General features: G+C 35.5%; 11 protein-coding genes, 1 long non-coding RNA gene and 4 pseudogenes across 23 annotated transcripts; 11 read left to right on the forward strand and 5 right to left on the reverse strand.

Annotated features, from left to right (window-relative positions):
* The first annotated feature begins 1870 nt into the window (after positions 1 to 1870).
* LOC129303005 (BTB/POZ domain-containing protein At2g30600) lies at positions 1871 to 8294 on the forward strand. Of its 3 annotated transcripts, XR_008591375.1 has the most exons (13): positions 1875 to 3036; positions 3546 to 3869; positions 4518 to 4748; positions 5080 to 5241; positions 5744 to 5956; positions 6047 to 6094; positions 6193 to 6251; positions 6349 to 6481; positions 6585 to 6659; positions 6742 to 6822; positions 7558 to 7626; positions 7728 to 8000; positions 8101 to 8294. XR_008591375.1 is itself a non-coding variant. In XM_054941984.1 (12 exons), the coding sequence occupies exons 1-12, from the start codon at positions 2245 to 2247 to the stop codon at positions 7769 to 7771; spliced, it is 2247 nt and encodes a 748-aa protein (XP_054797959.1). In that variant the 5' UTR covers positions 1871 to 2244; the 3' UTR covers positions 7772 to 7856. The 3 variants fall into 3 exon arrangements, 2 of the variants coding, with proteins under 2 accessions (XP_054797959.1, XP_054797958.1); XM_054941984.1 differs by lacking the exon at positions 8101 to 8294 and having other exon boundaries at positions 1871 to 3036; positions 7542 to 7626; positions 7728 to 7856; XM_054941983.1 differs by having other exon boundaries at positions 7728 to 8294.
* Positions 8295 to 9941: 1647 nt separating this feature from the next.
* On the forward strand, positions 9942 to 17647 carry LOC129303004 (1,4-alpha-glucan-branching enzyme 1, chloroplastic/amyloplastic-like). Of its 3 annotated transcripts, XM_054941981.1 has the most exons (14): positions 9948 to 10338; positions 11170 to 11289; positions 11605 to 11815; positions 12793 to 12862; positions 12957 to 13226; positions 13563 to 14469; positions 14634 to 14750; positions 14962 to 15024; positions 15176 to 15283; positions 15584 to 15685; positions 15939 to 16006; positions 16098 to 16179; positions 16344 to 16460; positions 16916 to 17647. In XM_054941981.1, the coding sequence occupies exons 1-14, from the start codon at positions 10261 to 10263 to the stop codon at positions 17147 to 17149; spliced, it is 2547 nt and encodes an 848-aa protein (XP_054797956.1). In that variant the 5' UTR covers positions 9948 to 10260; the 3' UTR covers positions 17150 to 17647. The 3 variants fall into 3 exon arrangements, 2 of the variants coding, with proteins under 2 accessions (XP_054797957.1, XP_054797956.1); XR_008591374.1 differs by lacking the exon at positions 16098 to 16179 and having other exon boundaries at positions 9942 to 10338; positions 16916 to 17055; XM_054941982.1 differs by lacking the exon at positions 14962 to 15024 and having other exon boundaries at positions 9947 to 10338.
* Positions 17648 to 17916: 269 nt separating this feature from the next.
* Positions 17917 to 19133, reverse strand: LOC129303006 (uncharacterized). The gene is made up of 2 exons (XM_054941985.1): positions 18670 to 19133; positions 17917 to 18577 (listed from the first exon to the last, which is right to left on the reverse strand). Exons 1-2 carry the CDS (start codon positions 18788 to 18790, stop codon positions 18063 to 18065), a joined length of 636 nt encoding a protein of 211 aa, XP_054797960.1. The 5' UTR covers positions 18791 to 19133; the 3' UTR covers positions 17917 to 18062.
* Positions 19134 to 26439: 7306 nt separating this feature from the next.
* LOC129303915 (stemmadenine O-acetyltransferase-like) lies at positions 26440 to 27927 on the reverse strand. The gene has a single exon (XM_054943497.1). It carries the CDS (start codon positions 27895 to 27897, stop codon positions 26566 to 26568), a length of 1332 nt encoding a protein of 443 aa, XP_054799472.1. The 5' UTR covers positions 27898 to 27927; the 3' UTR covers positions 26440 to 26565.
* A 9501-nt stretch (positions 27928 to 37428) lies between these two features.
* LOC129303130 (O-fucosyltransferase 16) lies at positions 37429 to 46013 on the forward strand. Its single transcript, XM_054942209.1, has 10 exons — positions 37429 to 37900; positions 38002 to 38052; positions 38180 to 38270; positions 38441 to 38517; positions 39513 to 39601; positions 39726 to 39909; positions 41459 to 41640; positions 43989 to 44091; positions 44440 to 44771; positions 44865 to 46013. The coding sequence occupies exons 1-10, from the start codon at positions 37733 to 37735 to the stop codon at positions 45289 to 45291; spliced, it is 1704 nt and encodes a 567-aa protein (XP_054798184.1). The 5' UTR covers positions 37429 to 37732; the 3' UTR covers positions 45292 to 46013.
* Positions 46014 to 47646: 1633 nt separating this feature from the next.
* LOC129303472 (protein EARLY STARVATION 1, chloroplastic) lies at positions 47647 to 54251 on the reverse strand. Of its 3 annotated transcripts, none has more exons than XR_008591497.1 (12): positions 53724 to 54251; positions 52024 to 52109; positions 51674 to 51867; positions 51149 to 51188; positions 50216 to 50297; positions 50044 to 50121; positions 49817 to 49942; positions 49167 to 49288; positions 48682 to 48721; positions 48450 to 48524; positions 48017 to 48267; positions 47647 to 47925 (listed from the first exon to the last, which is right to left on the reverse strand). XR_008591497.1 is itself a non-coding variant. In XM_054942814.1 (11 exons), exons 1-11 carry the CDS (start codon positions 54005 to 54007, stop codon positions 48144 to 48146), a joined length of 1251 nt encoding a protein of 416 aa, XP_054798789.1. In that variant the 5' UTR covers positions 54008 to 54251; the 3' UTR covers positions 47647 to 48143. The 3 variants fall into 3 exon arrangements, 1 of the variants encoding a protein (XP_054798789.1); XR_008591496.1 differs by having other exon boundaries at positions 47647 to 47930; XM_054942814.1 differs by having other exon boundaries at positions 47647 to 48267.
* Positions 54252 to 56659: 2408 nt separating this feature from the next.
* On the forward strand, positions 56660 to 58372 carry LOC129301007 (uncharacterized). Its single transcript, XR_008590884.1, has 3 exons — positions 56660 to 56820; positions 57485 to 57550; positions 58100 to 58372. It is a non-coding gene; the product is annotated as an uncharacterized LOC129301007 (long non-coding RNA).
* Positions 58373 to 63775: 5403 nt separating this feature from the next.
* Positions 63776 to 64929, forward strand: LOC129303867 (uncharacterized). Its single transcript, XM_054943415.1, has one exon. It carries the CDS (start codon positions 63850 to 63852, stop codon positions 64744 to 64746), a length of 897 nt encoding a protein of 298 aa, XP_054799390.1. The 5' UTR covers positions 63776 to 63849; the 3' UTR covers positions 64747 to 64929.
* A 3537-nt stretch (positions 64930 to 68466) lies between these two features.
* LOC129302007 (protein ALTERED PHOSPHATE STARVATION RESPONSE 1-like) lies at positions 68467 to 71881 on the forward strand. The gene is made up of 4 exons (XM_054940670.1): positions 68467 to 69526; positions 69637 to 69803; positions 70708 to 70931; positions 71120 to 71881. The coding sequence occupies exons 1-4, from the start codon at positions 68635 to 68637 to the stop codon at positions 71802 to 71804; spliced, it is 1968 nt and encodes a 655-aa protein (XP_054796645.1). The 5' UTR covers positions 68467 to 68634; the 3' UTR covers positions 71805 to 71881.
* Positions 71882 to 73593: 1712 nt separating this feature from the next.
* On the forward strand, positions 73594 to 79307 carry LOC129303280 (serine/threonine-protein kinase BSK1-like). The gene is made up of 9 exons (XM_054942496.1): positions 73594 to 74059; positions 74165 to 74300; positions 74932 to 75065; positions 75234 to 75339; positions 75826 to 75911; positions 78029 to 78217; positions 78446 to 78610; positions 78692 to 78805; positions 78895 to 79307. The coding sequence occupies exons 1-9, from the start codon at positions 73736 to 73738 to the stop codon at positions 79147 to 79149; spliced, it is 1509 nt and encodes a 502-aa protein (XP_054798471.1). The 5' UTR covers positions 73594 to 73735; the 3' UTR covers positions 79150 to 79307.
* Positions 79308 to 81332: 2025 nt separating this feature from the next.
* LOC129301515 (probable CoA ligase CCL5) lies at positions 81333 to 84189 on the forward strand. The gene is made up of 5 exons (XM_054940077.1): positions 81333 to 82606; positions 82889 to 83034; positions 83342 to 83409; positions 83534 to 83636; positions 83897 to 84189. Exons 1-5 carry the CDS (start codon positions 81394 to 81396, stop codon positions 84008 to 84010), a joined length of 1644 nt encoding a protein of 547 aa, XP_054796052.1. The 5' UTR covers positions 81333 to 81393; the 3' UTR covers positions 84011 to 84189.
* Positions 84190 to 86766: 2577 nt separating this feature from the next.
* LOC129302072 (uncharacterized) lies at positions 86767 to 89934 on the reverse strand (annotated as a pseudogene).
* A 14385-nt stretch (positions 89935 to 104319) lies between these two features.
* LOC129303613 (phosphoprotein ECPP44-like) lies at positions 104320 to 105486 on the forward strand (annotated as a pseudogene).
* A 5626-nt stretch (positions 105487 to 111112) lies between these two features.
* LOC129303269 (alcohol dehydrogenase-like 7) lies at positions 111113 to 114422 on the reverse strand (annotated as a pseudogene).
* A 965-nt stretch (positions 114423 to 115387) lies between these two features.
* Positions 115388 to 133473, forward strand: LOC129303903 (ubiquitin-like domain-containing protein CIP73). 6 transcript variants are annotated; one of them, XM_054943488.1, is made up of 19 exons: positions 115413 to 115504; positions 116733 to 116854; positions 117011 to 117128; positions 117569 to 117673; positions 117780 to 117898; positions 117986 to 118066; positions 118654 to 118839; positions 118932 to 119001; positions 119081 to 119235; positions 120514 to 120678; positions 120764 to 120835; positions 128679 to 128799; positions 128867 to 129184; positions 129263 to 129414; positions 129494 to 129715; positions 131946 to 132129; positions 132205 to 132536; positions 132866 to 133021; positions 133135 to 133473. In XM_054943488.1, the coding sequence occupies exons 1-19, from the start codon at positions 115423 to 115425 to the stop codon at positions 133198 to 133200; spliced, it is 2826 nt and encodes a 941-aa protein (XP_054799463.1). In that variant the 5' UTR covers positions 115413 to 115422; the 3' UTR covers positions 133201 to 133473. The 6 variants fall into 6 exon arrangements, with proteins under 6 accessions (XP_054799460.1, XP_054799463.1, XP_054799458.1 ...); XM_054943485.1 differs by having other exon boundaries at positions 115388 to 115504; positions 116652 to 116854; positions 131946 to 132536; XM_054943483.1 differs by having other exon boundaries at positions 131946 to 132536.
* A 3440-nt stretch (positions 133474 to 136913) lies between these two features.
* Positions 136914 to 142433, forward strand: LOC129303658 (L-ascorbate oxidase homolog; annotated as a pseudogene).
* Positions 142434 to 143127: the final 694 nt, after the last annotated feature.

A 143127-nucleotide genomic window follows, 5' to 3' on the forward strand; every position in this document is an offset into this window, starting at 1 on the left:
CAATCCTTTCTAGAATCTCAAACGGCCTAATATATCTGGGAGTTAGTTTCTTGGCTCGAATCAACCTCCTAATATCAGTCATAGATGAAACTTTCAAGAATACATGATTGCCTACCATAAACTTTAACGATCTTGGGCCATTTTTATTTCTTCTTACAAGTAAAAAGTTACACAAATATTTAGCAAGTTTATGGGACTTCAATGAGCCTTTTTTTTAAACAATAAAGAGCTTTGATTATTATTTATTTGCAATTTGTTCTCAGCTCCTTAAGCGGGTGGAGGAACCGATAAATAATAATAAAGATGTGTTTGATTGGAAAGAAAAAGAGGGACATTTTTAATGGAAATTTTCTTTTCCTTCTTTAGATGAAAAGACGAGGACCTTCACCCTTATCTGACAAATAATATAATGGAGGGGAGAGGCTATAATGTCAAAAACTAAAAATTCAATAATAAAGGACAAATGTAGCATTACAATTTGAGGGCTATTCATCGAAAACTAAAAATCATTTAGTTATATACATGCCTCAAAGCACATCAACTTACTTTTTACATCATATTAATTTGAGAACTGATCTATATTTTAAATTTTAAAGAATTAATGCTATAATTTAAGTAAATGTAAAAGAATAAAAATTTATTTTAATTAACAAAATTGATAGTAAAAATGATTTAAAAAACTAAAACTTTCATTATTTAATAAAAAGTTTGAAGTCCAAAGCCTACATTTAAAAAGATTTAGATAAAATTTCAATGAATATCTCTTGACCACACTTGTTTAAATTTAAAATTATTAAATTTTTAAAATTTCACTGTAGTTTGAGAAATTAATTTGGTATTAAATTAAAAAAAATGATAAAATTATTCTTCATTTAAATTAATATCAAACCTATCATATTTCATCTGTTGATTACCCTACTTCACTTATTTATTTACCTATAAAATGTTGTTGACCTAATTTACTTATTCATTCTCTTAAAATAAAATTATATGAAAGTCTGAATGAACAAATAAAGTATGAAAATGAATAACAATCTATAAGTAAATAAATAATATATAATATAAAAATTAATAAATTATTTTAAGATAACTTAAATACGTAAAATGAAGACAAATTAAGTAGAGTGATTAATAATATTTTGTAAGTAAGTGAAATAAAAAAATAAATAAGTGAAAGTAGAAAAGTTATAATGTCAATTTAAATGAGAGATAATTTTATTATTTTTTTTAAAATTTAATATCAAATTAATTATTTTAAAGTTTAATGTAATTTTAAAATTTAAGAACCTTGACTTTAAATAAGCATGACACTATGATCAAAGGGCTTCAATTTAAAATAAATGTGACTGTTTGATTAAGGAGTCTATATTAAAATTCTCCCACGGATTTAGGACGACTTTCGTCCGTCAATATGACAGTATCATGCCTCTCTGGTCTGCCATGTTGCTCGTCGTCGTAATCTTAGCCATAAAGTCCCATCCAAAGAGGCCAAGACCCAACGAATCAAAAGCGGATGGGTGGATACATAATTGGGCGGTAAAGTAATTTCCTTTCAACTGTTCGGTGGATTATCAATTTATCATTTCCCCAGTTCCTTCATGAAATTGCTTCTCAGTTCTCCATTGGCATGAATGTCCGTTAGCGATTTGCTGACGAGGATGGCCCCACGGGGATCAAATCAGGTACGAAATGACAACCAAGATCTTATTTTTAATTGAGGTGAGTATCGACAGGAGACCACGTTTTTGTCTGTTTTTGACCCTTTTTTTTCCTTTTTTTTTTTTTTCATTTTGCTTATATTTTACGTTTTCCTGGCCATTAGAGGGTCTCGTGATATATATTTTAGAGGGTTTCACATCGTCCTATCGATGCCAATTGTGCCCAGTGGGTATCGGATTATTATTATTATTTTTTTGTTCTGGCCAAGTGGGAAGACTTCTAGCGATCTCTGACTACACCGAGATGGCGATGTGTCATCTATTTCCTAAAATGATTGCCTGATTGGCACCCTATTCTTCGCAATTAGTCTCACGTCGGAATGAATACAAATTGAATGGATCACTATTATCTTAGCCAGTTGAGGAAAATTTTCATATGTTGATTTCGTTGGCCTGATCCAAAATTTGCTGATTTCTCGCAGATGTAGGCCGTGTGGTCTGTCTAAGCAAGCGAGTTATCCTGAACTCCTGAGACCTGCTGCTTCCAGACTTTTTTCTTTTTTCGTTGAAATTTCTGCTCCTAGAGATGATTGAAAAGAAGGAGTTTCTCATCGTGGCGCCATTTGAGTGCGCATGGCGAAAGGATTTGAAATTCCGAGAAGCAGGTCGGGGTTGCGTGGTCTTCGAAGCTTTTGCGCGCAACGATATCACATTGGTTTTCCGGGAGAATGTGGGAAGCCGGCACTACCATTATAAAAGGGATAGCAGTCCCCACTATACCGTCATTTTGGGGAGCCACAGGAATAGAAGGCTGCGAATTGAGGTTGATGGAAAAGCTGTTGTTGATGTGGCTGGTGCTGAGCTTAGTTGCTCTTCATCATTCCAGAGTTATTGGATTAGCATCTACGATGGTTTGATTAGCATCGGTAAAGGAAAATACCCTTTCCAGAATATTCTCTTCCAGTGGCTGGATTCTAATCCTAATTATAGTGTTCAGTATATTGGTCTTTGCAGCTGGGACAAACACGTTGGATATAGAAATGTTAATGTGTTGTCGTTAACACACAATCACATGTCCCAGTGGAAGCACGTGAGTTTTGGTGAATATGAAGTTGTGGAGGAGGGTGACGAGGAGTTGGGAGACAAGCCGGTGGATTATGACAATTGGGGGCTGAAAAATTTTCTGGAGTGCTGGGAATTGTCCGACGTTTTATTCATTGTTGGTGCAGAGGAAAGACCTGTACCTGCTCATAAGGCCATTTTATCAACATCTGGGGATTTTCCTGTAGCCTCATCATTCTCTGTTATTTCGCTGCCCACAGTTACTTACCAAGTTTTTCACGCACTGCTGCAGTACATCTACGCTGGCTGGACCGAGGTGCGCAATTTTCCCTTTTAATTATCTCTGTATTCCCTAATATATTGAATATGGAGATTGTTTTCCTTGATTATCTAGCATGTAGCTTCTGAAGCACAGTTATCTATACTTATTTTCCCCCTCGCCCTACTGATCTGTCTTTTCCCTCTAACAACTGACGGATGCTGTTTACTAATACTTAACTCTATCGCATACCTAGGTAATTACTTCTCTTATCAACCTGAAGGAATAGAGTTTGAAAGCTTTTTCGTAGTATCGAACATTCTTCCCTTAAGTCCATTAGTAGAAAGTAGCAGCAGCATGTGGGAGACATAGAAAGCACATTTAAGTAATCAGACTTCCAAAATCAGAGCAGAGAGTGCATGCACGCACTCATCAACAAGTAGCTTTTACTGATAATTCATATGAACATCAACAACATTTAGCTTTTACTGATAATTCTATTCTTTATATGAAACTTGTCCTACTATGTAATTTTATCAAGTTGATTCTGTCTTTGTATCATGTAGATTCCTCTGGAACAACTTGGTTCCTTGAGGGCTCTAAGTTTACGATTTGAAGTGATGCCACTGGTTAAACAATGTGAGGAGACTATAGAACGGTTTAAGCTCAACCAGAAGTTTGTCTCGGGGAAGAATGTGGAGTTATCATTTCCAAGTACCAGGCCTCATTGTTGTTCAACTTTGCCCTCACTTCCTGTCAGCAGTCAGAGACTGAAACAGTTGCAATTAACTGGCCAGTACAGTGATGTAAACGTATATATTGAGGGTTATGGGCTTGTTGCCCAAGCACATAAAATTGTTCTCAGTTTATGGAGTATCCCATTTGCCAGGGTGAGCCAACTTCTCATTCTCTCATCTACTTGGCCATTTTCATTATTTGAAATAATTTATTCCCTTTAAAGCATATAGTTTGAATTTTAGATGTAGTGTTCTTTTCACCATTAAGCTTCTAATTATTTGTAGGGAGTATATTCTACGATGATTAGAATTCGGTTATTCTTGGTAGTATATAGCCAATCAAGATGAAAATACTGCTCTTGTTTATAACAGAATCAACTTTTTGCTATAGATAAAATGTGAAATAATTTTACCAAAAAAAAAAAAGTGAAATAAGGGTATTTGTTTTGTTTATGATTTAAGGCCTAATGGATAAGGAAAATTTTCAATGCAACTGCCATGACATTGAGCTGAAGTTTCCAACATTATATATAATACATTTTTTTATATATTGTTAATTTCATACGGTGAAGGTTTGCCTAGAAAAACCTCCATCCATGGCATCGGCATCCAACATTCTGACTTTGTCGTTGCAGCATGATTTAGAATAGTGTCCAAAGAAAGTGTTTTTCATATAGAGTTGTAAATGATATAAATTAAATTTATACTTATGGATAGGAAAATTATTGTACGATTGGTTTTTTGTACTTTTTGACTTTATTGGTAGGAGCAATTTCTTAACTTGCTATGTATTTATTTCAGATGTTCACAAATGGAATGAGTGAAAGTATGTCTTCTGAGATTACTTTAAGGGATGTGCCACCAGAAGCTTTCAAAGCTATGTTTGACTTCTTATACAGTGGGAAACTAAATGATGAAGTTAATATAGATTCTGGTTCTTCGTTGCTGGAGCTGCTTTTATTGGCTGACCAATTTGGAGTGACTCTTCTTCACCAAGAGTGCTGTAAAATGCTTCTAGAATGCCTCTCAGAGGTAGTTTGGTAAACTTGACTTGTATATCAGTCGCTATTAGAATGTTAGAAACATAATACTGATGATCTTATTTCATTATGCCACTTGACTTTGGTCGGAGAAGAGAGTTGCGGTTTCGGACTTCTGAAAACAAAAGAGATCCATTTTATAATATGAATTATAAGATATTGATACTTCTCATCTACATATTATATGCAGGGACGGAGTCTCTTGGGTGAAGGTCATACAACAGTTTTTCTATTTTGCACACGTTTTATGGAGGAGGAAGCAGACAATTTTGGCAGCTAATAATTCTATAACCTTAGAAGCTAATTGTTGAACTTTTTTGCAGGACTCATTATGCCCACTCCTTCAAGTGGTTTCTTCGATACCATCATGCAGACATATTAAAGAAACATGTCAGAGGAAATTCTCCATGAACTTCGACTATTGTACTAGTGCGAGCGCTGATGTTGTCATGTTAGACGATACAACTTTCAGCAATATAATTCAGGTGTGTCTACCTTGAGTAGTTAAATTTATTGATCTGATTTTATGCACAAGGATTGACATAGCTGCATATTAGGTATAATCTAGTTTGAGGATGTCTGCACATCAGTTATTAACGACTAAAGCTGGAAAATCCTCTGCAAGAGTAATGTCACGCAGGCAAAGCTGTGGCTTGGAATGCTAGTCAAAATTAACAATTGTTGGACGAATGTGTTTTGTGGAAGCCATACATGGATATGGAATTAAAGAAATGAATAAAGGTTCAGGAGATAGCTGCGACTTATGGATTGGACCATGTTTTTTTTTGATATTAGAACCATAGATATTATTTCCCACATTTGTAGCGCTAATTTTTTTTCAAGTAATAGCTAAAACTTCAAATCCATCAGACAAAAGGTTTGGCATGATTTACTTTACAACAATAGGTTGTTAAGCCTCGTGATGTCTTCCTGTAATATCACCTCACCTTGATTTAACATTTCATTGTTTATATTTGAGTTTTGCAGCATCCAGATTTGACTGTTACATCTGAAGAGAAAGTTCTCAATGCAATCCTAATGTTTGGCATGAAAACTCAAGAGCTAGTTGCATGGGAAGTGGTGGATGAGTTGATGATAAATTCAAAACCTGAACTTCTTTTTGGTGAGAGGCTTCAGTTAGTTCATGGCTTGTTGCCATTTGTGAGATTTCCGCTACTTCCATATTCCTTGCTTAAAAAGGTGCTAGACTTTGGATGTTAATGTATTTTGGATAGTTTACACCAATGGGATATGCTTACTATAAACGATACCATTGTGTCTATTGTGCAGTTGCAGAGTAGCAACATTAGCAGACACATTCTTGTGTTTCAAAATCTTGTAAGTTTGTTGTCTTCTCCTGGTGAATTGTTTCAGGCCATGTGTAACGTTCTCTAGAATATAGTTTCTTAGTAATTGTTCTACTCTATTGATTACAGGTTAATGAGGCTCTTAATTTTGTTGAAAGTGGACTGGCAAGCCCAGAAAATAAAGAAAAGTAAGTTCATAAAAATTTTGAATGTGGATCGAATCCCAACTTTTTATTATGGATCTCATTTTTAGGGGAAGTTAGCTTACAATGGGTCACTCTTTAGTTTTAGATTCCTTCACAGACGATCTAGTTACAAAGAGCTCCAGTATATATGTGATGGAGACGGCAACGGAGTCTTATATTTTGCAGGCACATCATATGGAGAACACCAGTGGGTTAATCCTGTTTTGGCAAAGGTAGATCATCTAAATCATTTTTCTTTTAATCATTTTCTCCTTTTATGTTATTGGATCTACACACACTTATCCTAGCCCCTAAGTAACAAATTCCTTTTGGCAGACAATTACCATCACGGCTAGCAGTCCCCACTCAAGATACACTGACCCGAAGGTGTTGGTCTCAAGAACTTACCAGGTAATGTATGCAGAATTATTTTCTCCAACTGACTGTTGAGAAGTTTCTCCAAGTGTGCTTGAACTTTGCTTGCCTGTCACAGGGAACATCTTTTGCAGGGCCTCGATTGGAAAACGGACATAATTGTGCCTGGTGGATGGTTGACCTTGGCCAAAATCATCAGGTATAGTGATATGCTGATCCTATACTTTTCAAGGATTTTTTTTTTTTTGGGTTGGTCATAGGCGCATGCATTCTATTTTGATCATAGTCGATTGGCATAAAATATGACGGTGCCTGAACTAATGATAGCATGGGCTATAGCTATACCTTTTCTTCTTTTTGGCCAAATAGCTATACCTTGTTACGTTTAGGATACATGGTAAGCTTGTACCTTTAAGTTGCTTTTAATCCAGTCTGAGAATCTTGCTTCAGATGTCCCTTTTTTTTTCATTTGGCGGGTTAGGAAAAAAAGTGAAAAATATTGAGAATTTTATATGATCTTGAAGATTCATCTGCCAGATTCATGGTTAATGGGAATTATTTTCTCCAGCAAGAGGTTGGGAGTAAGATGCAATCAAAGATTATGACCGGTACATTTCACTTGCGTAGAAGTTAATAACATCCTTTTTTAAGGAATACCTTTTGAGGGAGCTAGATAGATGACAGTAGGCCTACCAAGCCCATGCAGTTAGTGGGTCGGCTGGCATAGGAGAGACGCTGCAGCGCGCCCGGCACCTAAGTTTCATGAATAATGTGTAATATGAATATAAGCATAGCACTGTTGATCAATATAGATGATAGTTAACAGCTTTTAAAAATCTAGAACTTCTCATAACAAAGCATGTGCTATCTGTAAATTTAACCGCGACACCTTATCTGTCCATTCTGATGCCATGAAAGATTACTTCTGATGCAGCTTATGTGCAACTACTACACCTTGCGACAGGATGGCTCCAGGGCATTCATGAGATTTTGGAATTTCCAGGTGGATTATCTTTCGCTGAATTGTGTAGAAGTAAATGGACCTTACTAATGAATGAAAGGGGTTCTCTAATGTGTATGAGTGATCTTATATGATAATTTCAGGGCTCTCTCGATGGGAAGAGCTGGACGAATTTGAGAGTACATGAAAATGACGCGACGGTGAGCAAGCCTGGTCAATTTGCATCTTGGTCCATAACTGGGCCCAACGCTCTGCTTCCCTTCAAGTATTTCCGGGTTGTTCTAACGGCTCCCACCACTGATGCCACCAATCCTTGGAACTTGTGCATTTGTTACTTGGAGCTATATGGCTATTTCCTGTAGAACTGAACTGTCGGATACAACCATTACCAGTTTGGCTATTTCCTGTGGAGCCTTGTAAGCAAAGTTACGGCCCCTGTTGCTGTGAGAGCTTGTACTTGAAATTCAAAATATTTTCTTTCTTTAGATGAATTTGGAAGTTATAATTACATTGTAGGGTAATACGCTCATGGAAAACATTTTATGGCGTCAAGCCGTCAAGCGTTCCACATCTTGAAGTGTTGTAGTTTCTTTTGGAATGTATCGTAGTGCGACCATGAGCTGACCGTGATCGAATCAGTACTAAGGCTGCGTTTGTATACTGGAATTAAGAAAAGAGAGACAGAATTGGAAATGGATTTCTTGCCTTAAGCATGTGTGGTACGTCTGTGGAATCTGATTCGATTCAATTCCATGGAATGGGTTCCTTGGTTCCATGTTACCCCTTCCCAGATGCAAGGGTGGAAGCTTACTGCCTAAACTTATACGTCTCCTTGTCATCTACTCCACTTCATCGGAAGATATGGATTTGTTGGAAAACGTCAAAAAGGAAATATTCCAAGGTGCGAAGTCAACTGACGTCCCCCACTTGACAATTTCAAATGCCCTTGCTTGCTCTAGATTGTGCCCCCTCCGTGTTCTTTCTTCGCAAGCCAAAAATACAGTAAAAGTTGGACATCATATGAGCCTTTTGCACTAACTACGTTGCCCGTTCGCTAGCCTGCCTATATACGTGACTAATAGTCACAGGCCAGCCTTAAAGCAACATATATTTAACGAAATAATTCAATCCTTGTGTCTGCGGCGGGATAAAGTGACTATTAACACTGACATAAGATAAGCAGGCTCATGCATACACATATTGGCTGTAACTCTCTAACCAACCAAACCAAATTTAACACGGAGGCATGTTTTTCAAATGATGCTGTGGATAACCAAAATGCTGTTTAAAAATGAGACAGCTGGAAAAAACGCTTGAGTTGGAAGCCTCGCGTGAATTCATCTCATGATCATCTCCCTTCCTAATTTTAGCTTGCCCTTCCGGCAGATGGCAGGGGGTGAAGGCCAGTGGAAATTTCTCCTTGAGATTGAAGAATAGGTTCTTTTTACTGGACGTGTTTGATGATTGTTGGTAATTATTTGGCAAAACGTACAATCCGTTTTTGGTTTCACGTAAATTGTTTTAGTATTATATTCCAAGAAAGTGAATTGAACTAGAAATTTAATATCAATAAATTAATTATAAATAGTATGTAAAAAATTGATTGGATTAATTTAAGAATCATACGATTTATATGATTTTAAAAATTTGTATTAGTTGAAATCAGTTTTAGTTTTTTATACATAAAATATTTGACATTATATGATAAATTATTTATCCCCAAAAGAAGGATTAGGGATCTAAATTTAGTTGGCAAAAATTAGTATATTTGAATAAGTTTAATTTTAATGTAAATTTAATCCATAAATAATATTTTGATTTTCTAAAATATTCTTAAATTATCAACAAGGTTGTGTCTAGCAAAAAGGCTAATCCTTTATAATATGATAATCAAGTTCAAATTTAAAAAAGTACTCACATTTAGTGCCTATGTTTTGAATTGGATTATATCAGTGCTCAATAAAAAAAAAACTATTCTTAAAAGAATTATAAATTAGTGCTAAAATATAAATTACAAAAGAGATGCCATAAATAGTTTTTGGCCAAAATTATGATGAATAATATATAAGTGTGTAACTGCGCGCACATATATATCATAAATTTGGACATTATTAATGCTTTTTTTCAAGCGAAACCCATTTTGTATAATAATTATTAATATTTTGTATATACAATAAAATTTATAACAAGTGAAAAAGTGCAGTCCATATTCCAAAACTTGAGAGATACTAAACATGCGTCGAGTAATTTTTAATAAATAAAAAATAATTAGACAAGTATATTTAGTGAATAATATATGATTTATGATAACATTTATGTTCCACATTAATATTGATGTCCAGATACCTCACCACCATCATCCAGTGAGAATCCTGAAACCTCACAAATGGACTAGTATCATTGCTCAAATATAGAAGGACATGCGTGCATAGGTGGATGCCATTGTGTTTTCAGAATTTATAGTGAACAAATTTTGACGGCCGTTGCTTCATCACGTGGTAGAGGATATGCTTTACTTGCTTGGTTTCTAGCAATAATGAAGTCACAAGTTTAATCATAATGGGTCCCTGAAAGTATCAACAGTGAGATGCTTGTGACTATGATTTTTCGCATCTACATGGATTTTGCGCAGATTCGAGACTTTGGGGCTGAGTTTGGAGTCTGAAGGTTGGCGAGATGATCGGCTGTTTGGGTCCTTATCCCATGGTCGCCACTGGGTCTTTATCACCTTCCTTGAGCAAATCCTGCAATGAGGTACTACCAATTTGATTTTTTTTTCCCTTTTTGACTGTAATGGCTTTAGATTTTAGGCATTTGGTGGTGTTTCCCTCGTATATGAACGAGCATCTTTCTACTTGTTTATCGTAAAACCATAACTTATATATGTAGTCTGGCTTTCTGCTTGAGTAAACTGGTTTATGTTAGCTGGCTTTTCATAAATTGCTTCTGTACCTTCGAGAACAACTAGTATGTAATCGCCTTCCCTATACAAGCGAATTTCCTCAGGATATTATTATTCCACTACCTGAATTTTATTCGTGATCTGCAACAAGCCCTGAAGAGTGAGTGGATTATCGTTGTTTGTTTGTCTTTTGCTGTTGTTACAAAACTTGTTTTACCATTTATGGAACCAGTCATAGACGTGGGTTTGAATAACATCGAAGTAAAGTATCACAGCTACTTGATTGACAGCATGTTACAAAACTTGAGAATATAACTGTTATTTCTATTTTTCATTTATTATAATGGAACTACTTCCTTTACGTTAGTATTGCAATCTTTTGATCTACCCATTAGTTTGGTCGCGCGCACTTTTACTTACAACATATACAGAAGGTAGCGAAAGTGAATTATGGTTGAAGGAATCACTCTGGATGATCATAGTTTAGACTTCAGTATACCTTGTCATGAATTTTCCATATTTTTCATAGTTTTAGCGACTTGAATTTGCCTTCTTTTGATCGGGATAGGCTATCTCTCTGCCCCTGCCCCCCTTCCTAGTATTGAGCAATTATTGTCTTGAGGCGTGTCAGTATTGTGCATGATCTCTAATGTTTTGTGGTTTTCTATCTTTTATTTCCGCAGACCTTTAGAAATAATAAGCAGTTTCTTGCCAAACAACAGTCAGTTTGTCTGACATCTGTCTGCAAAATCCGCCGAGGATGCAGTGGATTCTGTTTTCCGTCAAAAAGATCAATATCCAAGGTATAGCACGAACATTCAACTCAATCACACTAACTTTTATTCTTCCTGACATTTTTCCTCTTTTTTCATCACTTTGACATTTTATTCTTCCTCAATCACAGTCATTCGTTCAGATTTGAAATCTTATATTATATTATATAATATATGTACTAAAAAAAGATTCTTTAAAGAAATGAATTTCGTTCTACATCTTGCCCTAACTGATATTATAGTCACACTCTTTAGTGTTTGGTTCAGTGTGTGTATCTCTCATCAACATGTGTTAATGCGGATAAGTTGCTTGAATGATTTTTTTTTTTTTTCCCTTTCAACAAGGGGAGGTCCAGTTCCAAGATATCAACTGTATTGACTGATAACAAGTCACCAATGTCATCCTTTGAGGATGACGTAGAGAATATTGGCATCTTCCACATTGATCCGGGCCTAGAACCATATAAAGATCACTTCAGATATAGAGTGAAGAGATATTTAGATCAGAAAAGGCTTGTCGAAAAATATGAAGGAGGCCTTGAGGAATTTGCAAAAGGTAGTGATAGTTATCTGCATTTCTACACTTGTGTTATCTGTTTCGAATCATACTTACTGAATTGGGATGACTACTTAAATGCAATGCATCTACAGAGTGTGCATTGTAGTTATCTGAGCTATTACATCGTTTATATTGGAGACTCTAATAGAACCCAAACCGGTATCACAACAAAAACAGCAACGAAAAATAGTGACAACAATAAATGAGGGGAAAATGCTGAGGTTTTTGATATTAATAAAATGAGAGAAACTGAATCAGAGTTACAAAGAGATTCTGGCCAAAACACTATCTCCCCTGAATGATTACAAAAGTAACAGCATTACAAGTTACAAACCTCACAAAAGAGGGTTCGCTCCTTATAGCATTTGAGAGGCCAGCCTCTCCTCACAAATCTCTCACAAAAGACATACCCCCCCCTCAATACAAGCAAAAGATTAATATGACACACAGCATGGCTTTCCCCATAGCCCATACTTCCCAAAATATCTTAATCATAGCAAAAGATCATGAGTTACTGTTCCTTACGGCTAGAGACCAAAGGATGAGCCTCTGGACCAGTCATAATGTTTCTACTAGAGTCATTCTTCCCCTTTGACTTCCTTTGATATGTCTTAGCAAAATAATGGGGGGCTCTATCAGACTCCATTGGGATTGTTAAATTGATCAGCTTCCGGAAAATGCATATCATTTGCCTGTTAATTGGATTGATGTTCTCTTCCCCATACTGGACTGCCTAGCTAATTTGTTGGATTGTTTAACGTTAATATTCAAGACTTCAACTTAATATATTGTTTCTTTTTCTTCATCATCCACTCTCTCTGTTGATGCATGTGCTTGCAACTGGGTTGGTCTCCTTTTGCCTATATCATTCTGCCTCATCTCTCTGTGATTTGTTCAGTTGACTTCAGTCTCATCTTCAATATTCAATATAAATTTTCATTTTCTTCTTTCTTCCTTCCTCATCTCTCTATTAGGTTATTTGAAATTTGGGTTTAACAGAGAAGACGATGGCATTGTATACCGTGAGTGGGCACCCGCTGCTCAGTAAGTTATCCATCAGAGTATAAATAGGTCTACTTCATTTGGTTTTTTTTTTTTTGTTTAATTTCTTTTTAATGTTACATATCTTACAATTTAGGGAAGCACAATTAATTGGGGACTTCAACGAATGGGATGGATCAAACCATAGGATGGAAAAAAATCAGTTTGGTGTTTGGAGTATAAAAATCCATCATTGCGATGGGAATCCAGCAATACCTCATAATTCAAGAGTCAAATTCCGATTCAAACATGGTGATGGAGTTTGGGTTGATCGCATCCCTGCTTGGATTAAGTATGCTACTGCTGATCCTACAAGGTTTTCTGCCCCATATGATGGCATCTATTGGGATCCAGCACCTTTAGAGAGGTCTTGTTCTTCTCATACATAGAATGTATATGGTGTTGTGTTTTTCAGTACAACCAACCAAGCATGACATCTGAGGATTATTCCTTAAACGGACAGCAAATGCATGCAGCGTAACATTGTAACTAACTTGACAATTGCAAAAATAGTCTAAGCTTCATTGCAGTGTGGCTCATCTTGAAATTTCATCTGGTTCTGATATTATTTGTAAGAAAAAAGGAGAATGTCTATAACATGTTTTATAAGACTTGTTATTTATTTAACGTTGCAAAGCAGGTCTACAATTCGTTAATTCATTCCATGTGTGTTTTCAACACTCTAATTATACTCCTATTGCAGGTATCAGTTCAAATATTCTCGGCCACCAAAGCCCAATGCCCCACGGATATATGAGGCTCATGTAGGAATGAGTAGCTCCGAATCTCGAATAAATTCTTACCGAGAATTTGCAGATGGTATTTTGCCCCGTATTCGGGCAAATAACTATAACACAGTCCAGTTGATGGCTGTGATGGAGCATTCCTATTATGCATCCTTTGGCTATCATGTTACAAATTTTTTTGCTGTGAGCAGTAGATCTGGAACCCCTGAAGATCTTAAATATCTAATAGATAAGGCCCATAGCCTAGGTTTGCAGGTTCTGATGGATGTTGTCCACAGTCATGCCAGTAATAATGTTACTGATGGACTCAATGGCTTTGATGTTGGCCAAAGTTCCCAGGATTCTTACTTCCACAATGGAGACAGAGGCTATCATAAATTGTGGGATAGTAGACTCTTTAACTATGCCAATTGGGAAGTTCTTCGTTTTCTATTATCTAATTTAAGGTGGTGGATTGAGGAGTTCAAATTTGATGGGTTTCGGTTTGATGGAGTAACCTCAATGCTGTATCACCACCATGGAATCAACATGACTTTTACAGGGAATTACAGTGAATATTTTAGTGAAGCAACAGATGTGGATGCTGTCGTCTATTTGATGCTGGCTAATTGTTTGATCCGTAATATTTTACCAGATGCAACTGTCATAGCTGAAGATGTTTCTGGCATGCCTGGACTTGGTCTACCCCTGTCAGAGGGAGGTATTGGTTTTGACTATCGTCTGGCTATGGCTATCCCAGACAAGTGGATTGACTATCTGAAGAACAAGAAAGATGATGAATGGTCTATGAAAGACATCTGTTGGAGTTTGACGAATAGGAGATACACCGAGAAGTGTGTATCTTATGCGGAAAGTCATGACCAGGTATAAGCTTAGCCAATTTTCTTTAATCCTATCTTATGCTAGGTATCATATTCAGGATGGAATTATCCTAAAGTGTAGGCAAAATCAGTTTTATAAGTGGCATAACAATGGAAACTCCTGAAGACAGCTAAGAATTTCTCATATTTCTTTGTCTTTTTGTACAGGCCATTGTGGGGGACAAGACTGTAGCATTTTTCCTCATGGATAAAGAAATGTATTCTGGCATGTCTTGCTTGACAGATGCTTCCCCTACAATTGAGCGAGGGATTGCTCTTCACAAGGTTATATGTCAGATCATAAAAATTGGTTTTTACCGGTTGTTATAGATATATTTTCTTACTTTTAGTGCCCATCAAAACCTTTCCTGTTTATGCGCAACTGTAATGCTATGCATCTACAGCAATGATGTGATTGACAATCCCACAACTGCTGATGTGATACTTCGCTGCTTTATTATGTGCTTGTACTCATTGTTATTTTAATCCTTCGTAGATGATACACTTCTTAACCATGGCATTAGGTGGGGAAGGCTACCTTAATTTCATGGGCAATGAGGTATGCAAACTGCCAGTCATAGTGTGGTGTAGCCCAACGATGAGGGTTGCTTGTCTCTAGTCTAGAGATGTTCATGCATATCACTCTTATTGCTATTGAAGGATAACATGTGTTATCATCTATTCAGTAATATTCATGACTGCTTTTTTAGTTTGGCCATCCGGAATGGATTGATTTCCCTAGAGAAGGCAATGGATGGAGTTATGAGAGGTGCCGTCGTCAGTGGAATTTGGTGGATACTGACCACTTGAGATATAAGGTAATTCAGGAATCAGGACTATTTGCTTTTCTCTCTATTTCTTTGCCCCCGTTTTTTTTTTTTTTTTTTGGAGGGGGTCCTCCTGTGTCCATATTTGTTCAACTTTTAAATATTGAGATTTGTCAAGAGGTTTGCAAACACAAGTAATTTCCTATATTTATGTAAGAAATGTGCATCGTTGCAGTACATGTTCTGGTGTTGTGCAGAAAGCCAATACAAGTGCGAGACTCCTTTCTTCTTGCAGACACACACACACAAAATCTTTCACCTTTTACATTTCTCCTTCTGGAAATTGTGCAGTTCATGAATGCATTTGACAGAGCTATGAACCTACTGGATGACAAATTTTCATTCCTCTCATCACCAAAACAAATTGTGAGCAGCACAAATGAAGAAGACAAGGTGTTATTTCTCCATATGATCACTAACTTTTTTTTTTTTTTTTTGGAGAGAACTATGCTGGTTGATAATCTGATAAATTTTTCAAGTCAATTAAGATGTAGTATGATTCCATGACCTTTTTTTAACTAGGAGTACTTGAAATTGGCAATGTCATAGGCTTTAGACATAATTTAAGATGTCTGAGCAATTAGAGATTCAACTATTACGTGCGTTTAGCTGGTTTAACACAATTTAATGTCCTTTTCTTTTACAGGTTATAGTCTTCGAACGAGGGGATTTGGTATTTGTGTTCAATTTTCATCCAGAGAATACTTATGAAAGGTATGTAAGTAATAGGGTATTTTGTTTTTATGTTTGGGGAATTTGTAAAAGCCTGAGCATAAATTAGTTGACTGATATGTTGAACCAATAGGTATAAAGTTGGGTGTGACTTGCCTGGGAAATATAGAGTTGCTCTTGATAGTGATGCTTGGGAATTTGGAGGGCATGGAAGAGTAAGGAATGCTACTGTCTCAAACTGAAGTTAGATGATTTATTAGTTTGAGTTGCAGCGATTGGCTCTCTCTGTGGGGGTTTGAAGTTCAAACCAACTGATTAGAAGCATTCCAATCTTTTTGTCCTTTTACTGATGGCAATGTTCTAAATTATTATCTGCTAGGTGGGGCATGATGTAGACCACTTTACATCCCCAGAAGGAATTCCAGGAGTTCCTGAAACAAATTTCAACAATCGTCCCAATTCTTTCAAAGTCCTCTCCCCCTCTCGTACTTGTGTGGTATGTTTGTCTGTAACCTCCTTTGAGTTCTGTCTTGCATTTCCTTTTTTCATTTTAGTCATCGTGATTTTATGCTGGAAAGAATTTAAACATTACTCCCTTTGATCCCATTTACAAGTCACGGTGCATCTTTTTAGATAATATTTAAAAGGTATTTTCAAAATTACCTTTCACAAGAAAAAAAAAAGTAATATGATATTACTTTTTGAATTTATTATATAGGGACATATTTGAAATTCTATACACTTTTATTCCTTATACTTTTTTTTGTATTGGTATTGATGAAGTTGGTAAAAATAACTTATAAAGAAGACCAGAAGAGTACAGAGTAACATCAACTAAAGAATTATTTGTATATCTTTCATTCATAAAACAGCGAGTTTCTTGCCACAGGCTCCTTTATTCGCGTCAAGATGTTGTGAATCACTAATGGCAAGTCATTTTGTACTCCGTAGGTATATTATAGAGTGGAAGAGAGCCGAGAAGAAAACAATAATAGCACTTTGATCGGAGTAGGAGAGGTATCTGCTGCATCAGACGTTGCCAAAAATCTTGAAGGATATGTGGAAAGTGGAGTCACTAATTTGATTGGGGTGGAAGAGACATTAGATGATGATGCAGCAAATGTAGTGGAGATTATTGAAGAATTAGCTTCGACAGAAAGCGAGGTTGCTAAAAGAAAAACATAAGATGCAAACACTCCATTCGATGTTGCCAAAATTCTGGAAGGATCAGCATATGTAGAAAGTGAAGTCAGTGGTTTGATTGAAGTAGAAGAGACGGTCGCTGTAGCAGATGTTACTGAGATTTCTGAAGACTTGTCTTCAGTAGGAAGTGAGGTTGCTTCATGCAAAACAGAAGACGCAAGAGTAGAGAAAAGTGGTGAAGGAACATTGCATAGCTGAGAATCTATATCCGTGGTAAATAGCTGTGTTTAGCAGGTTTTTGGGTGGTTGAAAGGGTGTTTGATGTAGATTTTGGAGAAACGTTTTCCTCTCTGACACGGGTACAAGCATTAGACAACTTTTGTTTGGAGATAGTGTGTATCTAAACGCGGATGGATGATAAATGGTGAAGCAATATCGCATAACTAAGAATCTCTATATCCATTGTAAACTAGCAGCACTATCTGTGCAAACAAAGGAAAGACGACAACTCATTCGGAAATAGAGGGTATGTCCAGTAAATGCGGATAGATGGATTGATTCTGTCAGACTTCATTCTTGAAAGAGTTTCTCAACGTTTGAGTCACACAAACGAGAAAAACTGTGCATTAAAAAAGTCATTCACCCAAAAAATCATCCATCCATTGATAAGGAAAAGTAAATATCTCCAAACAACTGAAACACCGAACAAGATCATTCTAGAGCCAAGGATCATGTGTTCAGTCGTAATTTCACGAGGAGGAAAATTCTTGTTCACTTAACAAGTCATTCATGGTATTTTTGTAAAATGATGATGCTAAATCCAGTATGAAGTATCAACTGCTGGCATATCTTAAAAAGTGATTCTAATGATACGCAAAAGACTCAAGAAACAGAGGTCACAATAAATCCATTTGTCTTTTTCTACCTTAAACTAGAAAAATAAAGATCAGAAAAACTAAGTCCTCCGAAGCCTTGAAGCTCCAGTTTTTTTGTCTACCCCAGTAGTAGATTTCTCTAAGTTCGAAGGCAGAGGAGGAAGCTTCTTATTTCCTTTGGTCATGCTTCTAAGCATGTATCGTGGAGCCTCCAATCGCTCCATCGTGTAAGTCGCGGAAACGGATTTCCGCAAGCTCTCAAGTTTTTTAGAGCTGCTCTTCTTCGCCGACTCTACAGCTACGCCAAGATTATACGCAGGCGCTTTACCATAATCGCCTGTCTTCCTTCTCTTCAACCGCTCGTTCCTTCTAGCAGAGTATTCATCATAAAACCTTCCCCTCTCAAACAGTATCCCTGAATTCACACCGAATGAATTGGCAGATTCAATATTTTCAGAATCCCTCTTCCCAAATTCTTCCCTAACCATCTTCATCAAAGCCCGTAATTCACAGGAAATCGTGCGGTACTCGGGTCGAAGTTCAGATTCCTCGATGTTCAGGCAGCCAGTTGGATTTTTGGATTCTGTCAACGAACCTAATTCAACCACGGAAAATACATAAATAAAAGAAAGTGAAACAAACAGACGAGCCAACCATCGATATCATTGATCTAATTGTCAAGCGAACCTGATGGGGTTTGAAGCGAGCAGGAGTTTGATGGACGGAGGACTCGGCGAGGTCGAAGACGCATCGGCGATTTGGCAAGAGGAGGCTTACGATCCGATTTCATCTTGGATATAGAGTACATAGTTGAGATCTTCAAGAAAGCGATAAGTGACTTTAAATTGAGTGATTGAAGAAAAATGAAAAGATGATTGAAAAACAATGCAGTTTGGAGTGTGGCGCTTTTCTTTTAATTGGATGACAGACGCACCTCTGTTTGAAAATTTTGAATCAAGACACCAGGAGCAGAAGACGCTCGCTTCCAACGGTCAAATTGTGGATCGGACGGCTACTACGCTCTGAGCTGGATGCCGTTTGGCCCGATCATCATCCCAATGCGGGTCCAACCAATTTTTGTAGTGGTTGCGTGCTATTACGGGAAAATCTGATTCAAAGAACCCCTAAAGTCTATTATTTAGCAAAAAATGACTCTAAGGCCTTGTGTGATATTTAATGCATGTTTAGATTAACTTTTAACTTTAGTTAAAATGGGTCAAATTGAGGTTAAAATAAAAAAGTCCAATTTGTATTTGGATTAGCAAAAATTTTTAACCTCAGTTAAATGTAAACAAGCAATTTTTTAAAAGCCCTTAGACCTGGCTTTTGCCTCAGCATTAATGTTACTGGCCGTTGAAAGCATTTTAAATTTTTATGCTTTCTCTTTCTTCTCATCTGTCTATCTATAAAGCTTTGTTTTTTTAACCTTGTTGTGCATAGTCCTTTGTTGTTCCTATGACCTCCCGAGCTCTACCCCCAGATCTGCTTCACCTTCCATTGCTCATAGGCGATGCTGTCCGGCACCAAGATCTCCACCATATTCAAGCACCAAGATCTCCACTTTTCGTTCTTGCATCCAGCGTGTCCATGCTTTAAAGTGATTTTCTCCCCATCACCTCTCAATCTCTACCATGTTCACTAAATCTGTAGTTCCCATTGCCTGATCTACTCCCCATCGAGTGTTCTTGCCAAGTAAAGTTGTTCTTTTCATCTCCTTCCTTGCCTTCCTTATTGTCATGCTTTGCCTACAAGTGGCCACATGCCAAATTTGCATCTCTGGTCCATTCTAAACCTTCATTGTTTGAGTATGATGCTCTGAATCATCCCAAATATTTGCATCTCTATCGTGCTTCTCTTGTTTTTTTTTCCTTGATTGAATGATTGGTGATGATCCTCGATAAGAGTTTCTGATGATCCTTGGAGTTTCTGATGCTTGGTGATGATCCTTAAATTCTTGTACTTGTCCTTTCCTGGAACTCAGGTCTGTTTGTGCTTGAATTCATTTCTGAAATATGGGTAACATAAGTAAAAATGCCCATGGAGTTTTTGGTTCTGTAATTTTATGTGAAAATAACAGAGCATTTAGTCTCACTACAATATAGTATTTAATTATGTGTCCATTTATAAATGAACAGAATGTGTTTCTTCTCCTTCAAGTATGATGACAAATCTCTTTGTTTTTTTTTTTTTGACTCCTCTTCTTCTATCAAGGTGAAAAAGTTTCAAGTGTAAATATCTTGGTAAGATTTCCTATATGCAATCATTCTTGTCTTGTGCATGTTAAGAAACCAGGATACTTATAATTCGGCAACATAGGCAGTTCCTTTCTTGTTTTAGGATTATTATTTTCTTTTAGTTTCTCTTTGACTCTAGGTTGTCATGGTAAATTGATACATGTATGCATATATATTTATTGCTTTTATATATTTGTGGTGGCTAGCTATTCTATAGAAAAATGAACAACAAGAAAGGAAAAGTTGTGTGGAATTCAAACTTGATAGAAATTTTCATTAAGGAATACTTGGAACAAATATACAAGAAACAAAGAAAAGGAGTTGCTTTCAACAAAAATGGTTGGAAAGCAATAATAGAGGGGCTTGAGGCAAAAATCGAAAAAAGGTATAAGCCAAAGCAATTGAAAAATAAACTAGACAATATGAAAAAAGAATGGAACATATGGTATAAGTTATTTTCTAATAAAACTGGCTTAGGATGGGATAGTGTTAAGAATATTATCGATGTTCCGGATGAGTGGTGGGAGCGAAAAATCTTGGTATGGATTAGTTATTAAGTGTTTTTTTAGATTAGAATTTAATTTAAGAAACTTAATTGTTGATTACTTGAATGCTACAGGAAAATCCCCTATATAAAAAATTTAGACATGAAGGGTTGAGGTTTGCAAAGGAATTAACTTTGATATTCAAGGATGTCTTGGCAGCTAGGGAGACACTTTTTGTACGACATGCTACCCAAACCTAAATAGAGGATGACAAGGATGAATACCATCCTACCATTGACCTTCAAGAAGGATCTGGTGATAGTAAAGAGGAGTTGAATTTATCTTACACTGCAACACCTATGAAGGTCACTGATGAGCTATTCGGATTAAGTGTGACCATAAATACTAGTAGAACTAGTGGTGATGCAAATCAAGGCAAAAAAAGAGGGTTAAAGGAGTTGGTGGGAGGAAAAGGCAGAAAGTCCCTGCCTTAATGAAAATAACAGATACTATGAGTGAAATAGCTAAGGAAAATAAAGCTAAAATGGAGACAGTGAACAAGATTTTGACAAATGACATAAGGGTTTTTGAGGTTGTAGCTCACCTAAATGGACTTCTAAAAGTTTTTGGTGATAAAAATTTATATTGGAGATGTGTCAATCTTATTTTGTATAAGCTTATATGGGATACTTATTGGCAATTTAAAGATCATCCTAATCACTTAGTCAATTGGTTGAAGCATCAAGTCCACAATCTACCTGATTTTATTTCAAAGAATACATCTGGATGAAATATTTATATAGGCTTATAATGAATTGACTTGTGTTTGACTTATAGTTGCTTTTTTTTTGACTTGTAGTTTGTTATGCCTATGATGACTTGGTTTGTAGTGAATGTTTAACTCTTATCTAATACTTATCTTATGCTTTATTTTTTATGTTGTTAAATGATATTTATATACTATTTATTTTATATTATGTACAAATAATATTTATATATCATTTATTTTATATTACATACGGATGACATTTACATACTATTTATTTTATATTACATGCTAATAATATTTATATACTATTTTACCTCATGTTGAAAGATCATAGAAGATTTGAATGAACATGTGTTAGGTTAGACTAAAGGTTGGGATGTTGATGTGGTGCATTAACTACTTCCTTTATTGCAATAAGATATAATTGAGCAAGAAGAAATATGTCAATTATTTAGTGAATATATGATGCCATATGTGTGTAAAGAGCCACGGAGAAGTAGTAAGCAAACAGGGCAAATGTGGGTTAATGAGATTTTAACATTCAAGAGAAAATGTCCATAAAATTTTTTATAAAGTATTAACTGCATGCCTTAACCTAACTAAGACAAATATAAAGCCATTTGATCCTTTATTTTAATGATGTCATTCAAAAATTCAAAATGATCCACAATATTAGCCATTCTTTAAGGATGCTATAGGAGTAATTAATGGCACTCATGTGCCATGCATGGTTAGTGTTGCTGATCAAATCAAATTTATTAAAAGAAAGGAATATGCAATACAGAATGTCATGGGTGTATGTGATTGAGATATGTGTTTTACTTTTGTGATTGCGAGATGGGAAGGTACAGCTCATGATGCCTCGAGTATTTGATAATGTCATATCAACTCCTTCAATAAATTTTTCACATCCACCTCCAGATATATTTTATTAAAGTCACTATAATTACTATTATAGTGATTTAATATTAATGAAATTTACAATACTTCCTTTTATTTAATATGTAAATATTATTTGGTTGATTATAATTATCCAACATTAAATAGGTATTTTGGTCCATATCTTTACGAACGTTATTACCTTTCAGACTTCAAATGAGTTGCAAGATTTACAAACAATAACAAAGTTTTCAATTATTATTATTCAAGTTTTAGATGCATTATAGAAAGAACTTTTGAAGTGTGAAAAAATAAATTTGCAATTATATGAAAAATATCTAAATTTAGATATAAAACACAAGTTCAAATTGTTTGTGCAACAATGACAATACCTAACTTTATTATGAGAAATTCAATCACTAATGAGCAATTCATACAAGCTGAAGATGAAAGTATAGATGTCTATGAGAAAGATACCGATATTGGTGAACTATCTTCATCAAATCTACCTAGATCATCAAGACAAATGCAATGTGTTTTTGATATAATTAGCAATCAACTTGTAAATCATATCAATTGAATATGAATTTATTTTAGCTGTTCATGATTGAATATTTAAGATATTTTACTTATTAATTGTAATTTTAAGTTTAATATTTTTTACTTATTAGTTAGTCAAAAATATTAAAAAAAATTAGTGTTTATTTTTGCTATTAAACATTCCAACTGGCTTTTGAATCAAATCATCTAAACGAATTTTAATTTATCTAACTAACTTTTTAAAAAATAACTATCCATACATAAATCACGTTACATTAACCAACTTTTCTTCTAATCTCAATTGCAAATTTTTTTTAATCCAAACACACTCTTAGGCCCTATTTGGTACACAGTCTTGATTTTCATGGGACCGAGAATGGAATTGAGATTGGGATTAAAATTAGCAATAAATTTTAAAATTATGTTTGGTAAGATGTGGAAATGTATGAAAAAAAATTATTTTACATATGTAATCATAATTATAAAAGACAATAACTCCCTTATCAACATAAAAAGAATATGAAAAGCAAGGGCTATTAGAAGAGTGCCAGCTATCGATGCTCATCATTATCAAATAAGAAAGCATAAAAAATGTGTTGCAACAATATAGAAAATTTCAAAATAACATCAAAATTCAGATTTGAAATACAATAGAAAATTTCATAGCACCATTGGTGTAGATTTGATATCGAAACTCACATACGAAAAAAGGGAACTTGAGACTTTGTCTGTAAAGCAGAATTATTCTAATAGGTCTTCTTCCATCCTTGCTGATAGAGAAATAGAGCTCCAACGAACTTCCTCCTTGACTCAAATCTTTTCACACCATGGAGAAAGGGACAGCAAGAATGATGTACAAGGTTAATGACAAATAGAGTTTCGATGGACTTCCTCAAGGACAATGTGGATGATGAGAATGACGAACAGGTGGCAGAAGATAGTGATTGGAGATGGAGAAGGTGCCTCAAGATGAAGGAGAAGGTGCCAACATGGACACAAGAACCAGTGAGAAAATTATCTAATAATAAAGAGCATTTTGATCCATAAAATTTCAATCCCACCTCTTCTATGGGTTTTACTAATCACATATGGGTGGGCTTCACCATTCTTAAGTTCTAGATAATTCTCTATACCAAATAGCTTAATTTGGGCTTTACCAAAATTCCAATCTTAACCTTCCAATGCCTTGTCCCAAACAAGACTTTAGTATTGGGTTTTATAAAATTGGAAATGGAATTAGTAGTAAAAATAAGTTTTAAAATTATGTTTAATATGTAATGGAATTAACAAAAAGCAAAAGTCTCAGGTCCAACAAAAATCAGCCAAAAAAAAAAAAACCAAGTGCCCTTGTCTTCTTCCCATCACAGTTGTACTTAACCTAGAAAAGAGGATCAGCTGAAATCAAAAATGAAAACCCATGAGAAGAAAATGGAAGCCATGGATTCAAACTCATGGACCAAAGTTAGAAAATAGGAACCCATGAGAAGAACATCAAACGCAACAATCGACAACTTAGAACGACGAAGCAAATGCAGTAAGTCGTGGATCTGGGTTGGGCTGCTGTGGGAACGACGATCTTGAGCAAATGCAATGACGCATCTCAAAAACACAGCAAGTCCGTGCTCTCATCCAGGCCTCGAACTGAAGTCGTCGTGCTACCACCGCAGGTTATTTGAAGAAGATGAACCAAAGAAGATAGGAAGGTTGAGTTTATTGATCTGGAGCAAGAAAACAAAGGAGATGAACTAAAGAAAATGGGGAGGCTGAGTTTGTGGATCTGGAAAAAGAAAACAAAGAAGATGAACTAAAGAAGATGCGAAGCTTGCCGATGCCTGAAAGAAGAAGATGCACTGACTTGAAAATGATGATATATGTTGCACAAATCAACGTTATTTTAGTCTACAAAAATTCAATCCTGAGATTATTTTTGCAGTACCATATAAGATTGGGCTTGGTAATAAAATTTTCATTCCCACCTACTAAATACAAAATCTTGACATTAACCAGCCCATCCGAGTTTCACTCTCATATTCCTTTATATTAAACAGGGTTTAAAATTTTAAATTATCTCTGCATACTAAGAGACCTAATGAAAAAAAAAAATTAAGGGAAAGAAACAAAAATAACCCCTTTGAGATTTCTCTTTAGATTTATACTCTTTGTCGTCACTCACCCCCTTCTTTTCCAGCCATGGTATCATTTTAATTAACGAACATGGCAACAGTGAAGACGCTTCCTCACCTCTAGATCTTTAACAGCGAGGACATTGTTCTCTTTCGGCAGATCTTCATTATCTACTCCTTCTCCCTCTTCTTTAATCTTTTAATAATATCATAAAGAACCTCATCGAGAAAAAGGATTTTCATTTGCATTATTGCCCCCTACCTAAACAAAATGAATCTCAACTCAAATCGCAAAAGATATTAGATTTTGAGCACAATACAAAGTAGTTAAATAAGCTGGTTATCAATTAAAGTGAAGGTTTATGTTAACCTATATTAAAGATGATTTTTTTTTTTTTTGGTATTGACGTATTGTATAAGAAGATTGGGAAGGCATCATGGAAAGCCTATAACCTTGATCACGTAATATCTTAAGGAGGGCAAGACCGATATTACATATCAGGGCGTATGTGATGTCATTGGGCCTGTATATTCTTTCTCTTTTTTGTTCTCCTTTTCATTTTGAATCTTGTTGCAACAAGCACGCATTTGCACGTTGACAAGTAATCAAAAGTAATATGTAAGCAACAATTTGATAATGAAAAAGCTAAAAAAAAAAAATCTTATAAGCTTCACTTAATAAGTGTTAGTCCTATTATAACAAGCATCTATTTACATATTAACAAGGAACTATAAGTAATTTACAAATGACAATTTTATAATGAACAAATTAAAAAAAATCTAATAGGCCTACTTTAATTTTTCACATGCATTGGTCTTGTTGAAACAAGTATGCATTTGCATATTGACAAATAATCACAAGTAATTCACAAGCCGCAATTTGAGTTTTGGATAGAAATTTATCCACACAGTCAAGTTGTGATAATCCTCTCAATAGATAGTAGGGTTATTTTTATCTTTTTTTTTTTCTTGAATCTCATTTTCATTTAAGTTTTTTGAGTGTGTAGAGAGAATTCAGAATCTTAGGTTTTTTTTTACTAATAATAGGTTACAAGGGTCCTTGAGTGAGATATTCCCTACTCTTATTGACATGTCTGCTAAGGACCTTAGTGGTAAGTTTTCTTTTCACGATGAAAAGAAACAAGCTAAACTTTCGTTGGTTTGTATATCACAAAGGAAAACAGCTGCTGGTGCAAAAAAGTACTGGGGATAGGAGTCTCAAAAAGAACTTGATGATACTCTCAAGGCCACAATAAGGTCTTATCAAGCATGCTAAGGATAAATATATTTATATACAAATATTTCTCCTGTTGAATCCTGGTTCATCTTTAATTTGAAGGGGTGACGTTTAAAATATTAATTGGTCATCTTTACTTTCTCTTCTTACACGTGAAGGCTATTGTTAATACAATGGTTTTACGAATTGATGATTATAGTCATGAAAGGGCGCTCAAGTGCTAAGTTTGATTCAAATATAAACATTTCGATTATGATATGATTGTGATTTTAGAGAAAATTGAGGCAAACACAAGGATCAAGGGGGGCTGCAAAGCTTAGTATAATGAAGGGGCGTTGGTTTCAAGAGGATGGGGATCTAACGTAGCGAAAGCAAGGAGGTCCTTGTCTTGTTCTAACATGGCCATGTCATCGGGCGGCAAATAAAGCCAAGCTTCTATTCCGTGGCCAGAAGGTGTGTCCACGAGAACGACGGCGTTAAAGGACAAGGCCTCGTCGCCAGTGGACCCCGTACAAGCCACCCACGCTGGTTTTCCCCACCCAAAATCAACGTCATAGAGCCCAAACCCGCACCAACTCGAATATCCCACGTAAGCCTCGCCACCAGCAGCTTCACCCGCCATCTCTCCAAGCGCCTCGCAGTATCTGACGCTCCCTCCTTCACCTTGCAAGCTCTTCACCAAGTCAGCATCAATTTTTGTTATTGATTCCCTAATTTTGATGACCAGCTCGGGCAGAAGCTCAACTCCCCTGCTTAAGGCTGGCGCTGCCCACAGGAAATTACCCATATACCCTTCCGAAAATGCCGGAACTGCCCTCCTCCGCATGTTCACCGCGTGCGATATTAAAACAGAGTCGCTCTTCAAGGCCGCCGTCATAGACTTCCAGATAAGGGCGGATACAACCTCCACTCGAGTAGGATTCGGCACTCTGGAGCTGGACCCCTCGGCCGTCAGCTTCGCCATTGCCGACGCCCCGAACCTGAGTCTCCTTGTGACGGTCTTGCCCCTTTTAATGAAGCGCCCACACAGAGCCATAATGCCTGCGTGCTTGGGTAATACATCCGCCTTGTCGGGGAATATTACTGGCGGAGCCTCAAAATTAGGAGATGGGTGGTGATCATTAGCCTTACGAGCCGTGGCAGCCCAGCTTTTGAGAAAGAAGCTTGTTGCAGCCCCATCGGCTATCATGTGGGACACGATGGCGCCGACGGTTAAGGCACCGCATTCAAAGGCGGTCACTCGTATCGCGGCCACGTGAACTCCTTGGCTTGATTCGTCCCAAGTCGGTTGCACGGGGAGAAGTTTATGCAGGGATGATGCCAGATTGGGCTGGTTGAAGAAGTGGGCAAGAGTAGAGTTTGCCTTTGCCTCGGAAAAGGGAATGCCTCGGTCGTCACAATCAACGAAAAGCTTGTCATTGATGGTGCCGGCGAAGGGGTAGAAGAGAGTCAAGGTTTCTGATAAGGATTGGCACAGCAGATGTAATCTGTGGTGGCCATCAAGGGTAGCATCGGTGTAGAACAGAATCATGGGTATGTAGATGGGAGGCACGAAGTGATCCAAGAGAGAGAGGTTGTGGGATTTGAGGTCTTGTGGAGTCAGGTGGGAGGGTTTGATGCAGTGGGTGGAGATTATTCGGACTTCCATCTTCGCTCTGGTATTTGTCACTCACAAGAAACAAAGCGCCTTGATTTGAGAAAGCCCTCTTACGTTGCTACCCTTATGTATGTAAGTATTCAGTGACTCGGAGATCCAATTCGTCAAATTTTTTTTTTTTAACAAAAGATCCAATTCATTAATTAACCATTTTTTTTAAACAAAAGATTCAATTCATTAATTAACCATTTAAAAATACTCTTAATATTGAATATGATAAATATATACATTGAATTTATTATTTTTTTAAAAAAATGATATATTCATCCTTATAAGTGTCTATATATGGAAACAAAATCCTGAGGATGCATTAATTGGCACTGATTCTCCTCCTGTTATACAAATGGCAATAAAAGTCTATATAGTTGTAAATATGAGTACTTTTATTAAAAGAATGATTTGTCTTTAACAGGATAAGCTAGCTAAAAAAATCATGTACTTAAAAAATATGAATTAAATTTTTAAAAATTTAAAAGTATAGTCAATTTATATTAATATATTAAGGGTTTATCATTGATATACAATAACATATCATTGACAAATATAATAAATTGATTATAATGCAAAATGTGATAAATGTTGAGCTGTTTGTTTGGTTTGATATTATAACATGAAATATATCTGTACAAGCTCCTTTTTTAACTATCATTTGTCTTTTTTATATATATAAACTGATTATTAGAGTGACCAAAAAAATTTGATAATCAGGTACAATTCATCACATGTGTGTTTAAACAATAATTTATCAAGTGCATCAGAGACATAGTGTCTGAAAAATGAACAACAAGTTTTCGGGTTCATTTATCTCAATTTACCTAGATGTAAAGATGCAAAACTAATTACGTAAATGTGTTTTAATTAATGAAAACATAGTAAAAAGCTACAACAATTACTACTTACTTCCTTCCTTCATCCTTATATATAGGATGTTTTTAATTAAATGACGCAAACCAATAAAAGTTAGTTATCTACTTAAAAGCACAATAATATTTTAATTTTACTCTTAATTATTGTAAATAAAAAATAAATCTCTTTTTTCAGATTAAATTTATGAGCACTTATCTTTTTCCCTTTCTAATATAATGAGGGTATAATGGTCTATTTATTAAAAAAATATGTTAACAGTCTCTTATATTTAAGGACAAAAAAAGGTTCTAAAAAATATTCTATATATAGGAATGGAGGAAGTGTGAAAATAGAAATTCAAGTCTAATTACAGAATATAAAGTAAATTAGAATTGAAAATAAATAATATGTATGTTTCATGTAGATTCTATGTGTCTTGACTTGCTCAATTGATCTCCTTTTGTAATTGTATGCTCGAGATTATTATGCTCGAAGAATTTGAAGACTGTATGTGAAATATCTGCAATTACTAAGTATGGCCTTGCAAGATTTGTGGCATGTCAAATAACAATCTCATGTCTACTTAACAGCCTTCCACATCTATTCTTTTTAAGTTTTAAGGTTTGTGCCTCTAAGCACATGCTTAGCACGCAACCTTATTATTTTGCCTTGTTTTTATTTAGATATTAGGCCTATCATTTCATTTTCCCTTCTCTTTATTATTTTGGATTTGATGCTTTATTTTAGACCATAACCGATGCCAAATTATTTTTAAAATTGAGTTGTATGTAAAATAAGAAAGAGTATATTTTGAAAAACTTATTTTAAATAATTTATAATTTATGTAGCTTGTTACTCTTGATAAATTGATATTAAAGGGTGCGTGGGAAGAATGGCTTCTATTCTCTCAAGTTAAGATAAGTCACTTTCAATATTTATAGTGCAGTACATGTCAAGGTAATAATGTTTTTTTTTAAATCTAATGAAAAATTAACTTATTTTTTATATTTATTCTTATTCACACTAACCCCTCCATGATTTCTCATGTATAATTATTCCTTTTGTACTAACTGTTCGTCAAGGAACAATAAGTTACCAAGTATGCCATAGATATTGAGTTTCAATTGATAACAAAAGAGTTTTCGGGTTCTCTTATCACAGTTTACTCGGATGTAAAAGATATACAAAATTTGACAGAACAAATGTTTTGATTATTAAAATGTAAACTGATTATACATCTAAACTGAAGAAATAAAGCTAATAGATAAGCCTAAGAACCATGGGTGCAGAATACGAGTCTTTTGAGTGTTGACTTTTTCTTCTTCTGCACTTTGGTACTCTATTTATAGTAACAGGGTGATAGTAGCCTCTCCCTTAGAATCTAAAATGTTCTTCTGAAGAATCAAGAATTCCGCAAGACTCATGACATGGTCTTTATTCACTGTCTTTCATTTTTAGTAACTAGCCCATCTCACTGATATACTTAAGTACAATGATATTGTTCCTGTGAGATCCAAGATCATTTGAGATAATGTCTTCATGTACCAACGGTTTACCGAGTGTGTTTGCAACTGGTGAGATTTCGACATACTTTTTTGGCTGTGGCTTTTCATTAAACCTGGGGCTAGACTCTTTATTTATATGGTTGATTGGGCTTGACTCTTCAATCACTTAGCCCATATGACTTTATGACCTACCCAATACTTTGGCAAGCGATGTTTCATATTTATTCCAAATACTAACTAACACATATAAGAATAGAAAAATAGTTCTTAAAATTAGAAAGTTAATCTTTACATTTTAGACTAATAATAGTTTTGTAGACAATATCTTGCACTGTAAATAGAATGGTGTATTCACTAGGTTGAATGGTCCAGCACTAGAAATGGATAATATTACCTTTTATAATTCAAACTTGAAATCACTTCATGATTGCCTCATTGACAATGCGATTGAAAATATTTTTTGCTATAAATATAATTTTTAGTCTTTATACTTTACTCACATTTTTAATCCCCTTTTTTTTCTTTTGGAGGGACCAAAAACAATGAAGATAAAAATATAGGAATTTAAAACATCGAAAAAAATTATAAAGACCAAAAACAAAACACGAGTAAGTATAAAGATTAAAAGTTATATTTGCCCTTTTTTTTTACATAGTAGAGCAAAGCTCAAACAAAATTACACCAAAGTCAACCGTGAACAAGTTAAGCCCATTCTATCCCTATATAGTAAATCAAGTAAACTTTCAAAAGGCTCACTCAAAATTTGTAATCCATATTCCTTTGATAAACTCTAATTAGTCAGTCAGTCAGCATTAAAATTTCCTTTTCTATAAGTATGTACCACTCATATATTCCAACTATTATCAATCTTATTCTGTATTTGATGAAGGATTCTATTCTTTACACAGGAACATGACAATAATTGTTGTAGCATATTTATAATTGCAATAGAGTCCGATTCAATTATAACTTTTCTCACACCCAATCTTTATAATGTGAGGAAACCAGACCATACTTCCTATAACTCCATCTCCAAAATTGCACATACTCACTCTATTAATGAAACCCGCTCTCTATTCAACATTGATGTCCCTTATTACTCCTTTATAACCAGCGTCATTAGGGCATCCCTTAGTAGCACCATCAATATTTAGCTTCAACTATCCATATTCAAGCACCACCACCTAATATCCTCCCATCTCTTTAGACATGCATTTTCATCCACATTATAAGCCTTCATAATTTTATCCACATATTTCAAAATACTCATAGCAAAAATCTTGGAGGAATCAAAGTTATTATCAAATATCATTTTATTTCTCTAAGAACACATGAACCATATAACCACCCTAAATATCAAATTCCAATTACCTGCATCCCCCCTTGAACTATCTCCTAAATTATTTTGAAACCATTCATGCAAATCTAAACAAAAAAAAATTAATAGAGTGCATACCTCTTATCAGCACTCATAAGAACAATCCCTCAACATATGTAAACAAGACTCCTCCTCCAATCTACATCTGCAACAAACAATAAACCCATCAACATCTTTAAATATTTTAATAGACGTTAGCAATCTATCTAAAGTAGCCATTTGTATGAACATTTGAATATGCCTCAGGCCTTTCCAAGACAAAATTTTCTTCTAGGAACTATTTCCCTCTTATTGATCAAACCTACTTAATTGCTTGTACATTGTAGCAACATTAAAATCATCAAATCCACCACCTAACCAACGAATTCTATCTTCCTTTGCAAACTCACAAAGAGGCAGCGAAGCTCGAATCCTTCCTGCTGTTTCCTTAGGTAACCATCCCTTTAATTCCTCTAATCTCCAACCACCCCTCTCATCCATATAATCCCCTCTCCTCCACACTTCCATAATTCATTAGGTGCAGGTATCACCAAGCATTTTTCAACTAAAGGTTTACTATTATTCACCCACCTATCAAACTAGAAATTCACTCTTCTCCCAAAACATATTTATTGGCCTCATTCAAATATCTATTGATTTTTTTTTAGGTCAAATGTCTTCCTATTGATTGCATGGTGAAACGTTCTCACTCCACTAAACATAATTAATAAATAAAATTCATGTAACCAAAGGATTAGCTCAAAAAGTGATTGCCAAGATTTAATCCAAAAGTAAGGGATCCTAAGTTTTCTAAATAGAAACAAGTTAAAATCAATCAAAATCTTTTATATCAAAGTAAAAATAAGTTTTGAAAGTATGAGATACCTCAGAGGAGTGAAAAAAGTTGAAAACAGTTGAAAAACAAAACATGTGCTATGATTTAGAGCCATGTGTCGTGGCTCGTGCACGCTGCACCGTAACATGTTGCTCTTTGTGCCACGCACCGTGGTCAGGTGCCATGCGTCGCAGCATGCTATATGAAATTTTCATTAGTTTGACTTTCATTTGACAACAAAATCAGGGAAACTTTTGACTCGCCCCAATTCTTCATCCAAATAATATGATCTAGGTATCTATAAAAAGCTCTTTATATTAGCTAGATAATGGCACGGCTTTCACTTCCAAAACAAGTCACACTAGGAAGTTGGACACCCAAACAAATTTTAACTACTTTTAAACACTTTTACACAAAAATGGGTGTCCAAGACCCTCAATAAGTGTTAAAAACTTTTCTTAACACCTGGACCATGTCCAATGGACCTAGGACTACCAGTATAACACGTCATAAGCATCAAAATATCGATATAACTAAAATTCACTCGTCAGCCCTAATTTATTAAAAATAAAGGGGGAGGTAATTTGCCATCGCATTTAACTCAAATCATTCAAAACATGCTAAAATCTTCATTTCTACACTTGTACTAGTATTTTGGCCCTATAAACATATATATATCAACATACACGAAGGCTAAGAGCTCAAAATATAATTCTAACATTTTCAATAACTAGAATAGTGCAAATGTGGTAATATGCATTTTAGAATTGGCAATTCATATACCATTATACAATTAAAGCTAAAATAGAGGCATACAGCAAAAATATGCTAATTCCCTAGCTCTTTAGTCCTCTCCCTCTCAATATTAGAGCTAGAGCCTGAAAAGTATTAAATAAGAGGGGTGAGTCTAACCACTCAGTAACAAAGGTTAAACCTACCATATGCAGTTATATATCAATTATAAAACAAATACATGTACAAGGAGATTAAATATGTAAAATAAGTCCACATATATCACAATTTATCATTTATCACTCTATAGCTTCTTTACTCACATAACTAGGTGTATTATCACCATATTCTCAGATATGTGACATGACCTATACTCTTGTGACCTGCCACTACTTAGCACGTGTGATACGTCATATATTTACTTAGGCAATGATCAACTAACCTTATATTCTCCTTATTTTCTCAGACTAAAATTGTGGGTTGTGACACTGATTAGGGCTCCGTTCGTGTAATTGGACTACCTAAGCTCACCAATCATGAGGTGTGACCCGATCAAAGATCACAGGACTTACTCTCGTACCACGACTTCCCCCATTCTCGAATCCCTGGGGTGTCTCATACCTAAGCTATTCTCCTCATTAAATCGATAGAGATAGCTAGGTTCTAGTCCCTCGACAAACTATGAGATAGTCCCTCAACGAATAGTGGGATAAGGTTATAGCCCTCATGCACTGGAGGGCAGCCTAAATAACATATGAATTTTTCTCTACTCCCAATCCGTAGGCGAACTTCAGTCACTAATCATGTCATAATTAATACTCACTTGTGTTTATTTTTCACTTTCATTTACTCACTATTACAACAACCATGTTAAGCTCACGACCTTGCGCTAAGTGTGTATTCTCATCATTTTCTCAAATTCATTTCATTACTAACACACAAATATCTCTACACATCATCACATTCATTTTTTTTTCAAAAGTATAAGCAATTTCATAGTAAAATCCTCTTGATTTTACATTTTGCATTTTCAAGCCAAAATAGCTTTTTCATGCACTCAATGAAACTAATACGCATAGTGTTTACTTTAACAATTCATTCCATGTATGTAACATTTACAATTAGCATTCATCAACTAATTGACCGTCAATTAACAAATAACTACCCAAAGTAGAGTTTTTCCTTAGTTACCTCCAACCTTTGAGAGATCAAAGGTTTACCCCTCAATCAACTAGCTTTCAAGTTTGAATTTCCACTCTAATAGGTGACCAAGAGCCAAAACTACAATCAATGAAGTTGAATTCCATCAACATGACAAATTCAAATATTTGAACTCTCAATCTCTACTTCTAAATTGGCCAACCTTCACTTTACAAGAGGTGGAACCTAACCATTGAGTTTAATAATTACCTTTAACCCCTAATAGCATTAATGAGCCATTAAATTCTCATTAATGGCATCACAAACTTTCAACCACCCATAATAAATAGGATTTTCGAGTATTAATAGTGTCCAACAACCCAAGACATCAAAACTCATTATACCTAGGTTTAGATATTCTAATCTACCCTCATTAACTCCATTTGAGTTAACAAACTCAAACCCATAACTATGTAGACCGAAATCCCACTTCTACTATCAAGCTCTAACCATAAGCTCATAAATGTGGAAGAAATGGAGGGATTATTGAGTATGATACTTACCTTAGGTGTTTGTAGCCTTTAAAATACTCTAGTCATCCTCAAGTAAACCCTAGCAGAGCATTGATATGTCCCTTCTTTCTTTCTTTCCTCTTCTCTCTATTTCTGTCTCATTTTGCGTCTGATAAACTATAAAAAATGGTCATGCACTACAACACCATACGCCACAGCGAACGCATAATGCGTCGTGGCACATGGCACAGAGAGGTTCTCCCTCACTCAAAAATGGCTATGCGCCGCGGCGTATGGCACAGCAATTTCAACTCTCCCTTTTCTTCTCCTTTTGATGCTCGGGTGGCCTACCTTGATATAAGACCCACAACTAGGGCTGAAATACCACTAAATATGATTATTAGACCTCTCTAGCCACACACTACTTCAACTCACTTAATTACCCTAATTAACTTTAATTAATTAGGGAATTAAAATTCAGGATATTATACATGGCTCACTTTTACAGCTTTCACAATAGAGAAGCCTCATTTTATAGCTGTCGTAGCAAATATACAAAGAGTACTTTAAACATGCCTTTTGGATTGGCAAATGGATTAGGATTTGATTACCTCTCGTTTGTTTGTTTTTTTTTTTTTTGGGTGTGTAAGAAGAGCCTATTCTTAAATGGTGTAATAAACTTACTTTTTAATCAAACAGCGAATCGCATGACTCTTTGTGACAATTATTTTATATGAAATATTTAAAATATGAAAGATAAAAAGTTGGGATGAAGAACAATGGGAGAATTGTAGAGAGTTGATAAGGTAGCGTTATTGTTATAAAAAAAATTACAAAAATTTTAAGATGGAAAAAAAAAACACGCACACACAAGCAGAGGAGTAATGATGGCGTGATTCTACTAGATGTGGCATTTCTACTGGTTGCTAGAGATTTGGAGAGCCCGGTAGATGCATGCTGATTTGCACTGAGACAGAGAAATTGGGCAAAATATTTCAAAGAAGGCATCTGTATGTTGTTGGGTGCGTTAAAGGAGTTGAAGAGGCAAAGTGTGAAGGGGACTTCCATAGGTCTCTTGCTTCCCCTTTCTGTAGGCTAAAGTGATAGTTTTTCTATTGATTTCATAATCTTTCAACTTTCATTTTTTAGGGCCACTACCACTTGTTGCAAAATTTTCTTAAATTTTTTCATTTTCTCCCATTGTTAGAAGTACTTCGGTAACCCTTCTTTGAAAATAAACCCCCCCTCTATAAACACGAGTTGAACTCAGAGACAAATAATATTGAAGTAGCCCAAACACCTCCCATTTTTTTGGTCTTGAAATTATGTGAAATCTAGCGAGAGATTTGAGAGAATTATTTTTATTTGTATTCCATATTAAATTTGACTTTACAACAGAGGATATTGGATTAGAAAAATACTATCATTGTATATTTAATATACTTTTATTCACTTAAATTAGGACAAGTGAATTTTAATATATTAATAATATTAGTAAAAAATTTTGTTATAAAATAAATAATATATAAAAAATCCACACGTCTCAAATATATTATTAAATATATAAATTTCACTTTAAAAAAAATTACGAAGACTAGGTTTGGCATGATTCCTTTTGTAAATATGATCTTTATACTTATCTCTCAATAATTTAGCTTTTTTCCTGTGTGTTATGGCAAGCATTTTAAATTAATTTTAATTTTTTTTGGGTTGAAAATTTGATTGACAGGGTTGATGAATGCTGTTGTTGATGCCAATTTCCTCTTAAAAATCTTTTTAAATTTCATTCGAAATTTGGAGAATTCTCATATATTCAAAATGTGTCGAAGGGAAAATATAACAGGGTGACGGAGTGGAATGTGACGAAAGAATAAAATTTGAGAATGAAGCTCAACAGCACATGTTGGTGGCAGCGAAAACATTTAATTAAATGAGTTGTTGCAGCGAGGACCTGGATCAGAGTTGCTGGTGCTCTCAAGGAACAAGTTCCCATCGTTAACTAAACATCCAAAATCAAGCCTCACCGAAACGTAAACAGACAGGCCAATTTAGCATTAATGTTGGTCGATTAACATAAACAGACAGGCCGATTTCCGTGTATCTCATTTTCTAAACTCTTAGCATTAACTTTGGTCGATTAAACAAAAAATAAAAACACAGTAAATTTGATGAAAAATAAAATAGCTAAAGGGGGAGAGGAAGAATATATATATATATATATATATATTTTTTAATTCTCTAATTTTATAAAAGATTTTGATTTGATTCATTAATTTTATAAAATGTTTAATCCTTTAACTTTAACATTATTAATTTTAAATAATTATTTTTTATATAAATTATTATTATTTTAAAAAAATTAAACTTAATGTCTCTACATTTAAAAATATTTTATTAATATTTAAAAATTTAATGTAAAAATTTATTAAAATAAAATTAATAATATCAAAAATAAAAAATTAAAAAAATTATTAAAAATTAAAAAAATTAAATATACACTAAAAAAAGGTGCCCAGACTCGAAAGTCAAAAGCGAGAAAACAATCTGAAGGGCTTGACAGACCAAGTGTCGAGGGTGCGGTTTTGCCTTTGTATTTTATTTGATTGTCGGGGACAAACCGGAACGAGGCGTTATCATATCATATGCCTGCGCCTGAAAGGCGGAGGCTACAGATCTGACCATCCCCTTCCCTCCGCCCAGGCCTCAAGGCAATGCCGGAGTCATTCCTTGGAGGCCATCATTATTCACGTCATGGCTATTGAATACCGATCATGATTTTGTGCAAATAAAAGAAAATGAATGAATAAAATCCGCTTGTCATCTTCCATTCTCTCCCTCTGCAATTCTCTCTTCGTGTGAGGGGGGAGCGCGCCTCCTCCTGCACCGCCCCTGCGCACCAATGGCTTTTCACCGGCGGCGTCTCCACTATCACCAGCGCTTCCGCTTTCTGATTCCGTTCATTTCTGCCATCGTCGCTGCTTTACTCATTCTCTTCGCTCTCCTTTCCCTTTTAGCTCCTTCTCCTGTTGATACCGCTCATCTTCACCGGAGCCGCCGCCAATACTCGGTACTCTTCCCGTCTCTTCCTCTCTTTCTCTCAAGCTCACTAACGTAATTCTTTATTAATCATATGCGAATTCCTTACGCTTTTCCCCAATTCTTTTCTAGTTTGAAGCCGAAGCCGACGATGCGATTGGAGTACCCTCGTTTCGTGTTCCGGTCAGGGTTCATATGATCTGTTTAGCTGGCTGGCTTATACATGTTTTTGTCTCCGGCACCTGATGCTGGTTTTCTTCTTGTATCTTAATTCGGTATTTGTGCTTTGTTTTAATTTTCCGATAATCAGGCCGATGGAGGAAAGTTAGATCGCGATGTCTGGAGCACTAGAAATTCCGAGTTTTTTTCCGGCTGCAGCAATGCAAGCGCCAAGTTTCCAAGTGCGTATCTCATTGCACTATGTCTGATCAGTTCCCTACTGAAGTTTTGCAATGTAAAACTGCTCATTTCTAATTAGGAGGATGTGCCTCTATCTTCCGAGTCCTAAATGCTACTTTTATTTTATTCCATATGTTTAGATATGAATGAAACTATGGTTTTCATTTGTCAGAAGCTGAAGTGATTACGCAACCTAATCGATATTTGATGATTGCAACAAGTGGAGGGTTGAATCAGCAAAGAACAGGGGTAACTTATCTGAACTCTGTGTTATTAGTTTAATGAAGCAAGTATTTCATATTTATCTCTTGTTTCTCTGAATGATCTATCATCTATGGTTCTAAAATTTATAATCCAGATATTCAAAAGCATAACTGTTAAAAGAGAAAGAGAAAGAATCAACAGGAGCACTACATAAATGTGATGAATCAGATTTGTGGCGGAATGAATCAGCCAATTGATTATCTTTCTTGTGGTTTAGAATGTTATCATTGCATGGAGATAAGTTATCGAACTTGGGGCTTATTTAACAAAATTAACATGAAAAATTTTCATCTGCATTCAAACAAGGTTGTGAAAATGAGTGGCACATTTTTATCCATTTTAATGTTCATGGATGCCTTTTCACTTGTTTGAAACCTTGTTAAATTCCTGGTTTTGGATGCAAGACTCCTAACAATTGAGATGATGAACCGTCTGAGGAGCTTGTAAACTGTAACGTAACATCTTCAAGATGATAGCAGTTGTTGAAAAACTATACTTGGTTTTTTCTTTCATTCCTTCTTGTAATAGAAAATCTAATGGATTCTATTGTTTGCAGCAACATCTGATTAATGAGAACCAGTACAAACTTCCTGTTTAGTGATTTCTTTGGATGAGAACAAGGAAAATTCATTGTATTTCTTGATCACTGGGTTTCCTTGTTCATTGATTACAAATATTTGCGTGTTGTTGGACCCACAATTAATGGGCCAATCTTGTGACTATGGGCTTTGTGAGAGAGAGGAGTTAGGTGTCGGGCATATATTGTGTGTGAGGGGGTCAGAAGGGCAGCTAAGGAGTTTGTGAGCGGATAGGGGCCTTGCTTTAGTATTTATGCCTTGTTCTTATTTTCCAGAAACTTGTAGCTAATCTAGCTTAGACCTATACTCTAGCTGGATTTTATCATTAAATAGTATATTTGAGTTGTTGGGTTTCCATATACTCTTCTATCATATCAACCTTTTCTTTTTTGCATCTGGCAGATTACAGATGCTGTTGTTGCTGCACGAATTTTGAATGCTACTCTTGTTGTTCCAAAGTTGGACCAGAAATCTTATTGGAAAGATTCTAGGTCAGTTATGGAAGGAAATATATTTTCTTACGCCCTTTTTAATTATGCCATTGCTTTGCTATCATGCCATCATTGGCAATGAAAATTTTTAATTTAAAATATTGTGATACTTTGCCTTTTGCAGTAACTTCTCACAGATATTTGATGTTAATTGGTTTATCTCCTATCTGAAAAATGATGTCAAAATTATCAAGCAACTCCCTAGAAGGGGAGGGAAAACGTTAACTCCGTACACCATGCGTGTTCCAAGGAAGTGCAATGAAAGATGCTATATAAACCGTATAGTACCTGTACTTCTGAAGAAGCGGGTAAGTTTTGTACTTCCAAAAGCATTTTCTGTTGCCTATTTATTGTAAAACTTATTAGATGCTCTAATGTTATGAAGATGACTTTTTTCATCTGTCTTTTTGATTGCTGTTTGTTGCTTGGAAGACATCAAATAGTCGAGTCGTATGCTTTGGGGGGTGTGTGTGTGTGTATTATATAATTAAACAAAACTTGACTTGGCATTTCCATAAATATATTTCATCAATCTAGGTGATTTGTCGGTGCAAAATATGCTATTCAGCGCTTTACATGGAATTTCTAAAGCCCTTTCCTTAAAGAAGGAAAAACCAGGGCTCAAGGATCAGTATGGTCAAACGTTGGTGTAGTGTAACTTGTTGGGGACAAAATAGGTCTGAAGTCATTAGTAGTGTTTCCGAATTTCCCTCTTTGCTTTTCTCATATTTTCATTTTTAGGATAATATATGATCCTCATATCTTTTGACACCCCACCTAGTAGGATAAGGGTAGTTGTTGTTGTATATAATCATCATACCTCGCATTTGTACTGTCTGAGACTGTCGTAGACCTCAATTGAACTCAACCATTTGAGCTTTCTGTTATAGTAAGTGTTGTCTAGTATTATTTATGAATTTAATTGTAAATTTAAGCTTGTTATGCATGATTCTTATAGGTCAAGGACTAAAGTTCAAGTTGGACAGATCTTATATTAACGTAAATTGTATTATTTAATTGAGTGCAATCAGCATTTGAATTTTCATCAACTGGTTACTGTCTCTTGTTTGTCTGATGCATTTGAACCATAACCATTGATAATCAATTACCCTATTTGTCTAGAAAGACTGTCTCTTCTTCCTTTCCTTCAATTTTAGTCCTGACCTGGATCTTTAATATCGGCCAGGCCATCTTATCATAATGCTACTTGCACTATTCATATCTTTCTTGAATTTGCCTCAAATCCTATGTTGTTCAAAGATGCCGTTCACCATAGCTTCGGATTTTTTGTTGTTAGTCATTTTTTAGCAAACAAGACTCTACATATCAATTAAACTTTCAAATCATGAGTTCCCAAATTTAGCCTACATAAATTTGTAGTTACGTTGCTTCTATTCTGAATTTGTTCAACCAAACAGCTTTCAACTTTAGGGTTCTCCGTATGGTTGATGAATTCTGCCATATTCCTTTTAATGTTTGTTGGTTTTAGGAGTAACTTCTGGAAAACAAATGTGGCATGTGTTATGCACAAGAAACTGTGAAAGGTGTTGAAGATGCTTGAGAACAAATGCAAGCACTAGTCAATTTCAACTGTTGCTTTGTAGTTGCAATCTCTATCCCCTTTAGATAGAGCACCTTATATTTATTAAAATTTCATCATTGCATCATATATCTCTATCACTTTGTAGCTCCTAAACAATTTATTAGTGATTGAAACTTTGAGTTTAAGCTTTTTATTGTCAGGTCATATTTTTCTAATTGATTTTGTATAAGGGTTAATTCTTGAATATTTTATTATCTAGGAAATATATTATTATTGTTACTACTTTTTTTTTCTTTTTTTTTTTTTTGTGGCAGGCTGTCCAGCTCACCAAGTTTGACTATAGGCTTTCTAACAGGTTAAGTACAGATTATCAGAAGTTGAGATGTAGAGTTAATTACCATGCTTTAAGGTTCACTGACCCGATAACAGCAATGGGTAAAAAGTTGGTCAATCGAATGAGGAGGAGAAGCAAGCATTATATTGCACTGCACCTGAGGTAGTCTGATTGATTTTTTATTTTTTATCATCTGGTTATTCTTCATTTTCAGTTCACATGTTCGAGTCACCGGTAATAGATGGAGTGATCAGTAGATCACCATCAAAATTCTGTATGTTAGCATCATAGAAGTGTGCAGGTCCATGTTTATCAGTAACATGCCTTGTGTAACAATAATTGCATATAAACATTCATGTCAAGTATGGATCAATTCTCTGGCTCAGAAAAAAGGTCTTGGTCAATTCTTAGTTGCCGTGATACATGCAATTTCGCATCCATGTTCATATCCAATTCCTTGATATTTGTGCTTGGAAACTGAATAATCATGTAATTTTTGCATATTTTCTTCCAGTTTGAAATTCAAGAATGATCAGTTTATGGGCTAGGACAGTTTTAGCTGAAAGATGGTGTTATGCAAGATCGAATATAATTTAAGTTGGAACAGTGGCTTCAGGTGGCAGATGTAGTTGCAGTTTTTTTTAGTCTTCTAGGCAACGTTATGAGACTGGCCATTGAACCAATCGAGGCACTGGTTCAATGGTCAGACTTGGTTGTGATTAAATTAATATATTTGAAAAAGATGTATGTTGGTGGGGTTGATCGTCAAGCATATTTGAGAGACAAATTACTACTGAATTAAGAAGATATTTTTTAAAAAAATTATATATAGATTTTTTTTTTAATTTGTACAAAATCATGATAGTATTCAGTAGCCATGACGTGAATAATGATGGCCTCCAAGAAATGACTCCGGCATTGCCATGAGGCCTGGGCGGAGGGAATGGGATGGTCAGATCTGTAGCCTCTGCCTTTCAGGCACAGGGATATGATATGATAACGCCTCCTAAAAAAGATATAGATAAATAGTTGGAAGAGTATAGATGAAAGATATTCCCATATATAAAGAAATAAGTTTAAAGAATTAACAAAAAAGGGATGATGATCAACCAAAAAAAGGAAGGAAGCATGTTGGTGGGGTTGGTGATCAAGCAGTTTTTAGAGGCAAATTACAGCTGAATTTAAAATATATTATTTGAAAAAAATATAGATGAACACTTGTAAGAACATAGATCAAGGATATGTTCATACTTAAGAAATAAAATCAAGGAATCAACACAAAAAATGCACAGAGATCAACAAAAAACAGAATAAGAAAAAAAGGGGAAGCTTGCATGTGGAGATATTTCATTGGAAGTTGTCCCCACATTGCTTAAACCATGAGGAGACGAGGCGCTGGAGTTTAAGAAAGAAATGGATGAGAATGCTTCAACTTGGATTTCGTGGGTGGTGGTTTCTGCAAACCATGGGCCCAATAGTGTCAGATATTTTATTTGTTTGGGTTTTTTATTTTATTTTATTTTAGGTAGGCTCTTTTCTTTTCTAATTCTGTTGACCGAACTGGTACATCTCTAGTCTGGTTCACCGTTTCTTGATCAGCTGGGTGGTTTTCTACTGTTTTTAGTTTAGCCTGGTTCTTAGTGAATTCCGGACCAGACTAGGCACTAGTTCCTGGTTGAACCAATTCAACTGGATGGTCCAGTCCCGTTTTCAGAACATTGCTTGAGTATCTAACTAAAATATGTCTAAAAAGTTAGTTGTTGATAGATTATAATGGCATAGGGTGATTCATGTAGTTGATCTCATTTGGTAAGATGGTGCTGCTGTTTCTTGTTGTTTTAACTATCTGGCTAAAGGACAAAAGGCTGATTAGCTTTGTCCAGTGGGCAATTTCTTCATTCATTTGAAAAGCTTTTTGGTTCAATCAAGGGGACTGATGATAACTATTTGTTTATATAGTTGCCTTGGGTTCTTTATTATATTTGGCATCTCTAGGAAAGAAGTAAATTATAAGGCAAGTAGAAGCGTGGCATACTTGCGAGGTTTGTTTTTGAAAAAAGACTTTCACATTTAGGAGGAGTATGACGGGAAACATAATGAAGATAATTAGGATTATTTGTCGTATTTAAATTGGCACATTTTATTGGGATGTCTAAATTTTTCTTTTAGATTTATGTGATTTAAAATTTGCCAAGTAGTATTTATCTTTTATCTAGATATAATCTGAATGAAGTTTATCTCACCGTTAGGATTATAGCAGTTCAACTAGAATTAGGAATATGGCTCTATAAATAAGTCCTAGGACCATTTATTTGTATAGATTTTTGCCCATTGAATAATAGTCAGATTATTTGCAGTATCTCTCCCTCCTGGAATTTCTCTTTATTTTCTCCCACTTTATTCTCAAATACTCCCTCCTCCCTCCTCCCTCCTCTCCCCTTCCCTTGCTGTTTTACTTCTGTGTACGTATTGAGATTGTTTCTAGATCTGATTATAGTTTCCTGTTGCAGATTTGAACCTGATATGCTTGCATTTTCTGGATGTAATTATGGTGGAGGAGAGAAAGAACAGAAGGAACTGGGGGCAATAAGGAGGAGGTGGAAGACATTACATGTAAGGCTCACATGTTTTGACTTCTTTTACCCTTATTCTAAACCATGATTTGAGCTTGGTGATAAAAGCAATTGGATACAAAAAATGATTGTATCTTGTTTAATTTCAGAAATTGTTTTTGTATGCCTGAGTGCATAAGGACCTGATCACGTGGTTTACATATATTATGCATGATATGATTACACGGTGTATTAGTGCATGGAAACTAACTGGAAGGTTTTAATGTTGTAAAATTGACATGAAGTTGTGAAAAATGCCTTCGATGCAAACTGATTCAGATTTTTTTTTAAAAAAAAAAGAGTATTGACCTGGTGAACGTTACAAGGAACATGTTTTATTGAATTTCAGAGGAACAATCCTGACAAGGCAAGGAGACAGGGAAGATGCCCATTAACCCCTGAAGAAGTTGGTCTCATGCTAAGAGCACTGGGGTATGGTGCTGATGTTCACATCTATGTAGCATCAGGGGAAGTCTATGGTGGGGAAGAAACACTGGCGTCTCTCAAAGCGCTATTTCCTAACTTCCATACAAAAGAGACCATTGCTACCAAGGAGGAATTAGAACCATTTTCCTCATTTTCTTCTCGCATGGCTGCACTTGACTTCATTGTTTGTGATGAAAGCGATGTATTTGTGACCAACAACAATGGAAATATGGCTAAAATATTAGCTGGGCGAAGGTATATGGTATTTCATTTGCTTTTCATATATTGTCTTTTCTCATCATCACTGTTACCTAAACATGCTGATTAACTTTGAGATATTTCCTGTAGGAGATATTTTGGGCACAAACCAACTATTCGTCCAAATGCTAAAAAACTCTATCGGTTGTTCTTGAGCAGAACTAACATGACTTGGGAAGTTTTTGCTTCTGGAGTTCGTACTTTCCAGAGAGGCTTTATGGGGGACCCAAAGGAACTTAGACCAGGAAGGGGTGGGTTTCACGAGAATCCCTTTACCTGTATATGTGAAGATTCTGTGGCCAATAAAAGTACAATTTCTGGACCAAGAAAGTTTGGGAAGGATGTGACAAAGAGACATGTAATAGATGGGGACCCTAAAGTTGACAATGAGCCTGATAATGACGATGATGAAGATCAGAATGATATCCAAGAGATGGGTATGTTCAATGAAACCAATTCAGATTATGAAGCTCTGAACTCTGATGATAATGAGCTCGAGGAAATTCTTTCTGATTAGTGAAGCTGGTCAGACGACATTGCTGGATCTTGACTATTGTGATTTCCCCCCCGCTTTGCACTCCCTTGAATGGCTATCGCCTGAGCCAAAATGCCATATAATATCCAAGCATACTGGAAATTGGGAATGTGTGCACATCTTTCTTAACAATGCCTGAAGATTTGGTGGCTGTGATATGGCATTTTTCTCGAAATTATGATTTCAGGAGCGTGTTGTACATCCAAAGGACATGATGGCCTCAGTTTGAAGATGGATCGCTTTAGGACTGCATATTCCAATTTAAAATATACCAGGATCAGAAGTGAGCATTGGGAATGGGAATGAACGTAAGTACGAAATTCAGAGTTTTCTTGTATTAAGTTTGATAGACTATATATCTTCGTCCACAAAATTCATTTCTGTTGGTATTGTATATATTCCTCCTTCTGGCCACCCAGGGCTAACGTAGTTAACTGATCTCACCTTCAGTGATGAGAGGAAGACATCTGTAGTTTTGCACCAAAAGAGGGTGATGGTGTGATTGCGTAAGAAAGAGGGAGGGGAAGGGGGTGATACTTACGGTCATTAGCGGTGGATGATTTTTCTATTCGTTTTTCCAAGGTTTTTACTTCTTGATATTTAATATCTAATCTGGCACTGTAGACTAGTGGGATTCTCTTTACCGGCTGAGACTCACTGAATTGATAGTTTTAAAATGTCTCCTGAATGGGATTTTTGGTTTTCCCCAGTTCCATAAAATCGTTTATTAAGCCCCTTTGCCGCCGACATGCGGACTCTCACCTCATGTTTGGATGGTAGGGTAAGAAAGTTGGGACGGAAAATACCAGGGAAGATAATTTTTGTAATGTTTGGATGAACAGTGAGAAAATGAAAGGGAGGAGAGGTAGGGGGAAATGAGAAGTACACCTGTCACATTTTCTCCTAAAATTCTCTCTTCAAGGATTGAGAGATGGGACGATTATTGGATTCCAACTACTGCCCTCAGCCCCTCTTGATTCCTCTCTGCTCTTTCTGCAACTCGCCTTATTGACGCCCATAGGATCATACTTTTGTTCTCTTCCTTCAAGTCTTCTCTTGTATTATTGGATAAATGGAGCTGAGGTAGCCCAATGGCGGACTGTTTTCACATAGGTGTTTGATTATTTGATAGCGTTTATTTTGCTCTACTTATAGTAGAGAGCTGACTTGTGAGTTGAGACCAGCAAGCCTTGCCTTCTCTCAGACCCCACAAGCATTCCCTTCTTATTTTTCTTTCAAGTTATTATATTTAACTTCAAAAATTTATCTATTTTGATTTTTAATTATGAAGCTAATGTACATTTTTACGAAGTACTTTGATGTCAAAATATTTTGATAATGTCAAGTTTAATGTTATTTTTTCCTTCAATTTATTTTCAGAGATAATTACATAAGATAATATACTATAATATAAGGATATTATAGTGATTGTGATATTGCTTGTTTTCTTTGTGTTCTTGTTCGTCCAAACACTGAAGATAATACTTCTCTTTTTAAATTTTGTTCCAACTCTTTTTCCATTCAAACCGATCATTAATTTGAAATTCTCCTTTCTTTTAATTATAATCTTATATTCATTGGATTAATTTGAGTTATTTTCATTTTTCTTTCAAGAGATGAGACGTCTATTTTCTCAATTTTGTTGGGATTACAAATTTTTTAAAAATTACCAATCTAAACCATTCTATCCCATGATTAGAAATTAGAATATAGAAAATTTAAGAGCATTTCAAATTGAGATGAACTAAAAATGTAATGAAAATATGCCTCTAGACTTTTTATTACCCAAGAAAATGCACCTCTAATTAATTAAAGAGGATATTTTTTTTTTTTGTTACCAACATGTATCTTTCTATTAAGGCAATTTCAATTGAGATAATGTTGAACATTAAATATGAACATCTCCCATAATGAAATTCAAACATTGATTCACGCGTCCAAAAACATAGAAGAGTTTAGCGCTTGTCTGGTCCAAATCATGAGGGCCTAAGGGTTGACTTTGAGGGAAGGTTTACCGACAGATGCCTAAGTTCTTGGGAAAACGAAAATTTTTATTCTCAATTTTTTTCCAGTTATTAATTTAGTCTCTGTAATTTGTCCATTATCAATCATATTCCTATGGTTCATTATCAATCATGTTCCTATGGTTCATTATCAATCATACAAAAGTTGTCTTTACGGTTTGAAAGTAATGTTAGGGAAAATGACATGGACCAAATGGGATTAATTTCATTTCCTTCATGCCATTTTCAAATCATACAGATTACTTTCGTATGATTTTAAAATTACAGGGACATGATTAATAAGGAACGAACTACAAGTACTTAAATTGATAACTGGAAAAAAAAAATGGAGACTAAGAATTTCATTTCCCCCGAGAGTAACAAGACACTGGCATGTGCGCGTATAAAACTTAAATGGTCTCCTCATTGGAGTTCACAACAATAACAAATTCACAATTGCCTCAATAAAATTTATTTGACATTTAGATAAAAGAATTGACATCATAGCAAATAGATTCACCGTCTCAAGAACTGCGCCACACGGCCGTAAAGCTCGTTCTGTCCAAAAATGAAAAATCCACCGACCTAGGGGGAATGCAAGGTTTTATAGCATCTGATCTGACACGTAATCGAAGCAAAGTGAAGGAAATGGGAAAAATGATAGCCAAAAGAATGAACAAATGATTAATCCACAACATTCTTACACGTAATGATCCCCTCGTTATGATGATACTGTTCGGACTGGACTGATAAAAAATATATATAATAGAAACGACGGTGACTGGAATCCTGCTCAATGCGAAGAAGGCAATTCTGATGGTGGATTTAGGATTAAGATGGTGATGAACCAAAGTCCAAATTGGGGAAGACGCCCGGTGGTCTCCCCTGGGGTTCGATGGAAAGCAAGTGACTTGAATCGCCTACCACATCCGCCCATCCATAGTGAGGTTCGGCCCTTCACAGAGAGAACAACTGTCAAATGTAAATCAAAACAGGACTAGACCACTAGCTTAATCAATACATTTTTGTTTACATTCATTTCGTCATAGATAAATAAACGCAAAAGGCAAATCATTTCTTTCGTTTGTCCTTTCTTCGCCAATAATCTTTTTTATTATTAGAGAAGTATGTTTTTACTCGTAATAGGTTTCCTCGTCCACAACGATATCCCAGCTTTCACCGGTTGTGCTATTGCCATATTTATGGACTTTCCTGATACAGGTAAGCATCAAATCAGTTAGTGATATAGCATTAAAACACAACTTTAAAAATCATTTCAAGGGTGAAGGGCACGAAAATTGATAAATTGAGGCATAGATTTTCAAAATTATTAGAATACAAGACTTTTTTATATGCCCAGATTCTATACCCGTTTCCGAAGTGTTCCTCCCCCCACGTTCTTGACCAACCTGGTAAAAGAATGAAACTAGTTATATATTGTATCAAATTTAAAGATACAGTAAAACCCAAATACAGTAAAATTGGAGATCGTATGTTCTAAACTTAATATATGCAACAGAAATTGACATGGATAACTCAAGATCCAGAAAAGTAACTTTATTCCCCCAGTGAAATCCAAAGTAGATCAAAAGACCAAGATTATGGAATTTGATATGGTTTAGATTCCACGGGAAGTCTCAAGTGTGATGATAAATCAGATGCAAGCTGAAGATTATATGCTCTTAGAAATATTGAGAAATAAAAATAGCATTAAGTAAATTGCAAAACTATCCTGTAGGAGCTCAATGGAAAATTTCAATAATATCAGCACCAGGTTGGCGCTTGCCAACAAACAAAATAAAATGAAAGCCAGAAAGGACATTACAAGTTGACAAAATTATCATGAGAACATACGCTCATTGCTTGGAGATAAATGCCATGTTTCCCCATGTCGCGAACCTATGCCTTCAAAGAACCTCTCCTCCCACTTGTCTCCCCATTTTGTTCCAAGTTCAGTTTCAGCCCATTTATCTGTCCTGAGTGAGTAAAGAAGAGGGAGAAAAGGCAACTCAGAGCTACTATAAAAGCTAATTTTGAGATGAAAATTTAGAGTACCTGGTCTTTGCCTCCCAAAAATAGAATCAACAGAAAAGTTCAAATTATATAACCGACAACGGGGGGAAAATAGTAATAAAAAAATGAAAAAGAAAACAGAATGAGAGTCCTAGATAAATTATCATAATGTAATGCTTATTGACACACATAAGGTTTTGATTTTATCATCTTGAAGTAACTACAATTCACACTAAACATGTTCCATAACCAATTATCCATCAATTCAATTAACATAAAATTTGTTCAGACCCAAAAAAAAAAAATGTTAGAAAAAGAATAAAGATGGAGAGCTGCACAAAAATTCAAAATTCAATTCCCTCAATTCTTAACATGGTTTTTGCTCGTATCATAAACAATAAAGCATTTCAAAAACATAAACGGTACACCTTAGATAAGATTGCAGTAAAGGGCATAAAGCAAACAAGTTTTAATGGATAATTTAAATGAACCATTTAAGAGCAGAGCCTCTTCCATCATAATGCTCTCCCCACTTTTCCCACCATGATTGTTCATTCAGTCTACCGTACTTATGTGCCCCTTTCTCAGTCCAACCTTTAGCATCGTATTTCTCCCACCTAACAAAATTGAACACAATTAAACATCGTAGATGCATTTAAGTCATAACCAATGCTCACATGAAAACCAATATTGGATGCAAAGCACTACATGACCTTACCATTTTTCATACCATCCAGCATTCTCAGTTCCTGATTTTGCTTGTTTTTGTGCACTCCTTTCTATTCTTGCAATGTTACTGTAATGTCAAACATGCAACACTTATTGTGTCAAGAAGTTAAGGGGTTTAGTTAATTACAATAAGCAGAGAATAGCCAAATAAAAGCTATGACCTCCATTCATCTTGATGAAGGTTTTCTTGCCATGTTTCCCACCATGAATCACCTTCAGCATTCCGACCAGATTTTTCCACGCCTGAAAAAAAAAAAAAAATATATATATATATATATATAAACCCAATCAAATGCGAGGGCACCCTCTTGAGATAAACATTTACATTACCCAAGAGGTTGACAAATAATAAACACTATATCTATGGTTCTCAGCATTTCCCGAATCAATAGACCATTCACAATTGGTATTGCATCACAATAGAAATAACTTGTTGAGTGTCCTAAAATGACAGGTAATTTACTGAAATTGCAGTTGATGATAACATTTGATTCCAAGCAAGGTTCAGCAGAGGTCAGAAATGTTAGCCAGCATATATAACAGTATGAAACCTGTACATGATTGGACAAATATATAAATCCATGAACTTTCGGTAACCTGATATCTGCACAATCTTATTGTCATTTATCGGAATAGGTGGAATTCTGCATTGCATTACAGCTCTGTTCTCACATCATTTAGTAGAAAGTTCTTTGACACCACTTTTTTTCATTTATTTAAGCTATTTTGACAGTTTATACCATTTATTTGACCTTCATACATTCATTGCAATTGGAAAGGGCTTTAGCTGCTACAAAATAAGCATATAATCACAAATGAACATGAATTACATAGGTTCAGACACAGTGGAGATTAGTAGAGACCGCCTTTTTTTTTGTGGGGGGGGGTTGTGGCTCCAGTAACAAAATCTTAACCGCCAATATTGGAGCTGGCACATGCGGAAGTATGCTTCCATATGAAGGAAATCTTATTCTATCCAAGTATTGACACAATCAACAGACGCACTAAATATGAAACAAAACAAAAGTTTCTAGAACAGAGTCAACATTACATAATTTCAAGCTGCTCTAGCAAACCAAGATGAAGCAGCATACCTAACTCCTTATATCCAGTCCAGTCACTCTTCTCCCACCACTGTCAATTAGATCAATAAAGCCAATTAAATGAATCCACCTGGGATGTGATATATGATTCACCTTGAAGCATCCATGACAGAGAAATAGAAAAGCATTACAGCATGCTCACTATAAATGAAACAATATCTTACAGTACACTAATCACCTAGCTTCCATATCTACCAGCGAGAAATAAGATTTATAATTTGGCAATGACTTGCCAAGAACAAACAACAAAACACGAAATAGAACATTGAAGATTTTCATAAAGTAATATTTCAATGGGTAAGCCTCCAAGAGAAAATAATGAAAATAACTCTAAGAGTTTCCTCAAAAGCCTTATAATTTGTTGGTACGTAATATAAACAACTTTTGTATGAAAGTATAATGAACATTGAGGGATATAATCACATAGTATTCATTCAAAATATTACTTTATGAAGAACTGCTCCCATGTATTTATTTCCTGACCCACAGTGCTTGTAATTTGAAAATTATAAATACCGTTTCTTTCCAATCTGAGGAACCATCATGGGATTGACCACCCACCCTAGTCCATCTACATCTATGTCCATTTCTGCCCAGCTCTTCCCCACTTTCTCTGTACCAGGTACTACCATCTTCATTCGTGCCAGACTCGTTCACATTTTCATTCAATAAGTTGATATCCCAGTCCTTCTCATTTGCTATACCAGTGTCTGTAAAGGAACAAGTGATCATGGACAGGCATGCTCTTTTAGATTCCATCATTGCCCTAATTAAAAAATCTTGAAAGGAATTCTAACTGACCTTTTAGAACAAACAACTAACAATTGTAAAGTAAAAATCTAGTACAGATATCAATCACAAGATACCTCTTTTTGGCGGAGTATCACGTGATTGCGGACCAGTATATCTTGGGGTACAACGAGGATAGAACTTTTCTTGCTTCATATTGGAACTGTAACCATTATGACATAGAGCAGCATAATCATTGAGAAGAATTTTTAGCAATTGCTGTGTGCAGAAGGTATTAACAACAGCCAAGTAAAAGCACCATTATCATATATTCCACAAAATAAAATGTTGTTTGTTTAGTTGAGATAATAATGTAGGAGAACAAAAGGTAGGGAAAAATAAATTAAAGTACCCTATGTCCTTCCATCACTCTGTCAAATCATTTCAGCTCCACTACATGATAAAACAAACAACTAGATAAATTCTATTTTGAACTAGTATAACAATTCAAACACAATCCAGTCATTGTTTGCTGTGGCTATTAACATTTAACATCAATGTCTTTATTGACATGTCATATAGGTATATTGTTTATTAAATTAATGGCTTAGTGAAATTTAAGCATCTTCTTCCACTTGTGTTTAACTGATTACATAAGTACATTGCTTAATAAGTGGACTGGCGAATGACAAGCATTTTCATCTATTTATGTTTACACATTATACACACAGCCTCAAGTCATACTTCTGTATAAACAAACTCATTGTTCAATGCATCTATACTCAATGCTAGGGTAGATGCATCTTACAAACTAAGCCAAGCAGAAAACAGTTAGTTGAGTATGGATAGCTTCAGACCATGCACAAACTCTATAATGGATAGCTTCAGACCATGCACAAACTCTATAACTATGTGCAGGATTACGGACGTCAAGATTTTCATTCAAACTTCGCTGGGAGGGATTTGAAAGGCATTGTGAAGTAACAACCGTGAGTTTTCATAAGTTATATGGAGCAATTTTTATCTCCCACGAGCCTAAAGGTCATCTGCCATCATCAGCATATTGTAAAACATAATGATTTGATTCTGTATATTAGAAGATAAAAAAAAGTCTCACATCTAAGGATTAAAAGACAAATCATGAATATATAAACTTAAGAAGTATTTAACCAAACGGCTTAAGCTATTTTAGTGGAGTATATTATCTTTAAGCACACTTAATATAAGACTTCTAATATAGTATTATGAGTCATTTGATCAAAGACAAAAAATGAGAAAAAAAAAGGGAAAAAATGAAAGATAAAAAAGTTAAGAGATTAAAAAAACAGGAGAGAAACAAAAGAAGAGATTGAATAGACGGCTTTTGAAACTTAAAAAAAAAAGTGCAAGTCCGAAAAAGGCAAAAAAAGAAAAGGGAGAAGGAAAAAAAAAAAGTAACAGAAAAAATATTAAAAAATAAAAGAAAATCTCATGACAAATCGTAAATAAACAATGTCAGGAAATACTAATCAAAAGAGAAGTATATTATCTTAATATAAAATTTCTAACAATGTACGACAAGAAAAACTTAGAGACAATGATAGAAAATGGAGTTCTTGTAAATAATTCTAACTATCCTAAGCACCTAGCTTAAATTGGCGTCAGGACGCTCCAAGCGGAAGTTAACTTAGGTTAGAGACATTAGCTATGTAAAAGAAATCGACGAGACCTAAACTATGTCAGTTTCATTGAAGCGCCGCCGGCGGAGCCTTATTTACAGAAACTCCATGCTACTTTTCAAGAAATGTTGACATTACTGTAGTTCGGAAATGGACATAAATTAAAATTGGACACGCACTGGGGAGAAGCAAAAGGCATTGCGGGGCAGGCTTGAACTCGAACTCTGTGAGAGCTCTTCCTGGAATCGAACCACCATTCTTCGCTCTTCTCGCAGCTTTCACTTCGAATCGGGGTTGCTGAGTCGGAACAACAGCGAGTGACTTGACAGACTCGAACACGGTCATGCTCAAAACCCACCTTTCGACGATTTCGAGGATCGAATGCATGGTTATGCAGGGGAAGCAGATGTCGTCTTGGTTTGAAATCAAAATGCGCAGAGAAGCCTCTAGAACTCGCCGCCATTAGTACAGCATGGCATTGACAAACCGGGAGGACGAAGAGCGCCAGTATGCTACATATTGTGACTAGAGAAACGATAGAATGAGATCACGAGAAGATCTTTGTTTGCAGACATTTGACGGCGGCGAAGATCCCCAGTTAGAACTTCAGGAGTAAAAGAGAGAAAAACGTCGCCGCGTAGGCGTAGGCGGAGGAGGGGGTGTGGGTGAGATCAGATCGGGCCTGGGTTTGCAATCCCCAAAAGTCAAAATTCAATCACTTATACACGTCAGCGAAAATATTCCTCCTCCGGCTATTTCTCCAAACCCTAACTCCATTTCGTTATGCCACGTGTCAAGCCTTCAACTGCATCTGCTCCCTTATTGGATGGCACGTAAGTGGTTCTAGGCTCGCACGTCGAGGGCATCATCCTCCCAGTTCCTACCAATTAAGAGGTCTGTGTTTGAGGCGTGAGCGTAGTTAGGCCAAAAATATTTGTAGAGCAACCCCAACAATTTATTAATGATATAATTTTATCAATGATTCTGCCTCCTCTAAAATATATTCACTTCATTAAAAAATATAAAATATTTTTAATTAAATTTTATCATTCAATAAAGTAATTATTTACTTTTCAATTAATCTTATTTTTTTATATTTATTTCTATTAAACACCCTATAATAAATATAAAGTCACTGTTAATAACGGCACTTTTAAAAAAAGGCAATGATTACATTTTAAAAAATTAAAAATATTTTATTTTTTTAACATTCAACTCCTCAAAAAATGTCTTATATTTTTTAATGAAAGGAGTAAGATATTTTCTATTACTATTATTAATTTAAAATGCATGACATTTTATAAAGGGTCTATAACATTAAATTTGTTATTTTCATAAATGTTATTATTAATGGTATCTTGAAGAGAGGTTATATAAAAAAATGCAAAACAGCAAATTAGCCTTAAATTACGAGTTCAGAGTGTTTGAAACTCTAAACTCATTTTTAATATAATATTTTTTAATAATTTTTAAAAATAATACAATTTAAATTTTACTATTAATAAAAATTAACTTTAATTATTAATCGATAAAAAAATGATACTCTCTCAATTCAAAAATATAAGGCATTTTTTAATGAGTTAAATATTAAAAAATATAAAGTATTTTTAATTTTTTAAGATGTAATCATTGCCTTTTTTTTCTAAAAGTATCTATATTGATGATGACTTTATATTTATTATAAAATATTTACTAGAAATAAATATAAAAAGATAGGGTTAGTTTAAAAGTAGATAACTACTTTATTAGAGGTGATATTCGATTAAAAATGTCTTACATTTTTTAACGAAAAGAGTGAAATATAATATTAAAAAATACATAAAATAATTAGAAGAATGAAATAAATGACTCAAAATTTAAAAACAAGGACTAAAAAAATTATAAAAAATTGCCAACAAAATTTTATTGGTCTTTTTTATAATTTTTGGTGTCATTCTTTGTTATTTTTTAGTCAATTAATAATCAAAATTAATTTTTATTAATAGTAAGGATTAAATTGTACCATTTTAGAGAGTTAAATGAGAACATTACATTAAAAATAAGTTTAGACATCATACATTCTTTTTTTATGATATTTACAAAGTAGTCATTGCTCAACCATTATAGATAATCTTAAAAAGTATTGAAAATAATCAGAAGAATTGCAGTAAATAGCTCAAAAATTAAAAACAAGGACCCAAAAAAAAAATACAGAAGATGGATTAGAAAATTTTATTAGTTTTTTTATAATTTTTTAGTCAATTAATAATAAAAGTTAACTTTTATTAACATTAAGAGCTAAATTATATTGTTTTTAATAATTGAATGGAAACATTATATTAAAAATAAATTTAGATGCCATATTTTTTTTAATGATCTACAAAGTAGTCATTACTTAACCATTAGTTATTCAACTCAAAAGATCAATATTTTTCTGTTCCCTGTACCTTTGGCACCTGTGGTTGTAGGATTATTTTTCGTTTAAAAACACGAGAAATGAGGTGATTTCTCAAAAAAAAAAAAAGTGTCAAGAAATGATTTAGAGGCTTTGGAATAATTACTCCAATTTACTGTCTCTTTTTAGAAGATTTCTGTGTAGTTTAGCAGTTTTCTCTGATGTTTTAAATGTTAATATTTTTGTCACATGGGTAAAGTTTAACCTCTCAGCCTATGCTCCTCCCTACCCTATCATCGCTTGTTTGCCTCGAGTAAGCTGTCTCTAGCTTTTTCCTCTTGGTTTCTGTAACATCCTGATTTTTTATTCTTTATATAATAAAAAAATTGTGAAATTTAGATTTTGAGAAAAAAAATGATAATAATAGAAATTTATATTATTTGAGGTTATTTAGAAATAATATTATAGTTAGGTATTTAATTATGAATTTAAAAATTTAAATTTAAAACCACGTAAGCAATATTTAGTTAAGATATAATACGTAAATAATTTTTTTTATGTATGTGTTGAAAAAAAAAAAAGAGAGAAGGTAGAAGGAACAAAAAAAAAGGGGTGAAAGGTTGTTGTTTCTAAGTCCCACATTGGTTAGATGAGGGAAGAGAAGAGGTGCCTTCATGTATAAAAAGGAGGGGGTGTGTGCATTAGGAAGCATGAGAGGCTAAGATGCAATTTAGAGAAAATTGCAACTTTTGGCCCAAAGGTTTGAATAATTAAATTCAAACCTATAGTTTTTTTTTAATATAATTTGGGACTCACAATCCCATTTTTATATTATTTTTCTCTCTTCCTCTCACGTTGCTCGACGTTTTCTCACAAGGGGTGATTATTTTCTTTTTCTTCAGGTATGTTCTAACTTTCCTGTTTAGATTAGCATTTAAAAATTTATTTAATTACAAAATTAATTTTATAGTTATTTTCTAAATAATATTAGCTTTCTAGTGATATGATTATTTTGTAGGATAGAGTAAATATTTTGATTAGGATTTTTCTATAGGATAGTTAATCTGATGATATGATGGATTAAAAATATAGGTTAAAATTCTTAGGGATATAATAAATATTATAGAATATTTTCTTGAGGTTGAAACTCATGTTTAAGAATTTTTGAGTTAAAATCTAGATCTATATGGTTGAATTTATGTGGAATCTGAGACGTAGGGATAAACCTATGATTATTAAATATTTATTTAAGTATGAATAGGTATTTTTGAGGTTATAGAAAGGTGATTTGAGGCTTCAGGATAATTCTAAAATTTTTAATTTATTTTTGGATGAATTTTTAGAATGTAGAAGGATGAAATTGTGATACTAGAAGTGAATTGAGGATAAAAAAAATAGTTCATTAGGGTACGAGAATTTTAGAAAAGAATTTGGGAAGTTAAATGAGGCATAAATCTTAAATTAGTGTTAATATGGACTATAGATTTAAGACTTTCTAACTCTTTAAATTAGAGTTATTTATTTTAATGTAAAATTAATATATAGTATTGTGAAATAATTATGTAGATTATATTGACAAAGATAGTGGTGAAAAAGGAGTTGTGAAGGGGAACTTGTTATTCAAGACACAAGGTAACCATTATTAATGTGTTGTGATGAGTGTGTTTGTGAATGGTTATGTGTTGTTTTGTTATTTGGAAAAATTATGAATTATTGAAAATAAATACTGTATATACTTGTTTGAAATTATTGCCAAGTGGGTTAAAAATTTATTTTTGTTTATCATGATGAGATATTATTGTTCGGATATATTCCTGTTTGGATATTTGAATGATGCATGACTTGTCAGGGTATTTTAATGTATGGTGTTAATGGAAATTTCTGTTCGGTTAATTATTACCACGTGGTAAGCCCTCATTGGACCCAATGAGTGGCGTGTCGCTTGGTCCAACTCACCTTTGGCCGGGTGATTTGGCGTCCGAGCATGGCGAAAGGAGGATATAAGGTGCAGTCATGCAAATTAAATACTTGTTCGGTTTGTTTGAAAGTATTGTTCGGTTAAATGTTTTGTGTGCCCACTTAGCAATCGCATGATTAGTTACATCCGCATGCATCATTACATATTAATTTTTGGTTACTGGGACTTTTAAGTCTCATTCCCCGTGGTTAATATTTTTACAGGAGCGAGTCCGGCCGAGAAAGCACCAGAGGTGTAACTGTGGTGTATGAGACACCATCTTTTACGTTGCCTCTTATTTTAGATTATACAATGTATCTTGTGCCAACTTAGGACATATCTTCTTTGTGAAGCATGTAAACTCTAATCCTTTTTATTAAAAGTATTTATATGACCAAGAGGATTATGTCTGTCCCTCTTGATTTATGATCTGATTTGAATAACATGCTATGAGGATCATGTCTGTCCCTCATGGTTCTAATTGTTTTTTTTAGATATTTTAAGACCTGTGGTATATTGTCTTGGATGTATCGTGGTAGAAATTTTTCTACCATGATAAGGGTTCAATGAAAAATAAAAAAAATAAAAAAAGGATTTGTTGAATTAATAACTTGTGAAAAATCGGTCTGTAAATTTGAGGGTGTGACAGTTTCTATCCTATTCAGGGGGAATCATGAGATGGGATTGAGATTAAATTTTAATCTCTTATCCTGTGGTGCTAGAAATCAAGGTGAGATTATGATGTCCTGCTGCCTCAATAAAGTAAATAATATGGGAGAAGCCTGTACAGTAACATTTATTAAAATTTTAAATTACATAATTTATTAAATTTAAAATCAAAATAACACAAACACATAAATCACAACAATTTAAAATCAATTATGAAATTACATTAATCACAACTATAAGTACATGTACAGCTTAAAGTCAAGTATATATGAGACATAACACATTACAATAGTAATTATAAGTAATCTACATTGTGATAGCAATTACAAACAATATCTAAGCTATAAGAGTAATAATAATAAATAAGTTAGACACAATATCAAGTCATTATTCTTCTTCTTTAATTGAAATATGTTAGGCTAGTTACTCTTTTAAAAATAAGGCAAAAAATATCATATAAAAAAGTTATTAGACAAATAGATATAAAAATAAATTTTATTAATATAATTAATATATTGTAAAGAAAGATATTAACTTGTACTAATTACTTTGTATCATTAAAATTATCAATATAAAAAATCTTTAATTTTAAATAAGAATTACACATTATTGAAATTATAATTAATATAATTATAAATTATGTTAATATAATTAATATATTTAATACATATTTTTAAATAAAAAATAATATATATAATATTCGGGATGAGATGGAATGTCCCAAGGACAATCTCATATCCCAAATTGTTTTTTAATCCCATCCTGCAAAGTCTCATCTTAATTTTTTTTAGATTAAGACAGAATTAAACCAATTAAAATAGGTGCAAATTAAACATTCTTAATCTCATCCTTACAAGGGTAGGATTTTTTTTTTATTTTTCCCTTGCCCTTGAAGATTTTTTTTTGTTTTTGTTTTATTTCCCACCCCCTTGGGAGGGCAGGATGGAAACTAGGTTGGAGAGAGCAGGTGACAACTTGCTCCCATTTGTCTCGAGCTCGAGTTGGTCATAATTTAATTTTAACTTGCATCGTTTTATAAAAGTTATTTATGTATGTTTAGCTTGAATAAAATATTTTGCTTTTATTTGTGTATGTGTGGGTATATGTACGTACATTTGCTCTCTCATTGATAAATTCTAGTTCTAATTTTAGAGATTATAAAACACGAAAACACATAAAGCAGACAAGGACTAGATATCAATAATATAATTATCTAAATGAACTCAATCCAGAGTAGTTCCTCATTAAACCCAAATTAAATAATGTCAGGGATTTTATTCTTAAACTTGTTCTCGTATTATAGTGTTTGGGAAGTGAAAACAGTCTCTTACTTATCACACCTGAAGAATAAGAAACACAATACTTATAGTATAAGCAAACAATTACACACATAAAAAATTACTCACTTGTTTTTCGGCCAAGAAAAAATTACTCACTTTGATCTACAATATTGGGCACCATTAATTGCTTCATGGTTTTAAAAAAACGTTAATTAAAATCTCAATCTTTTCAGTAATTTTATATCCTTCTAATCTCATCGTTGAGAGAAATGAGCGTCCACATTTAAGTAAAGGAACTCAAATTGTTGCTTGTTAATTACTTATAACTACCTATCAATATGTCACTGCATGCTTATTGCAACAAGGCCAACACCTATTGCAACAAGCACATGTTCGAATATTAATAAGTAGCCATAAATAATTAACAATCAACAATTCAATGATGAACAATTAAAAACTTGATAGGCTTGATTTATTTTGTTTAAAAGTATTAATCCTGTTGTAACAAGGATGCATTTGTATATTAACAAGTAACTATAAGTAATTAATAAACATCAATTTGGCAACGAACAGGTTAAAAAAAAAAAAATCCCTGACAGGCCTGGTTGATTTTTTCCACTGGTTTGGTCCTACTAAAGTAAGTATGCATTTACATATTGGCAATTAATAACTACGAGTAATTAATAAGTGGTAATTTGAGTTCCTCACACCAAGGCTATTTTCATCTTTTCATCTTAAATCTTCACCTCCACCCCCCCCCCCGCCAAAACCCAATTAGGTTCCTTTGGTGTACAGAGGGAATTTAAGAATCCTGTGATCCTTTTTCACTAATAATAAACTCCATGAGCCATCGAGTGAGATTTTCCCAACATTACACATGCTTGAGCGGTGGCGGACCTACGTTTGAGGTGGGAGGCGCCTTGGTCCCCCAACCTCCCTCATTCCCTTCATATTATTGGGAGAAGAAGAAATAGTTGCAAGTCAGCAAGAGATATAGTCGAGAGGGAGAAAGAAGGTGAAAGTGAAGGTGAAGGTGAGATAATCAAAGAAAAGTACCAGTGGCGCGAAATGGTGTGAGAGACAAAAGAGAGGGGCCAGTGATGTAGAGCGAGAAATGAATGGATATGGAAACAATTTTTGTTTTTTGTTTACCTTATCTGTTATACAGTACTTTCTCTATTTTTGAGTATAATTAAATTTTAACCAACTCATGTACTCTCTCCGTTTAAAAATATAAGATATTTTTAGAAATGTTAAATGTTAAAAAAGATAAGGCATTTTTAATTTTTTTAAGTGTAATCATTGTTTTTTTTCAAAAATGTTCCTATTGATAATAACTTTATATATATTGTAGGATGTTTAATAGAAGTAAATATGAAAAGATAGAGTTAATTAGAAAGTAGATAACTACTTTATTGAGAAGTGAGATTCAGTTAAAAATGTCTTATATTTTTGAACGGAGGGAGTATATAATTTTAAAAAAGTTGATTAACCATGATAACTATGTTTGAAATTAAAAATTTTGGACCAAAACGCTATTGTCATTAACATTTATTTTCTCCTAATTTAATGATGCTATCCATTTATGAGGAACAATTTTTAAAAAAATAATAAACGCTTCTTAAAATTTGTAGGTTTGTTTATAAAAAAACAATAAAGCTTATTAAACTGGATCAAGTATCTTTTTGAATTATAGATTATGAATTTAATTTATATTGAATTAATATATTAAAAATATAAAATTTTATTCAGTTTTTATAATTTTTAATATTTAAAAATTTAATTAATTATATATAATAATCAATTTTCAGAAAATTTGCCCCCTAAGCTCTTGAAACAAGGTCCGCCCCTGTGCTTGAGCCAAATGCAGCAAGCAGCCTGCTGCTTCGCATACGGATTGGACAACATCATCATTTTCATTAAAGATATTCCCCGTAATAATTCGTAATTACTATTTGGACCGGACTCTTTCATTGAACCAGGCCCAACAGTGTGCACGCCACAACTTGCAAAGAATGATCTGACATCACAACGGATCTTAGTCAGTCTGTTTATCTGTATCATTAGTTGCGGATTTCTTTTTCGTTGAAATGATTTTTTGAGTCTTAATTGAATAATTCTTGGAATTTTTGCTTGTCAACATAACACTCCTCCTGATAGCTGGTGATGAAGAGCAACTTGTAATGATTAATTAGGCATGCCCCACCCTGTGATGTTGAATTCCAGAGATGTGACATTCCAAAGCCAACGAGGGCCCTTGTTCCACACCCCCCGAAATAAACAAAAATAAACTGGAAAGAAGAGTTAGCTTGCTTGGTTTTCCGCCACACGGACAACGTGGAATCAAATAACTAAAAGTGGCTACCGCAAAATGTGATGCATGCCGCGAGAATCATTTGATATGGAAACGTATATCTGATGAATTCATCAGGACACGCCATACACATACTGTAACCAAATAAAATTGTTTGATTCCTGTTTATTATTGTAAAGGATGCTTTTTGAACTGAATATAACGGTGCAACCAGGTCCCATGCTCAGCAGTGGATATACGGTTGATCGGCAAGCCCTTCCCAGCTCGCCGCTGAACGAGGATCGCTCACCAAAAGTTCATCCAATATATAGACCGTGTTTTGACTTTCAATGGCGCATCAGATAGTCGCAATAGTAATAATCCGGGATCCCGATCTCCATAAAATCTTCTTGAAATTTATAAACTCCTCCATGATCTTCTTCGACTTTCCATCATACAGAAATCAAGTTTCAAGTTCCAAGATGGCGATCTGTGTCATTACAACCCGCACGCGCAAACAATTAATATGAGAGAGAGATCTAGCAGCCGAACAGGAGGTACATGAAGACTGCTATGAAGACTTGATTAATTAGCTAGATACCCGGTCGTCATGATGGAAAAACCAAAAACACCTGAGAGGGTGAACAGGGTAAATAGCCGTTTGACCTGAGATGCTACCCCAGGATTTTAAAACAATCAAATTTATCAAACGAGTAAATAAGGCTGATAATTTAAAATCCAATGTGGTTTTCTTTTTCCGTTTAGCTCTGATGTTGTTACTTAACGTGTTGGAGGTTTTTTTTCTTTCGAATCTACTCACAACAGCTGAAACTTCTTAAATAAATGTTCTCTCTAATGCTTGGCTCATCGGAATAGACTTAAATAAATGTACTCTATAATGCTTGGCTCATCGGAATAGATGGGATGAGATGCTTCATTTTATTCCGCAATTATACTCCATTTCTCGCTATTAGTTACAAAATTAAATAATTTAATGCCCCGTAAGCGTAACAGGAATACAGTTTGTCGTCGTAAAAAATCACGTCAAAAACTGGGCCAGGCCAACTGCACAAAGCTACATGTATTATTGGAGACAACCAGCTAATGAGTCGTGACACATGCATCAGTCAGGTAGCAAATATAAAAGTGAAAAATTACAAATTGTGCACCTGACACTGGTGGTGACCTACACTAGCCATTAAATAAAACAATTCTCAATTTTGTGCCAATAAAACCTGCATTGTCATCATATATATCCTTATTCTTAAACTAAAAAAAAATGATCCGAGGAAACAGCCTAAATATGTTGGAGATCTAGAAGTCATTGGTTTAATTTAGCACAAAGAAGCAGCAGTCACTTGCGTGATTCTTGGGAGGGGAGTGAATTAGTGTGATAATGTGATACAAATCAAAGCAGGATTCGCCGCGTGATTTCTAGTTACACGTGTGATTAGGTCAAGTGTTAGCAAGTATTTTAAGAAAATCCAGCGTGTCAAAGCCGCGTGTCCGTTATATGCCCACATGACTCACAGCTGGACTTATTCGCGGATCCAACTCCTCACGTGCGTCTCTCTCTCCCCATCCTTCCACTGTCATTTGGTTCCTCTATCGTTGTTTCTTCATGTCTAAACCCACGCCCTTTTATATACCTCCCTATTTCAACTGTATGGATCACACATCTGTTTATTAGCCAAAGCACCCAGTAATTAAGCTCTCCATATTCCCTCCAGACATGGTCGGCGTTTTCGGTCGCTCTCTGAGCTTCCCAAACAAAAATCCTAGCCGTCCACGCATATCCCACCACATCAGGTCCATCAGTCTTCCCTGCAGATCTCACCCTCTGGTTTCCCAGATCAAAGACGACATCAACCAGCTCGTCTCCTGGACTTCTACTTCCAAACTCCACCAACAAACAACCACTAATCTCTGCCACGGTTTGAACCGTCTGGCAGAATTGCACGACACCCTCGAGGATATCTTCCAGCTTCCTCATGCCCAAGAGTCGCTCCGCCGCCAGCCCCGGTGGGTCGAGAATCTTCTACAAGACTTGCTCCGCTTCATCGACGTCTACGGAAGATTCCAATCCTCCGTTCTGGCTTTTAAAGAAGAGCAGTCGGCTGCTCAGGTGGCTGTAAAGAAGAGAGACGACTCCAAGGTGATTCTGTACGTGAAGGCTGAGAAGAAGATGGCCCGAGAGATGGAGAAGCTGGTGTCGGGAATCCGATGCGTGAGCCAGAATTATGGAGTGACGCCGACAACGCTGGTGCCGATAGGAGATGCTGAGGTGGCAGGGGTCATCGTGGATGTTATCCGCGTGACGGCGAGCGTTTCGATTGCTCTGTTCGGCGGGATCGCGTCATCGTTAGCGTCGAGGAAGTTGTCGTGGGGGCAGTTGGTGAAGCTGTCGAGGAGCGGCGGGAGTGAGAGAACCGAGCAGGAAGGCGTCAAAGAACTGCGGGTGGAAAGCCTGCACAGTTTGAGGAAAAGGGGCGACGAAGAGGTCAGATCAGCGCTGAAGAGGATGAGGGATTTGGAGAGTTCCTTGAGCCTTATCGAAACTGTTAGTGACGGGGTTTTTAGGGCGTTGATCAATTCCCAGGTTGCTTTGCTCAACACTCGCACGCAATAGGCAGCTACATTATGAATTGATGATTTTAAACCAGAGAAGGGGAACAAAACCTTCCTGAAACCATGTATTTATTTATTTATTTATTTTTACTCTGTGCTAGAGCGCATGCAAGTGCCCACACAGCGCGATGTTAAAGGGTGCCCGCGTGTAAACATGCCATTTTCTCCCCGTCTCGTACTGGAAGTCAACCTTCGCCATGTGTCAACTCTTTGTATTAACAACTATTAGGAAGAATGATGTAAAGTACCAAAAGATTAAATTAATTCATACAGTTAGATCTTCACAAAATTTTTTTAAAAAATAAGTTATCAAGGGATAATTTCAAACTAAAATTTTAATTACAAATTAAGAATTATATTTAAAACTTAAATGTCTTATTTATAATTTAATTAAACTCTTTAATTTACAATTATTCAAATCAATAATGATAATTTAGAGCCTGTTTAATTTCTGTTCTCATTTTTTATTTTAAAAAATGTTTTGCAATACAATTTTTAATAATAAAATAGAAAAAATATGTTTCCTCCGTATTTGTTTCTGATCTCGTGAACCCATTCATCTGCTACAGCTGCCTTATCAGTGACTGTTGTTTTTATGGACTTCCCGTGCTTCGCTGTGTATTTTTCGGCGGCAAGGTTGTAGGACGTGTCTGAGAATTGAGACGTTAGACATTTCTCTTTTCAAGCTTCAGCGTAGTTGGACGATTGAAAATATATTTCGTAAAATTAGGGATGAAATTAAAATCTGATATAATTAGTGAACCAAAGTTATACTTCAGCCGTTGATTAGATAAAATAACCTTTATTGATGAATGGAATTACTGTGACATTATTTGTCCACCCTTTTTTTTTTTTAAACATGGATTGCCATATGCATCCTCCGACTTATGAATCGCACCTTGCTCCTTTTACAATCCTCATTCACCATATGGGCTCTTGCGAGTTTCAAAGTCTCTATTAAACTCGCCTTCCTCTACTTCAATTCGGTCCACCCCGAAAAGGAAAAAAAATCGTCTTCCTCGTTTTTTGCTTGGATCATGTATTGTGATTGGTTTTGGAAAAATAATAGCAACATAGCCCATATCATTATTTTAGTATATAAATAAATGTATGTGGTTTATAAATATTATTACGTGTAATTATTAATACCAATAATATCAATTAAATATACAACTAAGAGTAGGAGCCATGTTATGTTTCACCTCAAACTTCGTGTGAATTAATTTTCAGCTGTTGAAGAAAGTAAAAAGAAAACGTTTATAACCATGCATTCAATAGTGAAGTGATGTCAAAATACAGAACGACGACTCGCATTCATGGAGGACTCGGGATGTTTGTGGAAAATTAACTTGGATCCAAACAATCAAAGATTCATGTATTTAAAGATATCAATACAAGAAAATGTGAACATGTACAAATTACACATGTTATCGCTGTACCCATCCACTTGTTTGTTTTCATTCGTCCGTGCAGCATATACTTACTTTGTTAAATCATCCTATTCAACACTTATTTTCTACCGAAAAATGCTTTTAAAATGTAGTTAGAGACGAGAACACGTGCCAACATCTTATGGATTACAATAATGTCAAATTATAAAAGTATATATCAATCATATGCGCGATATTTAATTTATGCGAAGTCAAAATGTTTTTTTTTTCATTATTTTTGGACTGGCGTATTAATCTTGATACATGTTTTTTTTTTAAGAAAATTAGATTACAGATATTGCTGCATCGTTATCATGGAGATATACTCCTCCGGTCTAGTATATAAGTCACTTTCTAGAAACATAATCTGGTTTCACTTTATAAGTCATTTGTTGATGAGATTATTTTGTTTCAAATTAAAATTCTCAAATTACCCTTAAAAAGTAAAAGAGAGAAAGATAAAAAAAATAATATTATATGATTAACTTACTTTTTGCTTTTTACTTGAGGGTTATGTTTGAAATTTTACTTACTTTTATTTCTTGTATTTTTATTATATTGATATTAATGAGGTTGGTAGAAATAATTTATAAATAAAACTGAAGGAAATATGTCATCTCACGTAGCTCCGTGGTCATGGGGATGAGGGGGATGGAGGCAGAAAAATTGAAATTGAAATTCTTCTTATAAGTTGTAATAATACCGAAACCAAACGCGCTACTAATAGCACTGCAAACTGCATTTTTTTTTTTTGTTTGAGCAATACAATATTAGGGCGTGAAGCACAAATGAAATGCGTGAAGCTGAACCGTATTCATTTTAAGTCAATGAAAGTCGGAGCAGTTTTTCTGATTTCCTGGTGTATTTATTTAAATATCTCTCCCCCCCCCCAACACACACACACACACACACAAGGAACTTTGATAAACGTGAAATTAAGTGTCTAGTCAAAATTTAACGGGGTTTAAGAATTGGATGACGTATAATATATCTCATCACATACCGTTGGGATCATGATTCATGAAGCATTTTGGCTGAGATTGCAGGGTCGTGGGTAAAGCAACAAATGATGAAGGAGAGAACGTAACTGAGGAAAGAAAGGGGGGTTCTTCAATTGAAAGCGAATAATGGCGTTAAGGCGCAAAGTTATGGTTGTCTGTAAAACGCCTCAACTCTCAGCATGATTGCAACCAAGTACGAAGAATAAACTTTAATGTCTCCATCCTACTGTTTACCAACGAACTCCCAGAAAAGCAACGCTAACGCAGCATGGCTTCCTAAATGACAGTGTTGCCTTTATCCTTTATCGGATTCCACGAGCCGGGCTTTTTGGCCACATGAAGGATACTGTTATCAGTTGGGACATGTGACTGTAGTTTTGAAAGTTGGAGGTGGTTTTGGTAGATTATGGTACGATGCACAGCGTCGGCGGAAGATGACCCATCCTGCTATCGTAGGTTAACCCAGGATTGCCGAGTCCATGTGAGCACGCAGCAACAAACGAACAAACAAACAAATTGCGGGGAGTTGGAATTCCACCCAGCAGGGCAGAATCTTCTTTTGAGGCAGGGGACGTGAATGCCGAACTTTTCCATTTCATGATAGCAAGTGCCAAGTCTCCCGTTTCCATCATTTTGCCCCTGCACCCACATTAACTACCCCCCAAATTCACCAATCATAAATCACTTTGAATTTAATGTAACTCCGAATCATCACACCCGGATTCGTTCTTCCTCGTCATGATCGCTCCAAAAGTTGCTTTGCCAGATCATCATCACTCCTCCTGCTAATCTCCTACTAATGCCTCCTTTAAACCAACGCTGCATTTGGATTTAAACTCACTGAACCACCGCTATTTTCAAAATTAACCTTACGTTACCCTTCTTCACCTTTGCACTGCACTCACTTTTCTTCATGCGTGCTCTCCTGTGACTCAGTCAGATAGAAAATACTTCAAACATTTTCGGAATTAAGCTTCCCCTGTTCTTTAATATTTTTTTAAATTGAACCATGCATGTTTTTTTTTTTGAAATAACCATGCATGTTAAAATGTGTTAGAAATCCGAAAAATAAGTGAAAAAAGAGTGAAAGTAAAAAAGTGCACAAGACGTGACTTTGATTATTATTGAATGACAAATTCTATTGTTTTGGGCCTACAAGAACTGCAGATGGAAATGTGGAACAAAAGTTAAAAAAACGAAACGAAACAAAACTCCCAGAAAAAAAAAAAATTAACAAAAGAGACGTTATATGCCAGCACCCGCCACTTTTTTCATGGAGCGGTCCACTGAGAAGTCAATGATATTGCCTTGAGTGGCAAAATCAAAACGGCCAATAGAACACCATCCGTATATCAAGCTTCCCCCATTAATAAAATTAACCCTTCAATTCAAATCATAAGCCGGGCCTGGCTCCAAGTAAACTGCGACATCTATCCCTCAGACAAACTCGCCGGAATTATGGGTTGCAATTCCTCTAGACTGGATCGCCTCCCGGCGGTGGCTCTGTGTCGTGACCGCTGCAAATTTCTAGATGAAGCCCTTCGCCAAAGCTACATCCTCGCCGATGCTCACCTGGCACACATGCACTCTCTCAGAACACTCGGCCCCGCTCTCTACTCTTTCTTCCGTCACCATGAAGATTCCGGCGACTGTGCCGACCGCAAGATCAAATCCAATCCGACCAATTCGCCTCCGCTCGTCGCTTCACCTGACCACGCCTCCTCCTCCAGTTCTGATTCAGATTTACTCGTCCATTCGCATTCTGAATCGTCGGGAACTGAGAATAACACAGATAAGGACTTCCAATTTCTTAACCCGACTCGTTATGATTATCTCGACCGCGACACTGCTCCTGATGACGTGGTTTTCATGAATTATATGCAGCCTCTGTACCCTCCTTTTTCTCCTCCCCAGCCAAACTCAAAGCCACCATCGCCCCCTCCCCCGAGCAGCTCGGCCTGGGATTTCTTGAACTTGTTTGAAACGTTCGAGAAATACGACGTGCGGTACAGTCCGAGTCGTGAGATAAAGGAGGAGAAGAGAAAAACCCAACAAGGCTCGAAGAATGAGGCTACTGAAGCTGTAGATGGATCCGATAACGGAGGGCGCAAGGCGGGCAAAGCAGAAAATGGAGAAGCTAAAAAAGTGAAGGCTGGTTCGAGGGAGAAGGAGGAACGGGGGGCAGAAGATAGCAGCAACTCGGCGAAAGTGAAGTCACCGAAAGGAGTGTCGGAGGTAATGAAAGAGATTCAGATTCTAATGGAGAGAGCATCGTATTCGGGAAGCCAGGTGTTGGAAATGCTTGACGTCGGAAAACTCCGTTACCATCGAAAAATAGCCGTTAATCCAGGTAGGCCCCTTCTGTAACTATTTCCCCTGGCTTTGCCTTCTTTGGTTTATTTTTGAAATTCGGGAATCCGGAATAAATCTCATGGATGACGAGACGGTTGTTGGTATCAGTTTCTTGCAAGATGATGCATGTGTTTACTCCGTTAGTTTCTTCAAAGTCTCCGGCCGTTACAAGCACGGAATCCTCACTTATGTGTCAGAGTAAAGACGAAGGGAATCTGCCTTCTACTTTGAAGAAGCTGTCTCTGTGGGAGAAGAAGTTGTATGACGAAGTCAAGGTATATGTGTTTCTTCTTCTTGTTCACAGACAAATTAAACCGGTTAGCTGGTTGCTATATTCTATTATTGCCTTGCCTCGTATTTATTGTTCACAGTCAATGTTGTTTCAAAATTGATGAATTGGGATAAAGGATAACAGCAAGCCCTCGTTTAAACCTTTTTAAGATTTTTAGAGATCTTCCTTTTAGCAGAAGTGTTAAATTTGGAGGATGTATTATCAAAGCGAATCGGGGAGAGTAGCTAGGGGTAAAAGATTATTGATATATATATATATATATATCAATTCTTTTTTTGCATTTAAAATTTGTTGAGGGAGTTTTGCCCTCCTTGTAGTTATGTCTAGTTGGATTCTGGTGCCGTATAATTTACTATAATCTGTGAAATCAGGTTATTTTAATACAATTTGTGTGGAGACATAACTTTTTATATAATTTGGTCGAAGGATCGCCTTGTGCATTTTGCGACGAGCTAAACAAAGAAATGAACCAGAGCGCGCATAAAATTAGGAATACCTAACAAGAATAAGCAATTTAATTATAATTTATCACAATTAAAAATTTTTAAATAGATTCAATATACCATATCATTTATGAACCATCCAATAATTATACTAATTTAATTAAATAAAATTTTATGTATCATTGCTTTTAATAATTTTATTTTTACAATGAAATATTTATTTAATTTCTAATCTTTTCTCTCTATTATAATTAATATAAGAATTAATTTATATTTAATGTTATTTGAAAGTCATATTTTAATTAGTTATGGACTGTGATAACACGGTGTCCATCTAAGAATTTCTCATGATTCTATGTTTTAAAAAATCACAAATTATTGTTAACATAGCAAATAGCATTGGTGGCTTACGTTTTGAATTTGAAAAATGCGTATGATTTTCAGGTTGAAGAGAAATTGCATGTACTCTACGAGAAGAAATGGAAACAGTTGAATAGCATGAACAAGAAAGGCAGCGATGCCCAAAAAGTGGATTCGCTCGAAAATTTGATCCAAATTATATCTACAAAAATGAAGATTTCTATTCAAGTAGTTGACAAAGTATCAAATACAATATGCAAATTAAGGGAGGAAGAGTTGTGGCCGCTGATCAACGAGTTTATTCTCAGGTATAACACGCCCTGGACAAAGCCAAAGACTAGAGTTTCTGATGAGGGCGGAGAAATTTTTGCCTTACTGGCTTCTTTCACTAATAATTTATTGATTTAATAAAAAAAATTATTTATTTAACTGCTCGAAGCTAGCGGTAAGAAACTAATTGGTATTCTTCTTCTGCTTGTTGATGTGTGGAAAAAAGGTTTCTTGGAATGTGGAAAGAGATGCTCGAGTGTTACAGACGCCAGAAGGAGGGAATTGAAGAAGCCAAGAGGTTAGAGGCGTGGTCATTCAACGGAAAGCTAATTAGCAGAGAGCAAGTAGATGCAGCAATAAGACTGAAGTGCGAGCTGCAGAAATGGAACACAAGCTTCTCGGAGTGGGTTTACGCCCAAAAGTGTCACGCCAAAGCTTTAAACGGTTGGCTCCAGAGATGGCTGCCGGACGAGGGCGGAGAAGAAACAGGGTGTCCATCCGTGTTGGTGTTGTGTGACAAATGGTCGCAAGCAGCGGACAGCATGGGGGAGAAGAACGTGATAGAAGGCGTGAATGAGTTCATTTCGGGAGTGAACGAGCTGTTGGAGAAGTACATACGAGAACTTCAGCCCAGAGTAACAGCGGACAAGGAGTTGGAAAGGAGAGTGAAATTGGCGGAGAGGCAGGAGCAGAAGATGCACAGGGCGGTGCGAGCTCGAGAGGGAAACACCCAAGAATCAGAAGGCGCCGTGCGTCATGCTCTACTTTTTCAAAGTGGCACTGCCACCCTTCCCTCCGCTCTCTCCCACATGTTTGCTGCCTTGCACCACTTCGCCGCCGTTTCTGCCTCCGCATACCAACAACTGCTTTCCCACCACATTCAACTCCACACCACCCACGCTCTCCATTAGTTCTTTTCTTACTGTTCCCATTGCATTCTCTTCTAATTTAACTTTCCCTTAAAAATAATACGCATATTCTTCCGTTACTCTGCTCTTCATTGGCAGCTTCGGGGTGACCTACACCATCGTATTTTTTCTTTTTCTTTTTTTTTTTTTTTTTGGCTGAGATGAGCTGTCCTGATTTTGTCATTGCTGATTGGATTTGATTTCATGAAAACATAATTTTATCGATACATTACATTATCAGAGCGTCGCTGGCATGATAAATATACGCTTTAATATATGGATGCATGCACTTCAACAAACCTCTTTCAATTTATAATATAGCTGTCAGTAACATAATAAGAAGGTTGGAAAAATGTAACATAATAATTAAAAAAAATATATTGTTAGGTGCATTGATGCACTTAATTATGCCACATACACTGCGAAAATCAATCAACTTAAAATTATAGTCAGAAATTACAAGATTAATTTTTTAAAACTCAATTTGATTATCCTAGCAAGAATATTCACGTTAGAAGTTTGATTGGATGTGAGGGGAGGAAAAATTTTAATAATTCTTTTTTTGTTTGGTTAGATAAATGGAATGTAAGAATGTACCTCCCTCCCTCTTGTTTAGTTAAAACAAAGTGGGAGGATTGGGAAGAATTATTAAAATCACTCGTCCATCAAGCACCGTATAAACAAACATATATACTCCCATTGAAATACCTTATACGCAGTAGTTCATGAGTAAAGTTAGGCAAACTCCCCTCCCGTTATTCTTCATTTCCTTCATAACATGAGCGGGATTCAGTAAGATTTGGGTGGGTGAATTTGACCAACATTGTAAATATCAAATCATTTTCTTCAAAAATTTTAACTACAAGATCTTAGATGGTAAAATAACCCACTTTTTAAAAAAAGAAATAAAAAACTTATTTTTATATAAGGAAAATCATAATAAAATTTTTCAAATTACATAAATGATAATTTGATATTTTAAAATATCATGACTTCACTAAAATTTTTAAGGACTCATGTGTTAATAAATTTTAAAGTAAAAAAATTTTAATTTATCTTTATTAAAAATAATAAATTTTAATCACAATTTTTGCTTAATGAATAACAACTTATTAAAAATCACAACTTATTAAATATAATTTTTATTATTAAAAAATAAATTTTTAAAATAACAAACCCCAATTATAATTTTTAAGAAATAATAATTTTTATTTAAAAAATTATAAGAACTAAACAAAAAATTATAACTTGTTAATGAAAATAAAATAATTTTTTTAATTTAGAGTTTATTGATATTGAAATACCTAAAAATTGTAGTTGAATTATAACATTTTGAGATGACTAAATTCTTATTTATATAATTCAAAAAATTTTATTATAATTTTTTTATTTATATACTTCCTCTATTCAAAAATATAAAGTAATTTTTGAGGAGTTATATGTTAAAAAATGTAAGATATTTTTAATCTTTTGAGGTGTAATAATTACTCTTTTTTTAAAAGTGTTCCTATTGATAATAAATTTACATTTATTATAAAATATTTAATAAAGATAAATATATAAAAATAAAATTCATTAAAAAATAAATAATTATTGTATTTAAAATTAAATTTAATTAAAAATATTTTATATTTTTAAATGAATGAGATAATAATTTATAATTTTTCCCAGAGAAAACTGCGGTACTTAGTTAAATGTACGCCGGGGGCAGCAAAGTGGAAAGACAAAAGTAGCCTTCCACGTCCAAAGTGATCTTTTATTTATTTATTTATTTTTTTCCGGATCTCTCCCTCTCTCGCACTTCACAGGGTGTCCTGGTAGACCGACTGATTTGTTATCTTCGTCCGGCCTCGGCGCCTCCCCACAGAATTGATGGCGTCTAGCTTTCGCTATTAGTTGGTGGAGTTGGGCGCACTGAGCTGATAATTCGAGTAATGGGCTGTTGTGTATCTTCGTTTTCCAAGGACTCTATTCCCCAAAGCAGTCCTCATTTGGATTATCAAAAGAACAACATCCTCAATCTTCCTTCCTCCTCCAACGGCGCTGATAATACCGCTGCTGCTGCTGACTTTCCACCGTTCTCGGAGTTCTCCCTCGCCGACCTCAAAGCTGCTACCAACAACTTCGGCCCCGATCACATCGTTTCCGAGAGCGGGGAGAAAGCCCCCAATGTCGTCTACAAAGGTCATTTTCAGAACCGTTCTATTGCCGTCAAGAAATTCACTAAATTGGCCTGGCCCGACCCTAAGCAGTTCGCGGTACCAATTTTACCATTCGTATTGATTTTCCGGCTTTTGCGAATTCTAGTCCTTCTGCTTAGGAGCGTCTAGGTTTAATCGGGTTTTCATGACTTGTTCATGCAGGATGAAGCTTTGGCTGTTGGAAAACTAAGACACAAGAGGCTTGCCAATTTGATTGGTTATTGTTGTGATGGGGATGAGAGACTTCTCGTTGCAGAGTACATGCCCAACGACACTCTCGCTAAACATCTATTTCATTGTATTTCTTCTTTCCCCTACTTTTTTCTTGTCAGCTTTTTTAGCTGCGTTTTGACATTTTTCTCGTAAAATTTTACTCGCAATTTTTTAAGGCTACTACGGATTCTGATGAACATGAACTTTGGTGTAGAAAGGAAGTAGTCTTTTTCCGTGAATCTGATTGAACCGCCTCAGACGAATCCTCGTTAACCATTCAGATGAATCCGATGGAAGATTTCCTCACACCACCTTTGTTCATGACTTAGTCGTTTTGCTTCCATGCATTTCATCTTTCTTGAGTCTGCTCGCACCATTGCCCAGAGAATCTAATTTCTTTACCCTCACGTGTCAAAATTATATTCATATGTGAATTAATGTTTTGGCTTCCTATCACGCCTTTGTATATATAGGATCAGGATTGGGCTCCTTTTTTCTAGCGGGAACTGAGAGCAGTTATTTTCATTTATGGCCTTGGCTTATATAAAGCTCTTCATGCAGCTGGAGCATAGTTGATTATTCATTCTGTTTTTATTAATATGGAAATTATATTAATAGTCATATAGATAACAGCTATCCATCTTTAGTTCAGCTTCATTAAGTTCAGTTTAACTCTTCAATTATGTGTATAACTTTTTTTCCTGCATCTTTTTTAGGGGAGAATCAGACAATTGAGTGGGCCATGCGGTTAAGAGTTGCCTTGAACATTGCTGAAGCATTAGATTATTGTCATAGAGAAGGCCATCCGTTGTACCATGACTTGAATGCTTACAGGGTTCTCTTTGATGAGGTCGTTATGGATAACTATTTTATAAGTAAATGTTTGGGTCAATATCTTTAGTTCATAATCTTTGTTTGACTTTGATATTTTCAATTTGTAAGTAGTGTTGTAAACTATCATGTAAATCAGGCTATTCATTTGCAAATTTATAGTTGACAAATCTAACTGTTTTGGCAGAATGGTGATCCCCGACTTTCATGTTTTGGTTTGATGAAGAATAGCAGGGATGGGAAAAGTTATAGCACAAATCTTGCTTATACACCTCCTGAGTATCTGAGAAATGGTGGCTGAATATTTTCTTTGAAATATTCTTTTTCCGGTTCTGCTTGACAGTATTTTATGTAGTCCAATCCATAATATTCCCCCACCCTTTTGTGTCAATATTTCTCACTAGAATTTAAGTGGAACCTTCATTAATCTCGCGGGAGAGAAGGTTGCACAACCAAGCTAGGGTATTTGTTGTCTAAAGTTAGAAGTCTGTAACAAACAACACACACACATTTACATACAGTTGTGGAGCTGTGAATAACATCATATATAATTCATATATTCATTTTGTGACCTTGGATTTAGTCTAGAAATTTGAGAGGTTTGCCCTACAGAGCATCTTTTTATCATTGATTTGTGAGTAGGCACCGATTTTTTCTGCTCAGCTATATTCTTGTCATCATGCTTTCTGTTTTTCAGGAAAGGTTTTAAAGCTGTATGTATTCTGATATATGTTTTGGCGATATCTAGTAGTAGTTATAATATATGTATTTTTTTGTAGGGAGGGTGACCCCGGAAAGTGTCATCTTCAGCTTTGGAACTGTGCTATTGGATCTTCTAAGTGGAAAACATATCCCTCCAAGCCATGTAAGTATTCAATTTAGCCATAATTAACTCCTTGATCTCATTTTTAGATTGATTTGGGCATCCTACCGATTAAGAAAGGTGAATTTTTGGTAAAGCAGCACTTAAGCCCATAAAGAAAAGCAAGGATAACAAGGTATCAAATGCATTAGATACTAGTTTATAACATAAGTGTCGAAGTAATGAAGAATAATGCATTCATTTCTTTCTTTAAAAGATCATAGTCTATGTTGAATTTATCTACCAAGGAGATTAATGGAAAAGTATTAATGTAAAAGTAAGGATTGACACATAGTTTTCATTAATTTCGAAAAAGCTTATGACCGTGCATTAAAAGAAGTACTTTGGAAAGCCTTGGAAAGAAAGAAGTCCGGTTTGCCCATATTAGAGCTATACAAGATATATATGAGGGGGTAACTATTGGTATAAAAGCATCCGGTGGTGAAACAAAGGACTTTCATATAATAATTGGATTATATTAAGGATCATCTTTGAGTTCTTATTTATTTGACCTAATCCTAAATATTTTGACTGATCATATTTAAAAGAAAATCTCCAAATGCATACTTTTTGTGGATGATATAGTTCTTATTGCGGAGACAAGAGAAGATATTAACTATAAACTTAGGTTATAGAGGAGGACATTGAAGTTGAAAGATTTTCGCATGGATAGGAATAAGACAAAATACTTGCATTATAATTTTGACAACAGATCAATCAGCAGTAATTTGGAAGTGAAATTGAAAGACCAGATTTTATCTCAAATGGAAAAGTTTAGATATGTGGAATCTATTATTTAACAACAACAACAACAACAAGCCTTTATCCCACTAGGTGGGGTCGGCTACATGGATTGCAAGACGCCATTGTACTCTATCATTTATTAAGCTTTTAGAAATATTATTAATTAAGAGATCACGTTCAACAACTTCCAAGAGTGTTCTCTTAGGCCTTCCTCTACCTCTCTTAATCGGACTTAAAGTTATATGTTCCACTCTTCTCACTGGTGCCTCCCTTGGTCTTCTTTGTACATGCCCAAACCATCTCAACCGATTTTCTACCATTTTTTCCTCAATAGGTGCCACCCTCACTTTTTCACGTATGTGCTCATTTCGAATTTTATCTTTACGTGTATGTCCGCACATCCATCGTAACATTCTATTATTGGAGAAATTGATGGAATCTATTATTTAACATGATGGAAAAATTGATGGAAGCATTGCACATAAGATATAAGTTGGGTGGTTTTATTGGAGAAAGGTTAAAGGAATTATTAGTGATTGAAAGTTACCTAATAAATTTAAAAGAAAGTTTTATCGAACTAATATAAGACCAATTATATTATATGAAGGTGAATGTTGGGTTTTAAAGAAACAGCAGGGGCATAAAGTTGGAGTAGTAGAGATGAAAATGTTGAGATGAATGTACGAGCATATATGTAAAGACAATTCGAAATGAGCATTTACGAAAAAAAGTGGATGTTGCATCTATTAAGAAAAAAATATTAGAAAATCGTTTGAAATGGTTTGGATATGTATAGAGAAAACTGCGATAGGCACTGGTGAGAAAAGCGAAACAGATGATTTTGAGTCTTGTAAAGAAGGATAAAGGAAGGTCTAAGAGAATACTTATGAAAGTTGTTGACTAAAACCTCTTAGTTATAATGTTTTTAAAAGTTCAATAAATGATAGAGTACAATGGTATAGTGTAATTCATGTAGCTGACCTCATTTAGCGGAATAAGGTTTGTTGTGATTGGTTTACCTTGTAAAACAAATTCTATATGGCTAGACACTAGGGTGCTTTCTGGACCCTTTGAATGTATGAATCAACTTTGTTATTTTTTTCCTAAATCCATTTGAGGTGCATGCGAACGTCAGTGCAGCACTTTTTACTTTGGGATTGTTACACCCAAACTAGTTTTACATGTCACTACCCAGGCATCTTTTTCTTATACAATTTCTTTTGGTGAACCCTGCTGATGATAAAACTAGATTGCTAAGAAACTTATCTTCTTTCTGTGACTCTGCACAGTTTTTTCTTGCAGGCAATGCATTAATCCCTACAGTATAAGGCTTGTTTTCTTCTAATTTAACAAAGTATTATTCTTTGTACTTGCAGGCTCTCGATATGATAAGGGGCAAGCATATCCTAATCCTTATGGATTCGCATTTGGAGGGAAAATTTTCAACTGACGAAGCAACTGTGGTTTTAGATCTAGCCTCACAATGTTTGCAGTATGAACCTCGGGAGCGGCCCAAGACTAGGGACCTTGTTTTCACACTCTCCCCACTACAAAATAAACCTGATGTGAGCTTCTTTCCTAACATCAAGTGCAATATATACCCCAGGATGGTTATGAAAGATGAGCTATGCATTACACACTAAATGACATCTTTTGTCGAACCATCTCTGGCTTTCACACAATAGAACATCTTATGGAAGTTATAACTAACGTTTATTGGTTTTACTTACAAGGATCTTTGGCCTATTAAAAGGGAAGAGAGGGGTAATAATTATGGTTATCTTTGCCATCAGGTTCCATCAAATGTAATGCTAGGCATTCCAAAACAAGAGGAAGCACCTCCTACTCTTCAGCATCCTTTGTCTCCAATGGGTGATGCCTGTTCTCGAAGGGACCTTACAGCTATCCATCAGATTCTGTTAATGGCCCACTACAGAGATGATGAAGGGACTAATGAGGTACTGCAAATCGAAGAGATAGTTATTTAATTCTTATATTTATGGATGTTGCACTAATTGTGCCCGCAATTACCTGGTTAGTTATCTTTCCAAGAGTGGACCCAGCAAATGAGGGATATGTTGGAGGCAAGAAAGCGTGGAGACTTGGCTTTTCGTGACAAGGATTTTAAAACTGCAATGGAGTGTTACTCCCAGGTATCTGTTGAATTCTTAAAAGAAGTATTTGGAGTCGTATTAAATATTTTTTGGGGTGGTTGTAACATCAATGGCATATTCATATGCAGTTCATCGAGGTGGGCACAATGGTATCCCCTACAGTGTATGCTCGGAGGAGTCTTTGCCATCTGATGTGTGATCAACCTGATGCTGCTCTAAGAGATGCAATGCAAGCGCAATGTGTGTATCCCGAGTGGTCCACAGCATTTTACATGCAGGCCGTTGCTCTTTCTAAATTAAACATGGACAAGGATGCTGCTGACATGCTCAATGAGGCTGCTGCCCTCGAAGACAAAAGACGGGGCAAAGGCTCTTCCTCTTGATATGCACTTCTTCTGTTAGAGTATCAAAAGGTGTGTGTATACTGTAAGTTTGGAATTTATTTCATTCAAAACCTGTAACATATTTTTCGTCAGTTCTTGTGCTACCTTTTCCCCTGTATTTGACGAAACATTTAATTGATTCTTACTCTATACGTGTCTCTGCTAATCTTTTTTTATAGTACAAACAAGCGTCTGCTCAGTTGTATTTTTATGCACGTGTAAATTATTTTTTCATTAGAGCTATTGCTACTTGTTTTTCCAGATAGTTTTGTACTGTAGAGCTAAAGGAGTTATTTGTGACCGTAAGGTGCCTAATAAACTTAAAGGAAAGTTTTATCGCACTGCTATCAGACCGGCAATGTTATATAGTAGTGAATGCTGGGCTCTAACGGGACAGCAAGAGCATAAAGTTGGAGTAGCAGAGATGAGAATGTTACGATGGATGTGCGGACATACACGTAAAGATAAAATTCGAAATGAACACGTACGTGAAAAAGTGAGGGTGGCACCTATTGAGGAAAAAATGGTAGAAAATCAGTTGAGATGGTTTGGGCATGTACAAAGAAGACCAAGGGAGGCACCAGTGAGAAGAGTGGAACATATAACTTTGAGTCCGATTAAGAGAGGTAGAGGAAGGCCTAAGAGAACACTCTTGGAAGTTGTTGAACGCGATCTCTTAATTAATAATATTCCTAAAAGTTTGATAAATGATAGAGCACAATGGCGTCTTGCAATTCATGTAGCCGACTTCACCTAGTGGGATAAAGGCTTGTTGTTGTTGTTGTTTTTGTTGTTGTTTGTTTTGTACTGTAGAGGTTTGTTTTCCTTTAGAAAAGAATTCGTATCCATGCCTAAGCTCCGTCTCTCGCCTCGCTGGAAGAATGTAGCTATTCTTCAGGTTCTGACATTCCGTGGATCAACATCTGTGAACTGCTGATTTTTGGAGTTCTTCTGGCAATTTTCTTATTCCAATGGGTAGATCGGTCACTTTCATTTCTACAACTTGCTAGTGCTTCTCCTCTCGAATGCAATGCACTTGACGGAGAAGGGAAATGGGTCTTGCATTTTTGGAAGACAGCCGGAAGACTGGCACGGTGTTTATGTGCAATAGTAAACGGAAATTGATTGACGGACTGGCACGGTGCGTGTATAATAGACAATAGCCAATTGGAAAAGGCCCAGGCAACTTCGCATGGCATTCGATTTTCTTTTGAAAAAGCACATTTCGAAAACCATTGAATATTGTCGGTTATATATATTGATTGAGGCGGGCAGCAGTTGATACTGATAGGATCCGAGTTTCGGAAGTATTCTTTCAGTCGAACAGTCTGGAGCTGACATGGCAGCTTACAGCGAATGCGATTCATTTCGCAATCTCATGCACTTTGAATATTCCTCAGTTACATCCGAAATACCCGACGCAATGTTTTAATTACAAGTTAAACAAGAATTTCATCAGGCATGGAAGGAGGCGAGGAAATTAATAGGTACATATTCCTGGGAAACAAAATGAAACAAAACCTCAGGATCAGGACTCGTAGATATGTACGAGTAAGAAAGTGAGAGGGAACATGCTATCATATAAGCACCTCTAGTTTCTGGACAAGTTCATTGGCGCTAGGACCAGTGACGATAACACTTATACTACGTTGAGAGTTGAGAGGGCTTAACAGACCCATAACTTCTATTTATATCTTCGCACGGGTTCATAAATTTTTCATTTGGTAATGATTTACAAAATACTCCTCCAATATTTGTGAGTTGAAGTCATTTACAACTGATCTAATTGGGTTTTTCGACGTGCACACAGAAAATGTTTCATTAGGACAAGTACAATTATAACACACCCAAACTCGCCCATCCAATCATGGTAAGGAATTGTGTTCGGGTGTAATTTAAAAAATGGTAAAATAATGAGGGAAAAAAAAAAAAGAAGTAATTGGCATTTTGGACCTTTATTAAGCGTGGGAATTTCGGCGTAAAGCGAGGCGAAAGTGGCATACTTATTGAGCCGTTCCACGTGTTGCTTAAAGAGTTTGACCAACAAAAGTGGACGGCGGAGAAAGTAGAGACTGCTAGTGGTTGGAGTTAATTATGTAAGATCTATTAATAATTAAATTAAATTACAGTCAAACGCTAATTGTGAGACTTCAATATAATTAACCCTTTATGATCTCTTGTAGCGCCAGCCACAGTCAAACGCTAATACGGACCAGCAGCGGAGTGCTTGTGTGAGATCGCGAGATGGAGGAAATTGAAATTGATGCAAGAAGTGGATTCTGCAAATCCAACTCCATCTTCTACAGTAAACGGAAGCCTCTGCCGCTTCCTCAAAACTACTCCCTCGACGTCACCACTTTCATCTCCTCCCGCGTCCACCACGGCGAACTTGCTTTCATCGACGCCGCCACTGGTCGCCACTTCACCTTCCACCAACTCTGGCGGGCTGTCGATGCCGTCGCCACCTCTCTCTCTGACTTGGGTATTCGAAAGGGCCATGTCATCCTCCTCCTTTCCCCCAATTCCATTTTCTTTCCCGTCGTCTGCCTCGCCGTCATGTCCCTTGGGGCTATCATCACCACCACCAACCCTCTTAACACCACCCGCGAAATCTCCAAGCAAATCTCCGATTCAAAACCTTCCCTTGCCTTCACGACTCCGCCCCTACTAGCCAAAATTACCGCAATTTCAAATCTACCGATCGTTCTCATGGAGGAAGACACCGGCGCTCCCATCATAGAGCCTAAAATCGTGACCACGCTGGGCGAGATGATGAAGACGGAACTCCGTGCGAGCCAAGTCAGGGATCGAGTTTACCAAGACGATACTGCGACTTTACTGTATTCATCTGGTACCACCGGTCCAAGTAAAGGCGTGGTCTCGTCGCACCGGAATCTGATGGCAATGGTCCAGATAGTTTTGGGTCGATTCAATATGGATAAGGAGGAGACCTTCATATGCACCGTTCCTATGTTCCATATATATGGTCTGGTGGCGTTCGCAACTGGCCTTCTGGCTGCAGGATCGACGATAGTGGTGCTGTCCAAGTACGACATGGACGATATGCTATGGGCGATCCAGCAGTACCGTGCGACGTACCTGCCGCTGGTGCCGCCTATATTGGTGGCGATGATGAATCGAGCGGCTGCGATAAAGGCGAAGTACGACTTGAGCTCACTACATTCGGTGCTGTCTGGTGGGGCTCCACTGAGCAAGGAGGTGATAGAGGGCTTCGTGGACAATTTCCCGAACGTCACAATTCTCCAGGGTTACGGGTTGACCGAATCCACAGGAGTCGGGGCATCCACGGACTCACTCGAGGAGAGTCGGAGGTACGGCACGGCGGGGCTGTTGTCACCTGGCACCCAGGCCAAAGTCATTGACCCTGAAACTGGAGAGGCTTTGCCGGCTAATCGGACCGGTGAGCTCTGGCTCAGAGGTCCCACCGTCATGAAAGGTGCGCCATTGTTTTGTTATTATGATCATAAGTTTTCAAAAACTGACATAATTCTTATTTTATTTTTTTGGTCTCACGTGAATGGAATCGTTGATCTTTTATGTTTTTTTAAAATCATATTTTCATAGACTTAGATCTCTAGTCAATATTCTGTAAGATGATAATATTCGTTTTAGTTGATTGACGAAAGTTATCAATTTTTTTGAATAACGTGATAGGAATAGTGGATCAAGTGGGAGTTGTGGTGTTAAATTTGTGACAATGAGGGCGTCTTGATGGCAGGTTATTTCAGTAACGAGGAAGCAACCACCTCAACCCTTGATTCAGAGGGATGGTTGAGGACTGGGGATATTTGCTACATTGATGGCGACGGATATATTTTCATTGTTGATAGGTTGAAAGAGCTTATTAAATACAAGGGATATCAGGTACCCGTGAAAATTCATACAAGTTCATTATTTTTATAAACTACAAGCCACAGTTGAAATCGCGGGTTTGCAATCCAATAAGGGAGGTGGAAAAAAAAAAATCTCTTATAGCTGTTAAAACACAAATTTCACTCTAATCAACTAGTTGGTTCGCTTCATTTCTATTCTGATCGGTATAGTCCTGTAGATATAGTAATTACTCTGCCTTGGAAATCTAGAATGGATGTGTAGATATAGGAATTACTCTGCCTTGGAAATCTAGAATGGATGTGGTCTCTTAATGTTGTTTCAATTATTCTTGTATTAGGTCCCACCAGCAGAACTAGAAGCCTTGTTGCTTGCTCATCCTGCAATTTCAGACGCTGCTGTCATACCGTAAGTCTATCTCCCAATCCAAGAGAAGTGTTATTTTTTAAAAAAACAAAAGAAAAAAAAAATCAATCAGAACAAATATAATGATTTGGGTTTACTTTATTCTACCGTACGCAAATATTTTCAGATTCCCAGATAAGGAGGCTGGGCAGTATCCAATGGCATACGTAGTGAGGAAGAGTGGAAGCCATGTATCTGAAAAGGAAATTATGGATTTTGTGGCAGCACAGGTGAGCCTTCGGATTCTTCTTTGTAGTAATATGAATTTCTACGCAAATGGATAAATATAGTTTGTAGGTTATCGAATTTGGTCTTATCATTCAGCTAAACCGTCTCCAAGAAGATAAATGTGATATAATTATAAACAAAATGTGTGAAAAATGATTACGAATGTGGCTTCATTTCTCTTGCGGGAAAATGAAGCAAGAATGTAGGAATACTTGCCATGAGAATCAGTAGCGTAACAAGTGGACGCGTCTGGTTGAAACAGGTTGCTCCATATAAAAGAATTCGAAAGGTGGCATTTATTTCTTCAATACCAAAGAACCCATCCGGAAAAATCCTCAGGAAGGATCTCATCAAGCTCGCCACATCTAGACTTTGAGGACTATGTTGATCATGTCTGGTGATTTCCTAGCTGGCTCTCAGTTTTCCTGGTCATGATTTATGTATAAATTCTCTTGCCAATTTTTTTTTGTCGCTTTGATGATCAATGTCATCGTTGTATGCTGGGCAGTTGGCCCCATTGGAAAGAAAATAAAATAAAATAAAATGTCCTGTCAACACTGTTGAAAGTGGTGCTGCTGCCACATGTGGTCTTATCTTTCATGGAAAGGGGAATGCGACTCTCAATTAATTTGTTTATTTCTTTTCATATCGTTTATTAAAAAGTATTTTGGTTTATATATTTTATAAAGTTTAGAACAATATTTATTGCTATTTTTTCAATTATATTCTTATTTGTACTAGTTTTGAAAGTCTAAAATAGCATTAATTACTTTTAAAAAATTAAGAGGATGTTGAAAATTAAAAAAGGAAGATATTAATGATATTTTCTCAATTTATGTGTTAAATTTTGAAAGGCCTGAATTTTAAAAGACCTGTAAACAGGGAGGAGAGGAAATAGAATAGAGTGGATTGGTTGTCCATGTGGGGGCCGACCCAATATATAAATCCAGAGGGATTATTGTGGCAATATTTTTGGTGTGTTTGATTTGAAAGGAGAGGAGAGAAAGAATTTTAATAAATTTTTGTTTAATTTAAAAAGAGAGGCTAAAAGGGGAGGGGAATAAAAAATAATTAATAATTTCATTCGTGTTAAATTTAACTTATTTTTATTTTTTGCTTTAAAAAATATTATATTATAATTTATTAATTTTTTATTTTAAGAATTTGAACTTATATTAATAAAAAAATTTGAAAAATAAATATATTAATATTATATTTTATCAGTGACTTTAATGAAAAATATTAAAATTTTATACATCAAAAAATTATATATTAATTTTTGTAAAGTGACAATTTATTTTATTATAAGAAAGAGAGAGAGAGAGATAATATATAATATTTTAATATTAATAATAGTTTAAAATTTTTAAAATAAATGTTTCAATTAGTCTTAATTATTTTCTCTTCCCTCCCTCTTGCTTCTAAAAAAATCTCAAACTAAAGGGGAGGAGAGGGCTCTCTAATTTCCTCCCCTCCCCTCTAATTTCTTAACCAAACAAAAGGCTTCCCTTACTCTTTTTATTAGATACTAACGAAAGAAGATAAAGAGAGCAACTCCCTTCATTTTCTTTTCAAAAACTTTCAATCAAATACACCCTTGAGTAGCACCATCACCATATTAACTAGGCAATTGAACAACTTGAATACCCCAAACTTAGTAACTTCAATGCTCATTTTATATGAATAAAGCTTATAGTTAAAAATGCATGATTCATTTTATAATACTCTTTATTATTTTATATAGAAGTCGTATTCTTAAAAAGAATTTATTCTTTTTTTATAAGTAACTTTACATAAAAATGTAGATTATTAATTACTGTCATCTAATTTTACTCTTTCATTATTTTGATTATTTAATGAAATAAATTTTTTGATAAAAATTTAAAGTAGTTTTACTAATTGCCAATAAATATAATATTGAAATATTACACCCAAAATTGAAAAAATCATTGCTAGTAAAATTTATATTATTCAAATGTTTATAAGAAAATGTGCTCATATTTAGTACCTAATCGTGTCTTGAACTAGATTATACAAGTACTTAATAAAAAAATCACACCACAACAAAAATAAGTAAATCTAAATCTAAAATCATATATCAAGTTCAAAACAACCAACTAATAATTCATCATTTTAGCATTAAGGAAATTAATACTCATTAAATAATGATATGCAAGAACAATGATCATGTAATATTATCACAAAACAAAAATTATCCTGAAAATGAAGTGATTTTGTACAAACAACCAGCAAAATATTTTTAGAAATTAAAAAAAAATTGAACCAATCAAATCAACAACTCACAGTATTTCGATTTTTAATTGGTTCTCTCTCTTTTTTGGTAGAATGTTTTCTCTTTTTATTGATTCTAGAGTTTCGAATCAGTTGACACCGTTTTACTCCCCCCCCCCCCCGGGGGATGAGCAAGAAGATCAAAAATACAATTTTTAGTTAAACTGGCTAGAACAGAATTGTTAGAATGGCGGCTAAATATGCAGCCAGCAACAAATATATTATTACATAATTGGCAGTGTCAAAACTTCGAGGAAAGAAAAGCAAATAATATTTGCTCATCATAGCCCGAAGAATTTCCCGCGCTTCAACCTCTTCATACAATGAATAGACCTCCAATCCCTAGCAGCAAGATATCATTTAAGCACTTCATCCAAAATCTCAGCTCTCAGACCACTTAGAGAAGTTAAAACTGTCACCCACGTGTTATCTTTGAACAAGCATTCATGCCATCGTATTTGAAAAAAAAAAAAAAAATTCGAATGCGCTGTTATCGTGGGGTCAAAGATCCCAAGAGTAACCTGCTTTTGTTGCACTACATAGTACATCCACAGTATCGCCAATGACAAAAGGAAGCATATATCTATAAGGCCAGATCCTAACATCTTTAAATGCCCCATCTCCAAAAAATGAAAGCCTTCCTGAACCAATTCGATGGGCCAACCTTGATGCCAAAACATTGCTAACAGACTTCGATCAACTTGCTTTGGGCAAAATCAGGGATTACATAATCCAAAGACGAAAGAGAAGCCGGACCAACGACAAAGGTCATTGGCAAAGTATGCCCGGAAATAGGGGAATGGAAAGGAAACACGCCAAAGATCAACACTCGCCATCATTTTACATTGACAGTGGAAGAAGCATCCTTCGTTTCTTTTTCCTTGACAGTCTCATTTGCTTTGTAATTTTCATGCACAGTATCAAAAGCATTGTGAGGCAGACTAATATAAAAGCAAGCCGGATGTGCCTAAAGTACAGAGAGACCACTGAAAAAACCAGGAAAGCTAAAATGGTAAGTTCCCATATTACAAAGACAACAACATCCACCCTGCACCAAGAATGAATAAACAAAAAGCATTAATATTTTTAACTACTGATTATTCTAAAACGCTTCGATATGCAAAGAGAAACTAATCCAAAAAAAAAAACTCATCACAGAAGTCTAAAAATAAAAGCATTTGAAAGCCAACAACAGAATATCTGTGTACAAAAATTGTGGTTGCCAAAGACAAGTGAACACGATTGTCTGTCTCCATTTAAATGAATGCTTTCAAAATCTGATCAGATATTGAATCAAAAAGGTTAGCGGTTCACGGTTTGCATGGTTCAATTAAGTTGAACCAATAGTCAAATCAATGATATAATAATTAAATTTAAGAAATTATATATGTATATAATAATCTAGATGTAAGAAATAAATATAAAATTATTATTTAACTTAAAAATAAAATCAAATATTTTAAGTTATCATGACTTAACAAGTCATAAGATATAATATAATATCAAATGATTAAAAAAATTAATCATTTTCTAAAAAAATATAAAAAAGAAAATTTTTAATAGTCTGGTTTTTAAAAACTGATCCAGTTCCTTGCTTGATCTTGGTCCTAGGTTCGACCGCCAGCCCAAAATGGCTCAATTCGACTTAACCTCCAAAACAGTTTTTATATGCTAATCGAATCAAAATTCAGACTGGTCGATGGTCGAATTGGTTTCGACCGTCCATTTTAATTTTTTAGTCAATGATTTAAATCAAAACATAGCTTTCACCTTTATCACCCAAAAAAGTCATTGGTGAAAACAATTAGGAATATCCATCTTTTGTGACTGTGAGGGGGAAAAAACAAACAAGGTGGCACTAAAATGTTCAGTCAACATTTCTTTACCCTTCACATCCCAGATTCAGCTAAAGTTATTTGTAAAATGGCTATAACTTTTCAAGCTTACTAAACGTTTAATGGTAACTAACAGATAATTCCATCAGATTGGAAAATTATTACGCTAATAGTAAATATCAGTGTTGTTGAAATCAAACCAGACCGAATGGTCCAACCACCAGTCGTTATACAAATGGTTTGGTTCAACTAGTTAAACCAATCTGGCATTTAAATTGGGTTGACTAGGCCAATTTTGAGAGAACTAGCTTTGACTTGAAAATCAGAGTGAGTCAACCCCCAATTTAAAGCAGAAAAATAAAAAAAAAGAAATTTAGGCTAAGTCGCTTAGATTTGTGATTTCTCTTCTCTAATCACTAATTCTCTCTTATCTTCTCTTCTCTAATATCTAATCTCTCTTCCATGGCTCAGGCTCAATCTATGACTTCTCCTCCAACCTCTACCTTCAGTTTTAGTGATCCAGCCTTTGGCATCGAGATCAAAAGCTTGTGAGTCATGACATGACAAAGTGCCTCTAGCTCCAGCATTTTCCTTTGAGATTGCAAGCTTGTGCCGAAATGCTTCTATCGCTAGCTGCAGCAATCCAGGCATCTAACCTTCAGAGTCGAGATCCTAAGCACGATCAACAAATTAATGTTTTATTTATATATTTGTGCATATAAATATTATTTTTATTTAATTTTTTATCATTGGTTTGACTGCTGATCTAACTGGTTGAACCATGAAAACCATGACTCGTTGCTCTTTTCGATTCAATGTTCGGTCCAGGTTTCAAAACATTGGTAAATATACGCCCCATCAATCTAAGTATAATGAGTTATTAGTATGGAAAACAAATGCAATCCGGTGCCTTTATAGTAAAAACAATTTCCTTCTTTAGAAGAAACATGATTCCTAAAATCTGAATTAAAGACAATGAGGTTAAGAGGTCATCTAAGTTGCTAACCTCAAAGCTGGTATTCGTGTTATAAATAGTAAAAAAGTTAAAAGTAACTAACTTAGCTAGGCAAGTTCTCAACTCCAAATAAACCATCTAGCATGTATCTCTTCCAGATCAAGTCGAGTGACATTTCAAACTTCATAAAATATTTACAATCCAAGAACTATTGTTAACTTTATGTTTATAAGCTTTGAATCTGATACCCACCTAAAGTAACTCCACATCTTTCCATTGCCATGTAGACAAATCTTTTTGGCCAGTATGTTGATGGATGAACCAGAAATGCTTTTTTAAGGATTAGAAAATAGCAAATTATCAATCTGAATTTGTTACTTAATGTGTCCTAGTCTAAGCGTTCTACCTTATTTTGAAGAAAAATTTAATAGCTAAGGGATGCTAACCATGAGTTGAGATGCTCAAAAGTAGAACCTAATAAGGCATAATCTCATGATACTCTAATCAAAATGTTACTCTCGCTATTACCATGACACCAGGCCAATAGACATGAGCTAAATTAAAAATTAGCCATGTTTCTTTTGTACAAGGAAAGAGACTAGTCAATTTCTCATGAATTTTAATATGAAACAACGAAAGTCATTTCACGTGTATAATTGTTACCCAGGAGCATGCTTGTGAATAATCAAAATACCAATCTAAACAAAGAAGTTGAAATGAACTAATTTACATGCTAATCTATTACAGAAGATAATTTATAGCTCGATATAATAAATTAAAGTGAAAAGAGAATGATAAAATTGAATATTGGGACAAAAAAGATCCAAAATAGCAAAGAATCCTGTCGACCTAGCAGAATTTGAGGTTGAAAACGTTGACAATTTCAATCATTATCTAAATCATATAACTACCTATATGAACAAAACAAACAAATGACAGGTAAAATGACTAAGCTAGGTGCAATAAACCGAGATTAACACTAACTGAAGAAAAGATGAAAGCAAAAGAATGGGGAGAAAGAGGAAAAGGAATGTTATAAAAAAAGATATAAAAAAAAAGAAACGACGCATAATTTAACATGACACAAATTAAATGTTAGAGGCACCTTGAAGTCATAATATTAGAAGAGGTGGAGAAGAAGGAGATAAAAGCCCAATCATGCTTGGATCAAATCTGATACTCTTATAGCTACTCTACTAGATTCGATCACGTTATCATTGTAGCCTCTTCCCTCCATCTTTCCTTGTCTCAAAGTGGAAGCCCTGTTATTCACTTTATCTAAAAGAAACATCAATTTTAGTATAGAACTTGAAAACTAGATGATTGAATTGATTAGAGGACTAGAAGGAGGGATCAACAAGTACTCACTTCGTATTGGCTCTATTTTTGCTATATTAGTTGTTTTCCTTACCGCAATTTAATTTTGTTTGCCTTTTAAATTTCAATTCATTAATAATTCCATAATCCATCCTCCCTTTCCATCTATATAATTCACAAGCATGACCCAATAAGAAACCTTATAGGCCAAATCCCTTGTAAAAGTTTCATCCGAAGCCGATGGGATTCAATTCATCAATCCATGCATTTATAGTTCAACGAGCCCAACTGAAAGTGGCGAAATAAATTAGCCTAGCTCACATTGATCTTTACTTTTACTTTTATTTTATTTTTTTTTTAGACAAATAAGGCATAAGCCTAAAACGTAACAAACTCAAGTATGAACAGGAAATTAAATTCCCATATTGTCTTTCCAAGAAGAGTAGGCTACTAGCATATAACCCATCATGGTGTTTCTTGAGAATGTTTACCAGAACTTGACAGTCTAATTTAACGATGACTTTCTTGAAGCCCATGTCCCAAGCCATTCTAAGATTTTGTAAAATCACCTATTCCTCTACTTCAAAGGGGCTACAGGTTCCAAGAGATATAGAGAATCCAACAATCTAACAGCCATTACTATCCCATAGGACACCCTCACATCCTGCTTTATTCGAGTCAATAGACGTAGTTGCATTAGCCTTAAAATTTAACCTAATCCATTAGAGGAGGTTACCACCTTACATCAATGTTTCTTCCTTAATAATTTCAATGGAGTCTTTAATTATATCAAAGGATTTCTAAGTATTGAGGATAACTACCAAAGGATCATTCGGTTTGTTGAAATTCTGTTGAAAAATATAGCAAGTCTTCCATTTCCAAAGCTTCCAAATAGTCACACCCCAAACGAGATCCAATTAGGGGATAGGCTAAAGTTTAATAGGGGTTAAGGTTCCAAGCCATCCAGTCCTAAGCATGTTTAGACTTTCTTTTCATTTTTAATATTTAAACACTCTTTTAAACTTCTAGTGCGTTGAAATCCTTTTTAGGCCTAAATGCCTTATATAGTCTATGAAACTTGAAAAAGGCAAACAAATATGGGTATCATATACACATGATCAGACAAAAAGAAAGAAAGAAAGATTCTAAATTTTTATATCAATTTGGGATATCATGGTGGATAATACATAAATAGCTCTTGTGAAAATCCCCTGCGTTAAGTATTTATTGGTCCCCAATGGTCTCTCAAGATTTAAATTTTAAATTTTAAATTGGGGAGCCATTGTTGTGGTTTTTTGGTAGGGATAAATTTAAATTTTTGGTCCCGTGTGCTAGGTGGTACTAGTTGTTGAGGGGAAATTTTAAAAGTAGGTCCGACTTAGTTTTATGTGTAGCAATGTCATGGGTTATTAGGTCTTCAATTACATGGTTGCAGTGTGTTCGTCCACTTATTACATAGCTATAGTTCTTCCTTGCTCCATTTTCTTCATTAATCTGTTATGGGGGTTCATTTTGGCGTTAATGTAGATGGGTTCAGTTGATGGTGATGGTCCTTTTGGGTATTGTTGTGTTTGATTCTTTATTCTCCAATGCTTTATTTTTTATTGTGTGGTGTGGTTTGTGTGTTTTTATTTGGTGGCATTGAATTTATAGGTATATTGTCATTGTTAAATCTCTAGGATAGGGGACGTGTGGTAGTTCTCCCATTCAGGATTGTTGTGTGTCGTCAATCAAAGGTTTTGATTGGATCTTAATTAGTTGCCATTGTGATGTATGCTAGGTCACTTGCTTAGTCTGACATTATATGTTTGTTTTTGGGTGGGCTTGGAAAGTGTGCTGGTGGTAGGCTTCAGGGAGAAAGGATTGTTCATCACTGTTGTTCTCAAGGCACGGGTTTCTACTTAAGAGGTGAACAAATATCTTCTCACTTTTATACCCTAATTAATTTGATCAAATTGGTGTTTTGTTGAAGGGTAAGTCATGAGTTTGTCCCCACGTATGTGCGTTAAGTGGTGGTGTTCACTGTTCACTCGTGGGTTATATGTGATGTCTCACTGTTGTGTTTTTTCCCCATATTTATCCCACTGTTCAATATAGGTGGTATGTGATAAACTAAAAATATCACAAAATCTATCATGATGAATCTGTATCCAGATAATGAAAGAGTATTCACCTATATCCTTAATATCAAAATGGCCTAACAATAGGTGTTTTATGTCATTAAGAAAATCCATTGAATTGTTGGCTAACAAGTTATCATCAACATAGAGAACAAGAATGGCAAAATTGTTTTCATTAAACTTTTGATAGATATATTAATATGAGACATTTTTAACAAAACTGAGCGAGGTGATAACTTTATCAAACTTTAAATGCTATCGTCTAGAGGCTTGTTTCAACCTATAGATGGATCTCTTTAATTTGCACACTAAATGTTCTTTATCAAATTCAATAAAATCATTAGGTTGGGTCATGTAAACTTCTTCATACAAGTCACTATTAAAGAACGCAATCTTGATATTTATCTAGTGAAGATATAGGTCAAACTATGCAACTAAAGCTATTATCACTCTAAAAGCATTTTCAGTGAATACCAAAGAAAAGTTATCTGTGTAATCAATACCTTCTTTCTGGTTGTAGCCTTTAGATACAAGTCTGACTTTATATCTATCAATTTTGCCTATTACTCCTCACTTTATTTTAAAGACCCACTAGCAACTCATTGGTTTAAAATCCTTTAGTAGCTCTACAAGCTCCTACACATGATTGCAATACATAGAGGCAATTTATTCACTCATAGCCTCTAACCATTCAGAAGAATGCATGCTAAAAATAGCTTGATGGAAAGGTATTGGATCTGACCTATCAATAGCATCCAAATTAAATTTCTATAAATACACCATGTAATCATCAGGAATAGTAGACCTGTAAATCCTTTAGGACCTTCTTAGTTCAATAACCAAATCCTTATCATCCTCTAAAGGTGGTTCTTCTTTAGCTTCATCCTGATCCATAGCATTGTTTCTTTTAACATGAGGTGTGGCCACAGTAAGCATAGGTAAAACATTGCTTTCATCATGTAAAGTAACATGCCTTAGCACAAAGCTCCTATTGTCTAAGGCATCTTTAAAGAAATAAGCTCGATCAAATTCAATAACCATGGTACTGTGATTTGGACAATAAAATTTGTACCTATGAGATTTAATACAATATCCAATAAAGAAACCATCAATAATTTTAATATCAAGCTTTATTTATTGTGAATTATAGGGTTTACCTGTGCTTTACAACCCCAAGCTTACACATGCTTTAGTGCAAGAGCCTTTTTAAAATACAACTCATATGGAATCTTTGGAGTTGACTTGCTAGAAACTTAATTCAAAATATAGATAGTAGTTTTAAGTGCATCACCCCATAAGAACTCTGACAAAGAGTGACTGATCATGCTTCTAACTATATCCATGAGAGTATGATTTTGTCTTTTTGCAACCCCATTCTACTGTGAGGTGCTAGGCATAGTATATCAAACTTTAATGCCATGCTCTTAAAGGTATAAAGCAAATGGCCTAGGGTTTTTATCAGTCTCAGTATATCTCCTATAAAATTCTTCTCTTCTGTCAGATCTTACACATTTGATCAACTTGTCATATTTTAATTTAAGTAGTGCCTTAAAGTTCTTGAATGCATTAAGATACCCACCCTTTTTCATGTAACAGTTCCATCCATTCACAATGAGAGTAATCATCTATGAAAGTGATGAAACATCTAAAATGACCCATAGCCGCAAGTGTAATAGGTCTATAAATATCCATATGGATTAGGCCTAAAATATTTTTATACTTCTTTGCCTCTTTGATTCTAGCTCTAGTAGGAAATTTTTCCTTTATTTAATCAACACAAGACTCAACAAGGTCTTGTAAGACACCTCATATAGTCATATGTTCCAATCTCTCTTTAAAAATATGACCTAAATGACGATGCCATAACATAGAGAAATTATTGTTGAGCCTTTGATGTTTATACCCAATGGCAACATTAATTTAAAAATTAGGAAATTCAAGTGACCACTTATCTAATCAATATAAACTATATATCAATAAAGCATAACCAACATTAATAAAATCAAAATGAATAAATTTCCCTATTTCCTTGAAATAATGAATAATCACAAATATCTAATGTAAAAGTTGAAATTAAATTCCTCTTTATAGAAGGTACATAAACAACATTGTTCAAATTTAAAATATGACTATAATTGAAATATAAAGAAATAGTTTCAATGCATTCAACTGATGTCTTGCTTCCTACGATACCAAAGATTAACCTCTGTGCCTCACTTAGAACCTTCTAGTTTCTTAGGCCTTATAGAGAATTCACAATATGCACTGTGATGCTAGAATCTAGCCACCATGAATCAAATGAAGTTTCAATAGTGTTAGACTAAAAAAAAACTAAAGCTAGAAGGGCAGTTTAAAGAATTGTACATTCACTTTCTTATTTGTTCTTCAATTAGAATAGATGTGGCTGGGTTTCTTGCAATAATTGCATAACCTTTAAAGAGTTTTTTTTCTTAGCTTCTCATTCTTATCCATGGAATGAAAAATCAAATCGAAACAATCGGTTCAACTAGTAAATCAATGAATCAGCCTCTTTTTTAGTCTAGTTTTCATATGAATCATTTTTTAGGTGATTTGATCAACTCAAGGTTGACTTGGGGTAACTTGATATGACTCAGTTAACTTGAATGATTGACTTGGTTGGCTGAGTCATATTAAAAAAAATCATAGAACAATAATGATAAATAGAGATGAGGAGGATGAGAGATATTTAGGGGGGAAAGTTAAGAAAGGAAGAATTTTACACTAAACAATGCACCTTAAATGTAATTTTTCAACTACAAAAATGTCAGATCTTCCATCGAGGAGCTAAGGGCCAGCTATAGTAGGATTTTGCTTGTGGGCATTAGACAGTAGCAAAGTCAAGGTTCTTCTCTATCCATGTGATCCTTTCAATTTTAATATTATTATATTCAAAAGCCACAGTAGGCTGAACAAAATTTGGAACCAAGGAAGACAAAATCACGATATAATATTATATTATTATTTATATATATAATTAGGCAATGCAAAATTCATATACCACAAATGATAATTCCTATTATTATTTTTAAATGCTGTCCATGGTGATAAAATATGAGGATGATAAATGAAATGTGTTAAATTATTTTTTAAAAAACTAAATTATTACTTTTAAAAAATTATAAATTTTCTATCTTTAAATGAATATGCAAAAGCCACAGTAGGCTGAACAAATTGGAACCAAGGAAGACAAATCACGATATAAATTAATTATTATTTATATATATTAATTAGGCAATGCAAAAATTCATATACCACAAATGATAATTCCTATTATTTTTTTAAATGCTGTCCATGGTGATAAAATATGAGGATGATAAATGAATGTGTTAAATTATTTTTTAAAAAACTAAATTATTACTTTTAAAAAATTATAAATTTTCTATCTTTAAATGAATATGCTCATTTATTTAAATATTAATTTTTTCACATTAAAAAATATGAATATATATATATATATATATAAATTATATTATTTATTTTAACCAAGACCAGTTCAATTTTAGGTTGACCCTCGGTTGGACCACTAACTCTTAACCCACTGTCTTGAACAATTTAATGATCGGTTTGGTTTTCAATACTTTGTTCTTATCTCTATTCTTATTAAAAATTGGAATATTAGATTTTGGGGACTCAAACTTTTTCCCTTTTATTTTATATGACCTACCAGATTTGCGGCTAAAGCCATGAGAAACATAGTTTATTGAGTAAGAGAAATTTTTCTTTATAGCTTCCTCTTCTTGAATGACTATTGATATCATTTGGTCAACACACCATTTAGCTTCTTATGAATTGTATGAAGTCCTCAAGAATATATACCCTGGTGGCAATGATTGAAGGACACGGTAAATTAAAGTACTTTCACCCAAGTCAATCTCATATGATTTAAGCTTGTTGTGGTAATGAACACGTGTTAGAATATGCTCCCTGACACTAGATACTCTGTCATATCAAGCTTTGTCAAGCAATAACAAAAAATAGTTGTGAACACCGTATTTTGTCTGGATTTTTTTAAATTTAATAATAAATAATCAAAAAAAAAAAAATACAAAAATAAAATTTAATCCTTTTTAAGATTAAATTTTAATAAAATCAAAAATCTTGTTTAAGTCTTTTAAAATATCTCCCAAATCATCTCAACCATTCAAAAATGTTAAGAATCAACTTTTGAGGATTAAATGTTTTTAAATTTCTCTCTTTAAAAAAGAAAGAAGAGGGACAGAGGAGAGCTAAAAACTCAGACCCACGAGTGAAAAAAGAAGAAAGGAGAGCTAGAAGTGCATGAAGATAGCAGAAGGAACAAGAAAGTAGAACACAGCTAGACACAAACATGAACGCACACATACTTCTGGCCATGAAGCAGAAATAGCAGAAACAGAAACACGAAACACCAGTAAAGAAACACGTATAGCAGGAAAAGATAGAGCCAGAGAATACAGCACCAACACACATGAAACTTACGTAAAGAAAACCAAAACGCACACATGAGCAGAAGCATGCAAAAACAAACAACAGAAAACGCAGAAAGTAAATGCAGAATAAAAAGAAAAAGCCAGACACACGTAGACAAAATAGAAGACGCAGTAATACACATGCAGAAACACAGAAGGTAGAAGGAACACACACAAAAAAAAGAGACGATGTACACAGAAAATGCACAGAAAGAAAATACAAAAGTGCACGCAAACACAAAGGAGACAGAGCAGTGAGCACACACGTAAACACAGTAGCAGAAAAAGCAAGACACACAGCTACACATGCACGGGAAAAACACCAGAAAACAGAGCAGAGAAAGAGCAGCAGAAAAGGATAGAAAGAGGAAGCCGAAAGGGAAAGACTGAGAGTATAAAAGAGTATTCAGACTAGGAGAGGAAGGAAAAGACGGAAGGGGCTGAAAGACAGAGCAAGAAAGGAAGAAGAACACGGGCTGGACCGAAAAAAAAAATAGAGACTGAGAGGAGGGAGAAAAGACTGAAACTGAGGAGAGAAGGGGGAACTCAAAGCTGAACAAGAAAGCAGAGGTGAAGAAAGAAAAAACAGTAACAGAGAAGAGAGAGTTTTGAGAAAGACTGTAATTAAGGCAAGAGAGGAGGTGAAGGAGAAGAGTTTTTCTGGAAAACAGAGGGTGAAAAAGATAGAAACAGAGACGTCTGAGAAGAGAGGAGAAGGAGAACATCGAGCTGCTATTCCCACCCCAGTCAGAGACGCAGAACAAAGAGAAAGGGGTACTGATCCAAGACACCAAAAGAGAAACGGAGAGAAAGAGTAAACCGAAAAGAGACAGAGACAGAGTTCTTCTGATTCAAAAACGGTAAATGCCTTGTTGATTAATTATTTACATTGTTGTAGAGATAAAAATCCTTTCCCATGCTTTCCTGTCCATCTGCCCATTTTCTTGTGTTATGAGTTATGCTTATTTGAACTCGGTTATTTGTATATCCGGTTTAGTTTCATTGAAATTAATCATTTATTTAGCTTTTTCATATTCATAACACTTCTTTAAAGTAAGAAGGAGAGACTTCATATGGAGGTTGGACTTGCTGCCATGAACAAATTTTAGTATGGACTTGTAGTGTTTTTGACAAAATAATAATAAATAAATAAATAAAATGATTGTTGTTTGAAAAGAAAAGTGAAGAAGAGGGATGAAGAGATTATAAATGAAATTTTGCTTGCAAGCCTCACATAATTATGGGCATATTCTCATTATAACTTTTTCTCAAACAAAAAAATGTGTGTGGTCATTAGGCCAAATTTTGGAATTGGGTTTTAAATATGCTTCAAGCATGAAAAGACATAGTAATATGTATGGGCATGATTTTTTTATCTCCATTAATCCTAAGGTCCTTTACTTGTCAATAATATTGTTACATTCATACCGTTTGGCACTTTCTATCAACATGTACAATTGTATAAAAGATTAAGAGGAGAGAATTCGATTCTCATCTAAAAAACAAATGAATAAGAGAAGATTTCTTTTATTTTATTAACTTGCCGTGTGAGATTTTAAAATTTCTACAGGCATTTAAAATGATCTCATACCGTGTAAATTAATAAGATTTTACAGGTATAGAGATCCAATTTATATGTATAATCAATGGTTTCAATGACCAACCGTTAAAACTAACTATCTTTTTATAATCTAAATAATTCATTTAAGTTCTATGTGGGATTTTAAGAATCTTCATAGGATTTAAATTAATCACATTATCATGTGGGATAATAAGTCCTCGCAGATATAGTGATTCTCAATTTTTATTTTGTAAATAGTCATATAATACATAATTTAAAAATTAATTAATCAAATTAATGCATTTAACTTGTAATCATATTCACCAATTATATCTTTTAGTCATGTGAGATTTTTGAATCTCTGTAGACTTCTAAGATAATCATATTATCGTATGAGTCAATAAGACTCTGCAGATATAACGATTAAGTTTTTAAAAATATATATATAAATTATATATTAAACTAATTAAGTTAAAGACATATTTAAATTTAATTCCTTTATCGTGTGAGATTTTAGAATCTCCACAGATATTTAGGATAATCATATTACCATATAAGTCAATAAGGCTTTGCAGGTATGTTGATTAAAATTTTTCAAAACATATATCTACATGCTAAAAATTATTATACTTAAAAATGTACATAAGAATATAAATAAATGGCCAAACTCTTTTATCGTGTGAGATTTTAAAATCTCTACAGATATTTAGAGTAATTGCATTATCGTATGAATCAATAAGGTTCTGCAGGTACTGCGATTAAAATTCCCAATCATAAAACAAAGAAAAATAATGTTAAACCCTTTCTTTCTTTATTCCAAAAATTTAAAAATGGAGAAAATAATTAAAATTAAATTACCTTTTGCAATTTAAAACACACATATCAAAATTTCAGAAATTTTTTTATTTACAAAATGGTGAATTATTTCTAATTAATTTCTCTTCAAAAAGAAAATATTTTCACCAACAAACTTTTAAGCCCGAACTACGTAGACTTTGATCCACTTCATATTCGTCCTCCCTCGTAAAAGTCAAGTTCGTCCTCCCTCGTAATAAATAACATTTCTCAAATAATTCTTATCTTTTTTGAAACACATGAATATAATAAAAGGGATAATTAAAATATTATAAAACCATATTAAAGAGCACAACAAACTTTAGGTAATCATCCTGACGAATGGGTGTTGTGGGGTGCCTAACACCTTCCCCATACTCAACCGACTCCCGAACTTATTCTCTAATTTCGCAGACCACCCTTATCCTCCATTTAATCGGTTTCCCGAGATTTACCTCAAAATCTTGATGGCGACTCCTCATTCGATCCGGTTCCCCCCCGAAGGCCGGGACCCTTGCACTTGATAATCACTAGACAAATGGTTAGGACTCAATTTATTATTTATGGAAGGCCTTTTTAAAAAGCACTGGATTTGAAAGAAAGATTTACAGGCTTGGGTTTCTCTCAAAGCCCAATCTTTCTCAAAAATGATGAGATACATATTCAATGACTCTTTCTGATAATCATAATTAGTCCTATTGAGATCCTTCATAAAGGATAGTTGTGCAAAAGCAGAAATTAAAATTGCAAAATAGAAAATAAAAAACATTAATTATGCGTGCACAACATAATTATGAACATAATTCTTAAAAGCAATTATCAATTATGCAACTATAATCATACACCAAGAATACTTAAACACCATAAAGATTTAGCTCATATAAAAATGCATACAAAATAATGCATTAATATTTTTATACCTATAAGATACAATAAATATTTAACACATCAAGCAGAAATAAAATTGCCAAAATAGAAAATAAAAAATATTAATTATGCATGTACAACGTAATTATAACACATAATTCTTTAATAAGCAATTATTAATTATGCTGCTATAATCATACTCCAAGAATACTCAAAAACCATAAAGATTTAGCTTATACAAAAATACATATAAAATAATACATTAAATATTTTTATACCCATAAGGTACAATAAATATCTAACATATCAAAGGAGTGCTATTTTCCTATACCCAAATCCACCATCAAAAATCACGTTAATAATGTCATACTTATGGGTATGTCTATTATCAATGCTACATGATCTTAAGCGTCACCAATAATTCACAAAATTATAAATTTTATGACCTTAAGATAAAATAAAATAATTCTAAAGCCCTTAGGCTATTTTAGGAATTAGAGAACAAATTTTATGACTTACGTGAAATTTAAAAGGTGTCTAGGGATTACAATGTAATTCTAAAAGAGACTTAAGGTCAAAACCCAATTCTATAAGTTAAGGTCAAACTATATTTCAAGAAATTTATTGGGATTGCAGAATAATTCTAGAAACCATGGGCTAAGAAGGTAATTTTAACCTGTGATTGAACATAATTTATAGATTTTTTTTGTTACACTGGTTAAGGCCCATACAATTTGGGCCCATAACCAATTTCATTAGGTGAAACGTTGGCCTACCAAAACTACCCCTTTCCTTCTTCTTCTTTTTTTATATTAATCAAGCCTGGATTCATTTGGGCCTAACACCGAAAACCGAATCGCTGTAACCCAATTTCTAGGTCTCCTACAATTGCAAACCATGAAAGCCGAAGTGATGGCATGCACTGTGAGCCAGGGGAGACAACGCTAGCGACCAAGAGTAAAGGTACAGACCATGATGTCGACCCTTTCTCTAGCGACTCCAAAGATGACGTTAAGCAGAGGAGAATCTCTAGCAAAACCGAACCTCTTTGCAACCATTTCCAGCAACTTTGACGACAGCCCTAGCGGTGCACAACCAACTCGTCTCTAACAACACACAGAGAATGTGGAGACACAAGCTCCATGAGCAACATAGAGATGCTAGCAACTACGAAGAAGATGCAATGAAGGAGGAGAGAACAATGTCGGTGATAGGTTCACATACTTTCAAAAAAAAAAAAAAAAACTTCACATCCAAACCAAGTAATGAACGCAATAATTAATCACATTTTATATTTGATCACAACATGCCCCTGAATAGAAGATGATGGTGCCATATATGACCACGACAAATAGAGAATGAAGCCAGTAAGAGGTTCACATACTTTCAAAAAAAAATCCATATCCAAACCAAATAATGAACACAATAATAAATCAAATTTATATTTGATCGCAACATGCCCCTGAACAGAATGTCATGGTGTATAAATGAGTACATTCAAATCTCATATTCATACTCATCTTCAATAACAAGGATATAAGGAGAATTGAGGCATATAACTTAATGCTCATAACCAAAGCTATAATACCACGTATTAACTCTAGTATCTCAATTCATATAAGATAAATAAAATTAAGTAAAGTGACGTGCGTGCTTAAAGAATTCATGATTGAATGTGAGACATCACTTGAATATAAGCAGACATAAAACCCATTGATCATCATAGTTTGTATAAGTTTAGAGACAACGGAGAGAGTGGAAAAGTATATAGTATGCTTGAGTTATGGACTAATTGATTTATATAGACTAGATCTATAACTACCTTCATAAATTAATTTATTAATCATCTCATATCATCCTTGACTCAATCAGTTAAAAAATAAAAAATAATTGATAGTAATAGGATTGTAGGTTGTGTCTTTATACATTGAGTTCAGTTGTGTAGTCTATCTATTATGATCTATATAAAATCACAAATATCAATATATCTGGACTTATTAAGTCATGTAAATTCATAATATTTATAAGTGTTCCAACATCTTCATCATTATTATTACATTTTGAAATAAAAAAGTAAAAAGAGTCAATTAACTTGTTCCAAGAAAGAACTAACTTTAAGTAAATTAGGTAATGCTTAAATATGATCTCGCGGCACTGGATTCATAAAGTTGTGTAAAAAAATTTAAAAAAATAGTATCTTAAAAGATATTTAACTACTTATTGTTAATTTTTAAACTGAATGATAAAAATATAATTTTCAAAGATAAAAACAAAAGAACTAAAACTATTTTTGAAGCCGGGAGAAAATAAAAACCTGCCAAGCCGACCACTTGTCAAAGAGTAAGGTATGGTATGGGTAGCCAACGACACATAAAGAGGATTAAAAAAATGGAGTCTCATCTCACCCGAGAAAGAGAGTGGGGCCTGAAATAGAATGACTCACCCGACCAGCAACACTCTGGAAAAGCCCACTTACTTCTCCCCACACGCCGATTCATTCAACACCGACAGCTCGGGTCCCACGTTAAAGACTCCCAACATTCTTCTACACGTGTCCCCCTCTTTATTGGTTGTCAAAGAGTAAGGTATGGTATGGGTAGCCAACGACACATAAAGAGGATTAAAAAAATGGAGTCTCATCTCACCCGAGAAAGAGAGTGGGGCCTGAAATAGAATGACTCCCGACCAGCAACACTCTGGAAAACCCACTTACTTCTCCCACACGCCGATTCTTCAACACCGACAGCTCGGGTCCCACGTTTAAAGACTCCCAACATTCTTCTACACGTGTCCCCTCTTTTATTGGCCCGACATTTTTTTTTTTTTTCTCTCTCATCTCGTCCTCTTCATCTTCCTCGCCCTTCCTTTTTGTCCTTCTTTTCTCTTCCTTTTCTTATTTAATTATTTTCACCATTCATATCATTTTATTTAAATATATATTTTATTTTTTTTATTATAAATTGTTGAATGGTGGGAATTTAAAAATGAAAAGAAAGAGAGAGAGAAAAGAAATGAATGATCATGATTGAAAAATGGCGGGGAAAGAAGAGAAAGCACGGAGCGGACCTCACCCCCCAACTCGCGCGGTACCTGACCCATTTGGACCCACATTCCCTACGTGTCTTCCAAGAGCTGACGAGTATAATTCCTGTCGTGTAAGATTACACTTCCATTTCTCCTACGAACTTATTGCAGACGTCGGTCTTCCAAAATTACAATCTCTATATATTTAAGTTCGGATTGACTTGAATAACGCAAGGTTCTTAACATTTAAAACTTATTAAATATATTTTTTTAAAAAAATATTAAACAATCCTCATAAACTAGAACCATCATTGTGTATATTGTCCTTTTCAAATTAAAATTTATTTTTTGATATTATATAATAAAATCATCAACAATTTTTTTGATAGTATCATACGCCCCTCGTTACTATATATAAAAAAATCAAATAAAACCTTATTTTATTTTTAAAATAAAGAGTTGTTAGCATTTTTTAATGAATGAATTATTATATCCTTATTAAATTAAAAAGAGAAAAAAATGACTACTCTCATCAATTTATTTTAAAAAAATTTAATTTTTATTTATAATAGTTAGAGTCAAAATTGAAATGTTGTGGTGTGTTTTTATTTGATAACTAACTTTATTGATTTATGTGATGCAATTAAAAATATTTTATATATAGGAATGGAGGAAGTAAGATGAAACATTAAGGTTTTATTAAATACGTCAATTTTAATATTCCCCTCTTTCTATAATTAATCTCTATCACTTTTCTTTTTACTATATTAAATGATAAATATTTTTAAAAATTTATATTTTTATTTTAAAAAGATAAAATTGTTAGGTGTATTTAATAAAATTTATTAATATGTAAAATTTTTATTTAAATATACCTTATAATTTAAGATAAAGAGAGTATTAAACAAAAGGCTACAAATTACTCAATAAAAACATCTACTCTGTGAAATATTAAAAAAATGTTTAATCCCAAAAATTTGGTGTCCAGACAAATAATCCACCTCTCTGTAGCCACGAGCCCTCCCGTATTTTATAATTTTTATGAGGAAAGTGACAGGTAAAAGTAACAGCAAGGTTTAAGAAAAAAAAAAATTATTTTAAATTTATGTGTAAAATTATTTTAATACTCATTCGTAATTAATTTTATATAATTTATAATTTTAATATAAATATTTATAATTTTTTTTGATAAGTAAAATGATTTGAAAATCACAATTTTTTAAATGATTGATGGATATTAAAATAATTTTATATAAAAATTTAATTTTAAAAAAATTTCTTGAAATTTATAGGAAAAGAGTACCGTTTTCTCTTTATCTTCTCCTTTCTTAATAATGATTATTAATTATCAATAATTAATATAATTAGTCGCGTTGATGCGCGTTCTCCCACTATAAAGGCTCTTGCACTGCCGAAGCTCTTAATCAGCTCAGCGCACACTTCCACCCAAGATACACTTGATCTTCACTGCTGTCTGTTGATCTGTCTGCTTTCTTGTTCATATATACTTGATTTGATCTGCTTCCTCTGTTCAAGTTAATCACTCGTCAACAGTAAATATGGCGGAAGAGAACCAGAGCAAGATCCATGAGCAGGACGCCACTGAGACAGAGATCAAGGACCGTGGCCTTTTGATGTACTCGGGAAGAAGAAGGAAGAAGAGAAGCCTCAAGAGGAGGCGATCGCACCGAGTTTGAGAAGGTCAAGGTTTCTGACGAGCACGAGTAGGTAAGAGGAAGAGAAGAAAGAAGAGGAGGGATCAGGGAAGAAGCACAGCCTCTTGGAAAAGCTACACGGATCCGACAGCAGCTCTAGCTCTGTAAGTACCCTTTTCGTTTATTTTGTTGTTCACAGTGAATGAAAAGTCTAAACTATAGTTTACACGTCTTGATCGTGGATTTTGGGGAGCTTAATTTTGTTACGTTGTGCTTGACGATATATGTTGCAGTCGAGCGATGAGGAGGAGGAAGGCGGGGAGAAAGAAGAAGAAGAAGGAAAAGAAAGGACTGAAAGAGAAGATCGAGGAAAAGATAGGGGTGGTGATCACAAGGAAGAAGAAAAAGCACGAGGACACAGCGGTGCCGGATGAGAAAGTGGAGGCGGATCCATCCCACCCTGAGGAAAAGAAAGGCTTCCTCGACAAGATTAAGGAGAAGCTGCCAGGTCAGCACAGAAGACAGAGGAGGTCCCTGCTCCACCGCCCTCGGCTTCAGGGAGCATCAGGTCACCGACGCTAACGTGGCTGTGGAAGGGGAATCGAAGGAGAAGAAGGGTATACTTGAGAAGATCAAAGAGAAGCTTCCTGGCTATCACCCAACGACAGAGGAAGATAAGCAGAAGGAGAAAGAGAGGGGTGTTGGTGATCACTGAATTCCGGACCATGCTTTTCAGAATACATGAATAATTGATGTTGGTGTGCTGTGTTCATTTTGGATTACTGTGTGTGTCCATACTCCATACATGTGTAAAGTTTGTAAGCTTTTTTTTTTGGGCTTTTTTTTTTAATTTCCTGCGTATCAACTGTTTGTAGCGGAAAGCAATGTATTGAACGGGAATGAAAAAGTATTTCATTTGTGTAGATTACTGATGTAATCCAAAATGTTAAATGTATTTACTTGGTTTAGGAGGGGAGAGCGACTTAGTTAGAGAAACTACTACTTGATAATAAATTAACAATCCTAAGTGCAAGTAACTCTATGACAGAATGTTTTAGCTGGCGCTTATTTTACTGACTAGTATAGATTGGCTCCCACTGACTATGGTTAACTGACGAGTGTTACATTTCTAGAAGCGTGATCCGCTGAGTGGATAGGCGCAAACGATGAATGGGACGTGACGTGATGATAAGTCCACTAAATATTATCTTGGGGTGGGGTCATGGATCGATAGAAAGATGCTCTGGAATGCAGGTATCTGTGTGTATAGTGTTAATTATATGCCGGATTTGAAAGAAGCCATCGAGGAGTGGTGTCCTCCACCTCGGCCTCGCACCAAAAACAGTAATCACTAACCAAACTGAGAGACTGCGAGCTATGTTTGCTTTAACTTTTAAAAGGGTTTACGGTTCCAATGTTCCCGCGTTAGTTTACTGGCACGATCATTTGCTAAACGTGCCTCTGCCTTGCCCGCCACGCCATGGGTTACGGCATAACATGCGCGCATTCCAGTGTACAAAAAAGTTTTATAAAACCCTTCCTTCATATTAATATTTATAAATTATTTTAACATGTTTTAATAAAATACATACATGCAAATTTTAAACTTAATTAATTTTTATCTAAAAAATAATATATTTTTTAATTTTATTCTTATTAAATATACATATTTTAATAATATATTTTCTCTCACCAATAATTAATAAAGATAAAATGATAAATTTATGATAAAAATATTAATGACATACTTTATGAATAGTATTTGGACTAAAATATAAAACGTCACTTAAGGTAGGTCACAGGGTTAGTTGAGTTGAGTAATTTAAATGTCAGTCCAATACAAACAAAAGGAGTCGACCTCGATACTCAATAAAAGTTATAATAAGTAAACATGTCAAAATTTCGTCAACTACAAATATTAGACTGTTGGAGTGAAGTATACGATCTCAAGTAATACCAAAATCTATGGACCTCACATCCTAGTATCTCAGTGAAATAGGCGGATTATCAAAATGGAGAGCAGGAAATAAAGATCATACTATGAGTTTTGTGAGATCCTTGATTCCTCGACAAAACGTGCTAGGTCTTAAGGAAGATGCTACCGCTACTCTAACACTATATAAATAGCAAAAGAAGATACAGAAAAAATTAGTCAATACTCAATGAAAAACTCGCATTTTATACTTTTTTGGTCCTTTAGCTTATTAGTTAATCTTTCAGTTTAGATTTGTAATTTTTTCACATTTCAATAAAATCAAACACTTGTTCTACCAAAGTTTTGTATCTTTTTACATCCAAATAAAATGTGATAAGGGAGTTCGAGATCCTTTTATTATTAATTGAGACTCATATCTCTTGGTATTTATTATTCAACATGAACAAATAGAAATAAAAAAATATTTTCTTATTTGCCTTGTAAATATGATTAGAGGGACTACATATATTTGTCATGAAACATATGCAAGGCAACACCTTTTACTAAAATTTGTAGTTCCTAATTAATGCATGCCTCATTATCTTTGCAATATGACGCATCAACAATAACATATTACCTTGTTACGCCACATAAACATTCAGATGGAACTCTCCATAATTATATGATACCGTAAATGAGAACCTTGTAGTTTATAATTGGATACTCTACAATTTCTTGTATTATTAGGCGGTGGAGCTTGGGAGCCACGGCCCCCTCCAAGCACAACGTGGTTCTGCCCTAATCTCGCATGGTAATATTGACTCACTATAAAAAGTTAGAAAATATTTTCTCTAATTTGAATTAACTAATTCTTACCAAATGTCATTCTGTACTTGAATTAATTATTTGATTAAATTGTGATTTAGGTATAATTAAAGGAATTAATGAAGACATAATGCTAAGCTATGCAAGCAAGCATTTCAAGAGCATAATGGTTTGACACGTGAAGAGTAAAGGAGGTGCAAGCTAAGCATTGGTGCATCACATTTGATCAATTGTAGCATTGGAATCATCGCCATTTCTCTCTAAAATTTAAATTAGTTTCGGCCAACTGGCAAAAGAGTTGAAAACCTACAACCACTCGCTATTTTTCTCACATTTTCTCTTACTTTTTCTATTGTTCTTCCAATTTTCACACATTTTCACGCACTCAAACATTTTCTCTCTCTCTCACTCTCTCACCCCCCCATTCTTCCAATTTTCTCTCCAAACTTTCCATCATAACGCACTCAATCCTTAACCAAATCACACAAGATCAACTTCATCCTTCTCATCCCATCCCTTGTGTCAACCTTGAGATTTCAATCAACCACCGGAAGAGATGAAGTGGTTTGGCCTCTTAGGAGAATCCATGGAAGCTTTGAAGATGGGGATTGAGGGTTGAAGTCTACATGAGATCCTAGAGAGAAGATGGAGTAGAGGATGAATTCAAGGGCTTCATATGGCTAAGATACCTCTAAAATCTAGCTTTCTCATTTTACACAATGTTTTGATTTTTAGCCTATGATTGATACATTGGTAACTTGTAATTCTAGTTGGAATTCATATCTTTTGTAATGAGAATGCTTGGCTTTATTATTTTCCTTTTGATGAACATGTGATATACTTTCAAACCAATGGAATAAATACATAGTTGTTTATTTCTAGCATTGGTTGCCTTTGATTTTGCGTCCATAATTGTGTGGGTTAGGATCTAGGCTAGGTTAGAAAGGGTTTGCATAGTTTTGTCACCTAATCTAACATGCATTGTCACAACTCATCTACTGGAAATTAATTAAACACTTTAGGCATTAAAAAACTCAACTAGGGAAATGAACTAAGATATTACTTGATGGATTAGTGAGTTGAACTAGTTTAGTTTATCACCCTTGGTTAGTCTATCTAAGGTATCCAATTTGGCCACAGAGGGTAACAAAATGAAAATGCCATAAATAATTGAGGATAAGGATTCTTTCACACATCTAAATTTTAGGGCTCCACTTTAATACATAAGGAGTTCACACATTCATTTTTCTATCTCAATTTTTGGTTGTATTTTCACTAGTTTGTTACTTTGATAAATAATTGAATCACTCTTATTTATAATTTGCAGCATCATAAATAACCTCTAAAATAATTTGGCTAAGCTTTTTAGAAGATGACCTAAGTTGTTTCTTACCTACACTAAAGTTTAATTTAGAATTGATTTTGAGAGCAAAGTGACTAGCCTTGTTAGTCAAACGCTGATTGAAGTCTCTATAATTGGCTGTCACTTTTGTTCAAGGCCATGGATGATAAAACACAATTGCGGGCGATGTGCTTCGACTGCAGGCAGATGAAATTACAATGACACACCTTGGGCAAATGAAAAATCAGAGACATGTGGCAGCTACGAAAATAATCCTAAATGAAGATAATTTAAATAAAATTGCCAAAAAGACTTGGGTTGATAGGCTTTTAGGTTCATATGGTAGGAAAATTATATAAGAAATCTCAAGGAGCCTTGTTTAGATAATCCAATTCTACAGTAAAGAGCTAGGAGACATAACATGTTGTCTAAAGGAGTTCTTTTGAGCTAAAAATTTTTCTCTTTTTTCTTTTCTGAATTTGGTTTATGTCTTTTATCTAGATGTTTTGCAATAACTCAATGAACTTTTCTAACTCTCAATCATGATAGGGAGTTACTTTAATTGTGATGGATCTTCTCTTTTAAATTTAATTTATTATTTTTCTTGTTAGACACAAGTTTTTGACTATGAAAATTTATATTTATATTCATACTTATCTCTCTCTATTTAATTATTTTATGATATAGACAGTCGTTATATGATATGTTTATGGATGGTTTGATGAATTGAGATGCGAATAATTTACCTAAACCTAGAAAAATATATGCAAATAATTGAATTGGAAATAATTTAAGATCTGTGGTGACTTAAATTGTAGTTTAATTGTTTGTTTAAGATTTTAATAGAATTAGTGAAAGTTAGTTCAATCTAAGATAAACACACTCTAATATATAGAGAGGTGATCACGATGCCTTATGAACAATTGTCATCGTAAACAAAAGAGGAGATAAATAACTAAATTAGAATAAGACATTCCATTAGGTGAATCCTGATCCACGATACTTATTTGATCAGTTATTTTATTGTTTCTATGGTAGCTTATTATATGCATTCTTTTATTAATTATTAAATCCCTATTTAAAATTGGTTGGTTTTATTAAATAACAAGGTTATTTGCTTTTCTCTGAGTTCGACTCTTGAAATACTTCGGAAACTTATTACTACATCGATTCCATACATTTGTGAGAGCAATTAACAAAATTAATGAGTTTTCATTTTTTTATTGTTTTACAGAAACATGTTGAAAGTTACTTATAAATAGAATTAAAGAAATATAATTTAGGTTATATTTGGATAAGATTCAAAACTAAGATTTTGAGTCTCAAATGCTTGTTAGAAAATATGGAATGATGTTCAGGTAAATTTTTAATCTCTCAAATTTGTCTTACTTATCAATTTGGTCCCTTAAATTTAATTTTTTTATCAATTTAATCCCTTATACTTTTTTTAAAATTATCATATGAGTCCTTTAAATTTTAAAATTCTTAAAATAACCTAATATGTAAAACATATTGATGATCTAGTATGTATATATAGTTGAATAAGAACATATTAACCCTCAAATCAGTTTACTTTTTATCAATATAATCACTTATATTGTATTTTGATTCTCTTGTTTTTAAAAATTATAAAATCTACCTTTTTGACCCAAATAATTATACTTTTTTATTAATTAACACGGTTTGCCATTAATATTCTATTTTTTATGTTATCAAATTTTAACAATATAACCTCATTTTTAAATAATATGGATCAAATTGATAATTAAAATAAATATATAGGGTGAAATTAATAAAAATTAAATTTAAAAACTAAATTAATAATTGAGATAAATTTAAAGAATTAAAAGTTGTATTATTAATGAAATAATAAAGGAACTTTTGTCAAAAAGCCTATTTAAATAGAAGCCAATGAAACCAAGGAGCTTTTAATTTTTTATGTCTGGCTCCCCTTGTAACTCACAAGTCACAAGTGATATAATTAGCCATGTAATATTATCAACATGTTAAAAAAATTAAATTTAATATCTTGTTATTTATCAATGTATTCGAGCTTTTTAATATTTGATAATTTATTAATTTATTTTAAATTTTTATAATTTACAAATAATAATAATTATATATAGACTCTCTTTTTAAATAGAAATTTAAACTTTGATATTTTTTCTTAAAAATACATTGAAAAAATATTTATTATAAAATTCATGTCATTTTTTTATTGCCATTCATTTAAACTTATTTTTGAGTTTTATAATTTAAACGTGTTTGTGTTTGTTAAGCAGACTTTCAAGAAGAAAATATCAATTTAAACTCATTGATTTTTACCTTAACTTCAATTTGCAAGCCTGAATTTATTCTAATTTCAGTTTTGTAATTTCTAAAGCAAACATGCCCTTAATAAACCTCTAGTAAATGAACGGGCTTGACTAGACGCCGGGGGGGGGGGGGGCATAAGAGTTAAGAAAAGTAAGCAGATGAAAGTTACTTCTGATTTCTTTCTCGGCTCAGCGACTATAGGATGGAATTGAGATCAAGAATGACGCTGTTACAGTCTAGAAGAAATTAGACGGAGAGAAACAATGAGACAATCAAATACTTCGCAGGAATTCAAGAGCGCGGGTGTTTTGCTGAATGCAACAGAAAATAGAAGAGTAATGTCCGAAATTCTCTAGTTCAGACATGGATGTCAAGTTTACTCGTTCATCCAAACCGCACATCGAAGACACTGTCCTTCAAGCAATAAATCAAATGCTCTGTTTATGTCCTTAAAGTCAATCTCGTGGGTGACAAAATCATCCAGCTGCAGTTCCTGTCAATTATTGAGGGCAGGCTTAATTAAAAGATCTGGCACTTTGACAGAATTATTGCTGTTTTTACAATATGCTGTACCTTTGCTCTGGGACTCTGTCAAAGTTCCTACCATACACACACGAAGAGAGGATGGAAATTAAGAGCAGATAAAAAGAAAAAGACGGAACACAATTACAGGGTCAGGTATAAGTGATCACCTTGTCAAGATAACGCTTGAGGAGAATGGGAATATGAGTCTTGGGCTCGAGTCCCCCAAACAAGGATCCCACAAAGACTTTTCCACTGTGAAGGACTTCAGAGGAACTGAGGGTTAACTTGGATCCCGGTTCGTCAACTCCCACCACTATTGTTTTCCCCCATCCCTGCACTCAACAAACATCACTTTTTTCAATTACCCTTCCATTACTTTATTCATTGAAAGCTCCACCTCCCACAAAACATCCAATCACTTCTCTCTTTCCTCTTTCCCACAACAGAAAGCAATCACTCCTATCTCTAATCCACAGTCATGGACTTTTTTTTCTCTTGGTTAATAATTACGACAATTAGCAGAAACGAAATTTCAACTACTTCAAGTAGATGAGCAAGCAGAGAGAGACCCTTCGACAAGAAGCATATGCATCATGCACCAACGACGCCATCCCCACGCACTCCAAGCAGCAATCAGCCCCTCCACCTGTCCTATCTCTAATACCTGTTTCACATTTATTTCACTCGCCATCTCATTTTCTGCATTTGAAAAACCAATTAGGTATTTATATTTTTTTCATCGTGTTAATTAAGACAAGTGAATTTTGAATTTTGAAAGACTTTAATGTACTAATAACAAAGACATTGCGTGCTTAACGGATAAGCGAGATGGACCTGGCTAACAGCTTTGTCCCCACATTCTCCGGAATTGACGAAGTCAGTGACTCCAAGCCTTTTGCCTGGGTGAAAAGTGAGGAGACAAATTGTGACAGGGAGACATATACAGACTGTCAATGGCATGAGATTAATCACAACAATATTAGCCATGAGGCGGTCGGTATTATCAAATCATATGACACAGGTGATTACCAATTTCAAATTTGTCTGGGTTCAAATCCACCCCTATAATCCGCGCAGCTCCACAAAGCCTAGCCCCCTCCGCAACCTTTAGGCAAGTGAAAAACAATCCATTTCACAAGCAGGAGAGGAACACAGGTAACATGGAAAAAAATAGTCCAGTGCTTTAAATTTTTGTTCCTCCCATGTACTACTCGATCCAACAACTCGAACAGTGAGATTTCAATTTCAAAATATGTTTCCTCTGCCCAGGAAAATACACAGTCGATGCTTTTAATCTTACGATGAAAGTCAATGAAAATAACATTATTAGAATACCACTACAACTATAAAAAAAATAAATTTAAATTATACACCAGTGCATACCTTGGACTGAAAAATATACTGCCCATCAAGTTAATAGTCACGAATGAGTGAGAGGGTCTTGTTTTTCTTTGAAAAATATCAGCAGGTGAAGCATACATGAACAAAGAATAACACCGCAAGGTCCAAGTATTTGGTGGAGAAAAATAAATGGCCCGGAAAAAGGAGCATATATAGTGAGGGGTATACGTACAGCTAATCCAATACAACCCAGCCTAAATATAGCGACCGTTGAGCCTGCCTCAATGGCAGCTGTGATCCAAGCAGCGCCCACTCCTGAAAATAGTCAATAATTCAACAGTAACGTGTGCCCGCACATCTAATCCAATTCTTTAACTCCGCATATTGCACGACGAATAGCTCGAGTCTACGCGTCACCAACAATATTTACTTTGTTCAGACAAGCATCGCTTTCGCATTGAGCTTCCGGCGTGCAGCCAAACATCAAGTTGGCCCAGCAATAAAGGTTCGGGGAGGTAATCCAAAAATAGGCGAACATCAAATCAAGTTAATTATAGATATAGATATGAAGATTACTACTAAATTAAACTCTGAGACTGATCCAAAGAGAATCTTAACACTGTATGGTCAAGACTTGTAATCCCACGCTTAAAAAAAGGAACCCTAGTTCACGGTTATTTTAAAACAAAGGAATGGAAATTACCAGTAGAAACACCGCAACTGAGGAGGCAAGCCCTGTTGGGGGGGAGGGAGGGAGGGATCCTGGTCAAATTGGCGACGTTGACGATAGTGTACTGGGTGAAGCTGAAAACGAAGAGGAAGTGATAAATGGGCTGGCTTCTCATGTCAGTGAATCTGCTGCTCTCCTGCCTGGGCATCCACGGCGACACCCTGAACCCCACCTCCGATCACAGGTTGCTCTTCTCCGACCTGCAGTCCTCGCACTCCCCGCATTCCGACAGGAACATCGGCCCTCTCCCACGCTCTCCACCACCCTGTCCATTCCAATCTCAGGCTAGTTTTTCACCGGACATCAAGTCAACTACCAGAATCCCAAAGCTTACCCGACAGCCTCGTGGCCCAGAATTCTCAGGCGAACTCCGGGAGGATCCTTCGCCACACGGAAACATAACCAAGAAATAAAATACATAAACAAGGGTCTCGCTTAGTTCACATAGCAGGGTGTTCATTAATTTAACAGGGGGAAACCTCCATCCTCCAGAATGTGACGTCGCTGTGACAGAGAAAGGTGCATACGATGCGAATCCGAGCTTCCCGGGCCATGGGCGGTGCTACAATGATATCCTCGATCACCAGTGGCTCGCCGGCTTTCTGACATAGGCGGCTGCAGTTTCATGGGTTAGAAGCTGGGAAATCAACATTTCAACGTGTTATCGAGAAATCCCAAATTGTCGTACCTTTGCACTGGATTGGCTGCCCTTCCCTGCCGATACATGGCGTCGCTTCCATGGCGATTCAACACAGTCAAGAACCTTGGCAGTTGACCATCCGAAGGCGTTGGTTGGCTCCGCGATGTGGGTGGGAATCGCGGCTTTTTATTTGTCGTCTCCGTCTCCTGCCGCGTGTGACTTGACGTCAGGGGGCCCCATCAACTTATATTAGCTTAAGACGAGATTGGCTAATTATTTATTCCTGCGAAACGTGGAGCAGATGACATCTCCAGGGTCCATCCTGCACAAGCCAGCTCATTGGCGTGAGGCTTTTACGTTGAATCACCTCTCGGATGTTAAGCAGCATGGTTAATTTAGTAAATGGTATTGAATTTGTCGGCAATTTATATGATTTTTAGAACTAGCCTTCAAGTTTATTGCGAATTCACCTAGTTGTCAGTTTATTTTTACCTCAATAATGACTCTGTGAAAACAATATAAAGTAGTTTAGGGTATTTTTATGGGAAAAAAAATAGTTACTGCAGTATACAATTTGTATGTGGCGTGAGAGACTACAAAAAACTTTCCGACAACGTTTTACGAAAAAGGAGAGATAGTAAATTACACTCGTCATCGGATCACCTTTTCGATGATTAATGATTAGTTGAGTTCGGGATGGATTCGAGGTGAGGGAGGGTGGCCTCCACAGTTCAATGAGACAATGACCATTTGAAAAAAAAAAAAGGGAATGTTTCACTCTTAAAAAAAATATATATATAAAATAGGTTTTGACCCTCAATTCGTTTCTTATGGCACCCCATTCACACTCTCCTATCTCTCCATGATTTGATTAAAATTTTATATTAGTTAATTAGTTTACTCTTGCGTGTTTTATCTATTTCTTTTAATTTAGGGAGTATATTAATAAAGGACGCTCCAATCAATTAAATTCTTTCAGAGATCATTAGTTGACATTCTCACTTCAAACTATTCTACTTATGTCTTGTAACTGAACCGACCAGATTAACTAATTTCTCACCCTTCCCGCACACTGTTAAATCCCAAATTTAGCCCAAATCAATCTCATCCTGGATTTCATGAGACCCGAGCCAACTGGGCCTTGGCGATTGGGCCGTAGTGGGGTCCAGTGTACGAAAACTCGTAGACGGCGCAAATTGATGCACAAGGTGGAGACGGCTCGTAAATGTTTTGCCCCAACGTCACGCATTCTTTCCTCTCTTCGCTTTGCGACTTGGTGTCTTCAAAGATTGTCGCCTGCATCTCCGGTGAGCGCTATTTTTTCAATTACCTAACCTGTTATATTTTACCGAAAGCTCTAGAAGCTTCGAAACGTTGCGATACTTAGATCTCAGCTGCTTAACCCGTTCTTGTTATTCCGCATCCTTTCTTTCTATTGCCCCATCCAATCCCCCTCCCTGCTCCTTCTCAGGTAGTTCTTCATGGCAATATGACTGCCTTCTCCGATCCTATTTGTATGAGGATTTTTTCCCCCTATCTTCCCTTAATTCATGACGCTGTAGCATATATCAATTTTGTTTTGATATTGGATTTTTTTTTGGGTGGTTTTATTAACTAGGCTGTCGAAATCTCACCAGTTCCGAAGCATTCATGCATTTTTAAGGGTTTAACAAATCTCATCTTCCACGCTTTCGCGTATATTGATAGAAACTAGCATATTTCTTCCATGATTTCGCGTGTATTGAGGGCCTTTGCTGATTGTGATTGATGTTTCGAATAAACCTCAATGACACTATCCATTTAATGACTTTGTTATTAAGGTTTCTGTTTAACTTCATGATAGCTCCTTGTGCTTATGGTGGGGAAATGGCATCAAAACCTCTTTTAATCCCAAGTAATAATGACGTTCGGTTCTCTATGGGTTGACTAGGCAACTAAAGTGATGCAAATGACTACATTTTACTGTTGCCTTGAAAAGAATTAGCTGTTATTTACATAATTTTACTTTTCATGGTGTGATGAAGATTTAGGGGACTAAATGGGAAAGCTGGAGGTCCTCATTAGGCGGAAAACTAGCTTTGCAATTTTATATCATTGTTAGGGATGATATAATGTAACTTTCTTTGATGCTATATGTGCATCCATTCTTTGCACAAATGAATTTATGTTTTACAATGTAGAGTAGAAAGGGCATACATATTTCTGACTGGCAGTTAAGCACTTTGTTTTCTATTTCAGCTGATAATTTGAGGTTAAGTTGGGGGAAAGGAATTTTACAGTCGTAGTATCACTGCTCATACAAGTATGGCGTTTTTTGCATGGACACTGTTTATATTTACGGTTGAACATGATATATTATATTGCTTCATCTGCGTGGTTAGGAGGGCTTGCCTTGGGATATCTATTAGAAGCATCTTTTAATTAATATGTTTTTGCATCTGGATTGTGCTGCAGCTACTTGCAATTGTTTTGGCAGCACTTGTTCTTTGGAAATCCTTGGTTCAAGAGTCTGTATCTGACCTTATAGAATGGCAGGCCAGAGCTCTAACGATGGTCCTGGTGCTAGCAATGTTTCAGCAGAATTGTCTGATTCAACCGTTCAGCTCAATATCAAGACTTTAGATTCCCACATTTACAGTTTTCAAGTGGATAAGAACGTTAGTAATGGCTATTAATAATCTTCTCAATTTCTGTCATTTTACTTTTTTCAAGGCATATTATACTACAGTAATATCTATAGCCCATGGGTTAGAGTTTAGCGATATAACCCCTGTTTTTTTTAATATGTAATCTTTCTTGAAAAATCATTTCAGATGCTGGTTTCATTGTTGAAGGAGAAAATAGCCGATGAAATTGGTGTTCCAGTAGGTCAGCAGCGGTTAATATTCAGGGGGAAAGTCTTGAAGGATAATCATATTCTTTCTGAGTATCGTATCCTTCAGTTCAATTATTATTCTTCCTCTCAGATTCAGGTTTAGTGGATATTACTTGTTATTGCATGACAGTGTATTCTTGAATGACATATGGAACAGAATAGTTGGATAAAGAATGATTTAATACTTATAAATTGTAATTATGGTTGCATTGTTTTTGCGGAGCAATTTAGCTAATTGTTGGTGTGAATGGTACCTTATGTACATTTCAGTGTATGGTTTATGTATATTGAATGAAGCAATCTGATATAAACATTTGCTACAGCACTTTATTTCTATCATTTATGCCCCTTTTTTGAACTATTCTACCTTCAGGAATCTGGAAATTGTGATACTTGTTCTTTGTTGGTTTAACTCTATGAATGGATGATTTATACCAAAGCATGTTTTATATTGTTTGTCTGTTTTATAACATGATCCTTAGCCAATTTTACTCAGACATTGAGCATGGGGATACATTGCATTTGGTTCAAAGGCAGCTGAACCAGTCACAGACTCCTGGTACCAGTTCTGGTGAGACAACTGGTACAAATGGAAACCGAGGTAAAGGTTAAGACTGCCTTCCCTTTGTTCTTTTACAGTTCTTGAGAATTTCTGCAGATCATCTTTCTATTGTACTAACCAATTATTAATTTTATATGTATGGAAGGAAATGATGCAAGCTCTGGGGCGCATCGTAACCGTGCTGGGCAAATTTCACACAGTGTTGTTCTAGGGACCTTTAATGTGGGGGACCAAGGTGAAGGAATTGTTCCTGACCTTAGTCGGGTGCGTTCTTCAACACTACATTCGAGTAGTTAGCGTGTATATGCTTTTTTGCATCAAGTTTTCAGATATCTTAAAATATGCTTCCAGGTCATTGGGGCAGTTTTGAACTCTATTGGAATTGGTGGGCAGAGCACTGGTGGTGTTACAAATGGTACACAGTCTTCTCCAGTAAGTATCACTTGTTGTCTGGAAAAATAACCGTGCATAGCTATAATCTTCCTCTCAATCCGTTAATTTTCTTTCAAAAAACTAAAAAGTTAGCGAATAATCATTTGAGTGGTAAATGCCACTTGGTCATGGAATGTAAATTGTTAATCATCTAAGCCATGAATTATTCTGAAGTAAGCTCTATTGATCTTTGCTTGATGTTTTTTATTTTAGTTTATTTCTTTTAGAAAATTGCTGCGTATTTCTGTCTTTCTTTCTTTCTAGACTTCCATTTACCTTGTTCATTGACTGATCAAGGTGTTGTAGCATCTACTTTATTTAGCTGGCTTTTCTTCGTGAACATTTTGTCATCCACTTAATGTTAAGCATCTTAAGAGTTGTTCTTATGTTACTACCTTTGGATTCACATTTTTATGCTATTGTATTAGCATCTTTAGTTTATTTAGTTCCTCTGATTTGCTAACATTTGTTAAGTAGAACTGTTTTAGATCATAGAATTATCTTTTCTGTCATCATTTGCTAGCATGCCACATGCCCTCCTTCATTGTTATTCTTTTAAACTCACTGGGTGTATTTCTTATCTGGAGCCAAATCCATCTACTCAGGGTCCTTCTGGGAATGAAGCTGGCGGAATGCATCCTCAAAATCAGAACCCATTAGGAAATCAAGCTCAGACTGGACAGACATTTCCTAACCAACCATTCCAATCTTTACCTCATGTAGTTCAGATTCCTCTGGCTGCAGGATCCGTAACTGTGCCATCACTTAGTGCAGTAAGAACATAAGCTTCTTTTATTTACAGCCGGCCTTCTTAATTGTCTTCACATTTATTAACATTATGTTTTAATTGTTCCCTTAATACCAGCCAATTCCTCATTCACTGGATACTCTTTCTGAGTTTATAAATCGCATGGAGCAGACACTATCACAAAATGGTGATGATACAGAGCTCATTGCAGTGACATTCCAGATTGGAAAAGACCATATTTTAATTAGTTCGATTTTCTCAAGCAGGTTATCAGACAAATTCATCTTCAACGAGTGGAGGAGAGCAAACACAGGTGGAATTACCCTCCAACCCACAAGGGTTGCCAACAGTTGAAGCATTGACTGCTGTCTTGCATCGTGCTGAAAGGCTGCTCAGTGGCCATGCTATTGCTGCACTATCTGTAATCAACTCATCTCTCTTTCAGAAATATAGAAACCTTTCCCTCCCAATGAAATAAGCATGTTTTTGCTGTATGCAATTTGTGGGGATTTGTTGTGAGTGGTAGCATAAATTTTACTGGGAGGAAGGGATATATGCTGGAGTTTATAAGAACGCAAATATGAAATTGAAAAGGATTTTGCTAGAAAATTCCTGGTCATGGATTAAATGGTCTAGTTTTATTTTCTTAGTCACTTTTACCTTTGGAGAATACATGTGCTTTGGTGCTAAAAGATGCCAAAATGGATTATATGTTGAGCCTACTTTAAGAGGTACTTCTTCTGGTCTTATATATAAGACACCTTTTAGAAGTAATTTTTGGTCCAAAATATAGGACACCTTGTAATAATTAAACCACTTTTTTCAATTTTACCCATTCTTGATTAGCATAAAGGTATTTAATATAGTTGTATTATTATTTAAAGTCAAGGGTAAAAATAAGAGTATATCTTACTTTTTAATGATATGAAGAAAAAAAAAACTAACTTTTTTTAAAATGCGTGAAATGGTTGAAAGTGTCTTATTAGGACCGGGGGGAGTAAGCGGTAAAATATTGATTGATGTGAGGCTGAAAAGAAAAGAATCGTTTCTGTATAAGGTTTTTCTTCTATCAGTTGATGTACTTGATGCTTGAAAACATCATGGACCTACTAAAAATCATGTTTTTATTGATCCTAATCCTTACATCCTTGTCTGCAATTACGGGAATATGCTAATTCTAGCAGATGCTGGTTTTCTATTGACTTTTTTTTTTTTTTACCAACTATTGATGTTGAAGAGACCAATGATGTTACAACGCCTTAATTGCAAAACTCTGGGACGCATTTTATTCCATTGTGCCATTTATGCATTGATATCATCTTTTAGATGCCATGTCTTATCAATTCTAATTGGATTGGTAAACAATCTGATATTTGAGAGATGAATCTAGTGCACGCTCAATAAACAAAATTTTCTCATGTTGTTCCTTACATACGATTTATTTATGTATGATTATACAATCCCGCAGTTCTGTCTCTGGCCTGTATTTACCTAGGTGATTTGCCCTTTTGAGTTCATCCTTTAGAAGTTGTTTCTATCCTGCATGTGTTGATTAATAAAGAGATATTCTGTCTTTAAAGTTAGACGTCACTTCTGAATACAAAAAATTATTATTGTTGCAAGTTACATTATTAATATTGCTATATTTAACTTATATCTTATCATCTGATTGTTGTTAATTTGTAATTTGTAAATCTAGCATATTGCAGGACGCTTGGAACGCGAGGGAACTACTTCTGATCCAAATATAAGGGGTCAAATACAGTCTGAGGCAATGCAAATAGGACTTGCCTTGCAGCACTTGGGTGCATTTCTACTTGAGCTTGGCCGTACAATCTTGACACTGCGTATGGGACAGTCTTCTGTATGTTGTCTTCCTATTCTATATGGGGTTGCTTTAGGTTAAGCTGTGAGGCATATTATTCATTAAGATCATCTTAATTTTTCAGGCAGAGTCTGCTGTCAATGCTGGGCCTGCTGTTTATATTTCGCCATCAGGACCTAATCCTATAATGGTGCAGGTTTGCCATTCTCTTTTGTTTATGTTCTGGTTGTATCGATCTATTCTCATTAATGCTGATGCGGGAACATTTTTACATGCATACTTGATTGTGGAACCTGAGGATGGTTAACATGCAATGAATACTTTGAACATAGCACTCTTTCTAAATCAAATGGATTGTTTAAAGTTGAAAGGAGGATAGTTATTTGTTTGTGTAGAATCAATTTTCAAATTTTAAAACTGTCACAGTTATGTGGTTATAAGGCAATATTTATTGCACATGAAACTTGATAACTGTTTCTGGTTTCAAATCTTCCTGTCCTGAGTACTTATTGGGAAAAGTATTTTATATTGGACTTTGTTAATGGCATACAGTGATCATTGCTAGAGAGTGTAGAGGAAGTAGTTTATATAAAATTTCGATAAATATTGTTAATCATGTAAGCTGTCAATGAAGAGTTTATACGAGTGTGGAATTGATGTTAAATTATTGTGAAGCTGAATATGTTTGCATGCTGTTGGAACCCTCTAGTCTATTAAGCTTAAAAATAAGCAAAACCAGAAAATACACTGTAAATGTAACTAACAATTACTATTGCTGAACAATAGAGTGGGATTACAATCAAAATAAAGACTCAAACTACACACAGATGGCAATTACAGAGCGTGAAACAACATAATCTACACCGTCTGAGCAGCAAAAGGAACATTGGTCTCTCACAAATACAAACTGAAGTAGAAAGATAAAATGATCAAGAAAAGATGATCTTCTCCACCCCTAATCTGGCATTCGAGAGGCCAGAACTCTCCTCACTTGACCACAATTCTCCAAACAGTCCTCTCCATCCGTCATCACAGAAGTACATATTTAAAGAGTCAAAAGTAGTCATTACCCCTATTGACACTACCCATATCCTAGGCTACACCTAACCTGACTTTTCTTTTTGAATCTTATAGTTATAAACCTTCAAATAAACCTCTTGACCACTGGCCTTAGTCTTCTCTGAATCACCTCCCTGCCTAGATTGTCTACTGTAAGCCTTAGGAAACAACAACAACAACAACAAGCCTTTATCCCACTAGGTGGGGTCGGCTACATGGATTGCAAGACGCCATTGTGCTCTATCATTTATTAAGCTTTTAGAAATATTATTAATTAAGAGATCACGTTCAACAACTTCCAAGAGTGTTCTCTTAGGCCTTCCTCTACCTCTCTTAATCGGACTCAAAGTTATATGTTCCACTCTTCTCACTGGTGCCTCCCTTGGTCTTCTTTGTACATGCCCAAACCATCTCAACCGATTTTCTACCATTTTTTCCTCAATAGGTGCCACCCTCACTTTTTCACGTATGTGCTCATTTTGAATTTTATCTTTACGTGTATGTCCGCACATCCATCGTAACATTCTCATCTCTGTTACTCCAACTTTATGCTCTTGCTGTCCCGTTAGAGCCCAGCATTCACTACTATATAACATTGCCGGTCTGATAGCAGTACGATAAAACTTTCCTTTAAGTTTATTAGGCACCTTACGGTCACAAATAACTCCTTTAGCTTTTCTCCAATTAAACCACCCAGCTTGAATTCTATGTGAAATATCTCCACTGATTTCGCCATCATTTTGAATAATGGCTCCCAAATATCTAAACTTTTCCACTTGAGGTATGATTTGATCTCCCAATTTCACTTCCAAATTATTTTCGAATAGTCCTTTACCAAATTTACAATATAAATATTCCGTCTTACTTCTACTCAGACGAAAACCTTTCGACTCCAATGTCCTCCTCCATAACTCGAGTTTGCAATTAACCTCTTCTCTTGTCTCTGCTATAAGAACTATATCATCCGCGAAGAGCATACATTTCGGGATTTCCTCTTGAATATGTTCCGTCAAAACATTTAAAATCAAGTTGAACAAATAAGGACTCAGAGATGATCCCTGATGTAGTCCAATCTTTATAGGAAAATCCTTTGTTTGACCACTAGGCGTTCTTATACTAGTTTTTACCCCCTCATACATATCTTGTATGGCTTTAATATAAGCAATCCGTACTCCTTTTTTTTCCAACGCTTTCCAAAGCACTTCTCTTGGTATACGGTCATAAGCTTTTTCCAAATCAATAAAAACCATGTGTAGATCTTTATCTTTACAACGATACTTTTCCATTAATCCCCTTAGTAGATAAATTGCCTCTGTAGTTGATCTACCTGGCATAAAACCAAATTGATTCTCAGAAATACTTGTCTCCAATCTCAACCTGTGCTCAATTACTTTCTCCCACAATTTCATTGTGTGGCTCATGAGTTTAATCCCTCTATAGTTAGTACAATTCTGAATATCTCCTTTATTTTTATAAATAGGAATTAATGTACTTCTCCTCCACTCATCAGGCATTTTCTTGGACCGTAAAATCACATTAAATAACTTAGTTAACCATCTCACCCCTTCTTCACCTAAACATTTCCACGCTTCGATAGATATACAATCAGGTCCGTTAGCTCTACCATTTGCCATTTTCTTAAGAGCTTCCTTTACCTCCTTATCACGTATTTTTCGATAGAATGACAAATTTTGTTCTCCTTCACCAGTTACTAAATCCTCCAAGTTACTAGATGAATCCTCTCCATCATTGAAAAGTTTAGAAAAATAAGTCTCCCATCTATTTTTAATTTCATCATCTGTAACTAAAATTCTTCCCTCTTCATCCTTAATACACCTTACCTGTTCTAGATCTCTTGATTTTCTTTCCCTACTCTTGGCAATCTTATAAATATTTTGCTCTCCTTCCTTCGTCTCAAGGTTCTTATAAAATTCTTCAAAAGCTTTGGAACGAGCTTCACCCACAGCTCTCTTAGTTTCCTTCTTAGCCATACGGTACCTCTCCCAATTTTCCTCATTGTTACACAAATGTATGGCTTTAAAACAGTTCTTCTTATACTTGATTTTGTCCTGTACACTATTATTCCACCACCAAGACTCCTTATCTCTCGGACCAGAACCTTTCGATTCTCCCAAAACTACTTTTGCAACCTCCCGTATCTTTTTAGCCATATCCTCCCATATGATGTTAGCACTTCCCTGAGAATCCCAAATTCCTTTATCCAAAAGATTTCGCTTGAAAATATCTTGCTTCTCACCTTTTAATTGCCACCACCTAATCTTTGGTGTTACTACTTGTCGACGTTTTTGGATTTTACTCATAATACACACATCAAGGACTAGGACCCTATGTTGTGTCGTTACAGCATCTCCAGGGATCACCTTACAATTTTTACAAAGTTTTCTATCTGTGTTCCTAACCAAAAGAAAATCAATCTGCGACCTTGAGGCTCCACTTTTGTAAGTGATGAGATGCTCATCTCTCTTCTTGAAACAAGTGTTGGCAATCTTAAAATCATACGCCAATGAGAAATCAAGAAGAGTTTGCCCTTCATTGTTTAGCTCTCCAAAACCAAAACCACCATGCACCCTCGCATACTGACCAGCTTCCCTCCCGACATGCCCATTAAAGTCTCCTCCAATAAAAATCTTTTCACTCTGTGGTATGTGTCGAATCAACCCCTCCAGATCCTCCCAAAATAATTCCTTAAGACTGGCTTCTGTCCCGACTTGCGGCGCATAAGCGCTAACAATATTAACAGTCTCACGTCCAATTATCATTTTTAAAGAAATAATTCTGTCTCCAATTCTGCTAACTTCTACAACGTTCTTCTTCCACTCCTTATCTATAATGATGCCTACTCCATTGCGTGCACTTACTTTTCCTGTATACCAAAGTTTGAAACCTTGAATATCCTTAGCTCCTTCTCCACGCCATTTTGTTTCTTGCAAGCAAAGGATATTGATTTTCCTTTGAATCATAACCCCTACAACCTCTACAGATTTACAATTTAATGTCCCAACATTCCAAGTACCAAATCTAATTTTGCTCTATGGACTAACTTCTTTAGCCGCGTGCGTCCAGAATGACGCGGTAGCCCTTGCTCATTTAACACTACATCCGGGCGCCGATGCAGCGGCTCTAACTCACTTATCACTGTACTCGAGCCATGCAGCGCGTTACTTACGGGCAACGACCTAGCATTAACATTATAACGTCTATTGTCCATGTTCATGATAGATTCAACAAATTTTTACATTGGCTGTTGATGGCCTAACACAACCCTCCTCCTTTACCCGGGCTTGGGACCGGCTATAAACATAGGCGGAGTTACTGTAAGCCTTAGGAAATGACAGGAAAATCTTTTGGGAATCACCAGCTCTATCAGTACCCTCCCCTTGAAACTTCACCTTGTCCTCAAGGTGAGAATTAGAAAGTATTGGCAATTTCCTCCCCAAACAGCTCAGCTTCTCTTGTGTTCTTGAAGAATCTCTAGCCAATGATATATCTGGTTGCCACTGTTGTGAAACCACTCTTGCTGAGATCTCTCCATTTTAAGGTTTCTCGATACAACTATATTTGTATGGACTTTGAATCCTTTGGGAACCTAGAACACAAAAAACCATGCTAGAATTTGGACTGCCAAGAACTGTGATATTATTAATATCGCAGCACTTCATCCCCTTTTCTGCACTAGTTGCCCTCTTTGTTGTAGCAAAATGCAGATTGTCTGAAGATGGTGTTATATGACCCAAGTATATTCTTTTATAGCTCCTCCACTTCCTTTTTGTTCAACAAGAGAACAATCTTCAGCCTCATGCTTAAACACTATAGCTGAAATGTAACTTTTGCCTCGGTAATTTTCGCCTCTGTTACCTTCATCCCAAATGAAAAGAATCACAAGCTGCCAAACAAAAGTTTGCTGCAGATCTGGAAAATTTTCAGACTCATAAGCAGGGGGCCAAGTCTTCAATATCGAGATCAAGGATTCTGAGCCTAGAAAATTTTCTCGTCCCTGAAATTCCCTTGTTGCTGCCATTCTTGCTTTTGCATGAGTGGTGACAGCATCTAAAGTGAAGCAATATAGAAATAGCACCTAGAAGCGAGGCCACCCTCTCTTTCTCTAATATTCTTCCCTTGTTATCTTCAGTTTCAGCCATTAACCGCAATTCTAGAGGCCTGATTTGCCTGTTCTGCTGGTCTCTACTGCTCAGCCAAAACAGTCTTCTAGTGCCAATAGTTGCCTCCATCTTGCCCCTTGTTGCTGAACTGGTGCTACTTATGAGAGAAAATTTAGCCCCCTTGCCCCTCACTTCCAACAAGTGGGTAATTTCAACCATAAAAAAGAACACAAATAGAATATAGGTGTACATGTTCACCTGGAGCCTCTTTAGTGCTTCAATGTGCTCAAATGAAAAAGCCCAGTAATTAGTCCCGAGCATCTTTTTGCACTTGGACAGAATGGAAGACGCTCTTGGCTTGCTCACTGTTGCTTTTCCTCTACGAGAAAAATTGCAGAGGTATATGCTTTCTCCAACATGTGTCTTCAAAAATCTCAATAACCCAGAAATTTTCTCTAAACAAACCCAAACCCTTGAGAAGATAAGTGGGACGTGCAGAAACTGCGGCGCTTGGCACCCAATCATGATAAAGAACAACCTTATACCCACCGTTTCATGCCATGTCGACATTGAAGAGGTAAGAAAATTTCTCTAGATGGGTCGATGCTGTATTGAATGAAGACTCTCTCCCTATCCTTTGATGGTGCGTTTTGGCAAGCAGTTTAGTGTACGTATCTCTAGGGTTAAAAAATTGAATGGGCATTTGGGCCTTACTTATGTTAACTGGCCCATCAATATTTATTTTCTCATCAAATTGAGGGTGTCTTCCCCAACTGATGTGCATTTGGGCCTCACGTATGTTGCAAACAGGTCCTTCAATTTTTATCCTCTTGTCAAATTTAGGGCTTCTACCCCAACTAATTTGACCTACCTGATCCAAGACTCATTTATTTTTTCCCTACCTTGCTCGTTTTCTTCCTCAACTGATTGCAATGACTGGCCTAGCAGTCGCTGGCTTCTCTTGTCTGCACCATATGTCTCTTCTTGAGCCTCCTTGCCATCATCATCTTCGGCCTTTACCCAGATGCTTCCGTGCCCATAATTTTTCCAGTGCTGTGCTGGAGCCTTCTCAACATCCCATGCTCTCTTCATTTCCTTCTTTGTTTCTTCTGCTGTGACATATGCTTGCTGGACATCTATGGGAATTTTTAGCATAGTTTTGACAGCATCCCAGACTTGAGATTCTACATGTTTCAAGACTTTCATATCTTCTTTTGGGTTGTCAACAAAAGCACCTTCAAGCTTCTCTTTTTGTGAAAAAGGTGATGAATTTAACTGTTGTTCTGCACTAGACTCTTTCGCTCCTCCTCCTTCTTCAACCTCCATAACTCCCTCTGTTTCTTGCTCGGCTGGTTTCTTCTCATCTTTTTTCTCACTTACAGCATCTTCCTCTGATTTCTTCTCTTCAACATGCATCTCCTTGTCTTAAATCTTTGTGCACTTCTCTAATTTCTTCTGCATTTCCTCTATTCTTTCCCCTATATTTTTCAACAATTTTGACATCTCAGCTGCTGTAACTACAAGTTCTTTTCGCAAGTTTGCCATACTTTTTTTTTTTCCTTCTCTCCCTCAGATCAACTGCTCTGATACCAAATGATGGAACCCTCTAGTCTATTAAGCTTAAAAATAAGCAAAACCAGAAAATACACTGTAAATGTAACTAACAATTACTATTGCTGAACAATAGAGTGGGATTACAATCAAAATAAAGACTCAAACTACACACAGATGGCAAGTACAGAGCGTGAAACAACATAATCTACACCGTCTGAGCAGCAAAAGGAACATTGGTCTCTCACAAATACAAACTGAAGTAGAAAGATAAAATGATCAAGAAAAGATGATCTTCTCCACCCCTAATCTGGCATTCGAGAGGCCAGAACTCTCCTCACTTGACCACAATTCTCCAAACAGTCCTCTCCATCCCTCATCACAGAAGTACACATTTAAAGAGTCAAAAATTAGTCATTACCCCTACTGACACTACTGACACTACCCATATCCTAGGCTACACCTAACCTGACTTCTCTTTTATCATTTGAATCTTTTAGTTATAAACCTTCAAATAAACCTTTTGACCACTGGTCTTAGTCTTCTCTAAATCACCTCCCTGCCTAGATTGTCTACTGTAAGCCTTAGGAAATGACAGGAAAATCTTTTGGGAATCACCAGCTCTATCACATACAAATAAATAAATAGCAGTCATGGCATCAAAGTGATTTCTCCCTAGTGAACCAAAAAAATGGCTGCATCATGGGGTATAGAATTAGTTAGATTTAGGATTTCTGTTTTAATTGGACTTACCTTTTAGATTTGATTTGGATTGAAATTTCATCTTGCTGTTCTCCATCCTCTATTCCCTCTCTCCCCCTTCCTTCCCATTCTACATCACTGCATGCGGCAAAATTTCTACAGTATGCTGCTTTTGCAGGGCATAGAAATCAAAGTGCTATTTAAAGCTTCAAATATGGTGTAATTTGATTTCAATAAGCAACTTTTTTGTGGGTGCCAAACTCTTTTGCTCTCATGGACACTGGTTTGTGTGATATATCCTATTCATTTTCCCATTGGGGATAGCAGTGTTGTTGAATTTAGTATTGGAATATCCGTTACTTATTGTCTTGCTATTCTACCTTGTTTTGGAATCTCTTAAAACAGAGTCTGTCTTTCTGCCATTCTGGTGCATTCTGATCACATCACTGCAAATTGGTTTATAACGTGTTATAATTGTATGGAGGTTCCAGATCATTCACTGTTCCACACTGGCTCAAGTTAATTCTTGAAATCAGTAGCACATTTGATGGTCACTCTCTGAATCGATGAAGCCAGCACTTAATGTGATTATTTCTGGTCTTGCAGCCTTTCCCACTTCAAACAAGCTCCCTGTTTGGTGGTTCTGTTCCTTCTTCAACTCCGGCAACATTTGGTACAGTTGGTGTTGGAAATGCCCCTCGGAATGTAAACATCCATATACATGCTGGTAAATCAAATTAGTTGTTTCATTGACTTTAAAAGTGCAACCCTGCATTAACTTCGCATGCTACCAGGAACTTCTCTTTCACCAATTGTTTCGGCAATTGGTTCTAGGCCAAATAATGGGGAAGGGGTATCAAATGAACGTCGGAATGCTCCTGGTTCTGGTGATTTAGGTTCAATGCATGCTTTACCTGTGAGAAATATCATTGCTGCAGCTGTACCTTCATACCCTCCTGGCACTGGGACCAGTAGTGGTATGCAATCCAGTGGTGTTTCTACTTCACAACCGCCTTCTGATTCAGTTGCATTATCATCTGTTATAGCTGAAATCAATTCTCGTGCTAGACACATTTTTGGAAATATGCAAGGAGATAATACAGTTCTGTCAGGTGGCTACCAATTTATTGCTCCTATATAAGCAATCTCAATGGCCATTGATTCTCATAATTGTTTTTGTATCTAAACAGGTCAAGTGGAGTCAACCAACCGGGACTTGCCTGTTGGAAGGGAATCACAACCTGCTACTGGAAATGAACAGCTAGATACCATGGAGGCGAATGCTGTTGAAGCTTCCAGGGTGTCTTCAGTTGCTTGCACATCTGAAAGTGGAGTATGTCAGGTATTAATCCTGGATCCCTTCTATCCCCAGCAATCATTATTTTTAATTGGCAAATATCTAACCATTCAATCACTTCCAGCCCCAGCATGAGGCAGCCCAAACTTGTAAGAATGAGGGGGGAGGTGTTTTGAGCAACACATTTGGCTCTTCCAATCAAGATTCATTAAGTTGGTCAAGAGGAGAAAAAATATCAAAGCCAGAAAATGCACAAGAAAATGCTCCATCTGCTGGTGAAAAACATGCAACTGAAAGCGCCAAAGCTGTTCCCCTTGGACTGGGTGCGAGTGGCTTGGGGCATAAGGTCAGCTTATAGTTTATCTCTTTATGTGTGAGATTTGGATTAACTCAGTAAAAATATTATTTTCACATTCACAAAATGCTTAGGAATATGGTTGCTCCTATGTTATTTTTTTCAAAGACATTTTATCATTGATAACACAGTACTAAAGTAATATAATTAATAACAGTTCCTTTTTTTGCCATCCTGATAGTCTAGATATGCAATTCCATATGATTTTAGTTTTGTAATATATTGTTTTCAATAATTTTGCAAAATATGACAAGAACACGCAAGGATAAAAAATTTTTGTATATAATTATGAGGAACACATAAACGCAAGACAAACATGAAGTAAGGGTGCACATGGCCTGGGTTTTACCCCAACCCAATGTGCATGTTCTTTGGCCCAACCCAAAAATAATTTTAGAAAATATTTTAAAAACATAAAAAGTTTTATTAATCAACAAAAATATAGTTAGAATTATTTAAAATAAATTTCTTATAAAACCAATTGGTAGAATTATTGCCAAGTCCCTTACAATGATTCCAAATACCCAAAAGTCCCATGAAATGTACAAATTACTACCAAGTCCCAATCCTCTTAATTATTAATAAGTTTATTGTGCAATTACAAAAATATCCTTATATTATTTTATTTTTCATAAACCACCCCTTCTCCTTCACCTCTTTCCCTCTAGCACATCACATCTGCACCAACACGGCAACACCAACAAACCCTTCCTATTTCATCTATCTGTCTCTCTCTCCCATCCACCCACAGTGTCCCCTAAGCTATCTCTCTCTCCCCTCCCTGTCTCACCCTCAACATTCTTCTTGTTCTTCATGATTACTCTGCTTCTTCCTAAGACTTCCCTTCTTCTCTACTCACTGTCCTGACCATTGCGCCTCCATTCATTTTCGCCATTCATCTCTTACCCTGTTTTCTTCCTCTACCAGGAGAATTTGCTAGCTGTGAATTGACCCCAACCTTCAACCGCAACTGCCAGAAAGAGAAGGTGATGTGCCAGAAAATCCCACCGATATTGACCTAGAATATCGAGAGTTTGGTCTTTGCATTTTTTGCTTTGTTGTTCAATTTAGCCTTGTTCAATTCTTTGTAGCCACTTTTGTGGGTTTTTTGTTATGTTGGCATCCATCAAGATTTCAGAGTAAGATAGATGAAGGAGGTGGAGTGATTTATTAAAAATAAAATAAAATTTTTATAATTGCATAATAAACTTATTAACAATTAAGGGGCTTGGGATTTGACAGTAATTTGTGCATATCATGGGACTTTAGGGTATTTGGAATCGATTGTGAGGGACTCGGCAGTAATTCTCCCAAACTAATACTAGGATTAAAAGTAATATTTGTTAAATTTCATATGCTTAACAATTATCCATTATTTATATATGATATAAAGTTAAAAAATAAATTTTAAATTTTGAAAAAGATTAGAAAAATTGAAATCACGAGAAATGTCCATGATAATCTTAAAAACAATATAATACATAAAAATACTAACAACAAGAATACTATAAAGTAATTTATTTTAGCCAATTTTTTTTTTTTAAAGATACATGTATGCGTGGGTTGTGTTAGGCCAGGTTTGACCCTAGCCTGGTGTCCAGCCCAACTAGCTAGGCCAAGACCAGGCTTCCTGGCTAATGCACAGCCCTAAGTCATGAAGTATAAAGAGATCTATGATCATGCTCAGACGGGTAGTAAGGTGTGGAATTTAATGGGACGGGAACAGCTAAATTTAGCCTGCAGGCTTTTGAATGTTGGAATGGATTTGGAGAGGTCCTTGGCTTGAATGGTCTTATTAGGTTCTTTGATGTCTCACTACTTCTGAAAGCCCACACAAGCCCCCTATGTCCTGCATAGAAGTTGAGTTTTAACTGTGCCACAGGCTGTTTCATCTCCGAACTCCAAAACAGAATGTCTGAGATTGCTTTTATTAATATATCTAAGATGTAATTATTTTTCTGTGCAGAGAGAAATCTGATGGATTTTTCTTGTGGTAATAAAATGAGATAGAAAAGAGAACAGAATCAGTAGAAGCTAAAGAGACAAATTAAATTTTATCTCAATATGTTTACAAACTCCGTCAAATTTCTGCTTCAACATTTACTGCATTGCATGACTATATTCTGACTCATCTTCACACAATGACACTCATTGTTTTATGTTGTTACACAAATTATTGTTGTTGCTTCTGTTATTAAATAAAATGTATGATCCAAAACAGAGGAGAATGAGACTGCAACATCCTGTAGATAGAGGTGCTGATGATGGATCAGCCAGTTCTTCAGGTAATCAACATCAGCAAGCCAGGACAAGTGGGCATAATATATTGCAAGCTCTTGCAAGTCATGGAACTTCTATGAACCAGAGAAATGCTAATGGTCCATCCCAAGTGCCCCCTTCTCCTGGTAATGGCCAGATTGATGTGGCTGGTGTTATGTCTCAGGTCTTGCATAGCCCTGCTTTGAATGGTTTGTTAGCAGGGGTTTCACAGCAGACTGGAGTCGGCTCACCTGATATCTTGAGGAACATGTTGCAGCAGTTCACACAGAGCCCACAGATGAGGAACACTGTCAATCAAATTGCCCAACAGGTTGGCAGTCAGGATATGGGGAATATGTTTGCTGGAATGGAAAGAGGGCAAGGTAGTGGCATTGACTTTTCAAGGATGCTCCAACAGATGATACCCATTGTATCTCAAGCTCTTGGAGGTGGAACTCCTCAGTCATTCCCTGCTGAAAGGAGGGATCCCCAGGCACTCTATGGTGATGGAACGCATGGCAGAGATGAAAACTTTGATCATCAGAGTTTACAGGTTTGTATATTACCAACAAAAAGGCTTTGGTTGCAGCATTGCACTTCCTAGTTTTTAATTCTCTGATATGAAAAGGAAAATAGGTTTTCTGCAAGTCACGTGTGTGACCTTCAAAGATCTCTGATTCCCACAGGAGAAAATTGTTTAATAACCCCATCTTTTGGCCGTAACTCACTCTTTATTAAAAGCAAGTGAAAAATGGTGCTAACGGATTAAACCGTAGGAAACGGTGATTTTAGGATCTGCACGCTTCTATTTATTTTTCGAGGTTAAGATTTAAAAAAATTGCTTTTTATTCTGATTGTTTCTTAATCTCTTGCATATTCTAGATCAATCTCCAACCAGTGGTAGAGAGGATGGAACACGTTAGTACACGATCAGATGTATTCCGTGCGGTGGTGGAAAATGCTATTCGGCTATCCAGAGGGGGAAGTTCTTATGGTGGTCTTCTGGATGAGTTGTGTAGTGATGAGTATCTTCCCGGTGTAAGTTGCCCTTCATGTCATTTATTCGCTGGAAGCTGCTGCATGCAGTGCCAAATTATTTTCATGCAGACAGCATGATATTTCATTATATTCCTGTTCTTTTGGTTGTGTAGGACTATATGGAGATGTTACGACACGATGTTAGTCGGCGGCTGAATGGGAATTCTGGGCGAGACTAGTTACAATTCCAGCTGGAAGCTTATTTGTTTTCTTGTTTGCTGATACACATTGATTCAACAGCTGTTGGCCGTTCTGAAAGCCCTTGTAAAGAATGAGTTTGGGCGTCCATGGGTGCCCCCGCCCCCCCCCCCCCCCCCACACAAAATTATTTGTTGGTCTCGATCATTTTGATGGACTTCCAGACGGCTTCGTGTGGAAGTTCAAAAGTACACCACCCGACTGACGCTTGTCACACATATATATATATATATATATATATATTATATTGAACATTGGGGATTTGATAGCTTATTTTATTTTATCGACTGTGTGATCTTTTAGGCTCGATGATGGTTGCTTTAATCAAAGTCCTTTTGTACATCCCGGACTTCAGAAAGAAATTGAAAATTCCAGGTTTTCTTTGTGGTTTAATTCGTTTTCTTGATTTCTTACTGTTTCGAGGTTTTATGAATTTACACATGTATGGTCAAAATTTGCACTGTTTTGAGGTTTAGATATTTGGGAGTCATTATTTAAAATGATGGCGAAATTAGTGGAGATATTTCACATAGGATTCAAGCTAGGTGGTTTAATTGGAGAAAAGTTAAAGGAGTTATTTGTGATCGTAAGGTGCCTAATAAATTTAAAGGAAAGTTTTATCGCACTGTTATCAGACCGGTAATGTTATATAATAGTGAATGTTGGGCTCTAACAGGATAGCAAGAGCATAAAGTTGGAGTAGCAGAGATGAGAATGTTATGATAGATGTATGGACATACACATAAAGATAAAATTCGAAATGAGCACATACGCGAAAAAGTGAGGGTAGCATTTATTGAGAAAAAAATGGTAGAAAATTGGTTGAGATAGTTTGGGCATGTATAAAGAAGATCAAGAGAGGCACCAGTGAGAAGAGTGAAACATATAACTTTGAGTCCGATTAAAAAGGGTAGATGAAGGCCTAAAAGAACACTCTTGCAAGTTGTTGAATGCGATTTCTTAATTAATAATATTTTAAAAGCTTGATAAATGATAGAACACAATTGTGTCTTGCAATTCATGTAGTCGACCCCACCTAATGGGATAAAGGTTTGTTGTTGTTTGTTGTGTTGTTGTTGTTGTTATAGTTGGCATGCCATCCTTGAAAATTATTCAATTGGGACATGAAGGCTATAAACTTCGCTTCTCATTAAGAATTGTCTATGCCAGTGTTCCGTTAGAATTGAGGTTCGTTAGGAAGTTTGTGATCATTTTAGTCTTGTTTCCTAGTTAGACCACCTTTTTTCCTCCCCCAACCCCGGTTTTGGGTATTGTCGATGTTTTCGGGTTGAGAGGAGAACCGTTTTGAACTCTTAATTTCTTGTCTCGTGACGCTAAATATGATACTCTATAAAAATCGTGGACTGTCAGCAAACATATTACATGTGTTAAAGTATACTGTATTTTACTATTTCATGAATTAAACGTTGTTTCTTTTGTGGCACCAAATTGGTTGGTAATCTCTAAGATGTCTTCTCTCCATTGTTCCCATAATGAATTAGCTGGTGGCATGATAAATTAGTAACAATGTAATCACATCCAGCCTGCTTCAAGATTGGGAAATCAAGAAACTCTCCGTTCCATCTTTCGCTAAATGTCTATGTTTCATATATAAAGTTTGAACATGATTCATATTATTAGTGACTTAAGAATAATGTAAGCTTTTTATAGATTATATATATCTATTGATATTGATTTGGTTATATAAAATTAAAGACACAAAAATCCTTCATTAACTATTTTTTAATTTTTGATTGAAAAGGTGTATCTCTTAGCTGGGAGAATTGAGATGCGACCTGGTTTTTTATGTTCGTGTGGAAGTGGTTAGAAGTTAGAACTTAGAAGATATAATTCTTTTTAGAGAGTGAGAACTAAGAGGGTTTTGAATTTTGAAGGCTTGCACGGTTTGAGGCCGTGTCATGCCCAATAATTTCTGTAGGGATTAAAATACTACCCCATTCAAGTTCTGTGAGCCAAACTGGATCTGGATGCTCAAATGCTTTTGACCTTTTAGTTCATTTATCAAAAAACAGAACAGAAAAGAAAAGCTTTTTAGTTTCCTTCTAATTCGTGGTGCTCCCGTCACCTGAGATCTGTACACAGTTCCCACGCTTGTTTTACTACTTACAAATTATGAATAATATAATATAATTAGTTTTAAAATTTTGACTTCAGTATACATGTTTTAGTTAGAGTTTATCTAATTTAATCAAAATCATATTTTCATTTTAAATTGAAAGTTATCATATCAATTAGTATAATTATATTTTAAATTCTAACAAGTTATATTATTCTGAAGTGATAACCAGTGCTTCACCAAAAAATTAAAAAAATAGATCAGTGCAGTCAATTTTTTAGATTATATGCAACTCAAGAGGACCCACGCAAATTAATAATAAAAAGTAAAATTATGTGTTTTTTTTACAATTTCAGAGTTGATATTGTCAAGCCACTTTGTAGCTTGTCAGTCAGGCGATTTTAATTTTTAAATTGATGGTCTATCAATTATTTGACGTGTCTTTCAACCGGGCCATGTGCGGATGGGATTGAAGGCACGATATTGTTTTATTCTGTTTAACAAAAGAGTCGTTATATTCATCATGCGTAGACAATGCAAAGCAGCTCTGTACGAATTTATTTTGTGGGAGGGTATGTGTATTTTTAATATATATATATATATAATCCGGAAATGTTATTTTTATTGGATTTATCTAGGGTCTACATGGTCTCTACTCATGTCCGAGAAAAAAAAAAATCATATGAAAAAGAGAGAAACATGTAGGTTGGATATTTACTTCTTCGGGGCTATTTCTTATCCTAACAAATCACGACTCACGAGAAGTAAAGATCTTTTGACTTTTAATTTTTCTTATCTTTGTGCCATCTTATTGACTTATGCAGAAAAATCTGATCGCTCGATTAAAAAGTAAAACGAGAGTCATGGGGAAAAATGAGAAACGAGAAATTTTATTTAGGTTCAGCAACCTCATTGCCTACACAACTAGTTTCTTAGTTATGCTAGAGAGGTTTTGTTTTCCCCACCATGTTAAATCTCAGTTACAGCAGGTGCTGCACATGATGTTTAACTCACCAACAGCTAACTAGATTTCAACTAACCTAAAAGTCCTGCAGAATTTGTGGGGTGTGGTTTCTCCTCAATCCATTGTTTTATTAGATTTGTTTATTAATGTTGTCTATGAACATAATGATGATACATATAAACATAAAAAGTTGAGAAGCAATGGAGAGCGGAGACATCCAACCAAAAATTAAAGGGGAGATACATGATCTTTGACCTATAAGGCTTCCTGTTATTGTTACAGGCAAAAGGTATGGTATGAGCAGATGGAGAGTCCAGAGATAAGGAGACACGAACAAGAGTGGTGGTGGTGAATGGAAAGTGCAGGGGACCATGAAGGGATCTGCAACTGGCATTGGGAGGAGAGGAAGAGAGTAGGAAGACGGCCGAGGAGGGAAGTTTGCTGAAACTGGTCACATGTCACATGTCACATGCGTGCATCAAAACAAAACACCAACATGTGCGATTACGAGTTCAAGTGCCACCGACACTCTATTCTCCCTGCTCCAATTCCTAACTATTTTCGTCCTTTTCGATTTTAGTTTCCCTCTCTTTCTTTTTCTCGGCTATATTCACACACCACACTCCCCTCCTCTCTGCTGTCCCGCACTAATCATTTCTTCTGCGCTGTCCCCTTCGCCTTTAAATTTCTCCCTCACGCTTCTTATATACTGTAACCAACATTACCCAACAGAGAGCCCGCGCCGTCTACTCTCAACTGAGCGGCACCCAAATGCCGCTTCCCTTAGCCTCGCTCTTTTCCTTCACTCTCTCCCTCTTTGCCATTGTTGCCGCCGAAGATCCCTATAGGTTCTTCAACTGGAATGTCACTTACGGAGGACATCTATCCCCTCGGTGTCCGCCAGACGGTATGTCTGAATCTCCCTGTATCCGTCCCGAATTCAGCCCTTTTATCAATCTTGTCAACCAATATGCTTCGTTCCTGCATCTGAATCTGCCTGCTAAAGTGATCTACTTTTTCCTTCCAGGGAATACTTATCAACGGCCAGTTCCCGGGTCCAGATATTCACTCTGTCACCAATGACAATCTCATTATCAATGTCTTCAACAGTTTGGACGACCCCTTTCTTCTCTCCTGGTATTTTTCTCTCTTGCTCTGCACAATAATTCGTGCCATCCTCTGATCTGGGACCGTTTCAATTGTTCGCGGCATTTCGTAAGCTGCAAAGAAGCCTGTGGTGCTGCGGGTAGTAAATTTAACTAGTTACAGACATGGGGTTTTATACTTTTATCACAGAACTTTCCCTTCGGCGTTGAGCGTGTGTGAGGAGAATGTCTGAATGCGTTGAGCGTGTGTGAGGAGAATGTCTGAATGCGTCGGTTGTTACCTTGTTTTTTTGGCCCCTCTAGGAACTTCTTTGGATGTTTGTTGAGTCACGTGACAGCGACGGGAAATTTCTAAAGAAACCGTGTGCGGACATGGATCCAGATCTGGCTTGCTCAGTGCTCCCGTTGATAATAATAATAACACTGATGATACATTTTATAATTTCGACAAATTTTAGGCTTGTGGTGGATGCATTTCTTAGATGTGGAAACTGCATGATATCCAATTAACGAATTAACCGGTAAACTTCAAACCCATACACTGACATGTTCAATGACTCGTTACGATTTCAACTATTAACAGGTTAAATAACCCATCTAGTTTTTTTTTTTTTTAGTATTTTGGAAAACTTACTTTCACAGCCCCGAACGTCACGTCATTATGGTTAAATCGAACAATAATTAACCTGCACATTTAATTGGCTTTGTTGGGAAAAGAGCTTTTGATTTTTCTTATCCAGACTAGGCGGCTGTTTTCAGCATTGTCCCTACATCATGGTTCATCTGCGTGTGGGCTGAGACGGGGGCTCAATGAGGGGAATGGTCTTTGATTTACTGATGTTTGAAGAGTCGAGTGACTATCTTTGCTTCAAGCTCAATATCTGGACATGGCTAAGTTCTGATTTTGTGGTTACGAAAAATAAGCAGGAGCGGGGTCCAACAGAGAAGGAATTCATACGAAGACGGGGTATTGGGAACGACGTGTCCCATACCACCCGGGAAGAACTTCACATATATTCTTCAAGTGAAGGATCAGATTGGGAGCTTTTATTACTTCCCGTCTCTTGCATTCCACAAAGCTGCTGGTGGTTTTGGAGGCCTCAGGATCCTGAGCAGGCCAAGAATTCCAGTCCCATTCCCTGATCCAGCCGGTGACTACACTGTCCTCATTGGAGATTGGTACAAGTCCAACCACACGGTAATTGTTGATTCTTCCTTGTATTTCTTTCACTTTAATATTTTTTTTGGATAAAATATTATAATTATAATTTATTTTAAAACAACTCAATGAGGCACACTGCATAGAGCTGGGAATACGAATGTACCCGACCTTAAGGGCAAACCTTTAACGGCCTGAGCCTTAAAGCCTGATTTTTTATTTTTAGCCTCATTTTTTAAGTTTAGCCTTATGTAAAAGGCTAGGCTCAGGCCCGTAAGCCTTTTTTAATAAAAATTAAATTAAATTAAACATTATAAATTAATTAAAATATTTTAAAATTAAAAAAATTAAAATTCTCATAATTTTTTAGAAATTAAACAACACATATTTAAAAATTTAATAATAAAATTTAAATCTTGATTAAAAAATAATTCATTTTTTTATAAATACACAAACATAATAATTATAAAAAAATAAAAAATATCAGAAATTTTATACTATGCACTAATATTTATTAAATTATATTAAATTAAATTTAAAATAAATTAAAATTAGTAATAACATAATGCATGTAAGATCAGGTGAGTAAGTCATTGGTTTTAAATATGTGTTCCATCAATAATAATAATAATAATAATAATATAATAGAGTTTGAAGGAGCGCTTGGCTTGAGTCGTTTTTTATAGGACTTATCAAGGTGAAACTCTCTAATTATTTTTAAAAAAATTATTTTTAAATTTTGAATTTTTATTTAAATAAAACTTTCAAATCTAGCCTTTCATGAGCATGATTCTTATTTCCGGCCCTAACACTTCACGTGCTCTGTAAACGCAAATATAATAGGAATGACAACCGATTTGACTTTCTCATTGCCTCCTCTACGACCAATAACTTGCCTTGAGACAGCTGGGTTCCTCTCCACCAAGTGGCTCAACTTTCAACTAATCCTCTCCCATGCGCGCTCATTGCTATACAGCAATGACTGAAGTGACCCCTAACGAAAAGCACAAACACTCATAGTCTGACGCCATGCGTCGGAAAACCAATAATTTGCCTTCACTCCAAACCAAAGGGGGAAAAACTGCATTTATATCCACTTTCCTTTCCAAAAAACAAAAAACAAAAAAAAGCAAGTGAATCTCTACGAAACTCCCCTGTACATGTTTTGATCAAATAGGTTGGCGGCGTCGCTGCAACCTCTGTCCTCTAGTACCAGTTTGCCACATTTGTAAACGAGATAATCATGACGAAATGCGAATTGGATGTATGACTTGCATCTCAAGGAATATCTTGTTCCTTTTTCGGGACCACACATTAAATCGCCTCTTCCCATCAATTATCATGGCCCCCCAGCGAGGGGTACAACTAATCTATGAGCCCACTTCCACGTGAAATATGTATATGCATTTTTATTTGTTTCTCAATTTAGGTAAACTTATGAGATCATTACTCAAGTACATGTTATGTATTTAAATAAAAATCATTATTTAGTCTTGTATGTTTTGTATCTAATTCTTTAAAAATTTAGAGAGAGAGAGGAGATCTAAACCTTGTATGTTGTAAGTTGTCACTCGTTCGTATTCACAGTTATAACTGCCTCGAACACCCCCCCCAAAAAAAAAAAAAGGTTATTGGTTAACATCTAATACGACATGTTTTTAGCTAAACTTCCATGGTCAGGTGTCTATGCAGCAACAAGGTTGGTAGCTTGTGTAATGACAGGCCATTCTTTTTTGTCCTTTTTTTTTTATATTTATTGACTTATAGTGAAATGGTTTTTTTTTATTTTAATAATACGAGATACATTAGTCCATAAACTGTTTTCTTACCCAATACATCCATAAGAAATTTTGTTTTGCTGTGTATAGGCATTGAAGGACCATCTCGACACCGGTAAGAAGCTGCCATTTCCTGATGGAATTCTCATCAATGGTCGTGGACCTAACGGAGCATCATTCAACGTCGAACAAGGCATGTGCTCCCATCTAATCCCCAGATATCAATTGTTATTTCTCTGGGCCCAATTGATAATTAAAGGGAAGCATTTTGTTTTTTTCTTCGTTTTAAAATTAATTTTTTTATCACTTAACTATCTTTGCACGCTTGCTTTGCACTGATCATACGCTGAATAATTTCTACTACAGGAAAGACTTACAGGCTCAGAATATCAAACGTGGGGCTGGAAAATTCGCTCAACTTTCGCATACAGAATCACAAAATGAAGTTGGTGGAGGTGGAAGGAACACATACCCTTCAAACTACATACTCTTCTCTAGACGTTCACGTGGGCCAATCTTATTCAGTTCTGGTCACGGCGGATCAACCTGCTCGGGACTACTACATTGTGGTTTCTACTCGATTTACCTCTCAAGTCCTCACTACCACTGGACTTCTTCGATACAGCAACTCTGCTGGCCCAGTATCTGGCCCGCCTCCCGGTGGACCTACCATCCAAGTTGACTGGTCCTTGAACCAGGCCCGTTCCATCAGGTTTTTTCCATAATCAACTACTCTTCGTAACATTTCATGTCACCTCGTATTCTGCTTTTTTTTTTGGGGGGGGGGGGGGAATGTCACCTCGTATTCACTGGGATCAAAGAATAGTTTTTACAGGAAGAGACAGACTGTTATTCTCACTCTACCGTCATGTAAAATTTCATATTACATGGTTGCAGGACAAACCTGACAGCAAGTGGTCCAAGGCCAAACCCACAAGGATCCTACCATTACGGTCTAATTAACACCACCAGAACCATCATACTTTTGAGTTCAGCTGGTCAAGTGAACGACAAACAAAGATACGCAATTAACAGTGTGTCTTACGTTGCTCCGGACACTCCTCTGAAGCTCGCCGATTACTTCAAAATCCCAGGCGTTTTCCGTGTGGGAAGCATATCTGACAGACCCACTGGTGGTGGCATATACCTCGACACGTCTGTTATGCAAGCTGACTTCAGAGCATTTATTGAGATCGTCTTCCAAACGACGAGGACATCGTTCAGAGCTTTCATCTTGATGGCTATTCTTTCTTTGTGGTCGGGTGAGCATTTAGTCTTCTATATGCTAATCAAGTAATATGGTCAATAATTTGTTGGCAATCCCCCCCCCCCCCAAACAAGAAAGAAAGAAAGAAATTAAAGAGACCATCCTTTTGTTTCAATGGTCGGGTTTCTCCCTCCCTCTTCGAGTATTTTGATTGAGGTTGTGAAATATTTCAATTCTGTAGTATGGACGGAGGACAATGGACCCCTGCTAGCAGAAACGAATACAATCTCCGGGATGCAGTTTCACGTTGCACAACTCAGGTGAGAATAATAAGCTGTGCTATGGTCCTCTAGGCCTTTTATCAAACCTGCCTAGTAATTATGGTTGTTGGATGTTGGTAATTCATTATTGTCCTTGTTTATTGGTTGGGACAGGTATATCCCAATTCTTGGACTGCTATATATGTTGCACTTGACAATGTCGGAATGTGGAACCTGAGGTCTGAGTTTTGGGCAAGGCAATACCTTGGCCAACAGTTCTATTTGCGGGTTTATACGACATCAACCTCTATCAGGGACGAATTCCCTATTCCCAAGAATGCTCTCCTCTGTGGCAAGGCGAGTGGGAGACACACACGCCCCCTTTAAGATCGCAATTCTTCAGAAAGGATCCACGCGCCAAGTTGGGTCAGATAAGCCATTCTAGTTTTGGCATCTCGAGTTTCATATTCGCTTATAAATTTATTTTTTGGCTGCTCTTACTAACTTATTATGCTCGGTTTCAAATGACGAATCACGTATAATTAGCTATGTGACCCCAGCTCGAGGTCGCTAATTCTTTCCACGAAAAGCATTATATTCCCTTTGTAATTGCTCTAATTTTACTGTTACAAACTTTGGAGAATCTCGACTTGTCGTTTGGCATTTTGGCTCTTAGCGTCTCAATTGAATGGGTTTAGTGACTCATTCTCGCCCCTCCCTCCCTCACACACAGTCTTTTGGCGGACGGGAGAAGCCTTGGTCTCAAAATATAGCAGTCTCTTCGCATTGGTTGAGGATATTTTTTTCGACGTCCTTTAAGTTTGGGGAAATATTTTTGAATAATCCTCTAATTTGAAAATCACTTCACCATTTGTTGTTTTACTGTGACTCTGAAACCTTGTTTTTTTAATATACCACGCAATATGCTCGTAATCGGAGAATGTCTTCTTTAATCTCTACCCTCAAATGCCTGTCAAGTATGACTATCATCTTCTTTTAATGCTTAATAATCAAAGCGAGGACCCAGAATTAAAAATTATTTTAATTTTAAGTCTGAATCTTAATGGCCAGTTTGGTATAAAAAAATTGGAGGGAGAGATGTGGAAGTAGAAGTGAAATCCATCAATTTATGTGTTTGGTTTGCATGAACTGAATTCTTTGAAAAAGGTGAGTTCCATCAAATAATAGAGCTAGGGAACTGAGTTTTTTGGCTTGACCATATGACTAAGGCCCTGTTTGGTATGGATGCATGAATTTTAATGGATTGAGATTAAAATTAGGATTGGAATCAATATTGAGATTAGAGTTGGAATTGAAGCTTTAAAAGTATGGATCGAAAATCATTTCCCACTTACAA

This window comes from Prosopis cineraria, unplaced genomic scaffold (assembly GCF_029017545.1).
Source record: "Prosopis cineraria cultivar Desert tree isolate PC_DT_omini unplaced genomic scaffold, ASM2901754v1 PC2, whole genome shotgun sequence".
Classification (NCBI taxonomy): Eukaryota; Viridiplantae; Streptophyta; class Magnoliopsida; order Fabales; family Fabaceae; genus Prosopis; species Prosopis cineraria.

Excerpts from the sequence above, each read along its gene's own strand:
- LOC129303005 (XM_054941983.1), top strand. The coding sequence starts at position 2,245 with ATGATTGAAAAGAAGGAGTTTCTCATCGTGGCGCCATTTGAGTGCGCA. Across the intron at positions 3,037-3,545 it reads TCTACGCTGGCTGGACCGAG|ATTCCTCTGGAACAACTTGG; the intron begins GTGCGCAATTTT and ends TGTATCATGTAG. Across the intron at positions 4,749-5,079 it reads TTCTAGAATGCCTCTCAGAG|GACTCATTATGCCCACTCCT; the intron begins GTAGTTTGGTAA and ends ACTTTTTTGCAG.
- LOC129303004 (XM_054941981.1), top strand. The coding sequence starts at position 10,261 with ATGATCGGCTGTTTGGGTCCTTATCCCATGGTCGCCACTGGGTCTTTA. Across the intron at positions 14,470-14,633 it reads ATGCGGAAAGTCATGACCAG|GCCATTGTGGGGGACAAGAC; the intron begins GTATAAGCTTAG and ends CTTTTTGTACAG. Across the intron at positions 14,751-14,961 it reads GAGGGATTGCTCTTCACAAG|ATGATACACTTCTTAACCAT; the intron begins GTTATATGTCAG and ends AATCCTTCGTAG.
- LOC129303006 (XM_054941985.1), bottom strand. The coding sequence starts at position 18,790 with ATGTACTCTATATCCAAGATGAAATCGGATCGTAAGCCTCCTCTTGCC. Across the intron at positions 18,578-18,669 it reads CTCGCTTCAAACCCCATCAG|GTTCGTTGACAGAATCCAAA; the intron begins GTTCGCTTGACA and ends TGGTTGAATTAG.
- LOC129303915 (XM_054943497.1), bottom strand. The coding sequence starts at position 27,897 with ATGGAAGTCCGAATAATCTCCACCCACTGCATCAAACCCTCCCACCTG.
- LOC129303130 (XM_054942209.1), top strand. The coding sequence starts at position 37,733 with ATGGCTTTTCACCGGCGGCGTCTCCACTATCACCAGCGCTTCCGCTTT. Across the intron at positions 41,641-43,988 it reads TATATTGCACTGCACCTGAG|ATTTGAACCTGATATGCTTG; the intron begins GTAGTCTGATTG and ends TTCCTGTTGCAG. Across the intron at positions 44,772-44,864 it reads AAAATATTAGCTGGGCGAAG|GAGATATTTTGGGCACAAAC; the intron begins GTATATGGTATT and ends TATTTCCTGTAG.
- LOC129303472 (XM_054942814.1), bottom strand. The coding sequence starts at position 54,007 with ATGGCGGCGAGTTCTAGAGGCTTCTCTGCGCATTTTGATTTCAAACCA. Across the intron at positions 51,189-51,673 it reads CCTCAGATTGGAAAGAAACG|TGGTGGGAGAAGAGTGACTG; the intron begins GTATTTATAATT and ends TCTAATTGACAG. Across the intron at positions 48,525-48,681 it reads GAGGAACACTTCGGAAACGG|GAAAGTCCATAAATATGGCA; the intron begins GTATAGAATCTG and ends TACCTGTATCAG.
- LOC129303867 (XM_054943415.1), top strand. The coding sequence starts at position 63,850 with ATGGTCGGCGTTTTCGGTCGCTCTCTGAGCTTCCCAAACAAAAATCCT.
- LOC129302007 (XM_054940670.1), top strand. The coding sequence starts at position 68,635 with ATGGGTTGCAATTCCTCTAGACTGGATCGCCTCCCGGCGGTGGCTCTG. Across the intron at positions 69,804-70,707 it reads AGTTGTATGACGAAGTCAAG|GTTGAAGAGAAATTGCATGT; the intron begins GTATATGTGTTT and ends TATGATTTTCAG. Across the intron at positions 70,932-71,119 it reads ATCAACGAGTTTATTCTCAG|GTTTCTTGGAATGTGGAAAG; the intron begins GTATAACACGCC and ends TGTGGAAAAAAG.
- LOC129303280 (XM_054942496.1), top strand. The coding sequence starts at position 73,736 with ATGGGCTGTTGTGTATCTTCGTTTTCCAAGGACTCTATTCCCCAAAGC. Across the intron at positions 74,060-74,164 it reads CCGACCCTAAGCAGTTCGCG|GATGAAGCTTTGGCTGTTGG; the intron begins GTACCAATTTTA and ends TTGTTCATGCAG. Across the intron at positions 75,912-78,028 it reads AACATATCCCTCCAAGCCAT|GCTCTCGATATGATAAGGGG; the intron begins GTAAGTATTCAA and ends TTGTACTTGCAG.
- LOC129301515 (XM_054940077.1), top strand. The coding sequence starts at position 81,394 with ATGGAGGAAATTGAAATTGATGCAAGAAGTGGATTCTGCAAATCCAAC. Across the intron at positions 83,035-83,341 it reads TTAAATACAAGGGATATCAG|GTCCCACCAGCAGAACTAGA; the intron begins GTACCCGTGAAA and ends TTCTTGTATTAG. Across the intron at positions 83,410-83,533 it reads TCAGACGCTGCTGTCATACC|ATTCCCAGATAAGGAGGCTG; the intron begins GTAAGTCTATCT and ends AAATATTTTCAG.
- LOC129303903 (XM_054943483.1), top strand. The coding sequence starts at position 115,423 with ATGTTTTGCCCCAACGTCACGCATTCTTTCCTCTCTTCGCTTTGCGAC. Across the intron at positions 115,505-116,732 it reads GATTGTCGCCTGCATCTCCG|GCCAGAGCTCTAACGATGGT; the intron begins GTGAGCGCTATT and ends ATAGAATGGCAG. Across the intron at positions 116,855-117,010 it reads GTTTTCAAGTGGATAAGAAC|ATGCTGGTTTCATTGTTGAA; the intron begins GTTAGTAATGGC and ends AAATCATTTCAG.